The sequence below is a fragment of the Acartia tonsa genome, chromosome 14 (genome assembly GCF_053477335.1).
Source record: "Acartia tonsa isolate MP-2025a chromosome 14, ASM5347733v1, whole genome shotgun sequence".
NCBI lineage: Eukaryota > Metazoa > Arthropoda > Copepoda > Calanoida > Acartiidae > Acartia > Acartia tonsa.
In genome coordinates, this window is record NC_137273.1 from 3,004,079 (window position 1) to 3,125,744 (window position 121,666).

General features: G+C 34.1%; 6 protein-coding genes across 9 annotated transcripts; 2 read left to right on the forward strand and 4 right to left on the reverse strand.

The window, feature by feature from the left end:
• Positions 1 to 45: 45 nt before the first annotated feature.
• Positions 46 to 2,185, forward strand: LOC145305545 (uncharacterized). The gene is made up of 2 exons (XM_080147190.1): positions 46 to 1,359; positions 1,748 to 2,185. Exon 1 carries the CDS (start codon positions 259 to 261, stop codon positions 1,327 to 1,329), a length of 1,071 nt encoding a protein of 356 aa, XP_080003316.1. The 5' UTR covers positions 46 to 258; the 3' UTR covers positions 1,330 to 1,359; positions 1,748 to 2,185.
• Positions 2,186 to 39,069: 36,884 nt separating this feature from the next.
• LOC145306279 (ceramide-1-phosphate transfer protein-like) lies at positions 39,070 to 49,377 on the reverse strand. Of its 3 annotated transcripts, none has more exons than XR_013874947.1 (12): positions 49,246 to 49,377; positions 48,781 to 48,906; positions 48,091 to 48,178; positions 47,409 to 47,471; positions 46,092 to 46,168; positions 45,508 to 45,583; positions 44,697 to 44,745; positions 44,024 to 44,084; positions 43,390 to 43,435; positions 42,988 to 43,088; positions 41,516 to 42,325; positions 39,070 to 41,267 (listed from the first exon to the last, which is right to left on the reverse strand). XR_013874947.1 is itself a non-coding variant. In XM_080148351.1 (11 exons), exons 1-11 carry the CDS (start codon positions 49,300 to 49,302, stop codon positions 42,287 to 42,289), a joined length of 783 nt encoding a protein of 260 aa, XP_080004477.1. In that variant the 5' UTR covers positions 49,303 to 49,377; the 3' UTR covers positions 39,070 to 42,286. The 3 variants fall into 3 exon arrangements, 1 of the variants encoding a protein (XP_080004477.1); XR_013874946.1 differs by having other exon boundaries at positions 41,498 to 42,325; XM_080148351.1 differs by having other exon boundaries at positions 39,070 to 42,325.
• A 2,058-nt stretch (positions 49,378 to 51,435) lies between these two features.
• Positions 51,436 to 57,118, reverse strand: LOC145306280 (uncharacterized). The gene is made up of 5 exons (XM_080148352.1): positions 56,579 to 57,118; positions 55,177 to 55,279; positions 54,749 to 54,819; positions 54,367 to 54,515; positions 51,436 to 53,448 (listed from the first exon to the last, which is right to left on the reverse strand). Exons 2-5 carry the CDS (start codon positions 55,262 to 55,264, stop codon positions 53,352 to 53,354), a joined length of 405 nt encoding a protein of 134 aa, XP_080004478.1. The 5' UTR covers positions 55,265 to 55,279; positions 56,579 to 57,118; the 3' UTR covers positions 51,436 to 53,351.
• LOC145306277 (GDP-D-glucose phosphorylase 1) lies at positions 56,638 to 85,031 on the reverse strand. Of its 2 annotated transcripts, none has more exons than XM_080148348.1 (14): positions 84,918 to 85,031; positions 72,532 to 72,573; positions 67,135 to 67,196; positions 66,579 to 66,685; positions 65,677 to 65,767; positions 64,700 to 64,767; positions 64,137 to 64,224; positions 63,406 to 63,459; positions 62,015 to 62,079; positions 61,055 to 61,120; positions 59,309 to 59,382; positions 58,639 to 58,706; positions 58,153 to 58,229; positions 56,638 to 57,339 (listed from the first exon to the last, which is right to left on the reverse strand). In XM_080148348.1, the coding sequence occupies exons 3-14, from the start codon at positions 67,171 to 67,173 to the stop codon at positions 57,291 to 57,293; spliced, it is 846 nt and encodes a 281-aa protein (XP_080004474.1). In that variant the 5' UTR covers positions 67,174 to 67,196; positions 72,532 to 72,573; positions 84,918 to 85,031; the 3' UTR covers positions 56,638 to 57,290. The 2 variants fall into 2 exon arrangements, with proteins under 2 accessions (XP_080004474.1, XP_080004473.1); XM_080148347.1 differs by having other exon boundaries at positions 72,536 to 72,573; positions 84,918 to 85,029.
• Positions 85,029 to 88,551, reverse strand: LOC145306278 (SET domain-containing protein 9-like). The gene is made up of 5 exons (XM_080148349.1): positions 88,221 to 88,551; positions 87,691 to 87,876; positions 86,679 to 86,762; positions 86,098 to 86,215; positions 85,029 to 85,662 (listed from the first exon to the last, which is right to left on the reverse strand). Exons 1-5 carry the CDS (start codon positions 88,534 to 88,536, stop codon positions 85,563 to 85,565), a joined length of 804 nt encoding a protein of 267 aa, XP_080004475.1. The 5' UTR covers positions 88,537 to 88,551; the 3' UTR covers positions 85,029 to 85,562.
• Positions 88,552 to 91,693: 3,142 nt separating this feature from the next.
• rngo (DNA damage inducible 1 homolog rngo) lies at positions 91,694 to 110,811 on the forward strand. The gene is made up of 16 exons (XM_080148992.1): positions 91,694 to 91,824; positions 92,196 to 92,300; positions 92,573 to 92,744; positions 93,049 to 93,176; positions 93,566 to 93,622; positions 93,834 to 93,886; positions 94,130 to 94,181; positions 94,415 to 94,512; positions 94,852 to 94,915; positions 95,241 to 95,346; positions 95,647 to 95,721; positions 96,636 to 96,756; positions 101,042 to 101,137; positions 101,763 to 101,880; positions 102,246 to 102,322; positions 109,678 to 110,811. The coding sequence occupies exons 1-16, from the start codon at positions 91,717 to 91,719 to the stop codon at positions 109,757 to 109,759; spliced, it is 1,512 nt and encodes a 503-aa protein (XP_080005118.1). The 5' UTR covers positions 91,694 to 91,716; the 3' UTR covers positions 109,760 to 110,811.
• Positions 110,812 to 121,666: the final 10,855 nt, after the last annotated feature.

Consider the following 121,666-nt stretch of genomic DNA (forward strand, 5'->3'; position numbering starts at 1 on the left):
AAAGACTATTTAAACTCTATTGAATCGTCGAGAGAAAATTTCGTCAAATTTCAACTTCTACAAAACTCGATAAGAGAGCAAAGGTGCCGCGATTGGAGTTGTAGAATAGTGAATTTTCAGCAGCCGTGGAGCCGTGAAAATATTACAGAGTTTATCATATTTAGAAACATTATAAGGCCCACCCTTGAAGCCGCTCTTAAACGTGGAGAATTAGAATATATTCCCTCACATTTTTGTGATATCGTCGAGCGTGCCCATATGCTCCCATATACAAAGGGCCAGATCCCCGTTTTTATTTTTCGTTTTATGTCTAGATCCTACCTCGACGCGTGGATGAACAATAAGAAGGCTGTGCTTGACCGTTACAACGCCGAGATCAAGAGGTTCAATCCCAGGAACAACGCGTCACCGGTCCCGTTCTTCCCCAATAGGTTAGTCCAGGCGAAGCAAGATATGTCCGACCTCAACAGGAAGACCATGACCTTTGTGTATGCCACAAACCAGATTTCGAGGGCCAAAGTCGCTGGCCAACATGTCCAATTTCAGCTCAAGAACGGCAGCCGCTGGATACGCTGCCTTAACCCGTTTGGCAAAGACCTGAAGGAAATGGCCCAACCCATACCTGGAAGCGAGGATTTTTTTCTGTCAGAGGCACCGCCTATCCTTTGTTTCAACAAGCTAGCGCCTGAGGAAAGGAAAACATTCTTCTCTAATCAGGCTGACTTAACAGAGGATGACTTCCCAAGACAGTTTAGTACGATCACAGCCCACCCTTCCAGCACGATTCAACATAATTTAACGTCTGCCCCTGCCCCAGCTCTTGGGGACCTAGCTGTGTTCCCTCCCATAGACTCTGCCGCAACCGTCGCAACCGCCGCACATACAGCCGTTGCACCAGCCGCACAGCCCACACAGTCAGTACCTGCCGCCGTCGCATCCGCAGCCGCCGCTACAGCTGATTTCACTGCCGCACCTGCCGCCGCGCTCACCGCCGCACCTGCCGCCGTGACCGCCGCCGCATCTGCCGCCACGTCTGCCGCACTTGCCGCCGTGTCTGTCGCCGTACCTGCGGCATCTATTGCCGTACCTACCGCCACACACACCGCCGCACTTGCCGCCACGTCTGCCGCATCTGCCGCATCTACACCTGTCGTTGACTCAGCACCTTCCGTACCTGTTGCCCCTGTCGTTGACTCAGCACCTTCTGTACCTGTTGCCCCTGTCGTTGACTCAGCACCTTCTGATCCTGTGGCCACGAGGGCCAAAGCTAGAGACACCGCCAACAAAGCTAAGCAAAGCAAAGCTACAAAGGCGGTAATCACATCATGAGGTTAAGTATCTTATACGTCGGAAAAAAAGGTACTTAACAAAATTATTATCATCATTTTTAAATTCATTTACAAAGTGATTTATTTCGAAAAACTTAATGTTTATATCCACGTAAACTCTATATTATTATAATATTAATATTAAATATTACCCAACTTGTTAGAACGCCAACATAGCATATTAATTTCAATCTATTTTTCTTATTTTTCTGCTGATTAGCATATAAAATACTTGGAACTTGTATGAAAATGAGTAGGGGGAACTAAACTAGCTTGAAATGTGTTGCCACCCCCAACACACACATAAACTAAACGCTATCGGAATAACCATAGTAAATATGGTAATTTTTTTCGCTTTAACGATAATATATTGTATATTACCTATTTTTATTTGTCCACTAATATCTACTGTGTTTCAGATGTCCATACTTGATGTTAAGACGATTCCTCCTGCGGTGCTCCTGGACCAGCTCTGCTATGACAAACCTCCCTAATGATCAGATTAACCAGGATTACGGTAACTTAAACGATAACATTGGTCTAAATCTTATGAATCCGATTTACGGCGACTACTTTAACGATTTTGAGAACGAATTCGGAATAAATTGCGTTTTTTCAAGTGAACAAGGTATCGTACAGAAACTGAAAACATTCAATGAAAACCTTCTCAATATTTTTAGTATTAATTGTCAGTCATTACATTCTAAATACAATGATATTGTCTCCACTGTAGACTTCTTTAGACAACATGATATCCACTTAAATGTTCTGTGTTTTCAAGAATTATGGCTGAATAAGGATGTAAATATGGATTGCTATGGAATTAATAATTACGATTGGCATGTTAAACTCCGCACAAAAAGTAGGGGGGGAGGGGTGGGTATTCTAGTAAGCAAATATTATAAAGTAGATAAACTATTTGATAAATTTTCATTTAAAGAAAATATTCTTGAATCTATTTGCTTAAAAATTTCCCACAATGGACTAAAGTTTTGCTTACTAAACTGTTATCGGCCACCCAATCAGAGTAGTGCTGAAATAGAAGAATTTTTTGAACTTTTTTTGGACCTGATTGATAGAATAGCAGCTTTAAGCATACCATACTTCATTGTAGGAGATTTCAATTTTGATCTTTTCAAAATAAATAATATAAATAGCAACTCCATGAGAATTATTGAGTCTTTTTCCTTTAACGGTATCATAAATACCGTTACCAGAGCTACTAGAGTAACTAGAACCACTGCAACCCTTCTTGATTTATTCGGGATAGGTAACTTTATTCAAAACCTAATGTCTTCCTTTGTCTTAACTTCAAAAATCTCCGATCACTTGCCAATTATTAATTCATTCCGAATAGACAGAGTAAATAAACCCAAACCTCCAGATTTCTTTGAAAAAAGAGAATTGAATGATGAAAACTTTGATGCCTTAAACTATGCACTCTACCACACTAACTGGAATCACGTTTTAAACCAAGACAACACAAACATTGCTTATGATAACTTTATTTCAACCTTTTTGAGACTTTATAATGAAAAGTGTCCAGTTAGAAAAAAACGAAAAAACAAACGTACCCAGCCTCAGCAGCCTTTCATGTCAGACTTTTTATTGCGTTGTAGATTGCATAGAGATATTTTGTACAGCAACTTTTTAAAAGACAAAACAATTGAAAATGAAAGTATTTACAATGTCTATAGGAATAATTACAATAGGCAAGTGAGAAGAGCAAAGATTGAATATTACAGACAACAAATAAGAGATGCAAACGGGGATGGGAAAAAACTCTGGAAAACCCTAAAGGAAGTCATTGGGTTTAGTAAATCTTCCCCTGAGTGCACATACCTTCAAGTAGGCCCAAACAAAATTGAAAATGACCAAGAAATAGCTAATGAATTTAATCGTTATTTTAGTCAGATTGGGTCTTCCCTAAGGCCTGAAATTCCTTCCACCCCCAAAAATTTCTTTGAATATTTACCACCCCCATGTCAAGATTCCCTCTTCTTTGAGCCATTGTACCCCTTCAAGGTTATTAATATCATTCGTAGTATTAAACCTAAGCGTTCCACAGACATAAATGATGTCTCGATGTATGTTCTGTCTCGCTGTGCTGATACCATTGCCACTCCCTTAACACATGTTTATAATTTATCACTTCAAAATGGCACTTTTCCTGAAAAAATGAAAACTTCCAAAATAGTTGTCCTTCACAAATCAGGTTCACTCAGCGAGGCAGATAATCATCGAGGAATTTCACTCATTGACAACTTTTCCAAGCCCATTGAAAAATATGTCTGTGAAACGCTGGTTAAGTTCTTGGAAGATCGGTCTTTTTTTAGCAACCGCCAGTTTGGCTTCATGAAAGGAATCTCAACCTTTCACAATGTATTGAACTTAAGCACATTGATCACCCAAGCACTCAGTCGAGACACTTCCTGTATGGCCATATTTTTGGACATAAGGAAGTGTTTCGACATGATAAATAGGGACATCCTTTTTAGCAAACTGGAGAATTCAGGGATAAGGGGGGTTGCACTTGATTGGTTCCGTAGTTATTATGCAAATAGGAAACAGCGTGTATATTTTAAGGGCCTTTTCTCCTCCACAATTGAATTCATTATCATTGGCGTACTTCAGGGGTCAGTCCTGGGACCAATTCTTTTTTTGATTTTTATCAATGACCTTGTTTCATGCAGTGAAGAGATCCTAATCAATCTCTTTGCTGATGACGCAGTGGGCTTCATTGAAAAGCAGAATATTATACAATTGATCAACCTTGCAAAGGAGCTTGTCCCCAGACTGACCCAATGGTACAATGCCAATAAACTTCTTATTCACCCCCGCAAGACCAAATGTATGGTCTTTTCCTCCCCCCGTGAGATACTCACCCCCGCTGAGCTCGCCGCTAAGACCAACTTTGAAGTCTATGTAAACATGAATAATCATAACGAAAATGATGAGTCAAAAATCACTAAGTTGGATCTTGTGAGCGGTACCAATGAGGGTAGTATCAAACACTTGGGAATTCAATTGGACGAGAAAATGAAGTTTTCTTATCATCTTGAAAAAGTCTATAGCAAAGTCTCTAAAATAATTTATAGTATGAAAGTAATGCGTCATTTGTTGGACAAGAAACACTTAAAGCTACTCTATTCTTCTTATATTAAGTCGAATATCGAATATTGTTGTCTCCTGTTCACTGCCTGTCCTATGTATCTGTTAGCACCAATCATTAAGTTGCAGAAGCAAGCCATTAGAATAATCGAAAATTTACCTAGCAGAGCTCACACAGCTGAATTCTTTAAATCTAATGGCATACTTCCATTTAACCTGTTAATTGAATTCAATGTTTGTAAATTTATGCACGCCTATAAATTAGGCAATTTTCCCAAAATTTTCGAAAACACCTGGAATTTTGTTCAAGACAGACATACGTATGGCACTAGGAACAGGAACAACTTTGCTTACGAACCGGGCACCAATAGAAACTTTCTCCTGCACGCCCCTCTTAACTCTTTCCCAACTATATTCAACAACCTTCCACTTGAAATTAAACTAATTGATAATAAAAATATTTTTAAGAAAAAATGTTTTACTTATTACCTAAACAAGATTGAGTTTTAAAAAAGCAAATATTTTAAAAAAGCAAATATTTTATTTTTGAAATTAAACTGATTGATAATAAAATTATTCTCAAGAAAGATATTTTACTTACTTATTACTTACTTTCTTAAAAAAAAAGCAAATACTTTATTTTTTCTCTTCCTCTATTTAACAATTTTTTGTTCTAACTAAGTTTCTATTCGTATCTTTAGCCCTCGACTTTTTGTAAGCACTTAATTTCTATACCAAAAAAATAATAAAACAGCATTTCTTTAACCTCAAATCTCAACGAGTAGGTTCCGTAGGAACCGACATACATACCTATGTATAGAGTAGCTTTAGCATAGTTTGTTTCTTATCCACTTTATTCATTTTACATTTTATATTTTGACTTTGACTTCTTCTATTATATTATATATTTTTTATCAAGCAACTAACGAATCGCGCAACCTCTACCTCTATTTTATCTAATAAAAAAATAACAAAGTTTTTTCATAATTTTGACCAAAAATATATTTATTTATTCAAATTTAGATATCGAAAATTTTGTTTAATATATGACTATCGCTGACTGGACTGGTTAAGCTCATGTAGTGGGCATAGCCATCTACTCGTCGTAGTCGCTGGAGTCATCGACGTCGTCGGGTTCCTGTTGGAGGAGCTCCTCCACAAGGTCCTGCTGGACGGTGACCAAGCGGTCCATGGTGGCGATGGAATCCATGTTGGCCTGGAAGGAGCGGGCGTACGTGGGCATTACTGAAATTAGCCTCACGACTAACCCATAGTTGGAGTACATCATGCGGAGGATCTCCTCATCGATGGCATCTTGGCGGAATCTCCTCCACATAAGTCTGTCGCCCTCGTACACGACGCCCATTAACCTCCTCTTGACCATAAACCAGAGGTCCAGACAGCGCCTGTCTACCCCCGGAAATGGGAGTAGATCAGGCACTGCCGCGAGGTTCAGCAGCTGCTGGACGCCGTGCACGGGTGCAGGATCATCGATTTCATCGCTTGAGTTCAACATGGCGATGAGCTCCTGCACCTGGTCTTGGAGGGGAACATCTTCTTCTCCTCCAGCCTCCTCCGGAACTTCCGGCGCCCCATCCGGTAAAGCACCTTGGCCTTGTCCAACTTCCTCTTCTTGATCTGACATTTCTGAGACAATTGAACTTTGACCCTACCCACCCCCATATTTATACCCCCCTTGTGTCTTAATACCATACATTATTCAATCTTAATTTAACTTATTAATTAATAAATAACTTTCCCTACTTCCGATTTCCCGCGTATTCCCCCTATGCTTTACAACCAATTGTCTCCCCCCCGCCCCCTCTTTTGCTTTATTCTTTTGCTTTATTCTGCCGTGCTTTACCGGAAAACCACTCTTCCCCCCTCCCCCTATTTTTCTCCCCCCCAGTATATACCAAACGATAGGCGCCGCTCCGTCTGTCTAGCTGGAAGTCACGGCCGCGCACAAACCACCCACCACTCCCCTTCTAGTTTTTTCCCCCCCTCCTCCCCCTAACCTGTTGAATTCCCTGACCCATCTCCCTTATTTTAACCAGTTTCTCACTTCACTTTTTTTTATGCTAATGAAAATTAATCCATAGCGAAATATTAACAGACATCCTATTACTCTATACATCCTTCATAAAAAATAAAAGTTCATAGCAAGATATCTAGGATTTATTAAACAAATCAATGAATTTATGATAATTTATGATATTTTAATACTTTTACTTTTTTGGATAAAACTAAACTGTATTATTCTTCAAAAACAATTTTATATTTCAATAGCCATATCAGTAACTTTTTGCAGTTTTTTTCTGTTGATTCATTGTTGATTTTTGTTGATTTTTGTGAACATCATGTGGACATTTCCGCGGGTGTTTTTGCGGATATTTTTGCGGATATCTTGTATATAAAGTCGTAGAGAACTTGACCGTAACTGGTTCAAACCGGAAATGGCCAACTTCTGGAACTATAGCTGGAGACAGGCCCCCTCTTGAGCAGTTATCCGCTCAGCAATTTCACCCAATTTAGCTTCATGAAACTCCATGTCCTTGTTTGGGTTGTATAGTGTGAGGGCCAACTCGGTTTCTAAATAACCCTGTTGGTATAGAAGACGGGCTACCTCACGACGTACTTCGTCACTGACATTGTCACCATTAACTATATTGAGAAGTCGTTCATATGTTATTGTCAATCTATTGCGTAGCGGCTGCCACATTTGTTGGTATTCTTCCTCTCCGAACATTTCGTGTCTAAACAATAGTAAGATTTAAACCTCACTAAAGCAAAGCTATAACCAAATTACGCGCGCAATAGCACGCCACAGTCTTTTTTAACATGACCCACTTTCACCCTTTTACCTTCAAAAAGGGGTGGAATCAATGGATTAATGATACGTTTTCGCCTTCCCTTAAAACCCCCTCCCCCCCCCCCTCTTCCTCTCCCATTTTGTTGCCCCATTCACAGCCATGCTGTGACCAGTTCTCAAAACACAAAAATCAGATTCCGGAGGAATCGAACCATACATATTTAGGGACACACTCCCATTATCAAAATACCAAAATCAGATTCCGTAGGAATCGCATATGACCTATTCTTAGGATTTTTTATATCCATTCTCAAAAATAAAAATCAGATTCCGTAGGAATCGAAACCAACCATTACACCTTGTTCACTTAAGTACACGATATGATTATTATTAGGGTATTCTTGTCCTTTTTTGGACTTTTCTTTGGTTTTTTTTTGGATTTTTTGGATTGGACCAAGTGTTATCGCGAAATTTGCCGTTATCCTGTAATTATTGGTGTGGAGATGTCCTTAAAACCCGGACAAAACTCCACTCTATAATGAAAATAATTTGATATAAAGGAAACTGTCTATTTGGAGCTGAAAAGGGATCTCAACGGGAATAGCGACTCCTTATGGAGGTTTTGGTTCCTTAATTGTTCCGAATTCACGCTTGGAGAAGTTGCAACTGATAGTAGGAGGATGTCTGAAATACACAGCAAGATATTGTTTCATTGTTAAGATTATTATTTATTTGCACATATAACATTGTATCGGCTTGGCAAGCGTCAAAGTACACCAGTGGCTCCACAACCCTTAAAGGGTTATGCCAACTATCTGGTACAATGTTGCATGGAATTTTTATTGTAAAATATTGTCTCCATTCAATTTAAACTGGCCTGGTAACTAGGTGGAGATGAAGTTCGGCCAATTCCATGCTAGGTACTTAATAATTGTTATTATGTATATTATTATCTAACCTGCACCAAACACAACAAACCAGATGAATCAAACAAATCAAGCATAGTAACATAATTTATAATATATATCTAATAAAATATGTTGTACCTTTGAGGAAAATAAATCTTATCTTATCTTATCTTATCTAAGAACTTTGGATCTTTTTATGAATATTAATTGGTTAGCTATCTTTAATACTTAGGGATCTAAAGGGATAAGACAATGGCCGATAAATTAATGTATATCCCCAATGATGTTTCACAAAATTACCCCTTCTGTAGATTACAATAAATGGTTAAAACGTTTTGACAATCAACTTAATTAACCAACCAATCAATCAATCAATAAGCCAACGAATAAGAAAACGTTATTATAAAACTTTGGGGACTTTGTGTAATAAACAGCCCAATGTCCCCTCCCTCCCCTGTTGAATATCGCTGACAGAATTATGAAGGTGAAGATTATAAAAGGAAGTTGTTTTTACAATATTTGCCAAAATAATAATATTCAAGCGATGAAATTTACATTTTTTTCAGAATGGCTTCGAAATCCTCTGGATTAGAACCGGTTCTCAGTCATACTGAAAAATCATGTATAGCATTGTATTACAGACGATTTTATACGAATAATAAAATAAAAATCTTAAAATTAATACTAGACTTGTTATAATCTTTATTTTATTTTTATTTTAATATCCGCGGAAAGCTGTCGATAATTAACTATTCTAGATTCCTATTTTTGAAATCTGATTGTCTATAAGATCTCGGTAACTGCTTTACCAATAAATCTATAATTTTTATAAAAATGAGAGACGAGAGGAGAAGTGGGAAAGGAAACCCTAAAGAAGAGATGGATTTTATGACTTCACATGGCTGATTTTTTAAGACACTTTGTAAATCTTGAAATTTTGCGACTGAATAAATTTTTAATGAGTTTATTTAGCAAAGTATTGACTTAAAATAAAATAAACTAAAAAGACAATATTTAAGTTTCTCACACCCACTCAACATTTATCTACTAGTGTCTGCGCCCCACAGCCTCTAGGAGCGAAGCTCCTAGTCCTCTCCCCTCTTAATTTTAGGCGAGGGTGTGGTGTGGGGGTTATATCATCCCTTACAAATAGCCTCAAACCTTTCCTCGAACATTAAATGGACATTTTGGAACGAAGATTCATCTGTTGACAAGATCTTACATTCAGACAGATATACTTCCTGTTACTTGTCTGTCTGTATTTCAAATTCTATAAAGCATCTATCTCTCTTTCTTTCATTCTTTATCTTTTTATGTTTCTCTTTCTTTATATCTCTTTATATAAATTCTATCTATCTCATTATCTATCTAAGTATCTATCTATCTAATTCTTTATCTCTAATTATCTATGTCTAACTATCTATCTATCTAATTATCTATCAAATTATCTATCTAATTATCTATCTATCTATCTGTGTATCTATATAAATCATGTTGACATCTAGTTTCCTAAGAAACAATCATTTTCTTTTATTATCATAACCTCTAGTACAGGGACTTAGGGGATAAGACAAGGGACGTGAAATTACCACCTCATCCCTATTCTTGTAACTTTAATAATGTCTTTGGATGATCAAAGGGTTGTAGATTTATTTAATCTTCAGTATCCTTATAGTCCCTGAAGCCTCTAAACCTCTAAACCTCTCTCTCTCTCTCTCTCTCTCTCTCTCTCTCTCTCTCTCTCTCTCTCTCTCTCTCTCTCTCTCTCTCTCTCTCTCTCTCTCTCTCTCTCTCTCTCTCTCTCTCTCTCTCTCTTTCTGGCTGTCTATTGCTATTAATCCGACTTTACTTCGCCTGTCAAAATAAAAATTCAACTTCTTTTATTATTTCATTACAAGTTATAATTCAGTATTGTGCTTAGGAATACCTTTTTGTCAGGGATTTTAAGAGATAAGACCATGGAAATTGATATATATACATCCCCAATAATAACACATTAGTGGTTGAAAAGTTAAGACATTTCTAGTTAGGATCTGGCCAATTAAAATTCAATAAGGTACCCAAACTATTTTAGTCAACGTGATTTATATAACTTTTGGGTACCAGTGTTATTCTAAAAATATCTTTATGTCTTAGAAAAGTGTATTTTTACTAAAAATAGGTTAAAAAACCTTCTAACTTTAAAATAAAGAATTTATTTCAGCTAATCTTTTAATCGTAATACTTTAATTTATAAATTTTTGGTGGGTTTCTCTATTTAATAGAACAGGAAATTTGCTTTATTTCAAATTATCTATCTATCTATTTTATAATTATCTATCTATCTCTCCTTTTATCTATTTTATAATTATCTATCTATCTCTCCTTTTATCTATTTTATAATTATCTATCTATCTCTCCTTTTATCTATTTTATAATTATCTATCTATCTCTCCTTTTATCTATTTTATAATTATCTATCTATCTCTCCTTCATGTTATCTATCATTTTAATAATTTTCTTTTTCTCTTTTTATATATTCTTTAAATTTCTAATTGTCTTCTTATCTATCTATCTATCTATCAATCAGTTTAATTATTTTTCTATCTATCAATCAAATTATCTATGTATATATCTACCAAACTAATTATCCATATATCTATCAATTCAATTATCTATCTATCTATATTTCAAACTAATTATCCATTTATCTATCTATCATTTTAATTATCTATCTATCAAATTAATTATCTATCTATTTTCAGGTTATCTGCTGGTTCCAGAACCGTCGGGCCAAGTTCAAGCGTGATATGGAGGAATTGAAAAAAGACGTTGAAAAAACTCCTTTGTTACCGGGTGGCGGAGGTGGGGGCGCCCCTGGCGGTGGTGGCGGTCCATCACCCCTCTCTCACCTGCCCCACCCCCACCCCGGGCTGATGGGCGGTGGCCCACGTCCCCCGGTCAGCCTGCCCCACGGCTTTCCCCCCACGTCGATGGGAATGCATCCGCACCCCCATCCCTCCCTGCTGCTGCTGGCAGCCCCCCACTTTATTCTTGCCAATGGGGGACGGGGACTACCAGGACTGGGGCAACACTCTCCGCCAATGACGAGCCGAGAAGCCCTAGGCGGCGGCATTTCTCCGCCAATGAGAAGTCGCGATGCGCTGAGCGGCGGAAGCTCTCCACCAATGAGGAGTCGAGAAGCGCTGAGTGGCGGCAGTTCTCCGCAAATCAGAGTCGAGGATTCTGATTGAGAGATTTTCTAACTGATTTTTTTTATCAATCTCGGTATCGCTTTTTGTTATTGTTAAATTATAAACTAAAAGGTGAAAAAAAGTTGTGTATATGTATATTATGTATATGTACATATTGTTGTTGTGTTATGAAAAAAACCGGACAAATTATCTCATTATTAAACTATTAGGTGTAATTCATATTATAAATATAACAATGTACATATATAAAGACTTAAAATGGTATTCAGATTTAGACACAATACCTGTCTTTATGTACTTTGTTATCAAACCCAAACAAACGCCAGTTATTGAAATAACCAGTTACCAAAAAAAGTCAAGAAAAAAAACAGTTATTTAAAATTTTCAATAAAAAAACCATAATTCTTAAAATTGTCTTTACATGTTATTTAATTTTATTTCTACCAATGATAAAATAATTTGCCAATTTTATGGCGATTTTTTGTGCTCCCCAATTTCATTCAGTATCGTTCTTGTTATAATTTTGTTTTGAAAAATTGTGATTTTATATTTTAATTTTGTATAAAATGTTTTTTTAGAATTTTATGTATAGGCCGAAAATGTAAATTCTTAAGAATTTGGTGCTCTACTGTAGAATCACTCCCCCCCCCTCAGGGATAAGACAATTGTAATAAATTGATGTATATCTCAAATGATAATACACATTGTTACCCCTTTTCTATATTACTATTATTGGTAGAAACGTTTGGACACTTAATATAACGAACCAACAAATCAAAACAAAAGGTCCCCAATTTGTTAAGGAAGCGAATAAGAAAACGTTATTATAAAACTTTAAGGACTAGTGTCATAAACATCTTCAATGTACACTTCCTTCTTGAGCGATCCTTAATTCATTGGGGTTTTAATATGGTTTAAATTGTTGGGTCGATTCTACAGTAGAACCAAAAAAAATTCTCTTGCTAGATAGGATTTTTGCTTTGTTAAAAATTGTGCCATTTATCGCAAATGAAAAATTAGGATATTATTCTTTGAGCAGCTAAAAACTACTATTTGCTTATCTAACCTAGCTAATTTATAATTCACTTTGTCCGCTTGTCCTAATAGAGAAAGGTATTTTTTTCTATAGTGTTTTATCAGGGATCTAAAGGGATAAGACAATGGACGATAAATTGCAGAACCTAACATTTTTGCAGAAAAATCAAATTACTCCTTCTGTACATTAATATTATACCTTTTACCTACAAAAATACCTTAGATTTTAAGCCAACGAATAAGAGAACGTGTTTATAGAACTTAGATTAATTTGCAGTCCAATGTACCCCCCCCCCCTTCCCTGTGTTTAAAACTATAACTGTAAATTATTTTTTTAAAAAATAGTTTTGCTTTGCTTGTTATGAACTATGTTATCCTTGTTTTTAATGAAGATATTAATTTAGGACATATAAGAAAAATCTTATAAAAAGATCCAAATCACCAGATATATAGGGATGGGCCAATGGACAATCAATTCAAAATAAATATTTGTGCCCAAAGTTCATCAAAACAGTTGCAAACCCTTTAAACAAGTACCCAAAGTCTAACCACACTCAAAAATAAAATTTTTCTCCAATGTTCCATTCCAGAAATCCCAGAAAATCACAAATCATACTCATAAATAAAAATTGTATAAGTTGTAAGTCTTTCAAAAGTCAATACAAAAGAAAATGTTTAATTTGAAAATTTAATTTTTATAGTATAAAACCTCTGATATCACAATTTAATATAGGAAATAAAGAAAAGATAAAAAAAGGAATTGGCTCTACTGTAGTTTAATATATCCTTGGATAAGTATCTACATTTGATTGTTTTTTTTACAATCAGTTTTAGAAACAGCTTATAGTGCCTAATAAAACTGACGTCATACAATACAAATGACCAATGATAGGCCAGTATATACATTCTACTATTGGTAAATTGTATTGTATGACATCATTTTTTATTAGGCATTATAAGCTGCTTCTAAGCTTTACTTTTAAGATTTTTATAAAAATTAACTTCAATTAATAAATTTGCTTAAATACTTACCTACTTTTGTGGTTATAGTAGATATTTAACTAGAATTGAGCCTTTTACTATAAAAATTTATCTTTCTTTTATCACATTTCAATTAGTTATAATTTTGTGATTTTTGAATATTTAATATGATAATTTTTAAAAAAGAGTAAAAAAACCATATGTGAATATTGTTTCTAGTTAAAAATGTTATTAAAATTATACAAAAAAACCCTTATCCATATTTTTGTTTAAAAATGAATAAAAAGAATATGCTCATATGTTGTGTTTTTTTCTTTATATGAAAAAGATTTGACTTTTAGGGTAATGCTTTGGCCCATAATAGGCGAAAATCGAAACCATACATAGAGAAAAAGGTCCTAAAATTAAAGGGTATCCCATCGCCTAGAGATTATCTCAAGGATCGTAACGGATAAGACAATGGACGATAAATTGATATACATTCCCAATGATGATAAACAAAATTTTCCATTCTGTTGACCAAAGTTTTAGTTTGAAAGGTTTGAACACTCAACTTAATTAACCAACCAATAAAAATTCACCACAGTCCCTAAAGTTGTTAAGCCAACGAATAAGAAAACGTTATTAATTATAAAACTATAGGGACTAGTGTAATAAACAGCATATTGTTCCCTGTCTTTCTCTCTCTCTCTCTCTCTCTCTCTCTCTCTCTCTCTCTCTCTCTCTCTCTCTCTCTCATTATAAGGTCTCTGATTTAAAATTTTTTTTACCGGATATCGCGTATTGGTCTGAATTTAACCCTCTTTCCTGTAAGGCTGATACCCACATACATACAAAATTATACACTAAGATGTTTTTTGAACAAAGCTTTTTTTAAAAGCTAAGCTTTTCTATAATTAGGGTCTCCCGGTCAGCACGTCCCTACATTAACGTTGATTTAAGAATGTTAGAATTGTCCAATTAATTTCAAACTTTGCGTGATTATTCATGTAACAATAAGGTCCAATTAAACAAGGATGACAACATCCAAAAAAGCGAAGCACTGAAACGGACATTAACATTTATATAGTGTCAGAACTGAATAATCAGAATATAAATGTATAAGAGTCGAAGCAAAATTGTAAGGAAATTTGTTAAAAAACTGCTTGATACATAATGTTTTGGACATACTTACATTTTCAAGATTTGATTATAGAGTTGCTTCGCTTATAATATTATACTTTGTTGTCCCAGGAATTAATATACCAAAAATCAGATCAATCGGATGATTAGATCACATAAAAATATGTTGTTAAAAAAAGTAAAAAAATCAACATGTTTAAAATGGACGTACGGACATTTTGGTAATGATTATAGAGTTGCTATGCTTTCTAAATTGTACCTAACTATTAAAGGAATCACCATGCAAAGTTTGAAATCGATAGGACAATTCTAACATGCCTAAATTAACAAAAAAAAAACTATCCGTTACTGACGGACGGATGGACGGACGGACCGACCCTAATTATATAAAAGCTTCGGTTTCAAAAGGCGTAGCAACTCTATAATCATTACCAGAAATTGGAGGGAGGAGGTAACCTCCCCAAATAATAATAAAACTTGCTATACAAAACTTCACTGTAAAGGAGAAACACGTCAGCCAAGCGATCAGCAAGGTTTTGAGCTACAGACAGAGACACTGACATACAGACAAACATCCTGTTACTTTGTATAGTATAGAATTGACCTATCCCTCCCTAAATAATTATAGACAATCAATAAGTGGCGTGCACAGGGTTTCACCAGAGTAGTGCGCAAAGCGCGCATCATAAAATTTTAAATCCCTCATCCCAAAGTGAAGGGGGTGTGATAGAGACCACAAGGGGGGTGTTATATTAATGTTAGTAAGGTGGATATACCCCCGATAAGTTTACCCTCTACATCAGGGGCGTCCAAGCTTTTTTATTTTGGCGGGGGGGCAGGGTAAAATTGCGCAGCAAATTTTTTTTCCCCCTAAAAATTTTTATCCCCACTTTACCCCCCCCCCCCCCCCCATTAGACGTCCTTGCTCTACATAAACTCCAAAGATATAAAAGCGTCCTTCTACTGTTATTTTTTTAAAACTCTCCCCTTAAATTTTAGGAGGGGGGTGGTGACTTTTTTACCATTACTCCCCCATTGGCTGTTTTGGTGGTGAATCAGGTGGTGTTTACTCTTAATAAGGGGGGTGTATGAGGTGGACACCCTGGGGGGAGTATCAAATACCATAGATTTTACCAGGGTGTAGATACAACCCCCTAAAAGCCCCTTTAGCACGTCTCTGTCCTCAAATATAGACTTTTTATGACCTTTTAAAATCTACAAATTTGATTCAATAATAAAAAGGTGTCAAAAATTATTTTTAAGAATAGGAAAAATGGCCTAGAAAAAAACCCAAGGATAAAAACATCCATTAATACGAAGCTCAACAAAATAGGGATCTTAAGGGATAAGACAATGATTGATAAATTAATGCACATCTTCAAGGATAATAAACAAAATTACCTCCTATGACATTTAGATTCGCGGTAAAAATGTTGGGCATTGTTGGTCTGTTTAACTAAATAAAGTCCCCAAAGTTTTTAAGCCAACGAATAAGAGATTGTAATTGTAGCCTCCATCCCGGTGCCTTTGTGTCTAAACGTTTGACGGCCCCAATATTATGCCTTAAAGTTTCAGGAATCCTCATACAATCAAGCACAAAGGTAAACAGGTAGAAAGACAGACCTGCAACTTCTTTTAGAGAAGCGCAGATCCAAGAAATAGTGAAATTATTCAGGGGAGGAGGGACATTGTGCTGTTTAATACACTAGTCCCCAAAAGTCTTATCGTTTTCTTATTTATTGGCTTAACAACCTTGGGGACTTTTTATTGAATTTTGATTGGTTGGTTCATTTAGTTGAGTGTCTAAACGTTTTAAAACACTAATTGTAATCTACAGAAGGGGTAATTTTGTGTATCATCATTGGGAATTTATATCAATTTATCGGCCATTGTAATTGTAATCTAGAGAAGGGATAGTTTTATGTATCATCATTGGGGATGTAAATCAATATATCGACCATTGTCTTATCCCTATAGATCCTGGAAATTAAGAGTTTTATCAAATACAAAATACAAATAAAATTTGAGACCAAATAAAATAATAAAATGACACCCTCCCTTAAACAATAGAAGAGGGGAGGGGGGGGGGGGGGTAAATAAATGACAACCCTCCCCCCAATTTCAAAATTTAACATTTGTGATTTGATTTTTAGATTTTGGGTATCCAGACAAAGAAGGGAAAATAAAATAGCAAAATCGACAACCCCACCTATTTACAATTTTAGCTTTTTTGGGGGGAAGGGGTGGTGATAACTCTTCAGAGGGTGGTTGTACCCTCCCAAAATAGTTATAAACCTTTCCTTGACTTACGAGAAGCTACCCTGCAAAGGAAAACCCGATCGGTTCAGCGGTTAGCGAGATCCTTCAGTAGAAACATACAAACACACAGACAGACAAACACGCAGTCAGACAAACAGACTGACATCCTGCAACTTTATTATAAGGATAATCTGCTGGAATGTATGTACACGATTTTTATTTTATTTGAATGTCCATCATGTCAAAATATTTCTAATTAACTTTGAAAAAAAACTAGCAATTAATGGCCGCGCAATTCCAAGGATATAAAGGGATAAGACAATAGCCGATAAATTGATAAATATCCTCAAAAATTAACCGTTCTGTAAATCATAATTAGTGGTTGAACCGTTTAGACACTCCACTTAATGAACAAACCAATCAATATTGAACACCCCAAAGTTATTGAGCCAACGAATAATAAAACTTTGGGAACTAGTGTAATAAACATCCCATTGTCCCCTCCCTTCCTGCCGCAATCTAAAAACACAGGGATAGATAATTGGAAGATAAAATAATATTGCAACTACTCTATAACTAGAGGTACTTTTGTCAGTATGTTTGTCCAAAAATCTGAAAAAAGTTGTTAAGATTATAATAGTTAAAAACAACGTTTTAGACTAGAAGTTATAGAAAAAAGTTTTTTTTTCTGGGTTCCTTATTCTAAAAACGGCAGTTAGGGTTAGTTTTTCTCATCTAATCCTTAACCTCTGCTTGGAGGCCCAACCCTTTGGGGCTACTAAATACCAAACATAACTTAACCTAACTTTACCTAAAGTATTAACAACAAACGAAAAACCGTCTACCCTTCCCCCTTATTTTCAATTTATATCCAAATAAGGAGGGGGTTTCTTTGCTTGGCTAGGAACTTTAAAGGAAACCACCAAAAATCCTTTTCTTACTCCTTTTTCTTTAAACCCTTTGTATGTAAATATTAAGTAAAATTTTTAAATTATGGATATTAAAAAACAAATTCATGGATTTTTTACTTAAAAGTTAGTTTGTGTGGCTTCGGGTTTGAGTCTGATCTTTACTACCTACACCTTACATAAGGGGGGTTGCTTTTATCCAAAAACAGGCGCTTATGATTATTATACAGAATTATGACTTCTAGATAAGGGTCGTGCAATCAAAGGGGTGGTTGCAATAAACAACCTCCGCCCAGTTACGACAAACAAAAAAGTTTTTAGGGGCTTTGTTCTTTAACACCCCCCTCCCCATACAATTTAAGCTTACAAAGTCAGAAGTTTGGAGGGTAGATTCAAACAAAGTCAACTTTCCCCTATTTACATTTTGTGTTTATTACAATTTTCTAACCTTCTTTTTCAAATTAAAAACTTTAAAAAAAACAATGGATTCAGAATAAGTGGATATTGTGAGAAATTCTGATAAAGTGCTTCTCCCAATTGGCTAATATAACGATGACTTAGTCCAATCCCCCTCCCTGAACAACCATGGAGGTACATATTGACTAACATCTGAGGTTTATATTAGCGACCTACATTGCCGACCAAACTTTTCCCTGTCACAATATCCACATATTGTATATCCATTACAAAACCTTATGATGTACGTTTGCCATGTTGTGTTTTGAATTATTAAGATGCGTCGCTACTCTACAATTCCTTAAATCTCTTATTTTCATTTTTCAAATTCCGCGTTTTCCCTCAAATTGCACTGTCGAGCATATAAAATAAGGTTGTGGGATAGTTTTTCGTTTGTGTCTTTATTACTTTAGGTCAGTTTAGGTTAGGTTATATTGGGTAATGAGTAGTCCCGCAAAATAAGGACTTCTCCGTATAGGTCAGACATAGGGGGGAGGGGCGTTTCAGTGCTTGACAGGCTCTTTCAGATAGAGCACCTAAAATTATCAAAAATAGATTAAAGTTTCATTTTGTCTGTTGATCTCTCTCTTCTTTCTCTCTCTCTCTCTTTTTCCATCTCTTTCTCTCTTTTTCTCTCTTTTTCTCTTTTTTTCTCTCTTTTTCTCTCTTTCTCTCTCTCTCTCTCTTTCTCTCTCTCCCTCCCTCTCTTTCTCTCTCTCTCTCTCTTTCTCTCTCCTTCTCTCACTTTCCCTCTTTTTCCATATCTTTCTCTCCCTTTCTCTCTCTTTCTCATTCTCTTAATGTATTCTCTTATGTTCAACTTTTAGTTTCCAAAAGTTTTGAAAGTAATCTTCCTTGTTTCTAATTGTACATCAGGGATTTTAAGGGATAAGCCAATGCAATGGACGATACATTGATATTCATCCTCAATGATGGAAACAAAATTAAACAATCAGTAGAGTTAAATGAATGGTTGATAATATTGGACACTTAAAGTTTAAACTAACCAAACAAATTTTAATGAAAGTAATAAATTTATACGATTACGTGGTTATAAAACTTTGGGTACCATTGTAGTTTACAGTCCAATGTCCCCTCCCTCCCTGAATGTACATACATGCAAATTTATTAAAATTACCCTTCTTACTCCACTTATACATAAAATTCTGGATGTTTTGTGGTAAGAAGACGTTGATTTATCAAGATAACTGTGAAATACTTTTATTTAGGCATTTTAATTTACTAAATTTCATGTGAAGTAAATTTTTTTGTATATCCAACCGATTTTTGTCAAAAGGAATTTCAAATGCACATGATTTATGTTTCTTTTATCACTTATGTTATAGCAATTATTTATGTTATATTCACTTAATTTTCTTGTTTTAACAATTGAAATCCATCTCGACGAAAAACGGTTAGCTGCACAAAAAATTTTACTTTATATGAAATTTAGTAAATTAAATTACCTAAATAAAAGTATTTAAGAGGGATCTTGATAAATCAACGTTTTCTTACCACAAATGCCCATTACAACCTCCGAAACGGCAAAAACGTAAAAAAATTCCGCCTTTGGCGGTGAATAACGGCAAAACGGTTCGGTTTTTGCGGTTTTTGCATAAATAACAAACGATGTGTCTTGAAAAGTTCTATAAAAATGAAGAAATAGTCAATGGCCCTAAAACGACTTCTTCCCCCCAAAAATGAGTAAAAACCATCATTTTTCAAAAACATGCACAGGGTGTCCCAAAAGTGTAAAAAATTGTAAAATAGGCAAATATTATTGTTATTAGTCAAAATCTGTATCAATATGACAGTTTTAAGTAACTTAAAAATAGAAAAAAAATTTAAAAAAAAACAAAAATTTTTTTTCTCTTTTTTTGAAAATACAGGGTGTCCAAAAAATATGAAATTATTGATCTGGTCAGAAAACACTATGGCCAAACATACTAAGACACATATTAGAGTAATTTGAAAAAAATAGCCAATTTGGACCAAGTTTTAGCTCTACAGACGCAAAAATCACATTTACAGGGTGTCCCAAAGTGAAATTTGACATCCTTATAGTCCCGGGTGGTCCGAACCGTTATATACCACATATGCACACAGATAAAACACAGGATTTAAGCCAAAAAAAATGATTTTTTTCGGACAGGTATTTTGGGTATTACGCTAGATATCCAAAATACACTTTTTGCTGGACACCCTGTAAAATTAGAGTTTTGGCCAAAATAGCATTATGTGCGCTTTTTACATAAATAAACAATCATTTTGGTGTATAAAATGTATAGATTGGATGTAAGATTGATGAAAAAATTAATTTTTAAAATTGTAAAAAAATGGGTGTTTTTTACATTTTTGTTACCTACCTTCATAGATAGCTAGATATCTAGACATCCAGGGACTCTGAAACTTTTTTTTGGCCATCCAGCATCCTTGAATGACCCAACGGACCAAAATATAGAGTATTAACAAAATCGGAGAGGTAGTGCAGAAAAGTGGTACATTTGGCAAATAATGCACCATATACATAAAATTCTGGATGTGCAAATATTTCCCCATAGTGTTTAATATTTGCAAAAAGACACAATAGCAAATATTAGAGGCTATTTAAAGCAAAAGAAAAGAGGTAGTTTCTGCTGTTGTAATAATTTGTTAATACGATCAGGCATGGTAATCTCAATTCGGATTATTCCCCCCCCCCCTCCCCCTCCCCCTAAAAAGAGCTTGAAACCTTTCCAAGACCATTAGTTAACTTTAAGCCCTTTTCGAGATCTTAGAAAACACTCAAACATACAAATTACTACTTCATACCCCCTTCCCATTAATATAGCCTAAAACCTTTTAGCTGTTTACTAATTCTTTGCGAAAATTCAAAAATACAACTTACTATTATATTACAACCCCCCTCCACCCTTGAAAATGTCTAAAACATTGGGCTGTTTAGTACACCAGTCTTATAGTTTTCTTGTTCGTTGGCTTAACAACTTTGGACACTTTATTGAATCTGATTGGTTGGTTCATTAAGTTGAGCGTCCAAACGTTACAACAACTAATTGTAATCTACAGAAGGGGTAATTTTGTGTATCATCATTTGGGATCTACTTTATCAACCACTGACTTATCCCTTTATCCCCTGGTAAAAAGTACCTAGGATTGCCATCAATGAATATAATACATGTGCGGCAGTGAATTCACAGCATAGCATTCTTTCTCTTTAATTATATTAAATTATGAACCGTTTTGCCGCTTAAAATTAAACAACATATTTTAAAATTAAAACATTAAAGAGTTAAAATACACATTTATGTATATTTTAAAGCGAAGTTTTTCTACATACAGGAGTTTTTCACCCGTTAGTATCTTTTTCAATCTGTAACGGATAGCTCATACACTATACTTATCAAAGTATTTATCTATCTCTCTATCTAAGTATCTATTTATCATTCTATCAAAGTATCTATCTATCTATAAAAGTATCTTTTTATCGACACACAGAAAACTGTCCCGAATTTGTATTAATTTTGAGGAACAAGACTCCAGTGACGTCATATTTTTCTTTCCCGAAAAAGGGAAGGGGGGAAGAAAATCTCTTCAAAAGAGATGGGGAAAACCCCCTTTTCTCCCATCTCTTTTTTCTTCCCCCCTTCCCTTTTTTTTCTTTCCCCCTTCCCTTTTTCGGGAAAGAAAAATATGACGTAACTGGAGTCTTGTTCCTCAAAATTAATACAAATTCGGGACAGTTTTCTGTGTGTCCTTTTTATCTATCTATCTAAATATCTATTTAATTTTCTACCAAAGTATATCTAATTATCTATCTATCAAAGTATCTATATGTCTATCTATCAAACTATCAAAGTATCTATTTATCTATTTATCAAAGTATCTATTTATCTTTCTATCAAAGTATATATTTATCTATCTATCAAATTATCTATTTATCTATCTATCCAAGTATCTAATTATTTATCTATCAAAGTATCTAATTATCTATCTATCAAGTATCTATTTATCTATCTATCCAAGTATCTATTTATTTATCTATCAAAGTATCTAATTATCTATCTATCAAAGTATCTATTTATCTATCTATCAAGTATCTATTTATCTATCTATCAAGTATCTATTTATCTATCTATCTATCTGTCTCTTTAAACCTTTTATAGTATTGGTTTTATTGGGAAACGGTTTTTCTTAGTCAATTTCTTTTGTACAGGTACATTTACACAAAATAATACAATAATGGTTATACAATACATGGATATATTGACAAGGGGTAATTTTGTCGTCAATTTAGGTTGCTAATATGAACCTCATTTATTGGTCAGTTCGTCCATCCGGTAGGAGGGGATGGGGTAAAGGGGGTGGATGGGGCATATCGTAAATTTAACCAGCTAGGAAGTATTACTTTATTAGAGTACATGAAAATCTGGTGCAACATCCAAGTAATTATATATCGAATAGTACAATCCATTATCTATATGTAGCGCAGCAACCAGCGGCATTAGATTAATTGATAAATCCTCTGAGAGGAGTAGGGTAGAAGACTTTGCTGGGGCTCTGGTGTTGTTGTGCTCCAGGTAGATGCTGCACCTCGTACAGGCTCTTCCTCGACATCTATACAACACAGTAGAGAAGATATTGCTCATCTCCTCCCTGTGGACTAAGATGATTTAAAGGCCAAAATAAAAATCATCCACACTACTGAAGTGCAAAAGGCCCTGGCACAATACCCTCCAAATAAATCCTGCAACGAAACCCACCAGAGGTAAATAAGGAGGAACTGAACCTATCAAGAATAACAAGATCCAGATTATCACAACTACGATCTGGATACAGCAGAATCCTCAACTCCTATCTACACAGAATAGGAGAAAAACCTGACGACAGTTGCACTTTATGCAACCAATCACCACACACAACTTTACATCTGTTTGAATGCCCGAATAACCCTACTAACCTAGATGTTTTATCCCTATGGACCCAACCTAAAATGGCAGCAGATTTTCTACAACTTGACGAGGGCATAACATGAACAGATAATTCAACAAACTGACTTGACGAAGCTCTGATCATTGTCATCGGCTTGCTGTCAGTAAGGTGTTGGTTTTGAGCTTGAAACACACCACGTCATAGTAGATGGTAAGAATTGTACCTACTGCTGCTATGTCAGACATGTGACATAAATAGTTTGAGTAGGAGGGATGACTTGGCCCTTAATCAGGCGCAACTGTTGAAACCAACGTTAAAATGTTATGGAAAGCAGCCTCGCCCCTAATGAGGAAAATAGTGGCGCAGCAGTATCAATAACATTTTAGAAAATAACACGAAAAGTTTTGACTTTTATTTAATTTACTCATTCAGAATATTTATTAGCTTACTAGCTTTTACAAACCTTTAATTTCCAAATTTTTCCAACACTAATTCTAATCTTCAGAATTGCGGTTATTTAAATTATAGTAATAGGAAGTTGTAAGTTGATTGTCTTCTCCTCTAAGATCCCTGAAAATAATATTCTAAAATTATTGCTTCGCCTTATTGGCTATAACTGTTTTTGTTAAATCTATAAATTCAACAATTGTTTTATGAAACCTTTTAATATTTCACATAAAAACAAGATTGGCAATATTTGAAACAAGGATGACAGCATCCATAAAAACAAAGCTCATCAAAGCGGACAGTCGGGCAAACTAATATTTAAAAATATAACTTTGAATTTTGAAGAAGTTTGAAAAGAAATTGCTGAATTCTTTGATAATCGGTTTATTCATCACCTTTGATATCAAATACATTGTTTAAATCAAATAAAAATAATTATTAAAAGCAAAAATAAAAATTAAGCTTCTCTTTGACATTCTTGATAAAGTAAACAGGGTTATAAACTAAAACCTAGAGTGATAAAATTTATAAATGTTCCCAAAGTTGTATGAACACCTTTTCATATTCTAAGACTTTAAAATTTTGGAAACTTCTATTATATTTTAATTGGATGTTACATACTTTTCTGGCAATAATTTCTATCTACAGGATTAACTTTGTTTGTCATAATTGAGGGAGTCCATTATCTTATTCCCTAAATTCTTTTTATCTTACCAACCTTAACTAATCCACTAGAGGCTAGGGGAGAAGTCACCAGTTGGAAACTAGCAATAATTTCAATCCACAAAGGGATAATTTTGTTTGTCTTAATTGGGGTTATATAACGATTTGTCGTCCATTTTCATAAGATATCTGGATTTTACCATCCCTATCAGTGTTTAAACTTTCCACCAATAATTTCAATCTGTAGAAGGTTAATTTGTTTGTCATAATTATGGTTGTACAGTTATTTATTGTCCATTGTCTTATCCCTTAAGATCACTAGGTCTTACCAACCTTAACACATCCCCTAGAGACTAGAGGAGAAGTCACCAGTTGGAAACTAGCAATAATTTCAATCTACAAAGGGATAATTTTGTTTGTCTTAATTGGGGTTGTGCAACAATTTGTCTTCCATTTTCATAAGATATCTGGATTTTACAATCCCAGTCAGTGTTTGAACTTTTCCACCAATAATTTCAATCTGTAGAAGGTTATTTTGTTTGTCATAATTATGGTAGTACAGTTATTTATTGTCCATTGTCTTAACTCTTAAGATATCTGGGTCTTGCCAACCTTAACTAATCCCCTAGAGACTAGGGGAGAAGCCACTATTAAGATATAATACTCTCGTCACATAACACTTCCCTTTTGTTCAAACATTCAGTTCTAAATTTGTTTTATTTCACTTGATGGACAAATCCCATTGGGGAAAATCCACCAAAAATTTGTTCTTTTTTCTAACAACACAAGACTTGTAATCATAAATCTTACTTTACAACTTTTTGTAAGAACCTGGCTGCTTATAAAACTAATCTTATCCCCTAGAGACACAGGGAGAAGCCACTAGTAAAATATAAAGCACTCATCACATAACACTTCCCTTTTGTTCTTCATAGTCTTATTCCTTAAGATCTGTGAGTATTACAAAACTTAACTAATCCCCTAGAGACAAGGGGAGAAGGCACTAGTAAATATAAAGCTCTCATCACATTACAATTCCCTTTAGTTTAAACATTCATTTCTAAATTTGTTATATTTCATTTGGTGGAAAAATCCCATAAGGTAAAATCCATAACTTATAACTTTGTGCTTTTATTCACGGATCTTAAGGGTAGGACAATGATGATACTCAAAATTACCCCGTCTGTAGATTAAAATTAGTAGTTGAAATGAAGAACTAGTAGTTGACTAGTTTAATAAACAGCCCATTTTCCCCTCTCTCTGGATTTTACTATACCATTAATTTTATTTTACTTTATGTGATGATATGTCATTTATAGCCACTTTGATATAATGCTTTTAAACCACCAATAATAATAATTCAATCTTTATCACTTATGGACACACAGAAAACTGTCCCGAATTTGTATTAATTTTGAGGAACAAGACTCCAGTTACGTCATATTTTTCTTTCCCGAAAAAGGGAAGGGCAAAAAAAAAGGGAAGGGGGGAAGAAAAAAGAGATGGGAGAAAAGGGGGTTTTCCCCATCTCTTTTGAAGAGATTTTCTTCCCCCCTTCCCTTTTTCGGGAAAGAAAAATATGTTGTCACTGGAGTCTTGTTCCTCAAAATTAATACAAATTCGGGACAGTTTTCTGTGTGTCTCACTTATGCACTGCTGATATAATACAACATAATAGGATTACAAAAAAATTGCTCAACCCTACTTGCAAACCTAGACAGGAACAATCAAAAACGACCTAGAGGCATAGCACTGAAAAGATTCTAATTTAATAAGATTGACACAGGGAGACGCTGAAGCACATGGCAAGGACAGGACTTCATGGAGGAACAGGGTGGCTGTATTCTCTGGACTACATAGTCAAATAGAGAGCACCTAAACTGAATTATCATAATTTGTCCTGATTGGATTTGAACTTTATCCTTATGGAATTTGTCTGAGAAATATGAGAAACAAAGACAAGTCTTTTCTCAGATGGGTAAACATTAGATCTTTTCATGAAAATAACCTTTTTCGAATTTCAATCTTCTGCTAACCTAAAAAGTTACTTTAGGGGCCTAGAAAATATATGTACAAAATTTCAGCTCTCTATCTCTACTGGCGACCTAGCGCCAGGCATGTAAAATATCAACAGGTAAAAATAAGGTATTTTTTATTATAAAAAATAATAGTTTGTCATAAAATTTGGTTTTCTTAGCTTTAAAATTGGCCGCTTTACAGCTGTTTTAATATTTAGCGGCTGGCCGCTAAAAAGGGGATAAGGAGCAGTCTGACCGCTATGACTAGAAAAAGTAATTCTCTAAAAATACACATGAACAACCAGAAGAAAGTTTTACGTCTCTATCTGTAACAGGAGCCAAGATAGAGGGGGGGTCTGTCAGGGGGTTAAGTAGGGGTTCAGAAATTTAACTGCCTGTTTTTGCCGGTTTTGGTGCTGGAAGCGCCAATTTTTTTTACCTGAGAATAATATCTTAATAAGTTGTAACTATATACAGTGAAAAAAGGGACAAAAAAAGATATTTTTTAGGCCTTTTCAAAAGGCAGTTTTGAAATCCCGTTATTTCAAAAAAAAAATTAAAATGCTTAGAGAATGGCTTGGAAGGTGAATTTAGGTGTTCTGCATATTTCAACTTAAACACATAAGGCCTAAGATATGATATCCCAAAAATCTTTTGTCAAAGTCTACTCTACACCTAGCGCTGGCGATTTCATTTTTCACAGGTATAAAATGCATGATTTTAGAAAACTGACTGGTGCTAGGTCTAGAGTAGACTTTGACAAAAGATTTTTTGGATATAATATCTTTGGCCTTATGTGTTTAAATTGAAATATGCAGAAGAGCTGAAAACCTGCACATTACTGAGATATTGTTAAAACCGCCGTGCTACCGTTATCTGTTGATATTTTACATGCCTGGCGCTAGGTCGCCAGTAGAGATAGAGAGCTGAAATTTTGTACATATATTTCTAGGCCCCTAACGTAACTTTTTAGGTTAGCAGAAGATTGAAATTCGAAAATGGTTATTTTCATGAAAAGATCTAGTAAACATAGCAGAGCATACTGAAGCTATATATTCAACAGGAATAGTTTCATAATTTGTCCTCATGGGATTTGACCTAGAATTATGAGGAACTTTGTCTGTGTAGGTTCTCCAAAATTATGAGGAACAAAGACAAGGTTGTTCTCTGTTGGGTAAACATAGCAAGGCACACTAGAGCTAAATATTCAACAAATAAATTATCATAATTTGTCCTGATGGACTTTAACCCATAATTATGAGGAACTTTTTCATTGTGGGATTTGTCCTAGAATTATGAGGAACAAAGACAAGGTTGTTCTCTGTTGGGTAAACATAGCAAGGCACACTAGAGCTAAATATTCAACAAATAAATTATCATAATTTGTCCTGATGGACTTTAACCCATAATTATGAGGAACTTTTTCATTGTGGGATTTGTCCTAGAATTATGAGGAACAAAGACAAGTTTGTTCTCTGTTGGGTGAACACAGCAGAGCACACCGGAGCTATATATATTTGACAGGGATTAAGGGATAAGTGCATAGAAAATAATTCTGTAATATTTCAATTGTTTGGTTCGACTGTATGAAATTAGATTAAGAAAAAACGTTTCCACGACTGACAAATAAATGCTGTAGTATTATAATTTAATGTCTTTTGTCCTGTTGAAATATAAAGTAAATTATGTCGACTATATGGCATTAAATAAAAGTGATCATAGATGACTATTTATCGACATAACATTATTCAAATTAATCAAAGGCTTAGGCTACGATATAACCATCATATATAATCACTAAAAAGCAGAACCTAATCTTCAAAACTAGGTTTAAACCTTACCTGGACCTCTTATAAACTTCAGTTCACTGTATAGTTGTACCACAATGATTGATAGGTTAACGAGATCCTTTGTTACACACTCAAAAACAAATACAGACAGATAGATAGACATCCTGTAGGATATGCATTTACCTATCCCCTATATCCCGGCGGGGCTCTACAGATTGAAATCCTTGCACAGGTCATTAAGCAAGGGGGATAAATTAGTTTAGATAAGAAAGATAAATGAATACAGTTGGCATACAAAACTGTAAAATATCCCAGTGATGATAGACAAAATACCCCTCCTTATACTTATTGTTTGAACCTACCCATCTAAGATCTAATAAAAGTAATTATAGCTTTTAAAGTCATCAAATGGTTTTAAAACTTTGGGTACCAGTTTATCTTACAATAAAATACTGGGATGAAAAAAAGAACAATAAAGTAAAAGTAGAAAGCTAAATTTTAAATTCATTTTTATAAAGTTCATCACATTTAGAGCCAAATATTTTTAATATATAGAAGGAAGATATAATTCATAATTATGACGGAAGATATGATGAAGCGACGTACGGACACACCCTACCTATAAAGCAGCTACGCTTCTAACCAGTTTTACATACTTTTCCTATTTTTTGACAGTTTTACCGTTGTACAAGAACATCTTTTCAGGATATACACTTCAACAAACACTTATAATTAGTATCGCCAGAGAAAGAGAGAGAGAGAGAGAGAGAGAGAGAGAGAGAGAGAGAGAGAGAGAGAGAGAGAGAGAGAGAGAGAGAGATGGGGGAAAAACAAATAAAGAGTCAAGAAGTTATTTTTGGGAGGTTTATGGGGGGAAATTTAAAGCCCCCATGGGGGGATTACCCTAACTATTAGTAATTGTTTAACCCTTTCAAGACGAAAGCCTTGCTTTTCATTTTTGTAAAGTCAAACCTTAGGCTCACCTAACCCAAAAATCATACAATAGTTTGAACAGGGATCTTAAGGGATAAGACAATGGACGATACATTGAATCTACATCCCCAATTATGATAAACAAAATTGCTCCTTAAGTAGATCAAATTCATTGATTGAAAAGTTTAAACATTACTAAAATGTAACAACAATTTAATAATAAAAAAAGTTTTAGGCCTAACAAATGAGTAAAACTTTGGGTACTACACTGTTAAAAATAATTTTTTTATTTAGTATCAATTGATACTCTGGAGAGTATTGGAACCGTAAGTAAGCTACAACTATATAATTAATATATAACACTATGTAATACTATATAACACAATAATTATTACTATACAGAACCCATACATTTTTTTAGTATTGATTGATATGCTCTAGAATACTGGAAAATACGGTACAGAAATGTTTATTAAAATAGTACTATTTGATAGACTCTAGTGTACTGGAAAATACGCTGTAGAAAAGTTTTTTAATTTAGTACTATTTCATACGCTGTAGCGTATCAGACAATACACAAGAGAATGGTTTATTAAGATAGTAACTATTCATACATTCTAGGGTACGAATCTGTACTGTAAAGAATAATTGAAACAGACACCATTGGTGCATACCTCTCATGGAAGTGTTTCTGCTTGGTCATTTTAGACAAAGATGAAAAGTTACTGTTTATGCTCACATTTATAGTTTTAATTTTTGTAATTATGACTGACCATAGTTTTTCTTTTTAAGGATCATGTTTAGTCCTAAACATCTTTAAAGTCATTTTTTTACTAAATTTACATTTAAATTAATGTTTTATTGCTCTGCTTGGTATGTTTGTTGATATAACAAAATGTATATGTACATATAATAACCATATATTATAAACTGATCTTTCATTCAAAGTAAAACAGTTTCATACTGTACAGCGTATCAAAAATTATGATAGAGGATATCAAAAATTGCAAAGGAGAGTATTAAAAACTTACTTCTACCATATTGAATTTTATTCCCAAGAGCGTATTGGATAATACTCTACAGACAAATACATTATTTAGTACTACATGTTACTCCACAGTACATTATCTAATACCCAATACAGTATTGAAAACTTCCTTGTATCGTAATGAGGTTTTTTTCCTATAATGTACGGATTGATACTATACATTAATGTGAAGAATATATAGTATTATGTGATGCTAAAAAATTTTTTTTTTTTTAACAGTGTAGTATAATTTACAGTCCAATATCCACTCCCTCACTGGTTTTTCAATCTTTTCAATGGCATTTTGACTAAACTAACTTTTTTTCTGTAACTATATATGTATATAGGGAAAAATATTGTCGGTTGCAAAGGGTTAAAACTCATTTCCCCATTACTATTTTTCCCCGCCTTGCTCTGTAATATTCCCAAAATGGCTGTTTTGTCGCTAAATCAACAGATCATCAGTTTATTTAAGTTTATTTAGCCAAAAATTTGTATTATTTCATTCATATATTTGTTTACAAGGATCATCTTGTTCAAAAATTCGCAGAATTTTCCAATTTTTTTTCTTACGATTTCAACAACTACTGAACTGATTAAGTTCTTCTTTTTAGAAAAGGTCCCAGGTTGGTTTTATATTATAGGATGGTTTCAGGCTATTTTTGATAGGTGATAGGGGCGCAGCCACTAGTAGAAAATAAAAATGACAAAGAACTTAGAAGTTCGATTTGAGTTAATAATTTTAAATGGCTAGGGTTATCATAACCGACCTTTAGGGGTGATTGGAGCCCCTAAAAGCTTTATATTAGTCTGGGCATTTAAAACTTTGGGTTTAGTATCATATGTATAAAGAGATAAATAATACTTGTATTAATTACAGAGGTGCTGCGCTTCAAATATAGTTCCAGCTCTAATGTGTTTGCTTAAACCCTTCTGGGATCTATTAATATCAAGTTGAGGGGGGGGGGGGTGTACTTCACCCCCCTTTTGCTAGGATAAATTAATGTAAAGTTAGGTCAACAATTACATTTGCAAGGGCGTAATAAGACAAGGATAAAGGGGGTCATCATCAACCCACCCTCCTTATAACAAAACTTAGAAAATTTAAAAGCTTATCTACGAGTCTTTATTGTCCTTTCGTTAGATACAGTATATGGGAAACGTTAATTTCACGGCTGCTATTAAAGATAAACATCTGAAAATGTTTACTCTGTAAAAAATATTATCTGTCGATAAGTTGTGCGTACGTTCTTTCATTATTATATTGAGAAAAACAGATCGTCTGTAGGAGATATGTAATTTATTTCGCTGCTTAACGAGAGAGATTTTGAAAATTCAGATGCAAATTCTTCTGACTAATAAATGATAATATAGTGATTCATTTTAAATTCTGGATCTACTGCAGTTCACGGTAAAATATTGCTGGTAAGCACTATTTCCAAAACTCTATGAATTTTAAAGGCTGCTAGCTGCCAAACGGCTGAACGTACAGATCATACCCGCACACTATTTTGAGCGGCATAAGAAGACCTACAAATAATCTGGAATAGCCAAGATCCAATTATGCACAGGGAAAGCTTCACTGAAGAATAAATGCGTAAAATAGGTCTTTTTCGCGCATTTCTCTGCACTGCGAGATAATCATGCATTATTGATTTATGGCTATTCCAGATTATTTGTAGGCCTTCTTATGCCGCTTAAAACAGTGTGCGGGCATGATCTGTACGTTCAGCCGTTTGGCAGCTAGCAGCCTTTAAAATTCATAGATTTTTGGAAATATTGCTTACCAGCAATATTTTACCGTGAACTGCAGTAGATCCTAAATTCTTATATTAAAGTAACAGTATGTCTATCTGTGTGTGTGTCTGTCAGTCTGTGTTTACCGAAGAATCTTACTAACCGCTGGACCGCTATGGTTCACTTTGCAGTGAAGTTTCTTATGGGTCTTGGGAAGGTTCTTAACTATTTTTTAGGGGTGTACCTCCCCACTCCAGAGAGAATTCGTCCCACAGGGAATAACACACTCTCAAAAAAATAATTGAAAAGTTATTTCTCGCTTCGTACTATAAACAGCTTTCCGCCGATATAAAAAATGTACAATTATAAGAATAAAACCATTTTTTAATCCTTGAGATGTTAAAAAAATGGTTTCTAATCTTATAATTGTACATTTTTATATTCGTAGAAAATTGGATATAATACGATGCTAGACATAATTTTTCAGTATGGCTGGGAACCGATTTTAATCAGTGAGTAGGGTAAAGCGGGGCGATCTCGGTTTTGAGGTGAAGTCGATATTTTTTTGACCACCTTCATTAAATGACATTTTTCACCATGTTCTAATCGACTGACAGAAAAAAAACATAAAATCAAATTTGTTCCTTATTAAATTGCCTACAAAAAAGTATAAAATGAAATTTTTGTGAGATGAATTTTTAGGGTACTTATTGGGTCTTAAAGTCGGACGACAAAATTTTTTTTTTTCGATTTTTTTGCTTCGGTCGGAAAAACGGTAAGTTGGACAAAAACTGGTAAGAGCTAGAGCTTAGACGTCTTCAGGGGACTTATTAAGAATCTAATAGGCTATCCATTTCCGTTTAAAACTTTAAAAAAGCTTGTATAGTTTTTTCTTAAATCGACTAAAAGTGAAGCGGGGCGAATTCGGTTTTTTCACTTTTTATACTAACTTTTTCAATTTTATATAAAAAAGTGAAATTTTCGAGAAAAAAAGTCAAATTTCTCGTACTTAGAAAAATTTTTTTTTTTTTTTGTAGAAAAAATTGTCCGATCTTCATAATTTTTTTTGTGAATGCGTTTATTACATTTAGCAACTTTAACCTTTAGGGCATGCTGTAATTAAATCACTATGTCATAGGTTTTTTGAAGCTGGAAAATCAACCACAGATTTTGCCAAACTTTTCTCTTTTTTTCAACTTGATTTTTTTAGGAAATTTTGCTAATAGAACTAATTTTTTTTGGCCAAATCTATTTAAAATTGCCTGAATTTTAAGGATCAGGCCTTTAAAGTCATAAAAAGTTATTTTTTCTAGTAGTATTTTTATGTTTTTTATCAAGAAAATTTTCGAAAAAAAAAGTCAAATTTCGCGTACTTCGGAAAAATTATTTTTTTTGGTAGAAAAAATTGACCTATCTTAATAAAATCTTTTGTGTATACTCTTTATTACATTTAGCAACTTTTACCTTTTGGGCATGCTGTAATAAAATCAATACGTCATCGATTTTTTGAAGCTTGAAAATGCCCTACCGACTTCGCCTCAAGGCGGGCGAAGTCGGTGCCGTTTTAGAGATCAATTTTGACAAACTTCCCAATGTCCTAGGTTTACGTCCCTTTTGGACCTGATCGACTTTTCCGAGATCTTTCTACTGGTCTTGGTCCCATTTAAAAAAAATAATTTTTACGATTTGCAGGTTCAAAAAACCGAAAAAAAGACCGAGTTCGCCCCGCTTTACCCTAAGGGAGGGGACAATGGATCGAATATTCAATTTTTAGGAGTCTCAGACTTTGGGGACTGGCTTAAAGGGAATGTGCTACAATTTAGCAGTTTCTGACTGAGTTTGGAGACTTGCGCATAGAATGCCGCTACTCGTTATGTATGTTTTGAATATTGCAGACGGGGAGACCGGATAAGGGAAGTGGGGGGAAGGGAAATAAACACTCGTTGTGTTAGTTTGGAATGTAGCAGAGGGGGAGAAGGGAGAAGAGAGGTGGGGGAAAGGGGCAAGGGAAATAAACAGAATAAAAAGGGGCAGTCATATTCTTGCTAGGAGCTGGCCGGGTCCAATAATCTTTTAATATAAAAATCACACCAAAAAACCTCAATATATTTCATCAAAAACAAGTTGTGATTTCACTTTACATGATGCTATGGAAATCTATTATTCAATTAACAATCCCTTTATAATTTCCTACAAATTTATTGGATTAAACTGGATTTCATGCCCTTTCTTTGATAACTCTTATATTGAATTAATTGCCCATTGTCCCCTCCCTTACTCCCTGGATTTTAATCCACCGGATATTAATCAGTTTCGAAGTTATAAGGCATTTAATTTTTTTTACTCTATCTATTAACTTTGGAGGATACCGTAATCTTTCTAGTTTTATTTTTTTTTAATCCTAAAACTAGTATTTTGTATTTTATCTCGGCCGTCCTATTTAAAAGAAATTATCCCTGAAAAATTGGTTAATGTTGTATTGTAATTGTAACAAGAGGGGGAAATATAACAATAAACCTAGCAGACTTAGAGGTACAATTTAAGATCTTTGTATAAAGTTAAAAATAAAGCTAGCAGACTTAGAGGTACAATCTTAAAAAGATTGGTTAATGTAATTGTATCATGAGGGGAAAATATGACAACAAATCTACAAGCTTAGAGGTTCAATTTAAGATCTTTATATGAAGTTAGAGATAAAGCAATAAACAATAAATATAACAAAAAAAGCTAACTGATTTAGAAGGGTAATAATTAATATTTCAAATAAAGTTAGTGATAAAACAATAAAACTAACAGTTGTAGAGGTCCAAACTTACAAAAAGACAATGTTATTTTGTAATTGAATTAAGAGAGAGGAATATAACAATATGTCTAGCAGATTCAGAGGGCCAAACTGATATTTCAATTACATTTTTTTTTGAACCATAAGCACAAAATTCTACCAGAATTAAGGATCACAGATACTTTTGGAATTCAATCAGAAGATCTAATATGGGTTGTTGGTTGTTTAAAGAGATATTTGAAACACCTTTTTTTTATAAATTTGATGCATATTTATACAGAGAATAAAGATTATACCATTTTTTAGTTCCAGTTGTTGGGAAACAACCAGAAGTAGGGAAAACAAAATTTCAAAATTGAAAAAAAAATTTTAAGAGGATACCTACTTAACACAAAAATTTTTTCTCTATATCCTACATCTCTATTTATTACAACCCATTCTTCAAGATTTACGCAATTTCATCAAAATTTAACACAGGAGTGTTTATACAATCTAACAAACTAGCTGTTTTCACCATACTTTTTGTTTTCCGCATGATAGGTTAGTCCTATCTGTTTTACAATCTTGCAACTTTAATTTTTCTATTAAATCTAAAAGCGCAGATTAGCTCTTTTCATTCGGGAAGGTGTTAGGTTCGAATCTCGGACAACACCGCTTCATTACTAAGGACGTTTAAAGTGATCTCTACTACTAAGTCAGGTGCACGACATAAAAAAAGTTAGATTAGGGCGAATGCCTTAGCCCATAAACAGGCAAAACTCATTACCATGCACAGTTACGACTTATCAACGGTCGTAAAAATTAAAGGGTTGGTTGTCTGTTACTGAATCTAATATCCAATAGTGAGTGTTGCATCCCATAACAAGCGCTTGCCCTTGATATGATCACTTGAAATCGAAGGAGGTAATATTATTTGTAGGATTGTATAAACCTGATGGTATAAACAAGATGAAAGAAAATTCTTGCCAAAATTAAAAGTTAATGTGGACATTATTCACGCTTTCAGATATACACCAGGAAAGAAGGGAAAGACACTAGACTGTAAATTACACTGGTACCCAAAGATTTATAAGCATGTTATTTATTTGTTAATCAAAAACTTTGGGTACTTTTATAATATTAAAAGATAATGTTGACATTATTTACGCTTTCAGATAAACATCATAGAAGCAGGGAGGAAGGGAACATTGGGCTGTAAATTAAACTGGTACCCAAAGTTTTTATGAGCATATAATCTTATTAATTAGCTCAAAAACTTTGGGTACTTTAAAAAAGTTTAATTGGTGGCCAAATTAGCAGTATTCAAACTTTTTTTTACAAATAAAGATGGAATAATTTTGTTTATTATAATTGTGGATCAATTTATCGTCCATTATCTTATCCCTTAACCTCCCTGGATGAACATAGACACACTTTACTCGTTACAAATAAATCTTGCAATTCCCCTCAAACTAAGAATGGACCAACAAACGTTAATAGCATGTAATTCTTATGATGATTACTTTATGGCAGGAATCTAAAGGGATAAGACCATGGTCGATAAATTAATGTACATCCCCAATGATTATACACAAATTTACCCCGTCTGTAGATTACCAATATTGGTTGAAACGTTTGGACACTCAACTTAATGAACCAACCAATAAAAATTAAATTAAAAGTCCTAAAAGTTGTTAATCTAACGAATAAGAAAACGTCATTATAAAACTTTAAGGACCAGTTCGAAATAGTTCGAAATGTCTCCTACCTGACTTTATGGTCTGGTTAGGTTAGGTTAGGGCTAGGAGTAATGAAGTACGCTTTTAAAATATAATATCTGTTTTACCTATTATTTTTAAAATAAATTGAAAGGTAGAATAGACAGTAGACTTGACGACCTTTTTATCTGCCCCTCAAATATTGTTCTTCATTTTGGAAATTCGAATGTTGGCTATACCTTATTCAACATTAATTCCATTTCAATCTGCTAAAAATGTTGTCATTTTTGTAGCGTAAAACTTGTTTTGTTCTGTAACTAAAGGGAAGTGGGCAAGAAGAAGAGGGAGGGGGGGGAGGGGAAGAGAAATTAGATGTTGGGAAATATTCACTTTGTTTGTCAGAATTCTTATCCCTTAAAGAGAGAGAGGTGACACAGGGCTGTTTATTACACCAGTCCCCAAAGTTTTTAACAACGTTTTCTTATTCGTTATCATAACAACTTTATTCTTTATTGGTTCCCTCATTAAGTTGAATGTTTAAACGTTCTCTAATTTTAATCCTGAGAAATATTGAAAGCTGCCTTCGTTGTATTTGCGCTGAATCCGGAGTTGAGACGGTCAACTGGTCCAAAGGTGATTTTTTTGAGTCGTTCAAGAAACTTGACTTGTCTGCTTTAAAGGAGTGTAACAAAGACGACATTATTATCCTCCATGCAACTGGCAACAGTATGCTTGTCAAAGAGCAGCACCAATTAGTTAATGGACAGTACCACCTTCTTCACCCCCAACTCCTGAATGACGAACAAGCTGCCCTTCATGTTGTACATCTGTCACAAGTACTGGTAAAACTAACAAGTACCTTCACAGGGAAAATAGTCATGATTGGTCCCTTTCCCCGACACATAGAGACATGCTGTGACAACCGTGATCATGCTATTGTTGACGTCACAGGCAGCCATGTTAACATGATCAACTACACACTAGCTGTCTCCAAATACATCGCCATGTCACCTGGTCTCAGCCATGAACATGTACACTACATTGAATATCCTGCTGTGTTTGGTGATAACTTTGCTGGCGTCAACCTCACTGATGGCGTCCATCTACAGGATAGCGCCACTGAAACATTGTCTAATTTCGTGTTTGGTCTGCTAACCAAACTAAACAAACCAACTTCCAGATATAAGAAGAGTCTACAGGTACAACTCTCTTCCCTGCTATCAAAGAAGAATATCTTCAATAGCGACACCATCATCAACACTAACGACGATGCAGAGGATGACAACATCAACATGGAAAATGGAATCGATACAGCCATCAAACTCATTAACCAGTAGATCTATATCCCACCGTTTTTTTTATTTTACTTTATCTTATCATGTTTTAATATATCATATGCGTATTTTATCAATTTTTTTATGTTTATTTTATAGAAAACCCAATAAATTATAGAATAATAATAATAATTTTAATCATTTAAGGGGTGATTTACATTGGGAATGTACACCAATTTATCGGCCATTGTCTTATACCTTTAGATCCCTGGCAGTGAACAAACTTGTTCATGTTGACTTTGTACTCGAGATTAATTTTAAATCAAGATAAATACAGCCAGTGGGAATTTATCCAGGGATCTTAAGGGATAAGACAATGGCCCATAAATTCATGTACATACCCTAAGATACTACAAAAAAATATTCTTCCTGTAGATTACAAGTAATAGTTGAAACGTTTGGACACTCAAATATATGGCCAACCAATCAAAATTCAATAAAAGTATCCAAAGTTACTAAGCCAACAAATAAGAAAAGGTTATTATAAAACTTTGGGGACTAGTATAATAACAGCTTAATGTCCCCTCCATCCCTGGAATATTACCAGGGAGCAAGGGGGTACATTTGGTTGTTTCCAAACTCTAACTAATAACTTTAATTTACAGAATTGGCAACGTTGTTTATGATCTATTGATCTATGTTGGCTTAAAAAAATTGGGTACTTTCGTTGAATTGTAACTGGTTGTTTCCAAACTTTTCAGCCAATAATTTTAATCTGCAAAAGGGGTATTTTTTGTATCATCATTGGGGATGCACAATACGGCCATTGTCTTATCCCTCTAGATCCCTGCTTTAAATTACTTAAAGGAAAACAGTATAACTGTTTGCTAAAAACATAGCAACTCTAAAACAAATCTATTGGTCTGTAAGAGAGGGATTTCATTTTTATTAACACTGATTCCCAGTACTATTAGGCAATCGTTTGTGTCTCATATCAAGCATGGACTGCATTCAAGGATAATGAAAGGGACGATAAATTGATATACTTCTCCAATAATAAAAAACAAAATTTTCCCCTCTAAAGATTAAGAAGTTAGAACACTTCAGGGAATTGGTTTATGAAACTTTGGCGACAGACCTAATTTACAATTCTATTATCATTTCCCTCCCTGCATTAAAAAAAACCCTTGGTTTAAAAGGTTTCGCGAAGTTTTATAACACAAAGTTGCGTGATTACGTTTAGTGACAAGAATAGTTCATTGAAAACTTGCGCCGTTCAAAATGAACTTTGCTTTTACTTATTGACATAAAAACTTCTTTAGCAGGAAAGAACTCAAATTCTAAAAGACGGCAGGGAGCTAAAGGGATAAGACAAAGGCCGATAAAATGATGCACATCCCCATTTATGATACACAAATTGACCCTTTAGATTAAAATTAGAGGTTGAAACGTTTGAACACTCAACTTGAACTAACCAATTAAAATCCACTGAATAAGAAAAACTTATTATAAAACTTTGGAAATAAGTGGAATAAGCAGCCTATTGTCCCCACTCTCCTTCTGAAAAGACAGCCATACACAGAGATATATCCTTCTACTTCATATAACGACTGTTGAGTATTTTTTTTTGTTTTGGCCAAAAAAAATCCGATTAAATATTGACCGATTAACATATTTATTAGAAAAAATTTAAATTTATAATAAGCACTGAATTTGAGACTTGGTTTAAAATTTTTAAAAAATAATTACATATAATTTGAAATGTGATTTAACGCATTGTACTATAGACAACTTTTCGCGGATAGTAAAATGTAGAATTAAGTTTAATTAAAACCCTACTCGGGGCTATTGTTCGCACAAAATTGTCTATAATACGATACGATATAGGATTTTTCAGTATGGCTAAGAACCGGTTCTAATCCAGCGGATATTTATCTAATTTGAAGCCATACTAGAAAGGTAATTTGTGATATCGGTGAACAGAACATGAAATCATACCCACGCGGGATTACGACAATCTTAATAGGTTAAGTTAGGTTAAGTAAGGTTATATTGGGGCACTCTGAAGGGTTTGGCAGCCCTTAAGGAAGTCTTATGGTTATAATTTATGATTAGAATCCCGTATGGATGTATTCCAATAGAACCGAACAAAGCTACAACGAAAACACAACTTTGTTAATTGCCGCCAAAATGAACCAATCATGTGACTCCTTTATCATATGACAGCCAATAACATGCGGGTATTTTTAAAAAGAGACACGTTATTGGTTCTCTTTTTGGTGGCAAATTTTAAAGTTTGTCTTGCCGTTGCAAAATAAACAAGTATGATAAAGTACAAAAAAAGCGCAGCAATGATTGGGTGCTTTTCCAAAGAAGTTCTTCTCGAGCACAGAACCCCCCCCCCCCCATTTAATTTGAAAATTACAACTTCGGAGGGATGGGGGAATTCTGCGGGGCTACCCAATACCCAAAATAACAAAACCTAAAGTAAAAAAAAAGTGCTCCACGAGAAATTTGAATGAAAGGTCCAACATGTGTAAAAAAATAAGCTAAAAGAAACTAAAAAATAACATATGACTGTTAAATTAAATAAAAAAGCACTACAACCCTTTCTACCATCTTCAATCTAATTCGCAAAGAACATTATATATAAAAAAAAGTTTGGCTTAAATTGCAAATATTTAACGGACAATTAAATTGTAAGTTTAGAATAGCTTCACTGGTAATACTATAAACATCAGATCTTAAACTAAGGATTACAAACTAAATATTTCTTTTTAAAATAAATGTAAAAATAAAAAAAATTCAATTAAAAAGGTAAAAATGGTCAATTATTTTTTTTTCATCTGTGGCAAGTAACTTAAAAATCAGATCAATAGTATTTAATATAGGGTATCTTTCAGGGGGGGAGGGGACATTTGACTTTAAATTATACTGGTACCCAAAGTTCTTTTATTAGTCAGCTTAAAACTTTCTGTAATTTAAATATATGTTGTTTGGTTGGTTCAAACTAGCAGTGTCTAACTCTAAACTTTTCCACCAATAATATTAATAGGTAAATAGTTTATCAATTTATCGTCCAATGTCTTATCCCTTAAGATTCCTGGGTATGTTCAGATCAATTTTCATAAAATAATACATACAAAATATAAAATTGTGCTTTCAAATCCGCAGAATTTATCACTTCAGAATTTAAAATAGTCTAAAGCCATCCCAAGACTAAAAGTAAAGTAGATTAAAACCATCCAGGGACCTTGGTGAAGCTTCCTTTAATGAAGAACGTTAACAGTTCAGCGGTTAGCAAGATCTTAACAGAACAAAAAATTATTGATTAATATATTATGTTTGTCTGTTTATTAGATTATAAAAGGATATCTGTCTCATAGGTCCTGGGAAGGTTTTTTAAAAACTCAGATTTTGGGGAGGGTACCACTGCACTCACAAAATAATAAATCCCCCCACCCCTTTAGTGCCTCTTTGAGTCTCTAGGGGCTAGGCACTAGTTAGAATATAAAACAAATTAATTTATAAACAAACAGAGAGAGAGGGGACAAAGGGCTGTTTATTAAACTAGTCCCCAAAGTTTTATAAAAACGTTTTCTTATTCGTTGGTTTAACAACTTTGGGGACTTGAGTGAATTTTGATTGGTTGACTCATTAAATTGAGTGTTTAAACGTTGCAACCACTATTTTTTTATATACAGAAGGGTTAACTTTGAGAATTGAGAATCTAAAGTAATGTATTGGCCATTGTCTTATCCTTTAAATCCCTGATAAACAAGCAGAAGTGAAAGCACATCAAATAAAATACTGAAAATTTTGTGATTGATGCCTTTCAAAGGAATACTATAAAATTCTAAAAATGGAATGTATTTAATATAATAGGTATTTCCATGAAAGGTATTAAGATTAAAGTTCAAAAATCATGCTCTAGTGCTTTTTTAGGATACCCTTTGACAACCTATAACTTTTATTGAAATAACAACTTAAAATCATTTAAATCAGTTAGGGTAAAAACTACGCAAAAAGATCCTTCAATTTAGCTATAAGTAGCAAAAATCATAACATACTGTTTCATGGAAGTACCCCAAAATAAAGCTATACTGTAATTCTTTAGTAAGTAATAGAAAAATATTAAAAGTAAAATACTAAAGTGATAAAAGAGATTTGCACCTAATAAAAAGTTATTTCAGCTTGCATTAATTTGGTATTATCAAAAAAGGTTCAAGAAAACGCACGTTTTACGCGCGTTGACTTTGTCCGCGCGAAACTTACTGTGCATCAATTTGGCTTTTTCAGATTATTTTAAGTAACTAGCATTTGAGCAATAAGAGTTATTTATCGCATCGTAGACAGCTTTCCGTTGATATAAAAATGAAAATTCAAAATATTAAAACCTTCGGCCCCTTGGGCTAACAAAACTGGCATAAATCTGATATTAATCTTATATCTATATTTTAATATTCGTGGAAGTCTGTAGAATGATGCTAAACATGATTTTTCAGATCCAGCGGATATTTATCGGTTTCGATGCCGTTCTGATAAAAACCTGTATTTCCGAATTTAATCAATTTTTTTTCAAGTGCAAATCCCTCATAAAAATACTGGTATTTAAAGTACATAAGTATAGGTATATAATTGTGAAAAAGTGAATTTTAAAATATCTAAATTGCGCTATTATATTATATTTTTGATTAGGAATCGCTAGAAAATTCAGAATTATTTAGTGACATATTATAAAATATTTAGAGTATCAATTTCTTTTTATCAATAAGAAATTCAAACTTAAATGTTAACTGTATTTTGGCTAGGACTGACGATTCCATTTAATTTCTACATTGAGTATTTTTTTTGTGTAGAGGAGCTATTCTTTTATTAAGGGATGTCCAATAGATCGTGATTCTCGTACAGTGCCTGAAATAAAACTTAGATTATTAAAAGTTTGTACGTCCAAATAGCTCAAAGATTTATTATTACTTGAATCATAAACCAGATTATCAAGTACTCTAATAAAGTGAAACTAGTAGATGATGCCCAACCTAAATTAACAACTTGTCCAACAACAATAGCTCTTACCGAATATTTAGTCAGGTTAGAATTGACCTATCGATTTGAAACTTAATATGAGGACTTCTGTACCACATAATAAGTGTATAAAGGTGAGTCCTGGGACGTTTTAAAACTGATAAAAATTGGGTATCCTACATTAAGCATTTTTCGCTTAACATAGAATCCTTCTTATAAAACGCAAAATAATTTTATATCTTTGATAAAAAGCTCTGTCACTCAAATTGTTAATTGTTAATGTTCGTTTGTCCGGCTGTCTGGTTTGTTAAGCCACTATTTAAAAGCAGAGAGAAAGGGGACAATTGGCTGTTTATTACACTAGTCCCCAAAGTTTTAGAATAACGTTTTCTTATTCGTTGGCTTAACAATTAAGTATAAACTTCTCAACCACTAATTTTAATTTACAAAAGTGGTAATTTTGTGTGTCATAATTATGGATGTACATCAAATTATCGGCAATTGTCTTATCCGTTTAGATCACTGCTTTGTGAAAAGGATAAAACTGAAACCTGTGAAGTTTCGAACACTTTTTTCATGCTGTTGACCGCGGCAATAAAGTCAGCCTCCACCTTCTTCATGATGGCTTCGTCCTCAGCCGCCTCGGGACATACTTAAAATAGACAATGGTTGAAAAGTTTAGACATTTAGGCTTATTCAGTCAGGGCAGCAATGCAGGGACGGAAGGAGGGAACATTGGTATAAAAAGTTTTAAACCAAGTTATCTTATTTGTTGACTTTAATAATTGGGTATTGTTCTTAAATTTTGATTAATTGGTAATGTTCAAACGTTAACGTTGCAAATAATAATTGATCTAGAGAAGGTGTTATTCTAATTATCATAATTGGAGATGTATAACATATCATCAATTTTCTTATCCCCTAAAAATGAATAAATTCTTGTGAAAAATTACCTTTCTGAACAAGGCCACCTTTGGTTGGTAACAACGCCATAGCAAGCTAAAATATAATATTATATTATATATATAAGGATGTTAATATTTATAATTAAATTGTGCGACAACAAAAATTAATGTCCCAATACCTATCAAACTAGAAATATAATATTCTTATATAAAAGTAACAGGATGTATGACTGTCTGTACCAAAGAATATTTCTAACCGCTGAACCGATATGTTTCAGCTTTACATTGTAGCTTATCATGGGTCTCTATATTGTGGGAGTGTATCATAACCCTCCATAGAGAAGTAACCCCTGGAAAAAATAACCCCTGTTAAAATTCTTTCTATCTTTTCCTTTTAAAACTAAATTTGAAAGGGGGAAGGGGGGTTGAATCCACCTCCCATATATAGTGCCCATTAAAACTAGCACCTTCGAAACTTTAAATAGGAGGTCCAAAGGAGTGGATATCACCACTAAAAGAATTTCTTTTCCGAAATCTATTTTTTTTTTGGGGGGGGGGGGGGCTTGGTGACTGGATGGTTCTATTCATGAGGATAATAACTAAGTAGATGTTTTAAGCCTAAAGAAAAATGGCTTAAAACCAAAGTGGCTTAATGTGTAATTGTATTATAAATATTTGTTACCTTAGCTGCCTTTTGGATGGCCCATATGTGATGCTTCTGTAGGGTTAACTCGTAAGCTTCCCTGAAAAATTATAAGATTTAAGAAATAGAATAGTTATTAATAATGAGTGTGAAGCAATTGTCTCTTAGTGTTTGGACCTAAGTAGTCATGGAGAAGGACGAGACACTTTTGTACAGCCACTAGGGCTATCAAGCTCTACGCTCAAGTACATTATGCCATGACCCGCTGTCTCAAGGAGCTACGTTATCAATAACTGAATAGTGCTTTCTCACAAGTGGCCGGTTGAGCACGGATTAATTAAAAATAAATTATAGGGGGGGGGGGGGAGGGGAGCGTGTCCTATGCCTAACCCTGCGCTGCCTAATCATATAATTCTTCTTCTCCTGTCAATAACATAGATGCCGAGCCTAAGGACAAACAAAAAAATATTTCTAGTACTCTCAGGTAAGGATGGGACATTAGACTGTAAATTACACTGGTACCAAGTTCTATGAGCACGTTATCATATCCGTCGTTTCATAAACTTAAGGCACTTACTTAATTATGATTGGCTTGTTCTAAACTTTTCAACCAATAGTTTTAATCACAGATGGGGTATAATTTATGAAATAGTATGTATGAGAACCGATTCTTATCCACCGGATATTAATCGGTTTCAAATGAATGCTGCACCTGGAAATAGGAGCACACTTGTCGTCATGAGTAATTCCGTCAAGCTTTCCTGAAAAGTAATATTTATTTCTGGCATTGAATTATAAACAGCTTTCCGCGGATATATATCGAATGTGCCAATATCATTATTTTTGTCCAAATATTTCTTAGTCATTTTTTACTAAATTTACATTTAAATCCAATTTTGTACATGGTTTTGCACATTATTTAAAGTTTTAATCCGTTGTGAATGGCCGAATGCCAGTCGCTATGGCTTACATTAATTATTAATAAAGACATTTATTTTAGTAATATATCTGTAATCTATATTTCTGTAATAATGCGATTTTACTTAAAGCCATAATGACTTTTGGGACGTAAAAAAGTTCTATTTTTATTTCAGGCTAGCCGGGCCAGGCAAGATAGACTGCTAAAACTTCTTGTCGACATTCAACCATACCAACTAAAAAACATTATTTTTAAAATCTCCTTGTCATTATTCAAGATTTTTTTTGTGCTTATGACTGTTGTCATTCTTGTTTAATTTCCAGTAAGAGTTTTGGGCCATGGAAAGAAAACGAAGTTGCGGCTTTCATCGTATTTTCACAGTAGCTTTTGAAAGGTTATTTTAGGTTAGGTTAGGTAAAGAAACTGTTACCTAATGATTGTTCCGCAGGGTTAGAAAATATGCCCCGCTGTGCTAGAGCCCCCCACATAGGCTAGAAATAGGAGAAAAGCTACTGTGAAAATACGAAGAAACCCGCAACTTCATTTCTTTCCATGATCCGAGTTTTTTATTATCTTTAGTCCAAGCTAGTCTTTAGCAACTTACCCAAGAAAAGAACAACATAATCTAAGGCTCTGTGCAATCTTAATAAAGTTCTGCTACCACTTGGGTCATCACGTTTCTAGATAGATAATATAAAGACAGATAGATAGACATAAGAGGGATAGATATTAAGATAGTCAAAGGCTCGAAACAATCTAAGTAAAGTTCTGCTTCCTCTAAGATCATTTTAAAATTAGATAGATATTATAGAAATAGAAAGATAGAAAATAGGGTAATAGATAGATAGTCTAAGGTAAAGTCCTTTTTCAGATCCCCCCTCTCCCTAGTGAGTGGGCGAACTGACCAATATGTGAGTTTCATGTTCGCTACCTAAACTAACATTTTTTACCCTGTCCTAATATCCAAGTATATTCTATACCTATCCATTTTAAGGTTATAAAGGGTACTGTGTACGGTAGCCCTACAGGGTTAGGGCACCACAGGTATAGGACCCCCATTTTCAACGCTCTCTGCAGGTATTATTTCAATTATTTTCAATTTATTTTTTTTAAATGAGGGAGGGGGGGCGGGTAGTTTAAGTACTCGAAATAAATTGAAATGAGGGAAAGCACCAATTTGTGTTATACCTTTTTGAGAATCATATCATTTTCAACTTCATACTGGATCATTGTTTTCAAGGTCTTGTAATTATCTTTGTTTTCTCCTAAGATAAATAAATATTATCAGGGATCTGAAGGGATAAGACAATAGCCGATTAAGGGAGGAGTAGGTTGTGCTAAAATTCTATAAAGGTTGTGATTTATAAGTTAAAAATAGTAGTAGAACGATAAAAATTTAAGTTAACTAAAAAAATTTTTTTTCTATAGGTAGTTCTTTTCAATAAGAAATACACATTTAGTGAATATTACCGTTCTACTACTATTTTTAAGCTCACACCTATACGGATTTTTAGCGCAAACTACTCCTCCCTTTATGAACATCCCCAATGATGATACACAAAATTAACCCCTTAAGTAGATTACAATTAGTGATTTGTACGTTCTAACTTAATAAACCAACCAATCAAAAAGGGGGGGGGGGGTTTAATGCAACCATCTCGTAATCAGTGAGCAAATGCCACTTAGAATTCGAATTTCCATCTGATATTTTGCATGAATAATCCTTGGTAGGTCTATTTTCCCTAAATTGAACAAAAAGTTGGAAAAGTAACGGCTAACGGCTGGCGGCTCAGCAGTTTTGCCATTTTTTGGATATCTATAATACAAATTAGTCACGAAACCTCTCCCCACATAATACTCGTTGCCACTCCAAAACACTATTAAACGGTTCTTGACGGTAGCTGTTGGTACTAGAAGTTTCAAAAATGGTAATTGTTATCATTTAACATAAATTAAACCAAAAATATGTTTTATAAAGTTGATTCCTACGTAATTGATGAAGGATTTACCCTAAAATAGGCAAAAACGGCTAAACGGCTGAGCTGCCAGCCGTTACTTTTCCAACTTTTTGTTCGATTTAGGGAAAATAGACCTACCAAAGATTACTCATGCAAAAGTTTAGATCGAAATTCGAATTCTAAGTGCCATTTGCTCACTGATTACGAGATGGTTGCATTAAAAAACCCCCCCTTTAATATATAAGTCCGCAAAGTTGATTTAGGGAAAATAGACCTACCAAAGATTACTCATGCAAAAGTTTAGATCGAAATTCGAATTCTAAGTGCCATTTGCTCACTGATTACGAGATGGTTGCATTAAAAACCCCCCCCCCTTTAATATATAAGTCCGCAAAGTTGTTGAGCCAACGAATAAGAAAACGCCATTATAAAACTTTAGCGACTTGTGTAACAGCCGAGCCCCTCGGGGCTAACAAAAGCTTATAAATTTCCATTTTCATATCCGTGGAAAGCTGTCCATAATACGATGAGAAAAATAAATCATTACCAGTGTTGTATTTGTGAAGTACGTCTATTTTCATTTGGACATCTACTGCCACAAAAGAGAACACTGAAACAAAGAAGATACCTAAGGTTCAACAATTATGATTGTAGTCCAAAACTTAATAAAAAATAAATATTTTGTTATTTCAGCTTATTCGGGGGGGACTGTCCTACCTTAGTAAAATACTAAGTTAGCCCCCCCCCCCAAAAAAAAAAAAATCAGCTGAAATCTTACTAGGTAATCCTTCAATTTTTCGGGGGAGGAGCTGTAATCCCACAGGAACCTATCCCTCCCAGGGCTCTACAATATTTACTTTACCTAACCCACAAGAAGCATCACTAGACCTTAGATTTAATAAGAGGTCTTCATAAGTCCTTGATTTAAGCCACCCTGCTTGCTCAAATTGTAAAAAAAACTCAGGTATCTGAAGGGATAAGACAATGACTGATAAATTGATATACATCTCCAATGATGATTCACAAAATTACCTCTTCTATAGATAACAATTTGTGGTTAAAACGAAAGGATACTCAACTAAATGAACCAACTAATTAAAATTCAATGAAAAGTTCCCCAAAGTTGTTAAGCCAGCGAAAAAGAAAACGTTATCATAAAACTTTGGGGACCAGTGTAATAAACAACCCAATGCCCCCTCCCTCCCTAACAAAACTAATAAGTTACTGACCTGAACCAAGCAGTGTTAAGAATTTGTAAACCTCCCTAAATCCAAGAATATAATGCGCTATATCGATCTCTTCGGTTGTTTCAAAGCTCTGAAAATAATAAAAATCTACAACAAAAAGGATTAATTTTATGTAAACTTTACCTACTGAAAATAAAAAAAAAAGTTGTTGATCGCATATTATTATAGACAGCTTTCCACGGATAACAAAGGAAAAATTTTAAGATTTAAACTTATTTTAATTTTTGTTGCTAACAAAACTGGTTTTAATTTTATGATGTCTATCTTAATATTTGTGGGAAAATGTCTGTATTACGATGCTATATATTATTTTTCAGTTTGGCTGAGAACCAGTTCTTATCCACCGGATATTAATCGTTTTCGAAGCCATGATGGAAAAGTTTTTCCTATAGTAAATAGGACGAAAGAAAAATGAAAAAGCGAAGCTTTCTATAATTAGGGTCAGTCCATACGCCTATAATTGTTTTTTTTTTTAAATCAAGACATGTTAGAATTGCCCGATGGATTTCAAACTTGGCATGATAATTTCTGAAATTGTTAGGTACAAATTAAAAAGCATAGCAACTCTAAAATCAGATCGACTGTCATTAGAATAATGATTTCTCGGACAATGGGGAAAAGATTTATAAGCGAATCATCTCTATAATCAAATGATAGTCAAAAATGATTTACCTTTTGAAAGTAAACATGCAAGTTTTCAAGGGAAAAATCTTTGGCAATTTCTAGCTCTTTGACAGCTCCTGTAAGTTTCTCTATATCTTTCTCATTTTCACCCAACTCTTCGCCGACCTCTAGCGCCTACAAATAAAACTAAAATCAAGAAAATTTCCATCATCCTTATAACAAAGTAGCAGGATCTTCTCTGTCTGTTTGTCTGTGTGTATAAAAGGATCTCGCTAACTTCAGAACCGATATGGTTTTAGTGTAGCTTCTCATAGATCCTGGGAAGATTTATGGCTATTCTGGGGGAGGGTACCACCACCTTCCCATGAGAAATCGCAAAAAAAAACATAACTAACCCCCATCTAGCGGCGAAAAAATATTTTTTTTAAAAACAGCTTATATTAACATAGATTTAAAAGAAACATTTATTGTGCCTCTAGAGCCCCCCCCCCCCCCTCCATAAAATCAATTTACCTCAACGCAGTCTTCAAAAGATCCCTCATCTGAACTTGGGCTTCCCTTGTCCCCCATTATTTAAAAAAACTAAGTTCTGGAAAAAAAATAATATCATGTACATCACATAATTTAGGTATAAAAGTAGAAAAAAATAACAAAATATGTCAGAGCAGGGAAACTTGGATAGGACAATGGAAAATAAATTAATCTTCCCTAAAGCTTTGGTTCAAATAAAAGTCCTTCCATGGCAAATTAAATTATATCGACAAAAGTTTGAATGATATCTTCCTATCACCTCAATAATTTTAAGCTAAAAGAAGCAGGAATCTAAAGGGGGGAGGCGGATGTGCCACTTTTTGAAACCAAAACTAAAAGTCAAAGGAACTCAACTAAAAAAAGAGTTACAGGTCTGAGATTTTGCATGGCAGTTGCTTAATAGGGGTACAATATGGAACTGTAAAGAAACGCCGAAAACCGCCGAGAAAAGGCAAAAAAAAAATTCGGCAGGAAACGCCGGTTTTCGGCGGTTGCGCCGCCGTTTCTTCACAGTTCCATATTGTACCCCTATATAGCAACTGCCATGCAAAATCTCAGACCTGTAACTCTTTTTTTAGATGAGTTTCTTTGTTGACTTTTGGTTTTGGTTTCAAAAAGTGGCACATCCGCCTTCCCCCTTTAAAACTTAATAAATGCCCCTTAAGTTTTAAAGCCAACAAATAAGAAAACGTTATCATTAAACTATGGGGACTAGTGTAATAAACAGTCCAATGTCCCATCCCTTCCTGATTTGATTTACTGAAGCTCATGAAACATAAGAAGAAAAAGATAAATAGTTTAATTAAAAAAAAATATGCTTTGGAAAGGTATGATTGCATCTGTTTAAAATCTCAACAACTTGATCAATCTACAGGGGTGTAAATTCTGAACCGGTTACCCTGTTAAAAGGGAGTGGGGGAAAAAACTAGAAATAATATGCGGAAGGAGTACTAAAGATGAATAAAATGTGGAGTACTGGAAACATTTTAAAGTTTTTAGGGGGGAAAAATGAATCTTGTTTAAAATATACACCCCTGTGACAATCTATAACTATCCTTCATCATACATCATATAAAAATCCGCCAGAGACTGTTCATCTATTTCACGGTTTTGGTAACTACTGGTGTGAAATTGGGCTCTAGAAGCAAGTATCAGTCTGTCCAACTCAGATTTTCTTGGGCCAACAGAATTATCAACAACAACACAACAATCTGGATTTCTATTCTTGTAGTTAATGATATCAGCATTTGTGGTGGCACATTTCAAAGTTTTCAGGTTAAACTGGTGTGTCTTGAGGAATGGTTTTAGAAAAACTTTGGGGACATCCCCAATTTCAAGCTCGTGTAGCTTTGGAAATGTAAACTTTGGCAATCTAAATCCTTTGACATCCAGCACAATATTTGCAAGACTCAGCCTTTCCAGTGTTGGTTGTGTTGATTCCAGAATATCCAGAAAGGTTTCAGCTTTCATTGATTCAACTTTCAGCACTTTTAGATTTAGTTCAATATCTTCTTCAATGGTCAAATCATCATTGTTCTTAATGTGTAATTCCTCAACTGTAGTCTCCATTGCTTCCAAAAGTTTTGTCGAGAATCTTTTAGGCATTTTTCCACACATGAATTTTTTAACTTTTAAGTTGAGGAATGGAATTCTTTGCAAAATACTATCATCCATGATTAAATCCTTTGTAGACATACCAAAGAGATCCAATACCTGCAATGATTGTTGTGCTGATTCAATGATTGGATAAACAATTGTCATGGAAACATATCTGCATTTAAGCCGTTTAATTTTGGTGAATTTGTTTCTTACTTCAGTGTCTCTCAGTAGCATGGCGTCCATTTCAAAAAGAGCAACTTCAGATAGATTTTCTGCCAAGTTTATTATATGAAAAGCAACTTTAGCATCTTCGCTTTTACAGCTAAACTTTGTGAGGTTGGGAAGGCAAGGCAAATCTGTTAGTATCTCTTTATTTTCAGGATCCATATAGGTTTCCTCAACACCAAGCTCTTCTAAGGATGATTTGCAAGATTTCATAATCTCTTTGGCCAAATGAAAATCTGAGTTTTGTATTTCGAATTTCTTTAGTTGAAGCAACTGAATACCTTTCAAAGCATTATCCTTAATTTTATAATACCTACATTTTCCATATTTGACATCAAATGTTTTGTAGTCATATATTAGAAATAAGCGCAATGTTTCAAGGTTGGTGCAACAAGATTTGAGAATGGACAGAAGGACATCTATGGGAAGTTGAAAGAGAGTAAGTTCTTTGAGTTGAGGCAGGGTTGGACAAACAAATCCTTCTATTATTGGGTTTTTAAAATCCATGCTCCATTGAAATTGAAGTAACGTTTGGGAGCAGGCTGCCAGAACTGATTTCACAGTTTCCAAGTTAAGATTGAGAGCTGTAAAACTAGTTAGCTTCAGTTTGTCAGGAATATTAACGTTTTGAAAGCTTTGAATATCAAGACTTTTGAGGATTTCGGTGTGCTTGTTGATTAGCGCAGATACAATAACTGATTCTTTATTACATTCTTCATATTTATGCTTTCTTAACTTCATCCCTTGCAGATTTGACATCCTAAGATCAGGATCCGTAAGAAAAAATTCAAAACCATAGATAAATAAATCCAGATACACAATATTATCCTTCCAATGGTTAATGACAGAATCTGCAATCATCATGAGGAGTTGTTTCGGGGGTTGATTCCTGTTACAATGGATATATTATTACTTGGATCTTACACCAGATTTTCATGTTCTATAATAAAAATAAATCTTGAGCGGGCTAAAATAAGGATCACCCCCATCCTGCTCCTTTACCCCATCCCCTCTCCTTCTACTGGATAAACAGCCTGACCAATAAATGCAAGGGGATATTTCAACTTAAGTTGACGACAATTTTCTCCTTTCATGATATCCATGTATATTCTACATCCATTGTTCTATACCTAATAAAATGAAACATGCAGCGGTCTAAAATAATGATGTCCCCCCTTCCAACTCCCTTCACCCCATCCCCACCTATCCTAATGGATTTACAGACTGACCAATAGAAGAGTTCCATGTGAGCAAGCTAAATTGACGACAACTTTATCCTTGGTCATAATATCCACGTATAGGGTCAAGCGGGGCATTAACCGGTAAGGGGCATTACCGGTAATTTTTTACCCACCTTCAGAAAATTACATTTTTCTCCATGTTCTAATCGACTGACAGAAAAAAACATCAAAGCAAAATTGTTCCTTATTAAATTGCCTACAAAAAAGTATAAAATGAAATTTTTGTGAGATGAATTTTAAGTGTACTTTTTGGGTCTCAAAGTCGGACGAAAAATTTTTTTTTCCAAAAATTTTTTCACCTAGGTGTATAAAGATCGACCTACACAAAAATTGGTAAGACCTAGAACTGATCCGTAAAAACCTTTTGAACTAAGAATTGCCCGCTCTTTCCAAATCCGTTGAGAGCTTAAATGTAGAGTTAATATTTTTTTCAAAAATGACCAAAGTTCGCGCGGGGTATTTTTCGGTAACGTCGAAAAAAAAATTCAAATTCGATTTTTAAGATCAATTTTCAGGTTTTCTTTGGTAAAATCTAAAATTCAATATGGGCTTTTTAAGAATTAGGCCAAAAAGTGAATAGAACAGGTTTTTTTTATATAAAAAAATTTAAATTTTATTTTTTAAGAAAATATTTGTGAAAAAAAAATCTAAATTTCTCGTCTTTAAAAAAAAATGATTTTTGACATAGAAGGAATAATCCGATCTTTATGAAAATTTTTGTGGATAATCCCTATAACCTATACTAATTATGATTATTTATGTTTGACTGGCCGTTTGGCCGTTTTTCATCGATTTTTTTTAGGTTGAAAAGACGTTACCCACAATGCCCCACCATGGGGCATTTATCGGTAATTTCTTTGAGTCCAATTATGACAAACTTCTAAAAGTCCTAGGATAACGTCCTATTAGGACCTGATAGTCCTTTCCGTAAGCTTTCTAATGGTCTTGGTCCCATTTAAAAATATTAATATTTACCCCATTTTTTTTTCAAAAAACCAAAAAAATTACCGGTAATGCCCCGCCTCACCCTATTCTATATCCATTCCTGTTATACTCATCCACCGGATTACCAAATGTCACAGAGAGTTGAATGTCATCAAAATTTTCATGTAACATATGCCTTAGTTCAGAGTTGGCAAAAATCTGGGTTTTTCTACAAAGTCTGAGGACAATTGAAAAGTCCGGTTTAACCATGGAAAAAACCAGAATTTTCAAAAAGAAAAGGTAAATAATTCTACTTTTTAATGTAAAGAGGACTATCAATGAACCAGAGCAAGTGATTCTAAGCATCTTCCAGCATTGACCCATAGTATTTTTTTAGTAAATATACTAGGTTTATGTTTAATATTTGCTTTATTGACTAAAAAGTTTCACCATGGTTTTATATGAAAAAAACTTTGAAATGTTAAGCGTTGTTTGGTGCAATATTATCGAATGTTTTGATATGTTCAACCTGTTATTTATAATCTTTGACACAAAAGCATATTATTGTGATTGAAAATGTATATTTAGAAAAAGGGTTGGTAACTTGTAAACAGTTTAATTACTGTACTTTTGCAATTTGATGCTTTCCTGCAGTGTTATTTTATTTTGTCTTTTGAACTCAACAAAGCATTTGATGATGTTGCTTTAAAAATTGCTTTACGTTTCAAAGTTTTTTTCATATAAAACCATGGTGAAACCTAACTTTTTAGTCGACAAAGCAAATATTAAACATAAACCTAGTATATTCACTAAAAAAATACTATAATGCTGGAAGATTCTTAGAATCACTTGCTCTGGTTCGTGGATAGTCCTCTATTGATTTCTTTCAAATTTTTTTTCTTCAAATAATACCCAATACTTATTTCTAAATTCCTTATACTATTATACTGTGTGTACAGGCGTTAAAAAATACCCAGTAATTCAGGACCTGTTTGGAGGCGAAAACAGCATTTTTTTCAAGGTCGACTTTTGCTATGGATTTTTGTTGGTGGTTAAAACCGGAAAAAAAAACTATGTGGTTTTAACTGCCCTGGACTTTTCTTGCCAACCCTGCCTTAGTTTAGCTTTCATCAGATCCTCGGCTAGTTTGAGGTAAGTATCGCTCTTGAAGTCAAATTCAACGTGCCACATTCTCATGGATTTATCCACAGATATCAGTCTTTTCTCCACAGCCGTGGAGGTTAGTTTTAGGTTGAGTTTGTCCTGAGGCCAGGGGTGTATGTATATTCTGCATGGGATCCTCATGGGGAGGGGGGGGGAGGGGGGAGGTGAAAAAAATATGTAGGAGGTGGAGAAAAATGTTTGTGGGTGGGGTAAAAAATCAATAAGAATAAAGAGTCCTGGAAACATTTTTACCCTTCCTTGAAGGAAAAAATTTAATATTTTGAAGCAGGGGTAAAAAACAAATCTTTTGCAGAATATACTGACACCCCTACCTGAGGGTTTAGGTACTTGAGAAGGTATTCATATTCATCAAAAGGGAGGTTGCTCAGGTTCCATTTGCTATCTAAAATTAAAGCCGAGATATATAACATTTATGCTTCTATAAAAGTCTGTTTTTTTTGTCTATACCAAAGAATCTTGCTAACCACTGAACAGGTATGGTTCTCACTGGCCCTGAGAAGGTTCATAACTATTTTTGGGTAGGGGGTAGCACCACCCGCCAAAAAGAAATAAAACATAAGAAAACTTATCCCTTTCAAATTATTTTTTAATTCTAAAAAAAACACCTTTTAAAGACTTTTTTTACAAAAAAAATCTCTCGATGGCAACCCCAAGTTGGAAGAAAATACCCCCCCCCCCTCCCCCCGACCACCTTGACGTCCTAGAAAAACCGAATTAGATCTTTGAATGATAATTGTACCTGCTAGCTCCGGAGAATTTGGTTGTGATTCAAATTTAGATTTCTTCTCAGCTGAGGTGAAATCTTCTATATCCTGTGCTCTCTTCATTTTCTAACATCAAAACTTAAGCAAAAATATCAAAATTAGGTTATCACTTTTTCATAAAAACAAGGATTACAACATTAGGAAAAGTCCTGTTTATTACACTACTGGTAGTCACCTAAGTTTTATTGAATTTTGTTTGATTGGTTCATTAAGTTAAATATCCAAACATTTAAAAAAAAACAAGAAAATATCAAATTAATCTCTTTTCAGTATGGTTTCGAAACCTATTAATATACACTGGGTTTAACTAATTCTTAGCCATACCGAAAAATCATGTTTAATATTGAGTTACAGACAATTTTCTATGAATATTTAATTAAAAATAATGACAGTTTTGCTAGACCCGATGAGATGTGGGCCTGGTTTTAATCTTTTAATTTTTCATTTTACATAATATCCGCAGAAGGCTGTCTATCCTATGCGAGTAATAACTAGTGACATCGCCAAAAACTCTTAGCTGAAGAAAATGCCTATAAAGGTATATTTTTAAAAGGGCATTTTTATCTTTAACAATCAAACAATCTAATCCAACTTTAAAAAAACCAAGGATGACAACATCCATAAAAGCGAAGCACTGAAACGGTAGGACAAACGGACATTAACACTTGTATAGTGTCAGAACCTAATAATCAGAATATAAATGTATAAGAGTCAAAGCAAAATTGTAAGTAAATTTGTTGAAAACTGCTTGATTCAGGATAATGTTTATGGACATACCTACATTTTTAGGACTTGATTATAGAGTTGCTTCGCTTATAACGTCATACTTTATTGTTTCAGGAATCAATATACAAAAAATCAGATCAATCGGATGATTATAAGATCATATTATAAAAATTTGTTGTTAAAAAAGTAAAAATATCAACATGTTTAAAATGGACGTACGGACATTCTGGTAACGGTTATAGAGTTGCTACGCTTTCTAAATCGTACCTAACTACTACAGGAATAACCATACAAAGTTTGGAATCGATAGGACAATTCTAACCTATTTAAATTAACGAAAAGAGCTATCTCTCTGGGACGGACAGACGTACGGACGGACATACCCTAATTATAGAAAAGCTTCGCTTTTAACAAGGATGACCACATCCAAAGCAAAGCCAAATAAAATCAAGGATTGAGAGAGACAGACAAAGTGAATTATCAATCAAATGTTCAGTGATAATAAAATAAGAGGTAGGACGGCACTCAAAAATTATTTGTTGTTTTTTTTGGAGGGGGGGGGGGTGGCTAAACACGGTTTTAACCCCCCACCCCTTCTGAAAATCTTTGAAGGGACTTCCTCTGACAACTTAGTAGTTATAATCTTTTTACCTTTAACTTGCAGGATAAATTATATGAAGGTTTCCATTATAGATCAGTCATTGTAGAAGTCTGAAAAAATAGAAAAAAATACTTGAATAGGTAATATAATAAAATAAACAAACCAAATTTACAAAAATAAGACCATTTACGTTCATAACACACAAATCCTATCATATAAAATAGAAAGCTTTTTTGTATGTAGGGAAGGATCTCGCTAACCGCTGAACCGATGTGGTCCTCCTTTATATGGAAGCTTCTTATAGGTCCCTAAATAGTTTTAGGCTATTACATTTTTATAAAGAGTCCGGGTATGGTTTTAGGCTATTTTTCTGCCCTCCATATCTCTTCCTTTATAGAGCCTCTAGATGCTAGGGGAGATAAATAAAGAATAAAGTTTGTAAAATAATAAGCAAATTAGTGAAATAATAGGTCATATATAATAATGAAAAATTTAAGGTCAAGCACAGAAATAGGTTAGGTTAGGTTATATTGAGTACTAGGTAGCCCTGCAGGGTTAGAGCAGCTTAGATTTAAGCTACTCGAGTAAAGGGTCTACTACTAATAAAAAAATACTCAACCCCATTACTTTCTATTTATTGAAAAAATTAAAAACAAGCACTTTCAATGTTCGAAAGACAATTTGAGGGAAAGCACCGCTCTAAGTTTTATATAACACAGTTTGCACGAATAAACCAATAATACTGAATAGCCTTAGTAATCCTTATTTTTCTGAATTCGTAGCAAGTAGCTGAATCACTTCATCCTTGACCCTGAACAAAATAAAAAAGAATATTATTTCCAGTATGGCTTCGAAACTGACTAATATCCGCTGGATTAGAACCGGTTCTAGGCCATACTAAAAATCATGTATTGTATAGTATAGACAATTTTCCATGAATATTAATATAAATCCTAAAATTAATACCAGTTTAGTAGGAATGAACATTTGGCCCCTCGGGGCTCACAAAACTGGTTTTAATCTTATATTTTTTTTTCATTTTAATATCCGCGGAAATTAAAATATTAGAATAATGTTAAATCTTACTTTAAATTTTCTAAATCTGTTTAAATTAGGAAACTTAAGTGATAGGACAATGGGCGATAAATTGATTACCAAATTTGTCCCTTCTATGGATTGAACACGGTTGGAAAGAGACTACTTTTTTTTAATCTAGTAAGTAGTAATCAAGATTTATTAAAATTACCCAAAGTTAAAGTTTCTACGAATAAGTAATATTATATTATTGAAGGGGTGTATATTCTGCAAATTTGACCCTGCTAAGGGAAGGAGGGGGGGAGGGTGGGAGGGGGGTAAAATAATAAAATATGTGTGGATTGGGGAAAAAAAGTAAAAATTAAGAGAACTGAAAGCATTTTTTTTTCAAATTTTCTCCTTTCTTTGTTAAAAAAAAAACTAAAAGAATATGTGGGAGTGGGGATAATATGAATAAATTAAATTAAGAGTTCTGAAAATATTTTTCCATTTTATCCCCTTCCCTTCTAAAAAATGTCACAGGAAAAAAAATGAATCTTGTGCAGAATAAACACCCCTGTATTATTTCTTATTAGAAAATATTATGTACCTTTTAAAAACAGGTAAAACAGTTCGTTGCTGAGCTTGGCTTATTTCATCTTCCTCTATAGTTTCATACATTTCTGGCTAGAAAAAAGGGGGTAATTTTTTCGCGTATTTTCTGTAAAGTTGGGTGTAACCTTATAGTGAAATGTTCTACATACATATATACATATGGTCATCATTAAGAACAGTTTGACTTAATAAGAGCATTTGACTAAAATGTTACAAAAATACGCAAAAAATTACTCCATTTTTTAAAATTATGATAAAATGACTTTACTTTAAAAACTAAAGGTTGCTTTCCCTCTCAATATCTAAAGGACACCGAAACCACCTGTATTTAAAGGGAGAGGTACGTAGTTTTTTTTTAATGTTTTAAAGGCACTCTCCTTGCGTTAACCTAACCACCATATTTTAAATTAATTTAAAAATAAAGGGGGAGGGAGGTACTTGTGGCAAGGAACTTAGAGGGAAACCGCCAATAAAAGTCTACCTTGAAAACCAGAATCTGACCGGCCAACTCGAGAACAGCTATGACAAAACTATCTGACCTCTTGGCACCTAAACCATGCAATAAAAATGAACACTATAGCAGTTTGAGCACCCATTTAAAATAATCAAACGACTTCGCATCCCTAATTGCAAAGAGAAATTCAATTTGATTTAGATACAATAGTTGATTGAAAAAAAACCTAAGTTAAAATCACAAAAAAAATCCAAAATATAGAGACTTTTTTTCCTTTACTACTACTTGGACAAAATTGGATATTTTTAAAGAAAAAAAAAAGGAAAAGACACAAATAAGATATTTGAATATAAATAAATTAGGGATGGCAATCCGTCAAATTTTTGGACCGGATCCGTCAAAAAAAAATGGCGGATTCCCGCGGATTCCGGATTCGGATTCTAGCCATATTTTAAATGTTTTTTTTAATTATAAAAATTGTACCAGATTTTAAAAGATTTTACATATAATGACGAAAATCTTTGCCTTCAAAGAGGAGGAGTTAAAAGAAAAAACTCAAGACGCTAATTTAGCCTACCAATTAAGAATCCGAATCCGCTAAAAAAAAACGGTTTCCGGATACGGATTCGGATTCCAAAATTGACCAAAAATTGGGCGGATTCCGGATCTAGATTGCCAACCCTAAAATAAATATTACCTACAACACTCTCCCGTGCCCAAACAAAAATTCGAATACAATCATAATTTTCTAGATTTTCTGGGTCTTGTCCCCTGAAATGAGTAGGATGTATGTAGGTGTGTTTGTGCTATATACAGGGCGTTTAAAAAAACTGCGTTTTCCAAATTTGGGAAACAACCATTAGGAGTACAAAAAAAATAATTATATGTCAATTTTCTCTATAAAAATATGCATCGAAATTGTTACAGGTGTTTTTTAATATCTCTGAAAATAACGGCGCATTTTAAAGCATAAATATTTCAAAAGATGCGTATGATGCTTTTTTCTGGTAGAATTTTGTGCCTTAAGGTTGGTTTTAAAAAATTTATTCACTTGAAAACAACATCTTCATACGGCCAATACAATTTTCTACCAATTACACTAAAAATTTCATTTAAAATTCCCTCACTGAAAACAAATATTCTGTTTTTCTTTTTGTATACTTAAGAAACATGACCTTAAAAATTGCTCATGTTCGTTAATCCCCACCCCTCATTTATTCCTATAATCCTTTAATTTGATTGACAGGTTAAGATATAAACTCATAATTTATCCATAATTTGTAATTAAATGCTTTAATAAAAAAATTCAAACTTCAATAACTTTTTTGTCTTTAGAGATTTTTGATGCTGTGAGTTTTGGTGCAAAAAATATGACGTAACAAAAAAAATTAGCTAATGAGAGGCCACTATAAATTTTACCATTGGTCAATAACGGCCTCTCATTGGCTAATTTTTTTTGTTACGTCATATTTTTTGCACCAATACTCACAGCATCGAGATTTTTTTGTCAAATAAAAAGGAGTTTTTTTCTTTTTACTATAACCTACGTTATTAAAGAAGATTCTTTTACTGCAAATGCATCACAATCAAGAAATGTGAAAAAATGACAAATTGCAGTTTCTTAAAAATGCTTTTGTGAGGAGCTAAAAAGCATTTCACCTTTAAAACTCATTAAGGTACTTTTCTTATATCTTTTTCTAAATTAATATTGAAATTTTACGATTTTTTTATACATAATAGAATAGTTATTTTAATTTTTCTTGCACAACATTTTTCACATAAAGCATTTTTGGAAACTATGTACCTATCATAGAGGCCGTAATTTTAGAGATAATGAAAAACACCTGTTATAAATTTGATGTACTTTTTTACAGAGAATAGGGACATATAATCGTTTTTTCTGTATTCCTTCTGGTTGTGTCAGAAAAACGGAAAACGCAGTTTTTTCTGAAACACCGTGTACAATTATGTGTTTTTTAAAATTTTATTCAGTATTCTTGAAAAATAGCAGATACGCCCCTCATAGCATCTAGAGGCACTTGTAAAAGTGTGTGGGGGTTAAATAACCCCCACTCTAATCTTAGTTTTAAAAATATTTTTTTTCTCAAGGGTTGATTTATCTTGGAAGAGGGAAGTTACCCTTCTCCAATACAAATAATAACATTCTCTGGACATAGATGAAAAGTTTTAATATAAAAGAGAACCATGTCGGGCAAACGTTAGCAGGATCTTAAGCTACAAACACAAGTTACTTTTAAACAAAGACAAATATTTGGAAAACCACGAAAGTAAAAAAGGGGGGGGGGAGCAATTCTATACATTTTACTCGCTTGATAAAAATAGAATAGTTAAAAGTATTTGCATGGTTTTACATTTGTAAACAATGACAAAGGTGATAGAAAATAAACTTTTTATAAATGCTCTAAGTAAGAATTTAATATACCTGCATATATAAACATTGTGGGCGATATTATTGTCCAAAAAGTACTCTATCACTTGGAATACCTTTCTTAAATAATAGAAAAAATCAGAGGTGGATTATTAAAAATAAATAGGGTCGTTGCTCCCTGGAAAGTAAAAATTGTTGTTTTTTTTTGTAATAAATCCTCCAGAATCACATAAAAAATCTACAAAAATTAAATAAATCTTATGTTAATAACCCTTTTATGATTTTATTTTATTTTTGTATATTTTTTATGCGATTTTGGAGGATTTTTCAGATTAACAATTTTACCTCACCAGCGTGCAGCGACCATAACTTTTTTTAGAATCCACCACAGATGTATAAAAATGACATATTAGCATATTGCCTTTCTGAATAATCTTGCATTTGTTACATTTGTGTAGATGATTTAAATAAACAACCAATAGACAAACGGGCAAAATGATTTATAGATGTTCATTGTTCAGTGGTAATAAAAAAGAAAAAAAACCTTCACAAACGGACGAAATGACACATAATGTGATTTGCAGAGAAGCTTCTCTACTAGAAATTAGGGTTGGCAATCCGCCCAATTTTTGGGCCGCATTAGGATTCTTATAAAAATCCGCCCCCCCTCCCAAAAAAAGGGGGATTAATACGTTGATTGCGGATTCTTGTTTTATTTTACGGATTTTCGGATTGTGGATTCTAGCAATATTTTAAAAGGTTATAAATAAACAAAAATCTAGACATCCGACTTAACCTAACCTAACCTAAAATAACCATGAAAAGCTACTATGAAATAAATTTTTTTTTAATGCTGCACATTATTTTTCCTGAAGTTAATAGGTAGGTATAAAAAAAATACTTCTTTATTTTTTGCTACATTTGAAATGAATTTTTTTAAGTGCTACAAAAGTCATACAAATTAACAATCCCAATTGAATTGCCAACCCTACAAGAAATACATAACAAAGTAACCTGGCCATTGAAGGAATATTCTCTTGTTGGTTAATTGTAAATACGAAACAAGGTGCTGGATAAACCTTAAATATTTTTTATATCATACAGGGTGTTTCAAGAGAAATGTATTTTTTTTAAACTTAATTATGCATAGAAAAAGGAAACAATTATTAAAATGCTTCATATATATTGAAAACCTTTTTTTAGTACATTTATGTTTCAAATATTTAAAGGAGCTACGTGTTCAAACTTACTTAAAACATTTCGACCTTTTTTCGCACATTTTTCAACGTAGCTTCTGAACTATAAATAGCCCAAAAATTTCCAAAAACTGTTTATGAAATTAAAACGCTATGTATAACATTTTTCTACTATTAAAACAAGCCGCGCAATTTTAATTTTAAAAATGGGCGCATTTTTTACACAACCTTTTAAACTATGAATCCTAAAAAAAACGCTTTTTAAGGCATGATTTGTTAAAATATTAAATTTTGAAATATTTGAAACATAAATGTACCAGAACAGGTTTTCTAAATAGGTATATAAAGCATTTTACAAATGGTTTTCTTTTTCTTTGCCTACTTTAGTTTTAAGAAAGACATTTTTCATGAAACACCCTGTAGATATTAGGGATAAGACAATGTACGATAAATTGATATACAGCCTTAATGATTACAAAGAAAATTACCTCTTTTTTAGATTAAATATTTTTATTCGAAATTTTGGACACTGCAATTTAACAAACCAACCAATCAAGATTAAATTTTAGTACCCAAAGTTTGTTAGGCAAGAATGAGAGAACTGTTTAATTTACAGGGCAAAGTATCAAGGACGTCCAATGGGGGGGAGGGGGGGGGGTTAAAGGGGTGATATGATTTTTTTGTGAAGGGATATAAATAATCAAACTTAAAAACTTCAAAATCACCCCTTTGACCCCCCCTCCAAATTTTGAAGTTGAATACTTATATCTCCTCCCAAAAAAAAAACTTAAAAAGTTTGACCGTCCTTGCCTATAGGATATAAAGATTACCCCCCCCCCCCCCCTCCCCTCAAATGAAAAAGCATAGACGCCCTTGCAGAGTATCAAACCTCCAAACTATTTCCCGTTAAAAATAATATGAACGTATTTGAATCTTTGTTCCAGTTGAGTAGGGAAAACAAAAAGCTCGTAGGACATATTGTAAAGGTTTTAACATAAAATAATCGTTTATTATTGTACTTTAGACCTCATCAAAGTGTTCGACAATCAATAAAGGCAATAAAAAAACTTAAAATACTTACATAACATAGAACTATAACTCATAGACATCTGAATAATTTTGAGAATCATCATCGGGGATGTACATCAATTTATCGGTCATTGTCTTATCCCTTTAGATCCCTTGATTGTAAATATAAAAAAAAAATACCTCCGGGTTTAAAAGATACAAGTTTTTGATCTCAGTAATTTCTAACGTTGCATTCTAAAGTAAATTTTTCCTTAAATACAGAAAACAAGGATAACAACATCCAATCGTAACAAAGATCTTAACTGTAAATAGAAGAGCAGCAAAGAAATTGAAAGGAAAATCTAATTGTGCATAACACACAGACTGGATTAGAATTGATACAGGGAATAAACAGAAAAATTTTGAGCCATCTATCTTAAATAGCAACCAAGAAAATCAAGATCTAAGCCCCCCTCCCACATGATGAAAAATAAATTCAGGATTAAATAAAAAACCCCAAAGATTTAAAACTTAAACTTAGAGGTTTGTTTTAAAAACTTTAGGACTATAACTTAAACTAATATAATATACATTATGTCCCCTCCCAGACTGGATCATCCTTATAATAAAGTAACAGAATGTTTGTGTGTTTGTATGTTTGTACTGAAGGATCTCGTTAACCGCTGAACTGATCGGGTTCTCCTTAACAGGGTAGCTTCTCATAGGTCCCGGGAAGGTTTTTAACTATTTTGGGGGAGTGTACAACCACCCTCCCAAGAGAAATAAATCGAAATTTTTATTTTAAGTATAGAGACTCCTACGTATCATTGCGAGGTATTGTAGAAACTTGAACACAACAAAAAAACAAACATTTAAAGTGCCACTAGAGGCTTCTAGGGGCGTAGCCGCTAGTACTAAAGATATAAACACACCTGAATATATAAATTTTGTTGAAGATAGATGATGTGCCAATGTAGATGGTTAACACTGGCATAGGCACACAGAGAGTTGAAACACAATCTAAACAAGAAAAAGATATAGGATATACAATAGATGGATAGGAAATTTAAATTCCTAACCCTATTGGTCATGTCATTCATCCAATAGAGAGGAGAGGTGATTGGGTAAAGGAGTGGAGGGTTGAAATCTTTATTTTAGCCCACTGTGTGTTTCACTCCATTAGATAACATGAAAATCTGGTGTAAATAAGTGGCGAGGTAGTTTTTTTTTTCCTATGGCTAACCCCTAAGGGGAGGGCCTAGACATGTGGGCGGGTCCTAAACTTGTGGTACCCTGGCCACTGTTAAAATCAACACAATCTTCTATTTGTTTTGAAGAAAAAGTAAAAACTGGTTATAGGTACCTCTGCAGTTTTTTGAAAGGTAAAAACAATAAGACAACCATATCTTTAAATTATTGGACCTTTCTTTGCTTCTACTTTTTGAAACAAAGTTATAGAATTGATGATATATATTAAATACCTAGGTAGTTTTACCTGATATTCTTATCTGTAGAAAGAAACATAACTTCAAGTGCTACATTTAAGCTGTGTTCAGTTAAAACCTAGAAACAAACAAGGATGACAACATCCATAAAAGCGAAGCACTGAAACGGTAGGACAAACGGACATTAACTCGTGTATAGTGTCTGAACTGAATAATTAGAATATAAAAGTATCGAAAGAGTCGAAGCAAAATTTAAGTAAATTTGTTGGAAAACTGCTTGATATAGGATAATGTTTATGGACATACTTACATTTTAAGGACTTGATTATAGAGTTGATACGCTTATACTTTTGTTCTTTGTTGTCCCAGGAATCAATATACCAAAAATCAGATCAAACGGATAATTAGATCACATAAAAATTTGTTGTTAAAAAAGTAGAAAAATCAACATGTTTAAAATGGACGTACGGACATTCTGGTAATGCTTATAGAGTTGCTACGGTTTTTAAATCGTACCTAACTACTACAGGAATCATCATTCAAAATTTGAAATCGATAGGACAATTCTAACATGCCTAAATTAACGAATAAAAGCTATCTATCTCGGACGGACGTACGGACGGACCGACCCTAATTATAGAAAAGCTTCGCTTTTAAAAACATTAGAAGTTATGTTTAAGATTTACAATTCAGTGAAATATATACCTACCTAATATCCGTTAATTTCGTTTTGGTGGAAAACTAATAAAATGGTATATTTGTTTAAAATTTCTTGAGATGGTTTACATGCCCATTAAGCCTCTCATACACATTTCCTTTCTTTATATTAAAATTATTGGTTGAAACGTAATGAACCAACCCAAAAACATTTGATATAAGTAGTACCTAATGTTTATAGGCCAATGAATAAGAAAACTGTGGGTAATAGAGTAATCATAGTCCAATGTTTTTTCCATTCCTGGCAAAAACATTCGTAGACTTGTAGAGTGACATGGCTTCAATGAATGATAAATAGAAAGATAGCTACCTGGGGTAATTTTAAATCTGCTTGTGGGACAAGAAGACTGTGGTATAGATTGATTGGGCTCACATTTATAATTATTTTATCAAGCAAACCACTGATAAAAAAAATATGTAGAATTAAACAGGAATCTAAAGGGATAAGACAATAGCCGATAAATCGATGTACATCCCCTTCTGCAGATTAAAATTAGTGGTTGAAACGTTTAAACACTTAACTTAATAAATAAACAAACCAATCAAACTTCAGTAAAAGTCCCCAAAGTGGCTAAGTCAACGAATAAGAAACTAATGGGGACTAATGTAATAAACAGCCCATTGTCCACTCTCTCTCTGACGATAAGAAGAAAATATCAGATATTGAGAGGACATTAGGCTGTTTATTACACTGGTCTCCACAAGTTTTATAATAATGGTTTCTTATTCAGTATTCACTGCCTTATTAAAATGGGAACTGTTATTGAACTTTGTTTAGTTGGTTCACTAAGTATAGAAACATTTAAAACTTTTCCTTCAATAATGAAATGGCTGTTATAACCTTATATGAGAGACTAACGGACCTAGTAAATTATAAAATGGATTCTCATTGATGAAGTGAATCTTTACAAAAAAAATTAAATTTGAATACCAGCCGAGAAGACCACATTCACCCTGAAGGTAAAGTTAGGTCTTCTCAGACAAAGGTCGTGCAATCAAAGGATTGTTTGTCTGTTGAATGTTAATTTAACTAATATCCTTGGTTATTAGATAATCGCATCCCATTTCAAACCCTGGATTATCTAGATAACCACTTAAAAACCGAAGGAAAATCCCGACCTTATGAGGATAGGTAAAGGTAGGCGGTAGCTGACTGACGGACTTACAGACATTTCGAATGATATAGTAGCTTCGCTACTAAAAAAATAGCACCTTTCTCTATCTTTATTATTCAAGGAAAATATTAATTCTTTGGCTGCGCATATCTTTGTAAAATTAAACTTGCTCTCATCAAACTTCTGAACTACATCGGTCATATGCTGAAATTAATTTCATATCTTATTAAGAAGGGATCATATGCATTAAAAATTTTCAAGTTTAAGCTTTTTCACAAGTGGCCATTTGGTTATTGATACATACCCCTCCCTCCCCCTCCCCAGTCACTTACTTTTAAGATAAATTAAGAATGAGTATTTATTTTCCAACACCAAACACAGGGGGGGGGGGGGGGGCTGTAAATGCATTGCCCAAGCCCTGCGGGGCTTCACATCACCCAAAATAACCTAAACCTAAAGGTTTCAGTGCTTAAGGGGGTACTTTATGTGACAGCTCCTTAATTTTGAGCTCCCTTTACTACTTTAGACTACAACTTAAAGGCTCAATTATTAAAGAAAATGTTGGGTCTTAATGATCTTGTCCATTTTTCGTCGTTTCGGACATATTACACACGTCCCATTACTTTACAAACATGGTATGGGTTGTTAATAACCTGTGGGGGGCGTCTATTTTCAGCTCGGTTCTGTTGCATTTCGGCCAGGTATTGATAGCGACCTGAAAATATGTAAAGGTAAAAGAATATCATTAGACTTTCGCTGTAAGTGCCTGCTGAAAGTAATCATTATTACAAACTAAACACTTTTTTTTTTAAATAGGGATGGCAATCCGTAAAATTTTTGGACCGGATTCCATTGCTGTGGATCCGGATCCGCAAGGATCCGCATTTTTTTGAGTCCAAGGATCCGGATCATCATCATTGCCTTTTAGTTCTCGGCAGAACGTAGGCCATGCACAATGGTTCTCCAATCTTCCTTTTTTTGGGCACGTTTTGAGGCATTGCTGAAAGATGGAATTTTCTTTTCTTTCAGTTCACTTAAGAGTTCCCTCCTCCAGGTTGTTTTTGGTCTACCTGGTTTCCTCTTTCCTACATGGGGGTTCCAAGTCAAGGCTTGATTGGTTATATCATCATGCCCTTTCCTTAGAGTGTGCCCCAGCCATCTCCATTTTCTCTGTTTTATTGTCAGTTTAATGTCTGACATATCACTGCGCTCTAGAAGCTCAGCATTTGTGATCTTATTAGGCCAAAAGATCTTGTGGATTCTCCTTAGACATTTATTGACATATGTCTGTAGCTTGGAGACCACTGCTGTGTTTAGGAACCAAGTTTCAGCCCCATACAGCAAAACAGAGAGAACATTTGACTTGAACAGTCTTAACTTGGTCTTTATGGAGATGTTGTTGGAATTCCAAATTTTGTTAAGGCTGGCAAAGGCTGTCCTAGATTTGTTAATTCTAGCTTTAACATCTGTTAAAGTGCCTCCAGCTTCATCAATTTTACTTCCAAGATACTCAAAACAATCTACATCCTCAAGAATTTGGTCTCCAATAGTAATTGGTTCTTGGGAATTTGCATTTAATCTGAGTATTTTGGTTTTAGGAACATTTATTTCTAGTCCAATTTTCTTGGAGGTTTCAGCTATCCTGTTAGTCCTTCTTTGCATTTGACTTCTATTGCTTGTTAACAAAGCGATATCATCAGCAAAGTCCAGATCTCCTAAATATTTGGGATTGCCAAATAGCTCCCAACGAATGCCATCATTACTTTCACAGTTCTTCATGATCCAGTCAATGGCAAGGAGGAAAAGGAAGGGAGAAAGAAGGCATCCTTGTCTGACGCCTGTTACAATCTCAAAAAAGGTTGATAGTTTACCTTTATACATTACATTTCCACCTCCTTTATGATAGATAGCTTTAATGATATTGATTATCTTTTCTGGAATGCCATAGTGACGGCAGATTTTCCAGAGAGATCTTCTGTCTAAAGAATCAAATGCTTTTTTGTAGTCAATGAAGTTTACAAAAAGCTCAGAGTTCCATTCCTTGGATTGCTCTATGATGATTCTTAGAGAGGTTATCTGATCAATAGTGGAACGGTTTGGTCTAAATCCAGCCTGATTTGGTCTTAGCTTTTCATTAACCTTCTTCTTTATTCTATTAAGAAGAATCTTACTAAGGATACGGCCAGGTACTGAAAGGAGCATTATCCCTCTGTAGTTTCCACATTGGGTCAAGTCTCCTTTTTTGGCTAGTATTGAGATATGTCCATTCTTCCAGTCCTCTGGGCATAACTCATCATTCCATATCTTTGTGATCAAAGGTAGGAATGCCTCAGCAGATGTATCTAGGTCTGCTTTTATGACCTCAGCTGGTATGTTATCAGGTCCAGCGGCCTTGTTATTTTTCAAACTTTTAATGGCCTCCTTGATTTCCAATAGATTTGGCGCTCGACAGTCAATGTCAAGTGCATCTGAGGGTGGAATCTCAGTTTCTTCCTCTGGAACTGGAAGATTCAGCAGTTCAGTGAAGTGCTCTGCCCATCTATTTAGAATATCTTCATCAGTTTTAAGGAGTGAACCATCCTTGTCCCTGATGTGTGATCCTGATTTGTGTACTTTACCTGCAATGCTCTTTGTAATCTCATAGACATCTTTCATTCTATTTTGATTAGCAGCATTTTCTGCTTGCATAGCAAGGTTTTCCAAGTGTTCTTTTTTGTCAATTCTGACACTTCTTTGGATTTCCCTGCTGAGCATCTTATACAGGTCTTTATCTTCTGGAGAGTTTCTGGAGAGTGTCTTTTGTCTTACCTCTCTTCTTTGATCCATGAGATCAATGGATCTTTGAGTGATCCACGGCTTTTGGTTAGCCTTTTTGAAACCTAATTTTTCTTGGCTAGTATCATTATAAACTTTTTTGATACCTTGCCAAATATCTTCAACTCCATCATCCTCTTGAAGAGTCAACGACTCAAATCTGTTCTTTAGAGTGAGCTTAAACTCTTGTAGCTTATCAGAGTTTTGAAGGGTTGTTAAGTTATACTTTTTCCTGGGGTTAGGCTTTGTGTCCTGCTTTTTAAATCTAAGCCGAACTTTAGAAGATAGAAGATAATGGTCTGAATTAACATCAGGTCCTCTTTCAACCCTGACATCAAGGAGAGAACCTTTAAAACGTCTAGATATACAGATGTGATCTATCTGATTAAAGGTTCTTTGATCTGGTGATCTCCAGGTGGCAGTATGAATCTTCTTGTGTTTAAAGATGGTTCCACCAATGACAAGTTTGTTTTCAGTACAAAAACTTACAAGTCTATCACCATTGTCATTATCCTTGCCATTACTTAAGCCTAGGCCATATCTGCCCATGACTTCTTCTAAATTTTCATTATTACTCCCCACTTGAGCATTGAAATCTCCTAGGAGCATGGTCAGGTCCTTTTCTTTATGACCATTCTTAAATACAGAGTCAAGCTGGTCATAAAATTCGTTTTTGACCTCTGTATCTGCTTGTTCTGTAGGAGCATATGCTACTATTATTCTCAGATTGATGTTTTTATCTGAGGATTTGAAGTAAGCCTCCATGATTCTTGGACCATGGGGTTGCCAACTGATCATGGCCTGCTCTGCTTGCTTGGTCAGCATAAGAGCCACCCCTTGGTTATGTCCTAGATCCTCATTCATATGGCCTGAGTAAAGTATTTTCAAGCCAGAATGATGTTTAAACTCTCCATTATTTGTCCACCTTGATTCGGTGATAGCCAGGATATCAACCTTGGCTTTAAGCATTTCTCGGCAAATGTTTTCTGTCTGGCCTGACTGAAACATTGTCCGAACATTCCATGTGCAAATTTTTGCTGGTCTGCGGGAATTCAGAATCATCCGCCTGACTGGTCCTTTAGCGGTTTCCCAGCCAAACATCATATTGTTGTTTCCAACCTCTACTTCGTTCCCGAGCCCAAAGTTAAATTGGTCTTTACTTTGTGCAGATTGAACGTGAGCAGGTTTTTTCTAGGGAAGGATTGTTAGCCCCACCCAAACCCCCTGAACTGGGGGAAGTGACCAGAATTCAGTCTGGCATCTACCCTAGGACCTTTCCAGCACAGTAGGACTCTTCTGGTGTAGCTCCTAGGATCATTGATGCACGGTGCAGGATGGACGGCGTGCACGTAACTGGTCTCCCATCCCAAGGATCCGGATCCTGGGGTATAAATTTATGGAAAAATCTACCTAAATTTATATAAAATAGTCACTTACAAATTTACAAATTTTACAAAGGAGGACATCATTTCAGACATTCTCATGATGAGAGCCAATCTTTAAGGTTTAGGTTTAGACTTGAACATTAAAAGTATTTTTGACTTCGAGATTAAAGAATAAATATTTCTTGAAAAATTTGGTAATTTTATTTTTATTTTCAAGGATCCGGATCCGCACTGACCAAATTTGGATAATCCGGATCCGGATCCGCATACAATCAATTCGGATCCGCAACACTGCCGGATTCGGATTTTACAAGAATCCGTCCAAAAAATGGCGGATTCTCGCGGATTCCGGATTCTTATTTTTGGCGGATTCCGGATTCGAATTCCGGATTCTAGCAATATTTTAAAAGGCTTTTTTTTTTAAATTTAAAAATTCAAGTGCTACATATGTCCTAAAAATTAATGTTCTTGGTGTTATCTATAATTTACTTCCGAGAATAGAACCAGATTTTTAAAGATTTTATACCTATATAATGATGATAATCTTTGCCTTTAAAAAGGGGGAGTTGGAAGAAAAAACCCAAGACGCTTATTTTAGCCTACCAATTCAGAATCCGAATCCGCTATTAAAAACGGATTCCGGATTCGGATTCCAAAATTGACCAAAATTGGGCGGATTCAGGATTCGGATTGCCAACCCTAAAAAAAATAAAGGTGTTTTTCCCTATGCCCAGCCGCTGCCATATAACCGAATCTAAGTTAAAATAATAAACGAAATCCCTCCCCTCTAATCTGGTTGTTCTTTTCATGAAGTGTGTCCTATACAGGGTTGGTAAAAACCCGGTTTTTTTTAAATAACCCAACCCATTGGGTTTAATTAATAAAACCCGAGTTTTATTAATAAAATCCGGGTTTTTTGGGTTTTATTGTTTTCTAAAGATTATTACCTAGGAATTTTAAGATATAAGGTTAAATCCTATTATATAAAGTAGTAAGCATTTTTTGTCTGTCCCGAAGGATCTCGCTAACCTGGGAAGGTATAAAACTATTTTTTGGAAGGGTGTCTTCACACCCTCCCCCCCCAAAAAATATTTTGAAACTTCTAGGGGCGTAGCCGCTAGTCATTTTTATAAAGTAACAGGATGTTTGTCTGTACCATAGGATCTCGCTAACCGCTGAATCGGTATGAATCTCCTGTACAGGGTAGCTTTTCATAGGTCCAGGGAAGGTTTATTCCAATTTTGGGGGAGGGCACCACAAATCTCCTAAGAGAAATCTGCCCCCCCCCCCCTCCCCCAAAGTGGTTAAAAATCTTCAACGGACCCGTGAGAAGCTAATTGTAATTATATTAAGAACCATATCGGTTCAGTGGTTAGGGAGTTATTTTGGTACATAGGGACAGACATTACGTTACTTATATATAAAAATAAGCAGTTAAAATGCAGTTATACAATAATTAAAATAAAATGTTTTTATAATATCAATTATTTGTTTGAAAATAGTACCTACTCCTTTTGAGTCAAAATAGAGTTAACATTATCGACGAAAGGTACATTTTAAAAAAACCGGGTTTTTTGGATTTTTTTGAGTTAAAAAACCCAATAAAACCCAACTTGGGTTTTTTATGCCAACCCTGGTCCTATAGGTATACTTGTCTTGTAGGGATGATTTTTATCCTAGAAATCCAAAATATGAGTATGCTAAAAATTTTAGGTTGGCAATTAAGGTACTTGGAAAACTGTGTTCTTTTACCAAGCGTTTTTTGACAACGTTTTAATGGCGCTTAAAAATGTAAAAAAAATTTACATTCCAGTATAAAAATTGTCTAAATTATACAACAAGTATTTTTACCTGCCTTTTAATGTCCTTCTTTTCAAATTATCCACCCGATATCTAAAGAAATATTTAGATAGTGAGAAAAATTTTCAAAAAATTCGTGATACCCGACTAAATGAATGAATATGTAGGTATATTTTAAGGATTTCTTAATTTGCGTAAAAAAAACACGCTTAAAAGCCATAAATGGTAAGATTTATGTTAAGGGGGACGTAACTGAAGACTTTTTGATGCAGGGGGGGGGGGGGTTTTCTCCGGAACCACTTGATGAACCGTGCAGATTTTTTGGACTTAAGCTTTTATGGGTATGAACATCTTATTGTTTCAATATCAACCCCCTACCCCCATCCCCTAGCCCCCCGGGGCTCTAAACCCCCCTAAAAATGAACCTAACCTTAATTTTCTCAGAAACCATTTGACCAATAAAGATGATTTCTTATATCTAAGCTTTTGTGCTTATAAACTAACATTTAGATTAGAAGTCACCTCCCTGCCAACAACCTCTAGCCCTCCGGGGCTCAAAAAAAACCTAGAAATGAACCTAACCTTAATTATCTCTTAAACCATTTGATCAATAGAGATGATTCCTTGAACTTAAGTTTTTATGCTTATAAACTGACTTTTAGTTTAGAAGTTACCCTCCTGCTGCCAACTCTTAGCCCTCCGGGGCTCAAATTAACCCCTAAAATGAACCTAAACTTAATTTTCTCAGAAACTATTTGACCAATAGAGATGATTTCTTAAACTTAAGCTTTTATACTTATAAACTAACTTCTAGTATAGAAGTCAACCCATTATCACCAACCACTAGCCCTCCAGGGCTTTAATCAACCCCAAAAATGAACTTAACCTTAATTTTCTCAGAAACCATTTGATCAATAGAGATTATTGTCATTTATTTATTATGTGTTTTATTAATGATAATTTGTTTGTTTTAGTTATGTGTGCTTTGAAGAAGATTATTTATTTATATATTTATCATGTTAATAAATCCTATTGAATGTTGTTATGCTTTGTATTTATTCGCTATCGTTTAATATGAGCTTAGACGTCCTTTATTACTTACAGATTATTATCTCTAGTGTAGAACCATTCAGGGTTAAGATTATTTGCTTTAATATTGTTCTGTTTATTTACAGATTTATAATGATTAGCTGAGGTTAGACAAGGTGTCAGATTAATTATATGTCAAGGTAATTACATGTCAATATCAGTGGTAGCTGAGCTACAAGCTTCACTTTCCTATTTAAAGAAGGAAACATAGTTTAAAGATCTGCGGCACTCTGTGAATTGACATATGTAATTCCTTAACCTTATGTCTACTTTCAGTTAATTATTTATAATCTGAGCTATTTCTTTTAAAAATAAATAGTGTTGTTTAACAGAAATTCTTACTGAACCTGAATAGGTGAAAAATGTTCAAAAATGGAGAACCGCAGCCGCTACCGGAAAGAAGAATGTAGAACAATGATCTTTAAATTAAAAGTATAAAGAATATAAAGCTAAAAATTTACCTCTATAACCACATATATTTTCTAATAAAAAGAAAACTTATAATCGGTGTTAAAAATAAATAGAGTGTTATTTTATTCTAGCCCTTAGAGGGTGATATATCCATAAGTAGCGTAGCCACATTCAAAAGTGGTGTTAACAGTAAGAATTGTACAAAGCAATTTAATCTAGCTTTAGGGTGTCAACCCTGATTGGTGGACATCATGACGGAAAATTCGAACTGTAAGATAGGGGGGGATGCCCCTAATTTAAACAATTTTGATTCCTACGAAGATTTTAAGAACAATGTCAAACTATGGGCCGGTTTCACGGACTACAAGAAAGAACGCCTAGGTTCCATGTTGGCATATGCCTTGCCAAACAAATCAGTAGAGTTCGGCGACTACATCCAGAAAGATTTCTTTAACGTTCACCCCGTTTCGGAGCTTTTAAATGACCCTGAAGGGGTAAATAAAGTACTTAATTTCTTGGATAGTCACATAGGCAAAGAAGCTAGGATCACAGAGTTGGAAGCTTTTGAGAAAATATGGTCATACAGACGGACACAAGAACAGTCTATCTTAGAATACCTTAAAGAACATGAGAGACACTACAACAAATGCAAGCAATTGGGGATAACATTCACAGATACGTGTAGTGCGTTTATAGTTATGCTAGGGGCGAAGCTTAATAATACACAAGCAGAACTAGTAAAGGGAGTAATCGATCTTGAAAAAGAAACGGGAAAGACGTATGGAGCCGTTAAGCGAAAATTAAAAGACATGCTATCCGATTCATTAGGCAACATCGTTTCATCAGACGCAAATTTAACTAGCGCCGAAGCCTTTATTGCCGAGAATCAGGAAGCTTTCGCTACTTGGCAAAAGAATAATTCCTATAAAAGGAACTATACGGCTAATTATAATAATAATAATAGTAGAAAGTCGTATTCCAACAATTCGTCGAATGGCGCTCGCTCTGTTCCTAAGAACAGGGATGCCAGCCCTATGAACCCGATCGACCCAATTACTAGAAAACCCTATAAATGCAAAACATGTGGATCATTCAGACACTTCAATAGAGATTGCCCATACAACAAGAACAGTAATAATAACAACGGCGGCGCACAAAATTCATCAAAAAGAAGAGGAAAAATCTTTATGATTCAAACCCAAAACTCAGATGAGGAGGATGCTTTGCTGTCTCAGTTTGAAAAGGGAGAGTATGGAGCAGAGGAAAACAAAGAGGTCAAAGAAGAGGACAAAGTAGAAAAGGTACTTTTTACCTCTAACAAAGAAGAGTTGAGTAAGTTCACCGCGGAATCTATCAACTGTGCAGCACTTGATTCCTGTTGCACTTCCTCGGTGGCTGGACACAAATGGATGAATATATTCCTGTCATCAGTTCCCAGTGAGCTTCAAAAATATGTAAAAGGACCATACAAAAGCAAGAAAACATTCCAATTCGGGAACCAGGGAATATTACCAACAATGGAAGCATATACCATCCCCATAGTAGTTGCCGGTAAACAACATCTCATAGAGGTTGACGTTATAGAGTCGGATATTCCACTCTTAATGTCCAAATCTCATATGAAGCAAATTGGCATCACTCTAAATATGGCTGATGATACTGCATCCATCAATGGAAAATTGATCAGAGTAGATACAACTAGTGCTGGACATTTTATTCTCAACCTTTTTGGGGATAATGAGCGCCAAGACACAATGCTGATGCAGGAGATATGTGCAGTGAATATGTTAAAGGAGAGTGAAGAAGTCCAAATGCAATTATTGCACAAACTTCACAAACAATTCGGGCATAGACCTAAGCGAGTGTTTGTTGAACTCATTAAGTCTGCTGAACAGTGGGATCCAAAATTCAGCAAGATGATTGATCAGATTATAGATGGTTGTGAGGGTTGTATTCTGAGAAAACGCAGCCCAGATAGACCAGCAGTGGCTTTACCCATGGCAAAGGACTTCAACCACATACTGGCAATGGACCTAAAGAAATGGGATGACAAGAACTACATCCTATACTTTGTTGATATGTTCACAAAGTATACAGTCGGAGTTGTCATTCAAGATAAGAAACCTGAGACCATTGTTGCAAAACTGTTTGACAATTGGATCAGATATTTTACTGTACCAGACATGATCCTAACAGACAATGGAGGTGAATTTATCAATGAATCAATGAAAGAAGTTTGCAGCGTCCTAAATGTCTTTCACATCACAACTGCCGCCAATAGTCCTTGGCAAAATGGGACATGTGAAAAACACCATGCCCTATGTGATTGTGTAATAGGATGTCTGAGGAGAGATTACCCAAAGATGTCATTAGAACAAGCTGTAGCTTGGTCATGTGCAGTAAAGAACTCGGTAACAAATGTTTATGGTTACTCATCCTTTGAATTAACGTTTGGGAGAGCACCAAGGCTGCCAAACATCATGACAGACCCAATCCCAGCTTCACAGATTGAGCCTAGGAGCCAAGAGCTAGTAAAGAATCTAGAAACTCTCTATGGCACAAGGGAGGCTTTTGCAAAAGCTGAAAAGTGTGTGAAACTCAAGCTGGCACTCAACAGAAAGATGAGAGCAGTCAACAGAGACTACAATCCGGGAGATCTTGTCTACTACAAGAGAGACAAAGATGATAAGTGGCTAGGACCAGCCAAAGTGATATTCCAGGACAGCAAAGTTATTGGAATACGCACTAGTTCAGGATATGTAAGAGTGAGTGCTAATAGATTATGGCCTGCTGGCCAAACACTTTCAGAGAGACTTCGAGATGAAGAAGTACAGCTGGAAGAGATGAAGAAGGGGTCTCCTATAAAATCAAAGGAAGCCAAGAAAGATGAGAAAGCTGTCAAGATGGAAATTGACACAGAAGATGAAGATGACTTCCATGAAGCAAATGAGGAAGTCACAAATCCAGAGACAGGAGAAATATCAGATGATAGTGCTGAAAATGTGCAAGATGAAGAAACAAGCAATGCTGAGAATGTGCAAGAAGAAGTAACAGGCAATGCTGAGAAACCTGTGGAAGTAACAAGAAAGAGTCCTGAAAAATTTTGTAAGCACCAACGAATTGAACTCAAAGACAATGGAAGATGGGAAAGAGGAGTTGTGCTAGGACAAGCAGGCAAGAAAGTTGGCAAGTACAAGCACTGGTACAATGTGCAATTGGACAGTGGCAAAAAGTTCTCAGCTGACTTTGCTCAACAAGAAGTTAGGAAGGAATCCACAACAGAACAACATGCACAAGACGAGAATGAGATCCTGCTCACTGAGGGTGTAGATATTAGGCTTGACACTGGCAAAGTAATCACCATCAGAGACGAGGAAAACTTGATTGTTCTGGATGATGATCAAGCTTTGGCAACTTGGCTTCATGAGGAAATTTTGGCAGTTATGTTGCCAAAAGAAAAGAGAAACACTCCAGAGTGTGATGCAGCTAAAGAGTTGGAGTTACAGAAACTGAAAGACTTTGATACCTACAATGTAGTAGATGATGTGGGACAGCCATTTATAACAACTACCTGGGTTCTTACTCAAAAAGGTAATGAAATCAAAGCAAGACTGACAGCCAGAGGATTTCAGGAGGAGGACGAACACCCAAAGGAATCACCAACACTGCAGAAATACTCTTTGCGCACACTGCTGACAATTGCTTCAGCCAAAGGATGGGCCATAGAGACTGTAGATGTTAAGAGTGCATTTCTCCAGGGGACTACCCTTAAGAGGAAAGTCTATGTGAGACCTCCCAAAGAGGCAAATGCTTTAAATAGTCTGTGGCTTCTGAACAAATGTTTGTATGGTTTGAGAGATGCAAGCAGACAATGGTATACGAAAGTGGAAAGTGTCTTAGAGAAGCTTGGATTTCAAAAGTGTACCTATGACTCAGGATTGTTCTACCTGAAGGTCAACGGTAACCTGGAAGCTTTGGTAGGCTTACACGTGGATGACTTCCTGAATGCGGGGGGTGAATACTTTCACTCAGTCATTCTTCCACAGATTTTGAATACCTTCAAGGTAGGGAAATCAGAGCGAGGCAGCTTTATGTACACTGGGTTCCAGTTGAACCAGGACAAGAATGGAGTTACATTGGATCAGTCAGACTATGTAGAGACCATAGTTGTACCTGAGATTGATAAAGTAAGACTCAGACAATCAAATGAAGAGATGACGTTTGAGGAGTTGTCAATGCTCAGAAAGATGACTGGTCAATTGAACTGGACAGTAAGGTCAACCAGACCTGAACTATCATTCAGTATGATCGCATGTTCAACACACTTCAAAGGTGGAACCATTACGGATTTGAAATACGCAAGGAAGACACTACAGAACCTTAAAGACAACAAAGCAGTGCTAAGATTTTCCAATTTGAGAGATCTTAAGAAAGCAGAGATCTGGCTGTTCACAGATGCCTCCTATGGCAATTTGAATGGAGGTACCGACAGTACATTGATTGGAGAGCCAATAAGATTGATAGAGTGGTGACATCTACTCTAGCTGCTGAAGCTGTTAGTCTAACAAAAGGTCTAGACGCGGCAGTAGCCTTCAAATGGACTTTGAAGCAGCTACTAGGAGAAGAAGGAAATCTTCCTGTCAGAGCTATCATTGACAACAAGGATACCTATGAGAGTGTCCACTCCACCACAGATGTTGCAGAAAGAAAGTTGCGCAGGGAGATTGGAGTAGTCAAGCAGATGCTGAAGGACAAGGAGCTAGAACAGCTAATATGGGCGCGTGGACAGTTCCAGCTAGCAGACCCTTTGACCAAACTTGGGGCTAGTGGCGATGCACTAAGCAACGTCATGCAGCAGGGCAAGATTCCCAAAGAGATCTTGGATGAGATCAAAGCCTAATAACAAGGCTAACAATTTTTTTGTAAATATTCTATTGTATTTACTGTATTTTTTTTTTAGTTTTAAGTAATTAAAGTACAACTATTTTATGCAGTCTTTCACCATATTTAAATCTGGTTACAGAAATATTTACAAAAAGTATCACATCCTACATCTCAAGGTTTTGTTCCATTTTGAGAAAATGTAGCCCACCAAGTATATGGTGACAACTTTCATTCTTCAAGTATAATATGAGTTTCGTGATAAAAATAATGGTTGACAACACTGTTCCTAAATTCAAGAAAAATGTTACGCGGCATATATGCGCGGTTGTATACACAAGAAAAATGGCGACAAAATGTTTTATGAATTAGCGGAAATTTAATTTTATGAAAAATGTGATAAAAATGTGTATAATACAGGAAAACTTTACTTTTTATTGGTTTTAAATCAGTTTTAGCATTACAGTTTTGTCTTTTATCAATTTCGGATTAAACTCGAATTTATATAAAAGGTAAACACACTTTCATAATTTATTATGTATTGCTAAAAATTGTTTTACAAGTATCCTGTTATTATTCACACATTTTTCGTATGTTTTTAAGTTCAAAAGTGATTTAATTTCTGCTTAAGTCGTATAGTTTACTATTTTTATCAGTTTTACATGTTCTTTTTTTGGAAACAATATTGTTTTATCAAAAACAATCAATTTTATACAATTGTTGATATAGTTTCATACGCATAAAGTTGTTTTTGGTCTTTAATAATGATCAATAAACTCTTTACTTTAGTATGATTTAGCTTGTAACATAGGCTATTATAATAAATGTTTTAAATCTTAACGTAAAAATTTGGTTCTATTCGGTTCTTTAAATATGAACAACGTTTGAGCTCAAAAATATGACGTTTTTTTTTTTACACATATTATCTTTTCTTCACACGGGAAAAATTCATTTCATTGACTATTTTCTCGTCTATAAATAATTCAGTTTTTTTTTTTTGGAAAGAAAACTACAAGACTTAAAACTTGTTAATGTGACTTAGGAATAATTTTTAAAGCTTTATTTCTTTGTCTAGTGTGATGTATCCCAAATCTGATGTTGCCCTAGCCAACCTAGTTGCCCAGTTGGAGGCGAACACCATCCACTATGTCCTGTCTGAGATGGACCGCCCGATGATTTGTCCGGAGCAGATCCAATGGGTGACGATTGAGACGCAAGACATGGACCTGCTGACCGAGAAGGTGATGGCCCTCCTAGAGAACGAGTCCCCGGTCCGTGTTACCCTGCCTGTGTTGCAGCACTTCTTGGGTGTCGTGAGGATTGGTGAGTTGATTAGTGGGGTGGAGAACATCATTGAGGCCGTACGTGGCTCCTGCCATGTAGTGAGCATACCCACGGCCTTATACATTCCCCAGAGTTTCCCGATTTGGGGGGAGGTGGAGAAGTTCAATGCTTTTGTGTTTAAGAAGTCGGTAGAAATGGCTTTGCCTATTCTGCTTTTACATAAAAGCTTTCTCACAAGACAGAAGAATAAGTGGGTGGTCAGCCCTGACTGTTTTCTGGAGTTTGTGACGGACAACGGTTTGGGGCAATCCCTTACTGTTAATGCGAAATATCGCTATGCGAGTCGCATTCTGCGATTCCACGCTAGTCTGAGGCATGCGGAACCTCCCTGCCAGGTGTCTTCCCCGGTGGTGCCATTGCCCTTGGCCGAGACGTGGAGATATGCTGAGAAGCCAGAAACAGCTGAAATTCTCCAGGGTTTAGGGTATGAGGTTAAGCCGAGACCCGCCAACAAGAGAGGGGGAAGGAAGCCCAAGGGGGAGAAGTCCAAGGGGGAAGTGTCAACTGGGGGTAAGTCCGGGGTGGTTAGCTACCTAGCGCCCAAGCCCATATCCGTGATCAGCATAGACGAGGGGACCTTCAAGAGGACCTTCCGGGAGAATATGGAGTTGAGGAAGGACTTGAAGCTGCTCCAGAGTGGCCTTGACGACACTGAGAGGTACGTGACCAAGTTGTTGGGGGAGGTCAAGGATCTCAAGGGAGATTTGAAGACTGCCAAGGCGGAGAGGGACAGGTACAGAGAGGAGAGCCGACGCACGTCCCGTAAGTATAGGAAGTTGGATGAAGATTCATATTCCGATATGATGGATTGGCGCAATGAGAGGGAGGCGCTGGAGAAGGAGGTATTCGACCTCAAGTGGGAGCAGGAGGAGACGATGAAGGACTTGGAGGAGGCCAAGAAGAACCTACAGAGGGAGAAGGAGAGGTACATGGTCCTTGAAATTCAATTGGGGGTATGGGAACGGTGGGTGGAGGCCGAGAAGAAGAAGGACGAGAAGAAGAGAAGGAAGGAGTGAAGAAAAGAAAACGAAAGAAATAATAATAATTAATGTCATTTATTTATTATGTGTTTTATTAATGATAATTTGTTTGTTTTAGTTATGTGTGCTTTGAAGAAGATTATTTATTTATATATTTATCATGTTAATAAATCCTATTGAATGTTGTTATGCTTTGTATTTATTCGCTATCGTTTAATATGAGCTTAGACGTCCTTTATTACTTACAGATTATTATCTCTAGTGTAGAACCATTCAGGGTTAAGATTATTTGCTTTAATATTGTTCTGTTTATTTACAGATTTATAATGATTAGCTGAGGTTAGACAAGGTGTCAGATTAATTATATGTCAAGGTAATTACATGTCAATATCAATTATTTCTTAAACTTAAGCTATCATGCTTATAAACTAATTTTTAGTTTAGAAGTCACCCCCCTGCCGCCAACCCCTAGCCCTCCGGGGCTAAAAAAACCCCTAAAAATGAACCTAACCTTAATTTTCTCAGAAACCATTTGACCAATAGAGATGATTTCTTAAACTTAAGCTTTTATGCTTATAAACTAACTTCTAGTATAGAAGTCAACCCCCTATCACCAACCGCTAGCCCTCCAGGGCTTTAATCAACCCCAAAAATGAACTTAACCTTTATTTTCTCAGAAACCATTTGATCAATAGAGATTATTTCTTAAAGGGCGAATATAGGTTCAATATGATATGAGCTTATATGAAAGGTGCCATTACATACTTTTAAAATAACTATGCTAAATTTAAAAATTCAAAAAAATTCTTAAGTAGATTTTACAATTTTTGCGTTCACTTCAACATATGATAAATCAGAAAGTCAACAAAATCGTTTTTTTTAATTATTATAAGACCTTTTTTTCACTATTTTTCTTAAATCAATTTGATTGTTATATTGGCATGCATCTTATAAGATAATTTAAATGTTTATTTGTTTTAATTATATATTATTTTATTACATTTTTAATTTCCGTCAAAATATTTTACGCAGGAGTGCCTCAAATATAGCGTCAAGGGTAAATAATACGTTTTAAAATTTATTTTTTCTATGAGGATCTGTGATTAATCCCTTATGAAATATTTACCCTAATTACGATACGTAACACGAACATACATACACAAACATGATGCAACTTTTAGCAAAAAAAAATAATATTTTAATTTTTAAATATTTTTTTAAATTAGTGGTTCAGCCCTTACTTTTTCAATGTACTTTTACAAAATTATTTTATGAAAAATTTATTTGGTCAAAAGTAAAAGTTGCAGCATCCAATGTCTGTCAAATCCTTTCCTCTTCATTATGACTATGATTGAACAGAAGCTTTATAATTCAACCTTCAGACACAGCCTTGTGTGATGCAGTGATGTTTGGATTTCTTAGGGAACTGCATTGGTTACACAAAATGACGCAATTCTAACGACGAATTGGATCGGTTTTTGGCTAGAAACAGACTTATACAGTTAAATATGTCTATGTCTTTAAGTTATTTATAATCTATATAATGGCACCTTTGAAATAAGCTCATATTATATCAAACCTATATTCGCCCTTTAAACTTAAGCTATCATGCTTATAAACTAATTTTTAGTTTAGAGGTCATCCACCTGCCGCCAACCCCGAGCCCTCCGGGGCTCAAAAAAACCCTAAAAATGAACCTAACCTTAATTTTCTCAGAAACCATTTGATTAATAGAGATGAGTTCTTAGACTTGAGTTTTTATGCTTATAAACTAACTTCTAGTTTAGAAGTCACCCTCCCCCCCCCCCCTATCACCAATTGCTAGCCCTCCGGGGCTCAAATAAACCTAACCTTAATTTTCTCAGAAACGATTGGATCAATAGAGATGATTTCTTAAACTTATGGTTTTATGCTTATTAAATAACTTTTAGTTCAGAAGTCACTCCCCTGCCTCCAACCCCTAGCCCTCCGGGGCTCTAAAAAAGACTAAAAATGAACCTAACCTTAATTTTCTCAGAAACCATTTAATTAACAGAGAGGATTTTTCAAACTTAAGCTTTTATGATTATAAACTAACTTTTATTTTATAAGTTACCACATTATTAAAAGTTCAGATATTTTGGACTAAAGCTTTTATGTGTATAAACTATTTTTTTGTTTGGCAGATATATGGTTATAAACTAACTTTTAGTTCATAGGACGCCGACCCCATAGCCCCCCTGGGCTCAAAACCCCCCTAAAAAATGTACCTACTTAAACTCAAATTTCTAGTAAATTTTTTTAAATATGCAGATATGGTCTGTGAGGGTTAGCCTTTTTTTCGTTAGTTTTGACATATTATAATTGTCCTATTGATTTTAAACTTTGCATGATGATTTCTATAGCATTTAGGTACGATTTTCAAAGTGTAGCTACTCTATAATCATTAACAAAAAGTCAAAATGTCCATTTAAATCATGCTGACTTTTAACTTGATGTCACTTTTTGTTGATCCTTTCTTATAATTTAAAAGCTTCTCTGGACGTTGTCACCCGTTATTTAATATTTATTTTACAACCATAGAAGCTATAGTCAAATAAAGCTAGGGGTTTGGGGCAGGGGGGTGACTCCTAAACCATTAAAGTCTAAGTCCTAGAAATCATCTATTGATCAAATGGTTTCTGAGAAAATTAAGGTTAGGTTCATTTTTAGGGTTTTTTGAGCCCCGGAGGGCTAGGGGTTGGCGGCAAATGGGTGACTTCTAAACCAAAAAATAGTTTATATGCATAATAGCCTTATTTTAAAAATCATCTCTATTGATCAAATGGTTTCTGGGATAATCAAGGTTAGGTTCATTTCTAGGGTTTTTTTCAGTCCCGGAGGGCTAGGGGTTGTTGACAGGGGTTGACTTCTAAACTAAAAGTTAGTTTATAAGCATAAAAGCTTAAGTTTAAAAAATCTATTGATGCAATGGTTTCTGAGAAAATTAAGGTTAGGTTCATTTTTGGGGTTAATTTGAGCCCCAGAGGGCTAAGGGTTGGGGGCAAGGGGGTAACTTCTAAACTAAAAGTCAGTTTATAAGCATATAAACTTAAGTTTAAGAAATCATCTCTATTGATCAAATGGTTTATGAGATAATTAAAGTTAGGTTCATTTTTGGGTTTAATACGAGCCCCAGAGGGCTCGGGGTTAGGGGCAAGGGGGTAACTTCTAAACTAAAAGTCATTATATAAGCATATAAACTTAAGTTTAAGAAATCATCTCTATTGATCCAATGGTTTCTGAGAAAATTAAGGTTAGGTTCATTTTTAGGGGGGTTTTGAGCCCCGGGGGGCTAGGGGGTGGGGGGTTGAGATTGAAACCATAAGATGTTCATACCCATAAAAGCTTAAGTCCAAAAAATCTGCATGGTTTATCAAGTGGTTCTGGAGAAAACCCCCCACCCTGCATCAAAAAGTCTTCAGTTACGTCCCCCTTTTAATAAATTATCATTTAACCTTGCAGGGTAAATTTTGTTTATCATCAATGGGAGTAAACATCAATTTATCATTCCTAGTTTTAACCCTGTCTTATATTAGTGATAGTTGCCTCAAGAGAAGGTCGTAATAGAGCAACAAAATAGCCTAAAACCACCCTCAAGACATTTAATTCTTCCCTAAAAAGTATACCAACTTCAATCCAGCAATTTTCGAGATCTTTGGCTGCAGACAAATAACCCTATAGGTACTTATTCATATTGCAGGATGTACTTACCTAAAATTTCCGTTCTCCATGAAGTTATCCCATTTTTCTTTCAACTTTTCATCAAAGTTTATTTCATTTTCTATACTTGATAAAGAATATTCAAAAGTTTCCATTTTAAAATCTGAAATAGTTATTTATCGCATCGTATTATAGACAGCTTTCCGAGGATAATAAGATGAAAAATTATGAGATTAAAACCAGTTTTGTTAGTCCTGAGAAACCGAAAGCACGGACTAACCAAACTGGTAATAATTTTATGATTTTTATTTAATAGACATGGAAAATTGTCTATAATACGATGCTATACATAATGTTTCAGTATGGCTGAGAATCGTTTCTAATCCATCGGATATTAATCGGTTTCGAAGTCATACTGGAAATTCTATTAAATTACACAACAAAATCATCTTAGCACCACTGTATAAGCTCATTGATGTATTCAAAATTTAGTTTGATTTGTAAATTTGCATTATCATTAATTGCTTCAAAAAGGAACAGTTTTCAGGAGGTTATAATCAATTAGTCCAATACTATTATTTGAAGAAAATAATACAAGTTTCAAGTTAGGATTTCGATTCTTATAAGGATTTACAAAAAAATAAATAAAATTGTATTCTTGTTATTTAGGTATTCCAATGAGAAAGCATATTTTCATTATTTATGAATTAAAGTAAAATAAGAAGAAAATAACTCCTCTCCTTCGTGGATATCTCTCGTAGCTACTAGCACAACAACTCTAAGATCTCGGTAACCATCCTAGCGGAATATAATGTTCTTACTTTATTATCCTTACGCTAGAGTCTGCGACGTTAGCTCATAATTGTCAGATCATGCATTAAAAAAATAGAAAAGAGTAATAAGATTGCCTTGGTTCATTAACAAGCACTAACGTTAAGAGGGTTCGGTTGTCTCTAGAGTGTTACCCAACCTAATACCTATGAGAGATAGGGCACTGTGTTTCATTTAAAATTGGAAGCCTCATTTTGTCTAATAATTTTAGAAAACCTATCAAATCCATAGAATGTACTTATACTACTAAGCATTGTAATTAATTTTGCCTATTAAGGCGTCCAACTTCCAAGACAATTCACATACATTAAATTCAGATTTAGATTACTAGTACGTTGAATTATTAATCACAACGATAAGCAGATGCGTTACACTTCACTCCTTGTTATAGTAAGAACATTCCTGTGAAATACTGGCATAATTAACGTTAGGCACAAATTTTCTAAGCCCCACAGGGAAAGTTGACAGTGGTAAGTCGATTTCTTGGTAACATACATTTGCAGGATTTTTTTCTCCACCTAAGAATAAAATAAAATATGTACAGGTAATTAAAACACAATGGTATGAGAGAATAGATCTTATTCTAAATATAAATAAATCTAATAGGACTTTATCTAAAATTTCTTATGAATTTAAAAGCAAAACTTTTCTTTATTTATGATTTGTCATTTTTATGTCATAGCGGTTAATTCCAAACCATATACAGATTTCTATACTAATTATACTTTCATACGAAATTAACCTAGTTATTGTTTTTTTTTATTATTTTTACATTTAATGATTTAATGGATATTCCTTTGACAACTAAGCACAATGTGAAAGGATGGTATTTGTAAAACTTTATAACTTTTTGAAACACCAATGAAAACTTTTATTACAAAAGCAATAAATAAATTGATACTACTTGTTAGTTTGTAACTTTGCTTTTATGGATGTTGGCATCCTTGTTTAACATATAAAACTATCGAAAAGTTTATGTACCTCCATTATTAACATATTGTCCATTATTTAGAGGATTTACGGGCCAAGGGGTTAGCCAGCTTGTATCACTTGTTTTCAACATTCCTACGAGAAATAAAAGATTTATTTCATTTTTAGAACACTACGCCCCTGGGCCAAAGAGCCTTAATTTTTTTAAAAGGAAAAAAATTTGGGATGGAAGTAATTTTTTTTGCAGAGGCTATTTCTCTTGTTGATACCCTCCTCCAAAATAACTCCTACAAGACCTACATTGTTAAGGAGAACCATATTGGTTCAGCGGTGAGCAAGATCCTTCGGTACAAATAGACAGACAGACATTCTGTTATTTTTATATAAGGATATATTTTAACCAGGGATAGCAATCAGAATCTGGTATAGGTCCTACATTAAACTGTAAATTAGACTAGTACTTTTACTACCTATATGACCACGTTATCTTATTAGTTGGCTCAAAAACTGTATCATCATTGTGGATGTATTTTAATTTACCTCCATTGTCTTATCCATTAAGATCCCTGTAGGACACAAAAAAGAAATTCAAGCAAAATAAATAAAGAATATAGATGGCTTATAAACTATACAATAGAGGAAATATAAAGAATAAGATTTAAGATAAGATAATAAAAACCGGCGCGATGTTAAAATCAAATTACATAACAATTCTTTAAAAAAAAAGTTAACTAATCTTTAAATTACTAACCCAAAACAATAGCTTCTGTAAAACTAAAAGGAGATTAATAAATCAAATAAGCTAAACCGAACACGTACTACCTAAACTATTATAATTTGCATTTTAAAAAGAAAAGAAAAAGTTTTGTTTGGGGGTCATTTAATCTTGGGAGAGTAGTGTTAAACTCCCCCAAAAATAGTTAAAAACCTTCCAAGGGCCTATGAGAAGATACACACTGTAAAGGAGAACCAATCAGTTCCCTTTGTCTAGACATACACACACACACACACATCCTGTTACTTTGTTCAAAGGATTTGTAGGGCTTTACATTAATATATTTACCTATTTGATCTCTAGGCGAGCAAGATCTGTAGATAGTCCTTGATATGCCACAATCCTTTCCGTCAATCAAAACTCCGTCAGCGCAACGAAACAGAAAAGGGTTTCTGATGGATTGTATTAATATTGGTTGATAGGGTTGATACACAGTCCCAGGGTAGATTCCAACTATACTGCCTGCTTTAGCCTGTGTTATAAAGTGTCTTATTATTAAGGTGCCAAAATTTGTTTAAATTTTAATAGGAATAGACCGACAAACAATCAACCTGTTGCTTTACATAAGTAACGATGCAACTCTTTTTGTCTAATTTACAAACTTTATCAGAAAGACCGACACAAAAAGGTTTTTTGTAGGGAGGATGGTGGTACCCTCACCCAAAATAGTTATGAACCTTCTCAGGACCTATAAGTATCATCAATGTAAAGGAGAATCATACCAGTTCAGCAGGTAGCTAGATTCTTCAGTACAAACCGACATACTTAATAACATCCTATTACTTATATGTAAGGTTTCTTTATAAGACTCTTTTCCAGTCCTTGTTGAATAAAAACACCTTTCCCAGCGCCTTCCAATAAACTTTCTTTTCTCACCAACGAATATCCAAATTTATCCAATAATATCTTCTGATTAACATTGTGCAACTTTGAATACAATTCTAGATCTTCTCGTAGCAAAGCATAATTCTCAAATGTTTTTAGTATGCTCAACAAATTATTTAGAAGATGTTCTGAATTATCATTTTGATCTGTTTGATTTATTTTAACTGTAGTTTTATTGTTTATATTGAGGGCTATCCAGGGGACGAATCTGTATTTGTACGAGTTCCAACGATTTGTGATCCACTTCATTTTAAGAAATTATACCTATCTGAAAATAAAAATATTATTAAAATATAAGAATGATACCTATCATATTATGCTAGAGAAAGCGCAGCAACCAAATAGTCACTTCAAATTTCAAACGTCAGTACGTCATTACAAGATGATTTTAAACTATTTTCTCGTATTCATTCGAATCCGGTGGATAGGAACCGGTTCTCATCCATACGAAAAAACTATGTCTAGCATCGTATTATATACAGCTTTCTACGAATATAAAAATAAAACTGGTTTTAATCTTATAATTGTACATTCTATATCCGCGAAAAGCTGTGCAAGAAATAACTATTAACATTATGTATCTCGTCTTAAAATAATATAATCTGTAATATACCTATGTAATCTCAACTTTAAATCTAAAATGTATACTTTTATGTAACAGATAGGCAGTCAATCTGGTTTGGAGTTTTAAAAATAAATTGAAATGTTTTGTAAATTCCAGTTTTATTAAATTGTACCTATTGAATATATATGGTAAATTACAAGGAAAAACTACTCAAAAATATCAAAGTTAATATTTAACTCATATTTTAATTTGTAAAGTAGTAAGAACCAGGAATAAGGTATAACCAACAAGATAAATAAATCTAAAATAATATTAATTTGGGGGGCAAATGGAGAGGTCGTCAATTTTACGATGTGTTGCCCCCCAACGACAGCTGAAAAACACGTATAGGTTTCGTGATTTTCTTCCGAATTAATTTCGTTATTGGTATGAGCTGAGTAAGAACTTTTCTCTTAAGCTATAGCTAAAAATCTCAGGAAATGCTGGTCCGAATTGAAAAGCTAAAGATCTGTCTAAGGATTGTTTTAGGCTATTTTCTAGCCCCTTGTATTAAATTCCACGAAAGAAAAGAGGCAAAGCAACTAGTAATACCTACCTAAAGAACTATTCTGGGTATCTTAAAATATAAGATTTAACTTGCAAAATCGTAATAATATCGTTGCTATATAATCAATCAAGGATAACTAACTGTGTCTAATATAAATGATTAATATTGTGGTTACTTTACACATAAATCACAATTATTCTATATAGTAAAACCAGATTAATCTGGACAACAATTTTAGAGTGCATTAAAATCACACAATAATAATTTTAATAAAAAAAACTCAATAAAATTACTTTTTAAGTGTAAAATTACCAAAATAAACAAAAAACAATCATTATTCTTACAAATATTAGAGAACAAAGAATTTAAATATTGAAACTGGCCGCGCCTGTTTATTACGTAATAATTGCATTCAATGGTTGAAGCTGTCGTAACATGCAAAAAAAAAACCAACCAAATAACCAATAATAAACATGTAACAATCGTCATTGTTTTACCTCATAAATGTTGGACAATTTTTCTCTGTATTTTTTCCCCATTAATGGTTTTCAAATGTTAATTATAGAATAAATATAAAAATTCTAAATTTAAATACCAACTCTCTAAATGAGCAAATAAGAAAACAATGAAGGAATAATTCAGCCATATTATTGGTTAGAAACTGTACACATTTGTTTTGTATTTGCAGTATTTTTTTCCTAAACTCTCACAATGTCATGGGAATGGGAACCAATTATCTTAAAAATTGCAGGTTCTGATGTGTTCACTATTTAGGGAAGCCTTAAAAATAACCATAGATGTTTTTTGCAATTCTCCTGACCCCCGCCCCCCACCTAGCTGCGCGGTGTATCTAGTTTTTTTTACATTAGAAAAAACAGGAAAGTTTAATTACAGAGTATTTGTCCATCAAAAACATTTTTTGCTTACGCGGCACGAGCGCATAACTGAATTCACCTTTTTTCTCCTAATATTTTTTCATCTTTTTTTGAAGAATGGAATAACACAATTGGTGCTATCTATTTTTTTATAAATATTTCATATGATCAATAAATTTAAGTTTTTATAGTATAATTGCTTGGTGTAAATTTTGAAAAACTATAAAACACTAAAAAATCTCTATTTATTTTGGGGAACATATGTCACAAAGTTTTAGTCCAAATAAATTGTTTTGGTTTTTCATCGCCCTTTCATTTTCAAATGATGAGTTGAATATTTCTAAAATTCCTAAGGTTTTTTTTTGCATTTTTGTCTTTCCATGTATATATTAAGTCTTTTTAAAAGCAAAAATATATATTTATAAAAAGAAATTTGCATTATGTATCACTATTTTCCTTTTTTTAAAATAAAGCTTTTTATATAATTTGTAAATAGAGAAAAAATAATTTCTAGAAATGCTTAGAACTTTTTCAGTTTATTATGAAAGTAAAGTAATATGACGAAATATTTTAGTTGTAAATTACTACTTTAATAGTTTAGATTCAAAATATACATAAAATTTAAGGGAGGCGATCAGCTTTACTATTACATATAAGTTAAAAATATAAAAGAAATATTTTGGGAGGCTATTATTCTCTTAGGACGGCTTTACTTTAAGTGTTAGTGTTAGTTAAGTTACCCTCCCCACAAATAGTTATAAACCTTCCCCAACTTGACCCATAAAAAGCGTTATACTTTATAGGAGAACTATATCGGATCAGCAGGGTAATTATCGCTCGAGATCGATCCTTTGTGCTACAGATAGATAGAGAGACACACATCCTGTTACTTTATCAATAGTAGCGGCTAGGAGGGGGAAAAGTTGACATTATCCCATTTTAAATTTGAGTTTCAAAAGAGTTAAAAAATATTTTTTGGGGGGGAGGGAGGTGAAGAACCCTCCCAAAAAATAGTTAAAAACCTTCCCAGGACCATAAGAAGCTTCACTGCAAAGGAGAACAATATCGGTTCAGCGGTTAGCGAGATCCTTTGGGACAAACAAAAAAACGTTTACTACTTTATTATCAACTAGCGGCTACGCCCCTTAGAGGCCTCTAGGGGCACTTGAGGAGGGGAGAGTCGAATTTGATAACCCAATCTATTATTTTAGATTTTAAAAGAAAAAGTAAAAAATAATTTTTTTGAGGAGGGGGGTTATTTATTTCTAGGACGATTTCTCTTGGGGTGGTGGTATCCCCCGAAATAGTTATAAACCTTCCCGGGACCTATGAAAAGCTACCCTGTTAAGGAGAACCCGATCGGTTCAGCGGTTAGCGAGATCCTTCGGTACAGACAAACAGAGAAACATCCTGTTACTTTATTATAAGGATATATAAAGGACATGTTTTCAGAAAAATATTTAAACATGAAAGTTACCGTGGCGAGCGTTTCAGACGCGGGAGTTTTCTCATTTGATGTCAGTGAAGATTTGGAAATTGAGAACTTTAAGGTATGTTTGATGATTAGCTCAGCTATATTTGAACTTTAAGGACTTAAGGGAAGAAAATAGCCTAAAGCCTTCCTAAGAGGCTTGAATATTAAATTTCAATAACCGAAAGAAACATAAAGGGACCAATATGAAGCTTGCCAAATGCAAAACTTAATTTGCTTTGTAAGTATCGAAATCTTAAGCTACAGACAAAAAACAGTTAATTACTACTCTATACATTGATATAATAGCATAGTTCGATGTTATAAATTAAAGCATTAGTTCTTTTATAAATAAATGATAAATAAGTTTTTTTGATATTATCTCAAAAAAACGCACATCTAAAAAAATCCCATCTCAGACATTACCCATTTTGTTTTTATTCTATTTAGGCATTTGTTGAAGTAGAGACCGGAATACCCAGTCAAGAAATTGGACTTTTTTTCAATGCAGTTCCGATGCTAGATAATGCCAAGACTTTGAGTCAATATGGAATCAAGGAATATATCCATTAATGGATATTAGAAACAATGCATTGAATTTTGACAATGTGTTTATTCTTATTTTATTATTCATTATTAAACTAGCGGCTACGCCCCTAGAGGCGTCCCCCTAATTAGTCAAAACCTTTCTAGGACCTATGAGAAGCTACACAGTAAAGTAGAACTATATCGGGGCATTGGTTAACAATAGGGGGTATTGGTTGCAATAGGCATATTAATAGAGCAGCTGCGCTACCACGAAAAATAGTTAATGGATAATATAAACTAAGGATGGAGATATGATTTTGATGGACCGTTTGCGCCAGCAGACTGGTGGAGGCGGCGGCGGCCAACGTCGGCCAGCAGCTGCTGCACGAAACCCTGCGGGCGCGGCTCCCGCCAGCAATCCATTCAATATTGATTTTAGCCAAATTCAAATTCCACAAAACTTATTGCAAGGTTAGAAAGTGATTTACAACTAATTTTGAGGAGGCCTAAACACATTTTTAATTTAGTTTGAAAAAAAACTCCTTTTTTTTAGAGAGGAAATTTTTTCCAGGGGCTATTTCTCTTTGGTGGGTGGTGGTACCCTCCCTCAAAATAGTTATAAACCTTCCCGGGAATTATGAGAAACTACCCTGTAAAGGAAAACCTGATCGGTTCAGCGGTTAGCGAGATCCTTCGGTACAAACATACAAACACAGACAAATAGACATCCTGTTACTTTAGTATAAGGATAAACATTTATGTATGTCTAATCAAGGTGGAGGAAGTGCTGCGGCTGCTGGACCTAGCAGAGGCGGCGGCGCGGGAGCAGATAACCGGGAGGACCCGGAGTGGATCAAACAAATGCTGGCGGCAAACCCTGACCAGTTGGCTATGCTCAAACAGGTGGGACTCAAATAGAGAGAGAGAGAAAGAGGGGAGAATGGGGTTTTATAATAACATTTTCTTATTTGATGGCTTAACAACTTTTGGGACTTTTAATGAATTTTCAATACAATGAAAAACAGATTTAATTTATTAAACTAAGGTCATGAGAGAATTAAAAGTCAAGGTTGGATTTTTCAATCTAATTGAAAACAAACTAAAAAAAAAGAAAACTTTCGATTAAAAAGCCATTAGAAATATTATGAAAAAACTTAGTAACCAAGAACAAGTCCTCTTTAACAAAAACATCCAATAATATGCTTGTATAAAGATAAGGAGATCTTTGATTTGTTCAATTTTCTTTGAGTTTACATGTGAATTTTATGTTTTTATTATTTTTTTTTATTTAGAACAATCCCAGATTAGCAGAAGCCTATGAGAGTGGAAATATAGAGGAATTTGCAAAGGTACTATACCTATGCTTTGTAGTAGAAACAAGTTATTCATAACACTTTATGTCTCTACTAGGTATTATTTCTAAAGTGTCTATCCATAATTTGGAATTCTGAGTTAGATCTGTAATTTTCTCAGCTTCTATAAAATAGACTTCTCTAATATTCCAAGTGAAGTTACCTTCTTCTATTTTAACCGACAGTTTGCCTATGTTTTTTTTTCAAGGTTTTGAAAGAACAACAAGAGGCAAGAAAAGAGAGAGAAAGACTGAAAATCAGGTACAATAATTATTCCAACAGAATAGTCTTTAATGTAAACAAATATTAACTTAATTTAAATACTACGACAAAAGAAAGCCTGTTCTTAACCTATAGAGAACAAAGTTTAAGAACGAAACTGACCAATTAACTAACATAATGTATAATCAATGAATTTGCTTTTATGAAAACTTTTAGAATACCTACCTAAGAACTTTTTATTTTCTCTGATTGGAACAGTCCTTTCATTCGTTTATACTTTAGAATGATGAACGCCGATCCTTTTGATCTCGAGGCTCAACAGCTGATTGCAAAGGTAGACAATATTATTTTCTTCTGCTTTGATTTTTCAAGTTGGCTATGCCTATCCCCTTCGAGAGAGGGGAATTAAGGCGTACTCAATTTAACCTTACCTAAAGGTAAATACTAACGAACAAAATGAATAACCTCCAGCCTCATTTTTTATTCCTTTCAAAATAAAGGGCGGGGAAAAATAACCCGAAAAATACAAATTTCAATAACAATCCTATTAAGTTATATTTATTTTAGGAAATCCAACAGAAGAACATTGACGCTAACATGGAATTGGCCATGGAGGCTAGCCCAGAGTCTTTTGGTTCTGTCATTATGTTGTATATTAATTGCAAGTAAGTAGGACACCTGTCATTCGTTATTTTGTTCTTTTCTATGACAAACAGACAGACAAAACCCCTACCTTTTTATAATCATGGTTTATTTATACCAATTGATATAGAATACGTGGATATTTTAAGATTCTCAAATACCCTGATTGATTGTTTCTCCCAGCTGGCTAATAAAATGTTACCCTCCACCCCCCCCCCCCTTATGACTTTGAAACATACTCTTCCCTGACGTGAGGAACGTTTTGACAAATATCTGAGGACTATATCAGCAATCTAAATTGACGACCCTGTCACAATATCCACGTATTCTATGTCAATTTTTATTCCCAACTTTTATTTTAGAGTAAATGGACATCCAGTAAAAGCCTTTGTTGATTCTGGAGCTCAAGCAACCATCATGTCACAGGTAGACATTTTAGAACATTACAATATCTCTTACAAGCGGCAACGCCCCTAGATGCCTCTACGGGAACTTGAGTTGGTGGGGTATGAATTATTTTTTTTGGGAGGGAAAATTTTTTAAAAATGGGTTGGTGGTACTCTCCCCTAAATAGCTTTAAATCTTCCCAGGACCTACAAGAAGCTACACTGAAAAGGAGTACCATAACGGTCCAGCGTTGAGAGAGAGCTAAAGCTACAGACAGACATCCTGTTACTTTTATATAAAGATTGAAAGCTAGAATAATGTACTTATAGGGTTTTTATGTATGTAATTTACCTTATTGTTTTAGAGAGCTGCAGAACGGTGCAACATAATGCGGTTGGTTGACCAGCGGTGGGCCGGTATTGCTAAGGGTGTCGGCACTCAGAAAATCATCGGCCGTGTTCATATGGCTCAGGAATGGAGATTCATTCAATTATTTTACAAGTTTCATTGTCGGATTAAAACAGGGATATTTCACCTGTAGATAAAAATAAACTTATTTGCCCTTTGCTTTTGTATTACATTACTTAATATGGCAGTCTAACTTAGTGAATTTTTTTTAAATATACCTACGCGAGTACATTAACGGAATAAACTTCATTCTGTCTTTATAATTTCAAGCTATACAAGTCTTAATTGAGATTAATTTTTCTTCAATTGATATATCCAATTACACAATCGATTGAATTAAAAATAAATCTCCATATATAAATAGATCCAAATAGAAAATGATTTCCTGACCTCCTCCTTCTCCATCCTGGAGGAACAACCAATGGACATGCTGCTAGGTATATAAACTTTCCACAATTTTATGATTAACAAGGATGACAACATCCATAAAAGCGAAGCACTGAAACGGTGGGACAAATGGACATTAACACTTGTATAGTGTCAGAACTGAATAATCATAATAAAAATGTATAAGGGTCAAAGCAAAATTGTAAGTAAATTTGTTAAAAAAAACTGCTTGATTCAGGATAATGTTTATGGACATACTTACATTTTTGTAAGGACTTGATTATAGAGTTGCTTCGCTTATTACATTATACTTTGTTGTCCCAGGAATCAATCTACCAAAAATCAGATCAATCAGATGATTAGTTCACATAAAAATTTGTTGTTAAAAAAGTAAAAAAATCAACATGTTTAAAATGGACGTACGGACATTTTGGTAATGATTATAGAGTTGCTACGCTTTCTAAATCTTACCTAACTACTAAAGGAATCACCATGCAAATTTTGAAATCGATAGGACAATTCTAACATGCCTAAATTAATGAAAAAGCTATCCGTTACGGACGGACCGACTCTAATTATAGAAAAGCTTCGCTTTTAAAAAGTAGGTAAAGTTCATTTGAGTAAAAATTTATTAATTTTACCTTATTTTTGTTTTAAAACAATAAGTACAAAAAGTAGGGTGACGTACGACTTTTTTCCTTGTGTGACAACCTATTTGTGGGTGGAATTTTATCCACTTTTACTCCTCCTGAGAACTACTTTTATCCTTAGATTAAAGACCTAATGACATAGGTAATCCTTTATTATTTAATCTAGGTAATTTAAAACTATATATTCAATGAAGTAGGTAAAACAAGTACTTTGCTTAAAAACAATTTCAATAAGTAATATATTTCGTCCGAAAGAACCTCTTCAGGTTTTTAAGTCCCCCAAAATCAGCTAAAATTAGGATTTTTATTCTCAGGACTAGACATGTTAAAAAGGCACCAGTGCAGCATAGATTTAAAAAGAGGTATCCTGGTAATTGGAACTACAGGAACTGAAACTCCGTTTCTCAGTGAATCTGATTTACCTGCTTGTGCCAGGTTAGTTTCCCTACTAATGCCTAGCCGAGCAAAAAGACCCCTCATACCTTATTTTAGATAAATTAGAAATAAGGGGGGTTCACTTTTTTGTTTGTTTGTTCAGGAGAGAGAAAAACTCCCCATCCTAACTTTATATTTAATTATTTCATAAATAAGGATGGGGAGTGGAGTTAATACTCGAAAGGCATTTTGACGGAAAGCGTCCTAAATATCTCACTATAAATCTTTACTGTAAAGTGACCATGTAAGATGAATTAAATTCTTTAATCTAATACCTAGGTAATGTATCAAAATTTTGCCCTTTGACACTTCAAATACATATTTTCAGGGCGACCACTGCATACTATATATACTATTTATACTATATAGGATGAATTTGGATACTATATCATACTATATGACAAAAATTTACTATATATACTATAAAATATTACATTTATATAACAAAAAACGAATATTGTCAGTTTTGTGACAAGGCCTCTTAAGGAGCGTTTTGTCTTATTTTCACAGTAGATTTTCTCCTATTTCTAGCCCCTGCGGGGGGATCAAAAGATACTGTGATACGACTAAAATGCATAAAGCTCTACAGTAAAAAAGAGATGAAGAAAATTCTTTAAAATATATTTTTGTTTGTAATTATGATTTAAATATCAGTTATTTTTCATAGAATTAACTTAAGGGTGAGGGGAAAGTTTTACCACTTTCGCTTACTCCGTGATTATTAGGCTAGGTATTAATGTGAGACTATAGGGTATTTGGGACAAAAATTTAATTTTGGGTAGTAGTTCACTTATATTTAATAGTTTTTTGGATAAGTTTCCAGGTTCAGGTGCTGCAGGTAGGAAAAAGGTGGTTTCTGGACAGGTAAAAAAAATTTAAAATTTAGAGATCAACTTATTAAACAAAATATGCATCTTTCAGGATGTTATTAACATATCTGAAAAAAAAATTAAAATTGGCCTCAAAGTTCTGGTCCTGCAGGCCACCAGGTCCACTCTGGACTGGTAAAAATTCAATTTTTTTGTTTGATGAGTTAGAGGTCAACCTATAAAACAGAATATGCATCTTTTTGGATGTTATTAACATATCTGAGAAAAATCTAAAATTAGCCCTTAGGGTCAAGCCCTGCAGGCCTCCAGGTCCACTCTGGACAAGTAAAAAAATCAAATTTCTTATTTTAAGAGTTAGAGGTCAACTTTTAAAACAGAATATGTTTTTTTTGTATCTTATAGTGATGGTAATCCGTATTCCATCCCTAGTATCTTATTAACATACCTGAAGAAAATATATAAATAGGCCTCCTAGTTCAGTTCCTGCAGGCCTTTAGGTCTACTCTGAACAGGTAAACAATCAAATTTCTTATATGAAGAGTTAGAGGTCTATTTATATAACAGAATATGCATTTATTTGGACAATATTAACATATCACACAGTGGGATCCAGTGGGACATCCAAAAAATTTAAAATTGACTTTTATCTATCCTAGGAATTAATAATGGCTGTAAGTAGACAGCTAGAAAAGAAATTTTTAAAAAATATTCATTTTTGGCGGATTTATGCCATTTTTAAAAAAGGTAGTGAAAAATTTCTTTTCAGTTTTGATGATTTTCCAGATTTTTTTACACAATTTTTTCAAAGCAACAAAAAATACATTTATGTTCATCTTATGAAAATAATTTTTGATTGAGGTACTTTTCAGATACCTGTACCAATGTCTAATTAAAGAAAAATTTTAAAAAAAATATTTTTTTGGTGGTGTAAATTGACATTTTGTGAGAAAATTTCACCAAAAATATTTAGATTTTTAACCCCAAAAAATCAGTTTTCTCCATTTTACCCAAAAACGGCCAGGATGCCCCGGGTTTTGCAATAATGATATTAATATGCAACATGTATTGTGTTTAAAACAGTTTTCATAACCTGGGGCCTCCCGGCCGTTTTTGAGTAATTGAGCATTTTACATTGCATGGTTTGAACAATTTCGTTCTTGTTAATTTGAAATTTTCCCTCGTTAGAGGGGGAAGGAGTCATTTTAGAGCCCAAAGTCATCTCTGCAATGTTTTCTAACTTTTTGAGGCGGAACTTTCTTTACTTATGCATTATTTGCCTCCGGCCAACCGTTTCGCCGTTATTTGCCGCCGTAGGTGTGATTTTTAACGATTTTTGCCGTTCTCGCGGTTTTAATGGACATTTAAGGGAACAAGTCCTTAAAAAAGGATGACTTATAAATACTTTTATTTTAGCAATTAAATTTGCTAAATTTCATGTGTTCTAAAATAAATTGTATTTCTAACTGGTTTTGGTTCAGCAGAAATTCAAATTCGGGGATTAATTATAATATTGCAAAAACATTATATATGCGTCTGAGAGAGAGAGAGAAATATACGTTTGAGAGAGAATATAATATGAGCAATTATGTTTATATTCTTATACAAACTTTAAATGAAGATAGCTAGACTTAGAATAAAGGTATTAACACAAAATCAAAAGTGTTTTGAAAATTATGTTATTGTTGTTTATATCTGTAAAAAAAACATTAGAAAACATGCCTTATTAGTGTCCTATTTTACTTATACTGGACCTACCTAAAAATGCCGGGACTCGAACTGGGTGCACCTGACGCTATATTCATGTTCACAAACATTGTTTGCATTGAAGAAATAATTACATAGACGTTTATTTTGTTAAAATATTCCTATCCTAACTAAAGTTATGAAGGTTTATAGATTTTTTAAAAATAGGGTAGCTTCGCTCCTCCAAAACCGCCAGACGTACTTACCAAATGCACATTAGAAGTTAACAGGGGCAAAATTTATGTTATTTTTGAGTTAAAGCAAAAGAAATTACATCATTTCGTCAAATACAAGCTTTTTTATTGATGTTTACTTTTGTCTACCCTTAATGTCCCGTTTTTTGGCAAAAGATCCCACTGTGTATCAGGATCCAAGTTCAGGTTCATTTAGGACAGGTAAAAGACTCAAATTTATTATTTGAAGAGTTTAAGTTACGGCCTCTAGGTTTTCTCTGGATAGAGTCTACCTGGAGGTCAATTGTATTTTTTCTGCAGATATGTAAATAACATCTAAAAAGATGCTTATGATGTTTCATAAACTAACCTCTAACTACATAAATAAGAAATTTTGATTTTTACCTGTCCAGAGTCCACCTGGAGGCCTTCACCATCAAAACCTGGAGGTCGATTGTCATTTTTTCTTTAAACATATAAATAGCATCTATAAAAATGCTTATGTTTAATGAACCTCAAATTTAAAATTTTTATTTTATTCGTGTCAAGAGTCCACCTGGAGGCCTGCAGCTCCTAAACCTGCAGGCCAATTTTATTTTTTCCATCAAATATATAAAGAACATCCAAATATAAGCTCATTTTGTTTAACAAATATACCATTAACTGTTCAATTAGGGAAGTTTTATTTCTACCTGTCCAGAGTCTGCAGGACCAGAACTTAGAGGTCGATTTTAATTTTTTCTTCAGTTATGTTTATAACATCCAAAAAGATGCATATTCTTTTTTATAAGTTGACCTCTAATTCTTCAAATAAGAAATTTGAATTTTTTACCTGTCCAGAGTGGACATGGAGGCCTACAGGACCAGAACTTGGAGGCCGATTTTAATTTTCTCTTCAGATATGTTAATAGCATTCAAAAAGATGCATATTCTGTTTTATTAGTTGGCCTCTAACTTTTCAAATAATAAAGATATTTAGGTATAACCTGTCCAGAGTGGACCTGGAGGCCTGCAAGACCAGAACTTGGAGGACATTTAAATTTTTTCTTCATTTATGTTGATAACATCCAAAAAGATGCATATTTTGTTTTATAAGTTTATCTCTAACTCTTTAAACAGAAATTTAATTTTTTTTACATGTCCAGATAGCCTGCAGCACCTGAACCTGAGACCTATCCAAAAAATGATTAAATATATGTGAAATACTAACCAAAAGTAAACTTATCCTAAATAATCTATAGTCTCACATTGATACCTTGCCTAATAATCACAGAGTAAGCCGCTTACATGTGAAATTGCTTTGATAACAGCTATGCTTTGAGTTATTATTGATGATGTATTGTATATACTATGTATTACTAAATAATTCTAAGTCCGATACTGTCATACTATATGAGTTTTAAAAAATATACTATATATACTATATGGATTTTAGAAATATACTATAAAAATACTATATTTTTTGGGTTTTGGAGTGGTCGCCCTGTATTTTTATATTTCTGTGACTTTTGTGTGTATAGGTAACTGTTCTTGTTTTAGACTGTCAAGCCAGGTAACTGAAGAGGATGCCATCAAGGCCTCTGCCAAGGAAACTGCCAGCCTGGAGGACCAACAGCTGGCAGAAGCTCTTGCAAGGTAATGTTTGTGTGTGTGTATGAGAGAGAGATTGAGTGTGTGTGTGTGTAGCCAAGGAAACCGCCAGCCTGGAACAGCTGGCAGAAGCGCTAGCCAGGTAATGTGTTTGTGCGTGTAGTATGTGTGTGTGTGTGTGTGAACGTGTGTGTAGCCAAGGATACCGACCAACAGCTGGCAGAAGCTCTGGCCAGGTAATGTGTGTGTGTGTGTGTGTGTGTGTGTGTGTGTGTAGCCAAGGAAACGGCCATCCTGGAGGACCAACAGAAGGCAGAAGCGCTGGCCAGATAAAATTTTGTAGGATATTTCTTATGATCCTAAAGCAGTAACTCCGTCCTTAGCTTTTAGTGGCTTAGACCCTTGAGGTACCATCCCCCTGTACCATTAATAAATTTCCATTAAATAGGGGCACTTCAGGTGGGTGGGGGGGAAATTGACCCTCCCCCCATTTTCAATTTTAGTTTTATAATTAAAGTAGAGAAAGTTGTATTTTGGTGGGAGGTAACCTTCCCAAGACCTAATACCGGTTCAGCGGTTAGCGAGATCCTTTCGTGGAAACTGACCGACAGACGGACATACTATTACTTGTTAAAGTTTGAGAAGAAGTCTTAAACATTATTATTTTTAGATCAGCCTCAGAAACCTCAATGGACACATCCTCACAGAAGAGTCCGTCACCAGTCGCGAGTGGCGGCAATTCAGCCGCATCTGGCGGCTCAGCCGCTTCTTCTAATGTCAGCGAAGCGGTAAGTATTCATTTTTTGTACAAGTTACATTTTATTCCCATCCTGATTAAAACTGATCGCATTGTATTATAGTCAGTTTTCCGCAGAAAAGAAAGTAATAAATTATAGGGATAATTCTTATTATGTTGGATTTAATTGAAATAGTTTCAAATGTATCAGTGATCTTAAAGGAAAAGACAATGGACGATAAATTCATGTGTACACAACCCAATTATGATAAACAAAAGTTTGTACAAAACCAATCATGATTTAAGTACCCAAAATTTAAGTCAACAATCAAGAAAACTTGATAATAAACCTTGGGAACCAGTACAATTTACAGTCCAATGTCATCTCCCTGCCCGAAACTAATCGGTTTTTTTAAGGATAAATTCGGAGAGAGTGAGATAACCAATGTTTGTGCCCTAGGATTTTCAAGAGATCAAGCTGTTCAAAAACTTAGGTATTTTTTAATTAGGTTGGGCCGCATATTTTTTTGGCCGGATAACCGGCCAAATTACAACATATTAAAGTATCAAAAAAGGATATAGTCCCTTTCGTGGCAACGCACCTTAAGGGGCGATTCGTTGTATTTTAAAATTGCTTTTAATAGGTTATTTTAGGTTAGGTTAGATTGTATTTGTTTAGACTTGAAGAACTTAATTCTTATGGACATTTTTCATTCTTCTGAAGTATTAATTATCCATAAGCAGTTAATTTCCTGAATAAAGTATCTAATTAACTGTGGAAAAATAAAATCTTGCAAATAAATATTTTATAGGTACTCATTGCTTAGTTATAATATTTCAGAGTTTATAGTTTAACAAACGACATATATACAAGGAATAACTTTGCCCATACTACAGATTTCATAATTTAATAACATAAAAACTTACTAAAGAGTGTCTATATGAGGCTTTTGATGCTATTTGCTTTTGATCGTTGCTGTTGAATATGCTGAAACAAATAAAATTTCGTTACATGAGTTGCTAATTGAAATTCTCAATTTTAAAAGAAAATATTTCAAATAAATTTGTGTACCTGTGTTGGATTTTGATTACAGTTACAATTGGCGGTGGATTGAACAGTATGATACAATCTACAAATAATTCATTATTACATACAATATAATTGTCCTTTAAGTGATAAAATTGAATTTGAAATGAAATTTGTCTGATCAGGACTTTTAACTTTTCAATTTTTATAAATACTTGATTGCTATGTTATTTCTGGAATAGTTGATCTTTTTTATTTGCTAAACAACAATTTACCTTAGTTTATTTTTGGATGCAAACTTAGTAGGTGCTCAATCGGCAGTTTACATTCTAAACAATAACAAACTATATATATACTATCATGGATTTTTATTTATTATCAAAATTTTGAAACTGCATGGATTTATTGTTAACAAGTTTCGACACTAGTAATCTCAGATAGTTAGGTTCTTTGTTTCTTTTGGCAATTTTTGATACAACAAATGATGAATAACAAAATAAGGGTTTACCTAGAGTTTACTTCCACAAAGCCTTCTCCTTGATTTGGCGGTCGCCTCGGAGTAGGTGGTTTTAACTCTTTTATTGGTTTTATTCTGCAAGAAGGTATAATTTTTGAGTATTTGATTTGATTTTGTTTGAATTTGGCAAGAAAGAAATAAATTTAAAGAAAAGTAAGGGGGGGGGGAAGTTTTGCCACTTTCGCTTACTCCGTGATTATTGGGCTAGGTATTTAAGTTAGACTATAGGTTATTTGGGATAAAAGTTTACTTTTGGGTAGTAGCTCACGTATTTTTAATCATTTTTTGGATAACCCCACCCCCTAGCCCCCCGGGGCTCAAAAACCCCCTAAAAATGAACCTAACCTTAATTTTCTCAGGAACAATTTGACCAATAGAGATGATTTTTTAAACTTAAGCTTTTATGCTTATAAACTAACTTCTAGTTTAGAAGTCACCCCCCTGCCGCCAACCCCTAGCCCTCCGGGGCACCAAAAAAACCCTAAAAATGAACCTAACCTTAATTTTCTCAGGAAACATTTGACCAATAGAGATGATTTTTTAAACTTAAGCTTTTATGCTTATAAACTAACTTTTAGTTTAGAAGTCACCTCCTGCCGCCAACCCCTAGCCCTCGGGGGCTCCAAAAAACCCCTAAAAATGAACCTAACCTTAATTTTCTCAGGAAACATTTGACCAATAGAGATGATTTTTTAAACTTAAGCTTTTATGCTTATAAACTAAATTTTAGTTTAGAAGTCACCCCCCTGCCGCCAACCCCTAGCCCTCCGGGGCTCAAAAAAAAACCTAAAAATTAACCTAACCTTAATTTTCTCAGGAACCATTTGACCAATAGACATGATTTTCAAAACTTAGGCTTTTATGCTTATAAACTAACTTCTAGTTTAGTAGTCATCCCCCTGCCGCCAACCCCTAGCCCTCCGGTGCTCCAAAAAACCCTAAAAATGAACCTAATCTTAATTTTCTCAGGATCAGTTGACTAATAGAGATGATTTCTTAAACTTAGGCTTTTATGATTATAAACTAACTTTAAGTTTAAAAGTCCCCCCTGCCGCCAACATCTAGCCCCCCGGGGCTCAAAAAAAACCCTAAAATGAACCTAACCTTAATTAAAATTTCTTATTTGAAGAGTTAGAGGTACACAAAATATGCATCTTTTTGGATGTTATTGACATATCTGCTTAAAAAATGAGAATTGGCCTCTAGGTTTAGGTGCTGCAGGCCTCCAGGTCCACTCTGGAGACAGGTAAAAATTAAAACTTCTTATTTGAAGAGTTAGAGGTACACTTATTAAACCAAATATACATCTTTTTGAATGTTATAGACATATCTGCTGAAAAATTAGAATCGGCCTCCAGGTTAAGATGCTGCAGGCCTCCAGGTCCACTCTGGAGACAGGTAAAAATTAAAATTTCTTATTTGAAGAGTTAAAGGTACACTTATAAAAACAAGTATGCTACCTTTTGGATTTTTTTGACATATATCTGCTGAATAAATGAGAATCGGCCTCCAGGTTCAGGTGCTGCAGGCCTCCAGGTCCACTCTCGACAGGTGAAAATTAAAATTTCTTATTTGAAGAGTTAGAGGTACACTTATTTGACCAAATATGCTTCTTTTTGGATGTTATTGACATATCTGCTGGAAAAATTGAAATCGGCCTCCAGGTTCGGGTCCTACAGGCCTCCAGGTGGACACTGGATAGGTAAAAAAAAAATTTCTTATTTGGCGAGTTAGAGGTTAACTTATAAATCAATCTATGCATTGTTTTTGATGTTAATAACATACTTGAAGATAAAATTTAAATCGGCCTCCAAGTTCAGGTGCTGCAGGCCTCCAGTTCAACTCTAGACATGAAAAAATTTAAATTCTTAATTTAAGAGTTAGAGGTCAATTCACAAGAAAATAAGCATCTTGTTGGATAATATTACCATATTTAAAGAAAAAAATAAAATCGGCCTCCAGGTACTGCAGGCTTCCAGATGGCTTTTTGGGGGTATATTCAGATATTTTCGCTGTTTTTTTTAGACATGTTAGGTATCATATTCATTGATACTTTTTGATATGGACACTTTTACCTGCGTCTTGGTGACCGCTGGTTGCAGCTGGCCAGGTGAATATCTAAACTTGGAGCCAATTTAATATTTTTCTCCAGAAATAGTAATAACAGCCAAAAGATCCATATTCTGTTTTATAAGTTGACCTCTAACTCTTCAAATAAGAAATTTCAATTTTTACCTGTCCAGAATAGACCTGGAGGCCTGCAGCACCTGAAACTGGGAGCCGATTTTAAATTTTTCAGCAGTTTTGTCAATAACATCCAAAAGGATGCATATTTGGTTTTTATAAGTGTACCTCTAACTCTTCAAATAAGAAATTTTAATTTTTTACCTGTCTCCAGAGTGGACCTGGAGGCCTGCAGCACCTAGACCTGGAGGCTGATTCTAATTTTTTCTGCAAATATGTCAATAACATTCAAAAAGAAGCATATTTGGTTTAATAAGTGTACCTCTAACTCTTCAAATAAGAAATTTTAATTTGTCTCCAGACCGGACCTGGAGGCCTGCTGCACCTGAACCTGGAGGCCAATTCTAATTTTTTCAGCAGATATGTCAATAACATCCAAAAAGAAGCATATTTGGTAAAATAAGTGTACCTCTAACTCTTCAAATAAGAAATTTTAATTTTTACCTGTCTCCAGAGTGGACCTGGAGGCCTGCAGTACCTGAACCTGGAGGCCGATTCTCATTTTTTCAGCAGATATGTCAATAACATCCAAAAGGATGCATATTTGGTTTTTATAAGTGTACCTCTAACTCTTCAAATAAGAAATTTTAATTTTACCTGTCTCCAGAGTGGACCTGGAGGCCTGCAGCACCTGAACCTGGAGGCTGATTCTAATTTTTTCAGCAAATATGTCAATAACATCCAAAAATAAGCATATTTGGTTTAATAAATGTAAATCTAACTCTTCAAATAAGAAATTTTAATTAAGGTTAGGTTCATTTTTAGGGTTCTTTTAGCCCCGGGGGGCTAAGGGTTGGCACAAGGGGGGTTGACTTCTAAACTTAAAGTAAGTTTATAACCATAAAAGCTTAAGTTTAAGAAATCATCTCTATTGGTCAAATGGTTCCTGAGAAAATTAAGGTTAGGTTCATATTTAGGGTTTTTTGGAGCCTCGGAGGGCTAGGGGTTTGCGGCAGGGGGGTGACTTCTAAACTATAAGTTAGTTTATAACCATAAAAGCTTAAGTTTAAAAAATCATGTCTATTGGTCAAATGGTTCCTGAGAAAATTAAGGTTAGGTTCATTTTTAGGGTTTTTTGGAGTCCCGGAGGGCTAGAGGTTGGCGGCAGGGGGGTGACTTCTAAACTAGAAGTTAGTTTACACGCTTAAAAGCTTAAGTTTAAAAAATCATGTCTATTGGTCAAATGGTTCCTGAGAAAAATAAGGTTAGGTTCATTTTTAGGGTTTTTTTGGAGCCCCGGAGGGCTAGGGGTTGGCGGCAGGGGGGTGACTTCTAAACTAGAAGTTAGTTTATAAGCATAAAAGCTTAAGTTTCAAAAATCATCTCTATTGGTCAAATTGTTCCTGAGAAAATTAAGGTTAGGTTCATTTTTAGGGGGTTTTTGAGCCCCGGGGGGCTAGGGGTAGATATACCACACTTTTCTGGGATCTTGCTGAGTCGAGTATCAACTGTTGGGAATATCAAAGGATGACTCCATGCAAAATTTGAGCCGGATCCGGCCAAAACCGGCCGTGAATTTTATGAAAAACCGGTTTTTTCCGGTTTTTAGGGGGTATCTGTAAATCGATTCAGCTGGAGCAAAACCGGTTAGAGGTACAAAAAAATTTACTTTACATGAAATTTAGCCAATGCAATTGCCTACAAAAATGTACTTCATCATCAACTTGATTGGACAACTTTTTCCCCTCCTAAATGTCCATTAAAACCTCGGAAACGGCAAAAATCGCCAAAAATCACGCCTTCGGCGGCAAATAACGGCTAAACGGTCAGCCGGAGGCGAATGAAACATAAATAAAGAAATGTCTGCCTCAAAAAGTTGTTCAACATCAAAGAGATGCTTGAAGTCTCTAAAACGACTCCTTCCCCTCCTTTAAGGGAAAAAACTGAAAAAACGTGATTTTCAAAAGTATGCCCACTTCGTGGGTGTGGGGGGCACTGAACCCGTCACCCCAGGGTCACCAAATATAAAGTCTAGGCAGCCCACAATGCTGAATTTTCACCAAGTGAAAGTCTTGTGTCATTATCTCTTATGAGAAGAAAGTTATTAATTAATTAAAATTTCAAATTGTGATTTTTTGATGGATTTCTTTGATGAAATGACAGGCTGGTCAATTTTTAGGCCATTTTTTGCGGTTTTTGGGCCGTCACGCCCAAACGGTTTGAGATAATCTCACAGGACCTTTTGCCCAACCTAAGTCTGGTTATTTGTGAGGTCTAGCAAAAAAAACAGACTTACGCAAAAGATTATAATTATAATCTTTACACAGAAAAATGGCACGAGGTGAGGGTTTGAGGGGGCAAAATGAGCCGACCAGCAATTTTTGACGGCACGCAGCGACGTCGTGCTTCATCTAATCCGGGATTTTTTTTTCTTAGACCTTACAAATAACCAGGCTTAGGTCGGGCAAAAGGTCCCGTGAGATTATCTCAAACTGTTTGGGCGTGGCGGGCCGAAAACAGCAAAAAATGGCCTAAAATTGACCAGCCTGTCATTTCATCAAAGAAATCCATCAAAAAATCACAATTTGAAATTTTAATTAATTTATAACTTTTTTCTCATAAAAGATAATGACACAAGACTTTCACTTGGTGAAAATTCAGCATTGTGGGCCGCCTAGACTTTATATTTGGTGACCCTGGGGTGACGGGTTCAGTGCCCCCCACACCCACGAAGTGGGCATACTTTTGAAAATCACGTTTTTTTAGTTTTTCCCCTTAAAGGAGGGGAAGGAGTCGTTTTAGAGACTTCAAGCATCTCTTTGATGTTGAACAACTTTTTGAGGCAGACATTTCTTTATTTATGTTTCATTCGCCTCCGGCTGACCGTTTAGCCGTTATTTGCCGCCGAAGGCGTGATTTTTGGCGATTTTTGCCGTTTCCGAGGTTTTAATGGACATTTTGGAGGGGAAAGAGATGTCCAATCAAGTTGATGATAAAGTACATTTTTGTAGGCAATTGCATTGGCTAAATTTCATGTGAAGTAAAATTTTTTGTACCTCTTATCGGTTTTGCTCCAGCTGAATCGATTTACAGATACCCCCTAAAAACCGGAAAAACCTGTTTTTTTATAAAATTCACGGCCGGTTTTGGCCGGATCCGGCTCAAAATTTGCATGGAGTCATCCTTTGATATTCCCAACAGTTGATACTTGACTCAGCAAGATCCCAGAAAAGTGTGGTATATCTAGCTAGGGGGTGGGGTTATCCAAAAAATGATTAAAAATACGTGAGCTTCTACCCAAAAGTAAACTTTTATCCCAAATAACCTATAGTCTAACTTTAATACCTAGCCCAATAATCACGGAGTAAGCGAAAGTGGCAAAACTTCCCCCCCCCCCCCCCCCCTTAAAACTATTGCATCACATTGAGTTAATAAAAAAGGGCGAGGTAGATGGGCATGGTTGTCCGCTTGGCTGCTGTGTCTCAGGTTTGCCCCTAAATTAAACAGGTTTAACAATAAACATATTTAGAACAAATTGTTCTTCTAGCTTCAATAATAAAAAAAATTACAGCCATTTAAAGAAATGTTAAAAATATTAAATTAAAGAGTGACAAAATCCATAAAAAGCAAGGGTAAACTTAAAAGATGTGCCAAACGAACAGTTACAAATATTATGTCCATATTAAATACAGAATGTTTAAAATTATTAGATTTTAAGACTTAATTGTAGAAATGCTTCACGCAGAAATAATGACTATTGATCCTTGGAATCCAAATTTCAGAATCAAGTTCAATACCTAGTTTTTATGGATTTTGCAATACTTTTTTTGTGACATTCCCATTCCGAATTGGTTTAAAATTATTGTAAATGCAGTATTGTTAAAAAATAGGGTTGGGCCGGATATCTGGTGTGGCCGGATATCCGGCCGGATACCGGATATTGAAACTATCCGGCCGGATACCGGATATTGAAACTATCCGGCCGGATACCGGATATTGAAACTATCCGGCCGGATATCCGGCAATATAATCTTTTATATTTTACAACAAAAATCTCTGGTTTTTTTAATCTTAAGAAAACCGGAGAAAAAAAACGTATACCTAAAATTTTAATTTTTCAGGCAATTTAATGGAGACGTGAACCAAGCCGTTGCCGCTCTTTTTGCTGAATCTTTGAGCTCAAGCTTTAATAAGAGAAAATGACCATTTTTAGATCACAAAATTATTCTGGAGGATTTTTTAATACAGAAATTTTTCTAAACCATTTGTAAAGAAAAATTTATAATTTTTCTGTATGGCTTAGAAACCGATTAATATCCACTGAATTAGAAACGGTTCTCAACTTCTCAGCCATACTGAAAAAATTTTTATAACATCGTATTACAGACAATTTTCCACGAGTATTTAATTAGAAATCATAAAATTGATAACAACTGGATTCAATCTTATTATTTTCATTTTAATATTCGTGGAAAGTTGTCTATGATACGATGCCATAAAGAACTATTATCTTTCTGTTTCTAAATTTTATTAATATGTATGAAATATTTGGGTAGTATTTTTGTCAAAATTTTTGTAATTATTACAGTAAAACTAAAGTGGACTTGTTATATTGTCCGTTATAGAGTAGCTTCGCTACTTTAAAACATTAAGATAATTAGATTACACAATAGTTTTTTTTATTGCATCGAATTATAGACAGCTTTCCGCGGATAGTGAAAATGAAAAATCATGATATTAATACCAGTTAAATTTGCCAGAGTCTTCGGCCGCCCAGGGGAACAAAACTGGTATTATTGTTATTATTTTTTTCTTCATCATACGAAGAAAATTGTCTTTAATACAAACCGATACAGTATTTTTCAGTATTGCTGAGAACCGGTTCTAATCCAGTGGATATTAATCGGTTTCAAAGCCATACTGGAAAATAATGTTAATGAACTATTTAATTTTTATATATTTGACTAAATTCAATAAGATATAGTATCTTTTTTCAAGCATAAATAATAATTACGAGCTTTTTCTTACTTTTTTTACTTAAGAAAATTCTTTCTTTTTTTTTACCTTAAATCAAATTTTAGTTCTAGTTTTCTTATTTATTTATAATTATTTTAATTTGTAAAGGTTTTTTTTCAGAAATTATGTGATTAGGTAACCTTTTTGTTTTGTATTTTTTATGACTTAAAAAGTAACCAATATTTTTTTTCTTTTCTCTATGATTTGTATATTTTTTGAAATAAAAATTATCATATAATTATCATTTTATTTAAGTAATTATTGGTTAGAAGCCTCTAGGGACAAAATTTAAATTTTGGGGGAATGTGATAATATTTTTCTAAAGATTTCTCATGGAAGGTTGGCGGTACCCTTCTCTAAAATAGTTATAAACCTTCCCTGGATCCATGAGAAGCTTCATTGTAAAATTGGTTAATGTTTGTTTGAAATAAATTACCAAAAATCAATCGGATAATAATATCAAATACAAATTAGTTGTTAAAAACGACATGTTAAAATGGACCTACGGTTATTCTGGTAATGATTAAAGGGTTGCTACGCGTTCTAAATCGTACCTAACTACTACAGGAATCATCATGCAAAGTTTGAAATCAACTGGACAATGCTAACTTACCTAAATAACAAAAAAGCCATCTGTTACAGACGCACGTACAGCCGGACAGACCAACCCTAATTATAGAAAAGCTTCGCTATTGAAAATAAAAGCAACACAAGACTGACTACTTTGAATATTAGACCTGTTACTCAAAATACACCTATTCGAATTAAATTCTTTTGCTGACCTAAAAAGTTACTTTAGGGGCCTAGAAATACACGTACAAAATTTTATCTCCAACTCGACTGGCTACCTAGCGCTAGGCCTCTAAAGAAAGGCCATTTTTGAGATCCCGTTATTTCATACAAAAATTTCAAATGCATACGAGAATGGTTTGGAGATTAATTTAGGTGTTCTGCATATTCTTTTAATTTAAAAATGCAATTAAGATTGTTGTGTCCAAAGTATGCTGTGCTATCTTTGAATCATACCTAGCGCTGGCGATGTCTGTTTCTTAACATTTTTCAGCATTTTTTTAGAAAACCGACCGGCTCAAGTTGTAAAGTAGACTTTGACACAAGATTTTTTGGATATCATATCTTTGGCCTTATATGTTTAAGTTGAAATATGCAGAAGAGCTAAAAAAAAACCTGCACATTGCTGAGATATTTGTAATACCGCCGTGCTACCGTTATCTGTTAATTTTTTAGAGATATAGAGATAAAATTTTGTATGTATATTTATAGGCCCCTAACGTACTTTTTAGGTCAGCAGAAGAATTAAATTCGAAAAAGGTTATTTTGAGTAACAGGTCTATTGAATATACTCCAATGTGCCAATTAATGGTGGGAATGTTGACAATAAAACTCGGAGGTCTATCATTAATAGCGGCTGAGTAAATCTCCTTTTCCTCCCTAACGTTACGCAAATACAAACAGACAAGGTGAATAATAGAGTAGCTTTGCTCCTTAGAAGTTGATTCAAAATTTAATTAGCGAAGCTTTAGTTTAAATGTTAAAGTTTTTCATATTTTTAGATATATATATATATGAGTTAACTTATATATATTAAAGTCTATTCATTCATTAAGATATCCAAAATAGATATCAAATCAAATAAATATTATATTATTTTTCTTTTATAATAAAATAGATTTTTCTTTTTAATAATCTTGATTTTTCTTGAGAAGAAATATAGTCAGGAATAAGGTATAACCAACAAGCGAATTAATTATTAAAGCCTATTTCACCATAGTTGCTTGGAAGATACAATTGTTAGTACCAAAACATTCATACTATATTACATGGATATTGCACCAGATTTTTATGTACTCTAATAAAATTATACTCCCAGCTTGCTAAAACAACAATACCCCCCTCCACATCCTATATCCTATCCCCTCCCTTACTACTGAATGAACAAAATGATCATTAAAATTTAACTGTAAAAATAAATGTAGATCATATTCATTCAATTCATTTATTATTGTTATTCTTTTTATGTACACAAAAAAATAAAAATCTAATCTAATCTAAAAAAAAAAAAAAATTGACGACAATTTTCTTCTTTCAATATATCCACATATACTATATCCATTACAGTGTCCCATCCTAGAAAATATTGGCTCCCAGCCAAAATATGGTTGATTTATGCAAAAAAAAATGACCCATGCATAATATTAAATTCTGTAATACAAAAATTCCGACCGTACAAGCACTTTAAAATTTTTAGGCCCCCCTTATGGAGGTCAAAATTTCATTGCATCAGAACTATGGCTTCATGGTGCTCCCAGGAAAGGCCTTGAGGAGTAGAATCAGGAACTTTTGTCTGTTTCAAAATATCTCGTTCCTAGCCTGAGAAAATCTCAAAAAACATCTACAAATTGGGCAATTCTCAATAAACTCTAAAAAATGGTGTTTTTTTAGTCATTTCTTAGGCTATGAATGAGATATTTTGAAATAGACAAAGTTTCCTGATTCTACTCCTCAATATTTCCCTTGATTTCTCGATAGTGAAATACAAATTTTGCCCCCCAATGATAACTGAAAAAGGCAATTTAATAAAGGTTGCATTATATTGCCCCCCAAATCAATTTTCGAATTCATTTGCAATTGTTGGTTATACCTTATTCCTGACATATTGCACTTAATATATAAATATAAATTTTTTCTTCATAACTGAAAGAGAATTCAAATAAGAAGGATCTTTTTGTACAAAATTTAGCAGTGACAATTTTTGATTAAATAGTCAATTTTTTCATAAAATAAGTATCAACTATAAACCAACAAATTTACAAAAGTGAAAGTAATCTATAAAACAAAGTTGAACGATGTCTGTCTGTTTGTAACGAAGGATCTTGCTAACCGCGGAACCGATCGGGTTCTCCTTAACAGGGTAGCTTCTCATAGTTCCCGGGAAGGTTTATAACTATTTTCTTGGGGGGTGGGACACCCCCAACTCCCCCAAAAAATGAAAAATAGCCCCCCCCCCCCATCCCCAATTTTTTTTTTAATTTCTTTTAAATCTAAAATGCGAAAAATTAGGTTGATCAAACCTCTTGGGTCGAAGCCGCTAGTTCTTGTAATAAAGTAAAAGGATGCTTGTCTGTAATTACCGAAGGTTCTCTCTAACCGCTTGGGTTCTCCTTAACAGTGTAGCTTCTCATTAATCCCGGAAAGGTTTATAACTATTTTTGTGGAGGGTACTACTACCCTCCCAAGAGAAATCGCCCATAGAATAAATTACCCCTGCCCCCAAAAAATATTTTTGGTATTATCCTGTTAGAATTTTTTTTTTCAATTTTGAAAATTTGAGTAACCAGTCGAAAAATGATTAATTTAATTTAGTTGTATATTATAAATTCAGATATTCATTTTTATAACAAAACACATGGTTTGTTCATTTCAAAGGCGAATTATAAATCGTATGTTTATTGTTTTGGTTATAATTGCGCCTATTAATATGTGTCTATATAGAGTAGAAATGAGCAGGGATCTAAAGGGATAAGACAATAGCAGAAAAATTGACGTTAGGCCCCAATGATTATAAACAAAATTATCTATTCTGTATATTACAATTAGTGGTTAAAACGTTTGAACACTCAACTAAATGAGCTAACCAATCAATAAATCTCCCCAAAGTTATTGAGCCAACGAATGAGAAGGTGTTATTATAAAACTTTTGGGACTAGTGTAATAAACAGCCCAATGTTCTCTCCCTCCCTGTCAAATGAGAGATAATAAAGGATTGCCAGAAATAATGGAATAGAATTATAATATTTTATCAAAAATAATTTTTAATGTAGTAGGTATCAAAGATATGTACGTTGCTGGGCATGACTTAATTTTTTAGTAGCTGCTCTATTTTTTAGATTTATTCTCGAATATGAAAGCTGAGCATTTAGCAGTACTTGGCATTGTTGCTGTACTTGGAATTGTACATTTACCTGTTACGCCTCTGTATGTTAGAACAGCCACTTATGTTGCAGCTATTGGTCCTAGTCTAGCTGCTTCAGGTTAATTGATAGATAGACAGGTAGATAGATAGATTGATAGATAGATAGATTGATAGATAGATAGATAGATAGATAGATAGATTGATAGATGGATAGATTGATAGATAGATAGATTGATAGATAGATTGATAGATAGATAGATAGATAGATTGATAGATTGATAGATAGATAGATTGATAGATAGATAGATTGATAGATAGATAGATTGATAGATAGATAGATTGATAGATAGATAGATTGATAAATAGATAGATTGATAGATAGATAGATTGATAGATAGATAGATTGATAGATAGATAGAAAATCATGCAGATAGATAGACAGAAATGTAGACTTGATAATATACTAAATAATATGTAGATAGATCTATACCTAGATAGCTAGAAGGTCAATCTAATAGATAGATAGATAGTCATAAGTCACACATAAGTTTGATAATCTTCATCCACATTGATAGGAAGCTATGTATGTATATTACCCCGTCCCGGATTTGAAAAATGTTGTTAAAATTTTTGCCCCCAGCCAAAATATGGTTGATTTATGCATAGAAATGACCCATGCAAAATATTTTTTCTGTAGTGCAAAAATCGTGACGGTACAAGCACTGCAAAGTTTTTGAAATCTGCAAAAAACCCTGTTTTTATGGCTTTTTTGGGGCTTTTGTACCATCCCAATTTTAAAGATTTTTACAAAATTTCAATTCAAGTGTGTTGATATATACCTGAAATTTACCAAAAAAAATGGGGGCAGTCTCAATTATAACATATGAAGGTGTAGCAAGTAATATTCCAAATACAAAATTGTCAAATTGCATACATATATAATAGGATTGGGCCGGATACTTTTTTGGACGGATACTGGATATCTGGCTGATTTACAATGCTGGATATCCGGCAAATATATGTTATTTGGCCGGATATTCGGTTACTTGGCCGGATATCCGGTTATTTGGCCGGATATCCGGTAATCCGGCCAGTTATCCGGTTATTCGGCCAGATATCCGGTAATTTGCCATTTAACGATTATCTGTCATTAGAAATCAACCGGATATCCGGTATCCAGCCAAAAAAGTATCGGCCCAACCCTATTATATATGTATGCAATTATTTCTTCTTTACAGTAAAGTTTCTGATAGATCCAGGGAATGTTTCAGTTATTACCACTTAGATAAAATTAGAGGATCGACCCTTCTCTCAGGTGCCCAAGAGTCCTTTAGAAGCGTTACCGCTAGAAAGTACTATGGAGAATCTCTTCTTGTGAAACTTAGATAATTTTTAACATTATCTTTTTATGTGTCATTATTCATTGTTTATCTCTGTTAATTTTGTACTGAACTAATGGAAAGAACTGTTTTAGCTTATAAAAGATGTTTGGTGCTTTCCCTCAAAGTGTCTTTTGATCCCTGATAACCGCTCCTTCCATATATTAACTTGCAAGGGTCCCTTTTTTCAAGGTCGGGAGATGGGGGGGAGGGGAGGTATGTGCTCGACTTGGCACTTTGGAAACTGGCAATAATTTCCATTAAACTTACGTCTTCAATATATCAAAAACGAAAGCTATAAAGCAGAAGTACCGATTGCAGAGTTGCTACACTTTCTAAACCCTTATTGTTACAGGAATCATCAACCAAAGTTTTCAATCAAAACATTTCAACTTGCTTAGATTAAATAAAAGAGCTAACCTTTACGGAGTTCGTTCAGACTCATATTATAGAAAATATTTGCATTTAATAAGTATCAGAAATAGATGGGACAAAATAGGCCGTTTAATACACTAGTCCCAAAAGTTTGAAAATAACCTTTTCTTATTCGTTGACTTAATAACTTTGGGGACTTTCAATAAATTTTGATGGATTGGTTTATTAATTTGAGTGTTCAATCGTTTCAACCACTAATTTTAATCTACAGAAGGGTTAATTTTGTGTATTATTAATGGGGATGTACATCCATTCATTAGCCATAGTCTCATCCATTAGATCCCTCAGTAACATGTTATTTCTTGTTATGTAATAAAAATGAAAGTGTATTTATTTGTATATCCCATGATGATACACAATCTGACCCTTTTTTGTTGATTACATAGTGGTTGAAACGTTTGATCACTAAACCTAATGAACCAACCAATTAAAATTCAATAAAAGTCTCCAAAGTATTTGAGCCAAGAAATAAAAAAAATGTTATTATATATCTTCCGGGACTAGTGTATTAAACAGCCCAATGTCCCCTCCCTCCCTAGTTATTATTAGACTTGTGATACACTCTTGTATAGTTCAGGGAGGGAGGGGACATTGAGCTGTTTATTAAATTAGTCCCCAAAGTGTTATAACGGTGTTTTCTTACATTTGGGTTAAAACATTGGGGAAATTCAGTATATTTTATTTGGTTGATTTATTAAGTTGAGTGTTTAAAAGTTTCAACTTCTAGTTTTAATCTACAGAAGGGATAATTTTTTGCATCATTATTGGGGATGTACATCAATTTATTAGACATTGTCTTTTCACTTTAGATTCTTGAATAACTTTGGGTACAGGGATCTAGATAGAAAAGACAATGGCTGATAAATACCCCATGATAATACACAAACTTACCTTTTCTGTTGATTACAATAGGTGGTTAGACCGTCTTATTAAACCAATTAAAATTTCTAACAATCTAAAAAGTTGTTGAGCAAACAAATGAAAAAGTTTTTTAAACTTCGGGGACTAGTGTAATTAACAGCCAATTGTGCTCTGCCTCCCTAGTTATTATTAGACTTTTGGTACACTCTGGTATAATTCAGAGAGGGAGGGGAAATTGGACTGTTTATTTCACTTGTCCCCAAAGTTTTATAATTGTGTTTCTAATTCATTAGGTTAACAACTTTTGCGAATTTTATTGAACTTTGATTGGTTGGTTTATTAAGTTAAGTTTATAAACGTTTCAACCACTAAGTTTAATCTACAGAAGGGATAGTTTTGTGTATCAAACAAATTTCATACTTATATAATAGAGGTAGGCCGGATACTTTTTTGGCAGGATACTTTTTTGGCCGGATACCGGATATCCAACCGAACATTATAAATCAGCCAGATATCCAGTATCCGTCCAAAAAAGTATCCGTCACAACCCTATTATATATGTATGCAATTTGACAATTTTGTATTTGGAAGATTACTTGCTACACCTTCATATGTTATAATTGAGACTGCCCCCATTTTTTTTGGTAAATTTCAGGTATATATCAACACACTTGAATTGAAATTTTGTAAAAATCTTTAAAATTGGGATGGTACAAAAGCCCCAAAAAAGCCATAAAAACAGGGTTTTTTTCAGATTTTAAAAACTTTGCAGTGCTTGTACCGTCACGATTTTTGCACTACAGAAAAAATATTTTGCATGGGTCATTTCTATGCATAAATCAACCATATTTTGGCTGGGGGCAAAAATTTTAACAAAATTTTTCAAATCCGGGACGGGGTAATGTATATGGTTATGAGTTGCACCAATTTTTGGGGCCAAGACATTCTCACTTATAATACTTTTTGTTGTCTTGTGTCGAACAAAGCAGGTAGCAACCCTTTTTATCCTCTTTTGTATGACGCAGATTGGAGTTTGCATCCTTCCCATTAATTCCCTTGACTTAATTTACACTGCAACCTCATTGGTGGCGAGTTAAGATTGCGTGATTTTTAGTACCAATATTCTTGCGACTATTAATGCAACCAAACCACAGAACATATCACTGTTTCGGCAATGACTGAAGTTACATCATATCCCGGGGACTGTTCAATTAATCTATGATCCAAGCATGACTCCAAGTCGTAGAACTAATAATTGTCATTAATACACTAGTGAGCTACTACACAATGATAGTCCACAAGGGCTTTTAAATAAATTTTTATAGCCCAGCCAAGTTTTTCGATCAAAAATCCACCGTGTCAAGAACTACCTAGGCAGACATAAATTAGGACTAAGGATTCCATTTAGTGTTAATGTAAAGTGGGAACTTGAACCCGAAAGCTCCACAACAGATGGGCGGCCATTAAACCACAGAGTCATATGATTGACTATAGGTTTTCTGAAATAGATTTTCTGAATGGACATAAATGTAGAAAAAACGTATAGACTGCGTGGGGACAGGGGAATATTCAAAATCAAATAAAAGTGGGGCTATTTGATATGATCACTTATTAACAAAAAAAATCTAAAATGATATCAGGAAGTTCAGATCTAAGCTAAATAGAAAAAAATTGGCAAAATTTACTTTTTTTTCGGTGTTCTCTCCAATTTAGGATATTTTTTTATCGAATATACTCTCTACTTTAAGTGTCAAAACGGTAAAACCTTTAAAAAATACCTTTCTTGTCAATGTTATTTAAAATTTTGAAGATTCAATTTGGTTGTATTCTGGAAGTTAAACCAATCCTGAATTCTAAAAAAGGTGGTCTCCAATCCCCTTCTACGCCCCATGTAAACACCCTTCCTAATCGACATTGGTGAACGGAAGTCATACCTATGATGTTACATGGTGTTTATACAATTTCCATTTTTTTTTATTGGCAAATGATAAAAAATAAAATTGTGTAAAAAAGAGATAAAATTATCTTAAAATACTCAATAATCTTGCTTAGAAAAGATTGCTTCTAATCTTTTAGTCAAAATATTGAAGGGCCTCCAATGAATTTAGGGAATACCAAAATGAAATGTTATTATTTTCAATGTTTTGTTTCTTATATAAAGTATAAAAGACTTGGGCTAAACTAGTCAACTCTAAGTCTATAATATACAGTAATGTTTTTCTGGACTGTTTCGAATTCACACTAAATGTCCAATAATAGTAGTAACTTGATATGGATTTCATACACAGCGACAAATAAACACTACAGCAAATATTCATGTATTATTGTTTTACAAATTTAGTAATTTCTTACCGATATGTTATAAGTTTTATTGCTGAATTTTAATGCATATACCTAATCATTTTGTGCTGTCTTTCTATTTCTTAATTTTTATATAACTGCTCACAAGTTCTCATAGAACTATATACTTTGTTTCTTTTAATTCAAAAAAAATTTATTTTGTTGTAAGAATAAAACACCATAAGAAACAATTCTCACCTGTCTAAGAAAGCTCAGGGATTTAAAGGAATAAGAAAATTGCCAATAAATTAATGTACATCCCTAATATAAATACCCAAAAATTAACCCTCTTGTAGGTTATAATTAGTGGTTGAAACGTTTGCACACTCAACTTAACAAAGTTACCAAAAGTTATTAAAAGTTCCCAAAGATGTTAAGCCAACGAATAAGAAAACAATATTATAAAACTTTTGGTTTTTAGACTAGTGTAATAAATAGCCCATAGTCCCCCCCCCCACTCTCTCTCTTTAGGTGAAGCTACTCAATAATTTGATCGTCGATCATTCCGTCTGTAAATAGGAAAGGTTTTTCTCTGCTAGTAGTTTTCAATTTAACTCACGACCGTTGCTCAAAACAAAGCGCATCCGCTCGTCGTCGGGAGGTGATAGGTTTAACACTGCGTCATAACTAAAGACATCAAAAGTTGTTCCTACTTGTACTATGTCAGGTGCGCGACATAAATAGATAGAGTAGGGGGAATGCCTTGGCTCAAAACAGGAGCAACTCATACCATGCACTGTTAGGACTTCGGAGACAAAGGTCGTGTAATCAAAGAGTTAGTTGTCTGATGGGTGTTACTTAACCTGATACCCTGGGTGTTTGGACAGAAAAGGATGGTTTTCCTGGGTTTTTGTAAAACTTTTGGGACTTGTTTAAAAACAGCACAATATCCCCCCACTTTGTTTTTGTAATGTTATAAGCGAAGCATATTTACTAACAAGACTTTAAAAACAGGGATGGCAACATCCATAAAAGCGAAGCACTGAAACAGTAGGACAAACGGACATCATCACTTGTATGATGTCAGAACTGAATAATCAGAATATAAATGTATAAGAGTAGAAGCAAAATTGTAAGTAAATTTTGTTGAAAAACTGCTTGATACATAATAATGTCTATGTACATACTTACATTTTTATGACTTGATTGTAGAGTTGCTTCGCTTATAATAATGTACTTTGCTGTTCCAAGGAATCAATATACCAAAATTCAGATCAATCCAATAATTACATCACATAAAAATTTTGTGGTAAAAAAGTAAAAATTCAATATGTTTATAATGGACGTACGGACGTTCTTGTAATGATTATAGAGTTGCTACGCTTTCTAAATCGTACCTAACTACTACAGGAATCACCATGCAAAGTTTGAAATCGATAGGAAAATTCTAACATGCCTAAATTAACGAAAAAAGCTATCCGTTACGAACGGACCGACACTAATTATAGAAAAGATTCGCTTTTTGAAAAGTATGTCAAAATAAAACGCCCTTTAATTAGTTAGCCCTTTTCGTTAATTTAGACAGGTGTGAATTGTCCAATCAATTTCAAACTTTTCACGATGATTCCCATATTCCTATATTAAATTATCATGACACTCTACTTGTTTTAATGTTCGTTTGTCGTACCATTTTAGAGCTTCGCTTTAATGGATGTTGTCATCCTTGTTTAATCATCATCTGGAATGTACGTCAATCTATCGTCCATATTTGCATAGGATAACATTTATTTATAAGGGTATTAATACATATCATTGATTACTGTAATTTAAAATCTTATTTTTAAAGTAGCTTCGCCCCAAAAAATATAATCTGTATGGGTTGTTTTGTCCCGCCATTTATAATGTAACTCCTACTTTTTTGTCAGGGATCTAAAGGGATAAGACAATGAAATATAAATTTTTATAAAAATGCAATAATTAAACACAAAATTACCCCTTCTGTAGATCACAATTAGTGGTTGAAACATTCGGACATTTAATTTAATGCACCAACCAATCAAATTCAATAGAAGTCTCCAAAACTGAATAAAACATTATTATATTGGAGACTAATTTAAAAACAGCACAATGTCCCCTCCCGTCGTTTTTTTAATGTTCTAAGCGAAGCATATTTACAAGCAAGTCTTAAAAAATTGGTATATCCATAAT

What these genes read in the sequence shown, in the direction of transcription:
- LOC145305545 (XM_080147190.1), top strand. Translation starts at nt 259, where the DNA reads ATGCTCCCATATACAAAGGGCCAGATCCCCGTTTTTATTTTTCGTTTT.
- LOC145306279 (XM_080148351.1), bottom strand. Translation starts at nt 49,302, where the DNA reads ATGGGGGACAAGGGAAGCCCAAGTTCAGATGAGGGATCTTTTGAAGAC. An exon ending in CTTTTGAAGACTGCGTTGAG is followed by an intron (nt 48,907 to 49,245) that starts GTAAATTGATTT and finishes TTTTATTTGTAG; the next exon opens with GCGCTAGAGGTCGGCGAAGA. An exon ending in CCATCCAAAAGGCAGCTAAG is followed by an intron (nt 43,436 to 44,023) that starts GTAACAAATATT and finishes ATTATATTTTAG; the next exon opens with CTTGCTATGGCGTTGTTACC.
- LOC145306280 (XM_080148352.1), bottom strand. Translation starts at nt 55,264, where the DNA reads ATGAAGAGAGCACAGGATATAGAAGATTTCACCTCAGCTGAGAAGAAA. An exon ending in TCAAGTACCTAAACCCTCAG is followed by an intron (nt 54,516 to 54,748) that starts GTAGGGGTGTCA and finishes CCCTGGCCTCAG; the next exon opens with GACAAACTCAACCTAAAACT. An exon ending in CTGATGAAAGCTAAACTAAG is followed by an intron (nt 53,449 to 54,366) that starts GCAGGGTTGGCA and finishes CTCTGAACTAAG; the next exon opens with GCATATGTTACATGAAAATT.
- LOC145306277 (XM_080148347.1), bottom strand. Translation starts at nt 85,021, where the DNA reads ATGGAAACTTTTGAATATTCTTTATCAAGTATAGAAAATGAAATAAAC. An exon ending in GGCACGGGAGAGTGTTGTAG is followed by an intron (nt 58,707 to 59,308) that starts GTAATATTTATT and finishes TGCATGGTTTAG; the next exon opens with GTGCCAAGAGGTCAGATAGT. An exon ending in GTTTTACCTGTTTTTAAAAG is followed by an intron (nt 57,340 to 58,152) that starts GTACATAATATT and finishes TATTTTGTTCAG; the next exon opens with GGTCAAGGATGAAGTGATTC.
- LOC145306278 (XM_080148349.1), bottom strand. Translation starts at nt 88,536, where the DNA reads ATGAAGTGGATCACAAATCGTTGGAACTCGTACAAATACAGATTCGTC. An exon ending in ACAATATGTTAATAATGGAG is followed by an intron (nt 86,216 to 86,678) that starts GTACATAAACTT and finishes TTTTATTCTTAG; the next exon opens with GTGGAGAAAAAAATCCTGCA. An exon ending in TATGCCAGTATTTCACAGGA is followed by an intron (nt 85,663 to 86,097) that starts ATGTTCTTACTA and finishes ATTCCGCTAGGA; the next exon opens with TGGTTACCGAGATCTTAGAG.
- rngo (XM_080148992.1), top strand. Translation starts at nt 91,717, where the DNA reads ATGTTTTCAGAAAAATATTTAAACATGAAAGTTACCGTGGCGAGCGTT. An exon ending in CGGCCGTGTTCATATGGCTC is followed by an intron (nt 95,347 to 95,646) that starts AGGAATGGAGAT and finishes CCATATATAAAT; the next exon opens with AGATCCAAATAGAAAATGAT. An exon ending in ACCAATGGACATGCTGCTAG is followed by an intron (nt 95,722 to 96,635) that starts GTATATAAACTT and finishes TTTTATTCTCAG; the next exon opens with GACTAGACATGTTAAAAAGG.